We start from the raw sequence: 144,179 nt of genomic DNA on the forward strand, positions 1-144,179 counted from the left end.
ACGACCTGAGGGCCCAAAACACAGCTCGTAGTTCCAGTACATTGATATGCAGCCTCTTCTCTTCCAGACACCACAGGCCTCTAGCGTGAAGACATCTGGTGTGGGCTCCCCACCCTTCCAGGGAAGCGTCTGTCGTGATTGTCTCCTGGTACAGGGGGCTCTGGAAGTCTGTGCCTCCGGTAAGGTTGGAGTGCACACCCCACCACCTTATCACTCGACGGAACTCCTCGTCGAGCGCCATTCTGTCCTGGAAGCCTCCGGACACCTGGACCCAACGGTCGTCGAGGAACTCCTTGTGTGGATGCATCCGCAATCTGCACATCTGAATCAGGTATATGCATGATGACATCATGCCAAGCAGTGACTTGATGCTCCTCACCGTAGCGATCTTCAGTGCTAACAGCTGTTGCACCTTACTCAAGATGGCCGCTATCCTCTCCTCGAACGGTGACGCTAGGCAGGACACTGTCAAGCCTGGATCCCAGGAACAGCGCATCCTGCGATGGAGTCAAGCAGGACTTTGCATAATTCACAGAGAATCCCAGTTCCGTCAGCAGCCGGACCGTCCTCGCCGTATGGTCGACAGCGATGTTCTTCAACCTGGCCCGGATGACCCAGTCGTCCAGGTAAGGGTACACCTGATCCTTTACAGTCGTAGATGGGCCACCACTAGAGCCAAGCACTTGGTGAAGACTCTGGGTGCTGACTTCAGTCCAAAGGGAAGAGGCTTGAACCGGTAATGCCTCCATTGAACAACAAAGCCTAGAAACTGGCGGTGTCCTTTGTGTATGGGGACGTGGAAATATGCGTCCTCTAGATCCATTGACGACAGAAAGTCCCCCTCCTCCAGCTGGCCGAGCACGTGCTGCAGCGTGACCATCCTGAACTTCTAGGACTTCATGTACTTTTTGAGCCGTTGTAGGTTGTGGATGAGCATCCAGCCCCTGGTCGTCTTTCTTACAAGAAAGTACCTTGAGTAAACTCTGCAGCCCTGGAGTCACTTTGGAACTAGTTTTATCGCCCCCCTTTTTTTTTTTAACATGGCCCAAACTTCCAGCAGCAGCTGAGGTATGTGTTGTTCCTGTCGGGCCACTGGTGGTATTTGCAGACACTTCTGTTGGAACCCTAAAGTGTGTCTGTGGGCGAGAGCATCCAGCACCCATACATAGGTGGAGATGGTCCCCCCACACACTGAACTTTGCCAGCTGGCCTCCCAGCGGGGTGCAGAGGTAGAGGCACAACGTCCTCGCCGGTTCAGTCCTGCTTGGCAGTCGGCGCACAACCCTGGAAACCTTGTCGATGACGGCGGCCACCTTCGAAGGCCTTGGAGCGACCCCTGTTAGCTTCTTGGGTCGAGGTGCTAGACTTCCCTCCGGATGAACAAAAGGATGGCCGATGTTGCCGCAGAGTGCCCAAGGCACGGGCCATCTCTGTGTCGGTCTTGATGGCCTGGAGGGATTAATCGACTGCCAACCACAACGGCGAAGGCAAGCCATATTGCCCATCTGGCAGAAACCTGTGTCAGCAATGTCCACTGCTGTGATGGCGTGGTCCGACGCCACTTTGCCTTCCTGGAGGGTCTCCAAAGCCTCAACCTGCTTGTCATCGGGAGGAAATCCAAGAGCTGAATCATCTTATATCAAAGCTCCCGGTCATATCTGGCACCCGGGCAATCATGAAATGAAAAGATCCCACTTTGTGCGATGGAGAGGCTCTCGACGCAGGTGATGCAGGGTCTCCCATTCCTGCGTCATCGTCCGTATCTGTCGTCGCTGTGTCCGTCCCCGTCCCCCTAGGTGGGGGGAGGGCAGCGACGGTTGGAATGGAGGCATAGGGTGTCTCCTCCTCTTCTTTGCCGGTGGCTGACCCGGTGTCAACAGGGTCACCGGCGGTGCCACTGCAGCTGGTGGGAGCATCTGCAATCTGCTCTGAATCTCCGACACCAGCGTGTGGAGTGTTGAGAGGATATCCTGCAACAAATCTCTAGGGGGCAGCACCTATGTCATTGTCCCTGACGACAGCATCAATATTGTCGCCGCCGCCTCCGGAGAGTATCTCTTTGATGTTCCCATCGTTGTCGTCGCCCTCACCACTGTGGATGGTGTGGACGGAAAGTATCTCCTCGTCGAACGTAGAAATGTCCGTGCCCTGGAGTTCCTCTCCCCCACCCTTTCTTGGGGTCCTGAGGGGTCAGTCTCGGGCTGAGGTCCGGCATCCTCTTCTACAGAGTCTTTTCTATCGCATTGAACAAAGACTCTCTCCGGGCCGGGAGAGACACTCTGGCTGGAGCACCCTGGATGGGGTCAGACCCTTTTGCCTTCGAAAGGGAGACCACCACCATCTCGATCGAGGAGGAGGATTTGGCCTGGACCACCTGGGCCTTCACAGGCAGGTCGGTAATCTTGGCATTCTCCTTCATGGGCAGCTCGGACACCTTGTCCTGCTTGGCCTTCTCCTTCACAGGCGGTTCAGACACCTTACCCTGTTTGGCCTTATCCAGTGTTTCCCGCAGCTGGCGCACAGCTTGAAGAGGGAAGCTCCGTCATCATCCTCCTCCTACATGATCCGGTGCGGTGTAGGCCTGAAGACTTCTGGAAGCTTCCAAGAACACCACTCGATGATTTCTGCCCTTGAGGGGCGATGAAAGATGCTGAAAAATGGGTCCCCGTTAATCGGAAGAATAAGCGATGGAGCACACGGGCTCGATTGACCAAAAAATTTAATTTTCCTATCACAAAAGAAAAAAAGGCAGAAAAGCTCAAAGAGCAAAACGCAAGGACTCCAACACTTGAACGTGCGGTAAAAATGTGAAGATGGCTGCCATAGCAGGGGCTTAGGTAGAGGGCAGTCATTGGATGGGGGCAGTATGACCCAGAGCTCAGCGATTGGTTTATAGGAGAAAGACAGTTTCGAAATGAAACTGAAACAGTTTTTTCTTTTACCGAGGATTCCCAGCCTGATGACAGGGAATATTCATGAGCTTGTGAATCCATGCCAGACCCCATGCTGGAGAACTAAATACAATGCCGAAACCCAAGGCTAGCAGCGGGTGGTTGTCACAACACCCCCACAAGCCTCTATACATCACAGGAGAAAATCAATTTATTTTTTCTGAGACGTAGACCCAGTCTTACAAGCATGTCTTAAACTGATGTTTGTTAGTGGTATTTGATACACAATGGCACTTGGGTATTTAGGAGAAAATATGAACACTTGGGGTGAGCTGAGAAATCCAATTGGGAATTGTATATATGTATTAAACAATGTTTAAAAGAAATTATTTACAGAATGTTGTGTTTTGATGTATGTTTCACTTTGAAATAATGAATTATGATGCTATATGTTCCACATTGAACTACTAGCTCAAAAAAGTTATAGAGATGCGGCATCTTCAAATTTAATGAAGATTGCAGAGGAAATGAGAAAAAAAGAGTATATAATAAATGTACCAATATATTTAAGTTGATGATGAATATGGAGTTTGAAGAAATTCATTAATTGGTTCATTAATTGGAATTAGAAAGAAATGCAAATTAAGGGAAATTGTACGAAAGATTGTTGGGCATATCCAGGTAAAAATAGTTAAAGGAATAGTGCGCTCAGAAATATTATTGTCCCGAGGGTTCGGGCATGTGTTTTTAAGCATACGTTGATCGAACAGTTCCTATGCACCTTATTGTAGTTTTCCACTTTTGTACACATATAAAATCAAGCAACAGGACGTGGCAATTTTGTGATAATCTTATCTGTTGCCGCATCGCCCAAGCAGGACTGCCCTTGCGGCACTAATTCATATCCCCCTCCACTGAGCCTGACATCACTAGACGCGTACCGCCCATTTCACAACGCCAAAGCATGTCTCGCGTCAACATTCTCTGCGCTTCAGCCAATGACGTGTCGCCATGTAAATGGCAGGACGCCTCTTTCCTCAATAAGTATAAACAGACCGCTTCACAACAGACATCAGATTTTCGTTTCCATTCCACTCACTGTATTTCTTTGAGTATTCTGTGCCTCGTTTCTGTGCTCTGGTCAGCTACCTTCGTTGCTTGTAGCCCGTGCGAACAGATACCAGCACCATTACTATAAATTATTTTTGTTTGTTTCCCCCACAATGGAAACAATACAGCCCTACCAGTACGAGCTGGAGTATTCTAAGGCGGTATTAAAGGCTTGTCCTACATGTCGCAAGGCGAGCCACGGCCGCAATGTGTTACTGAGCTGCCAGACTTCAGGGCAGCCTGCCTCTCATGGTCCGTGTTGGGGATTTTGATGGTGCTTATGCACCAACTTGGCGCAACAGTTCGCCCTCTGAATCAAAGTAACGAGTAAGTATACTCTGGTTGTGATGTCACTTAGGCCTCTACTATTTCATGGTTGTCTCCTATATTGTCGTAACTTCAATATATCATTGTCAAACCAATTTAGTCTTGCAATTCTCTAGTAATATTCGTATAATAGTCGTTCAATATTGTACAGTGTCTAGGTAGCATTTGTACTGGCAACAATGCCATTGGATACAAGAATTGTCATTGGCAACTAAGGTTTAATACACTGATCTTGGTCATTTAAAAACAGTTTGCATCTTTCTCTTTCACAGGTGGTACAGGCAGGTGGCCTATCGTTCATACACATTGTGGCTTCATGGGAGGCTTGGACACCGGGTTCGATGAGTAATACCTGCCTGTGTCGTTGGTGCCATTAGAGACACACTCCACAGTGACAGCGGTCAATACAGGGGATTTTCCCTCACTGTGCTGCAACCTGAACTTTATAATGTGTAGTACATTTGTGCCATAAAATAAAGCACAACAGAACTTTTATCAATGGTTGTTTCAGTTTTTCAGTGAATCAAGTGTGTCTCCATTCAGCCGTGTTCCTGCCCTTGTCTGCACGCCTCAGGCCCATCCATCCCCCCTCCATCATCAAAGGCAATTGGCACCAGTGGATGTGCGCTGCCAAAGGGGGCTGGCAGGGGCGGGAACGGGCAAGGTGCCAAACACCATGTACACTTCAAAGGTATCTTCCGCAAAGGGGCCATTCTACACATGGCCTATACAGACCCCATGTCTCAGGCAGGATCCCCTGAAGCAGGCAGCGCCCCTGCAATCCACATAAGTGTGTCTCCATTCAGCAGTGTTCCGGCCCTTGTCTGCACGCCTCAGGCCCATCCATCCCCCCTCCATTATCAAAGGCAGTTGGCACGAGTGGATGTGCGCTGCCAAAGGGGGCTGGCAGGGGCGGGAACGGGCAAGGTGCCAAACACCATGTACACTTCAAAGGTATCTTGCGCCCAGGGGCCATTGTACACATGCCCTCCTCAGACACTGTCTCCAGGCAGGATCCTCTGAAGCAGGGCGCGCCCCTGCAATCCACATAAGACCACGACATATACACGTCATTCATTCACATACACACCCTCTTTTCTAATTCTATATAAACCACTTGATATGAGAGAATCTTTGAGCACTCCAAGTCAACTCGTGAACGTGCTACCTGAGAACCTCGGTGACCACTGCAAATCTGCTTGTCGTCGTGCTACCTGAGAACTTCTGTGACCACTGCGAATCTGCTTGTCGTTGTGCTACCTGAGAACTTCTGTGACCACTGCGAATCTGCTCGTCGTCGTGCTACCCGAGAACTTCTGTGACCACTGCGAGTCAGCTCGTCATTGTGCTACCTGTGAACATCTCCCTGTTCTCCTGCCACTACCCTGTTTGCTGAATCTAACTGTTTGTTGGTCAAGGTAAGGGTATGTCTCCTAATCATATCTCCTTGATCTCTAAATATCTATTTCGAACGAATGTACCCAGTAGTGTTATGTTCATTCGGCTCATTGCCATTGACTTGAGTTTAATTTGTTATGTTATCGATATATCAATTGTCATCAGTGTCAATTGGCATCACAGTGCATCCTTAGCGGACCCTGTCTATAATATAAGCATGTTTCCTTTTGATGCACTATAGTACATTCAAGGGACGAATAACATGTTCTGATTTTCGTCACTGGTTTTGCTGTAGTGACCAAAAAATACCTTGCATAGAAGAATGCATGGTATAATTCCTTCTTTCTCATGTTATTATGCAAAGTAATTTTCAAATAATGTTGACTTTTTTTTGGCATAATTTACAATAATGCCTGCATGTGCGATTTTTTCGGTTGCCCTTCTAAGACCCATGAGAAATCTGAAGGCACTACAATACATGTATTCCCAAAGACTGTATATCGAAAAAGAGAATGGGTCAGATATTGTGGCTATGCGCCAGCAGAGCTTGAAAGTAGAGTCAAAAAAGTCCTGGAGGACAAGAGGGGTGATCAATTCCGCATCTGGAGCCTGCACTTTACCCCGAATATTTGCAACACATCCATGTACACAAAGAAGAATCAACTCAAGGCGACTCAAAAATTGCTCCCAAATGCAATACCGACTATTAGTTCACATGCCGCCTCAGGTAAGTCACGGTTCCGGATTTAGCTGTAGCCCGTGGGGTAGTGAACAGGTAACTAACAGGTAACTAAATGGACGAATTGGTGTTTAGGTACAATATTCACATTTATAAGATTGTATTGCTTTTTAAATAAAGACTATTTTGCTAAACATCTGTCCCTGGTTTTAGAAGCCTCATATAAAACTGTTTTATGGGCACAGATACCTATGCTATAGAGTCCATTGAAATAAGCATAATGTTTTCGTAATCTGTCTTCTTACATGCCAATTTTTAAGATTAGCATTTCTAAATCAAATAATATTTTCCCTTTACAACTCCATGACTATGCACTGACTATGAAGCAGTAAGATTCAGCATCCATGTCTTGCCTGGAGTCATCAACCACTTTGAGCGTGTATCAGGTAGTCTTACTTAGCTATTCAGTTCCAGAATTGTTTTATGCATGGCATTTGAGATAATCTGATCATATTTACGTACCGTGTCATTCGTTTACACAATGTTTCATTTGTGGATTGCTATTGATATGTACCAATGTCTGCGTCACAATATGTGTGTTCGGTTTCAATTATTTCATCCTTACTAATGCAAGGTGTTTCAGGGAGATGCTAAAGCTTCGACTACAATTACATCATCCCTTGTAGTTGATCCAGAGCCAGAGGTATGTGTACTGACGGTTCCCTCGAATGAAAGAAAGTCGGTCCTAGATCTGATACTATTAGGCAGTGACAATATTAGAAACAAGCAGTTTTTGAAAATTACTTGCTTGCAACATTTTGAACAATTTGAGATAATCTGATCATATTTACATATCGTGTCATTCGTTTACACAATGTTGCATTCATCGTTTGCTATTGATATGTACCAATGTATGTGTCACAATGTGTGTGTTCAGTTTCAATTGTTTCATCCATACTAATGCAAGTACTGTGTTTCAGGGAGATGCTGAAGCTTCGAGTACAATTACATCATCCCTTGTAGTTGATCCAGAGCCAGATGTATGCGTACTGACAGTTCCCTCAAATGAGATAATCTCATCATATTTACATATCGTGTCGTTCATTTACACAATGTTTCATTCGTTTTTTTCTTATAGATATGTACCATTGTCTCTGTCACATTGTGTGTGTTAAATTTCAAATGTTTTCATCCATACTAATACAAGTACTGTGTTACAGGTAGATGATGAAGCATAGACTACAATTGATCCAGAGGTATGCTTACTGACAGTTCCCTCGAATGATAGAAAGTCGGTCCTAGATCTGATACTATTAGACAGTGACAATATTAGAAACAAGCAGTTTTTGCAAATTTCTTGAGTGCAACATTTTGAAGAGTGTGCTTTGGACAGTCAACTTAGATCGAGTAAACTAGCATTCATTCAGGTGAAATCCCAAATGTATATTTTGACTAAATGACGTACACGATGTACGAGTTTATCTGTGTAAACCATGTGTGCGAAGGAATAATTTGATTTGTAATACAAATGACTTAACAAATGACTTATTTTAAATGGATACTCTTTTCTAGGGATGTACACAAGATCCATATATAGAAGAGGAGGCACGTGGATCCGAGTCGGTGGTCCAGCTTGCTGTTGCTGATGTTACAGTAAAGAAGGTTTCAACGAAAAGCAAGAAAGATAAGGTAATTTAGAAACAATTTCAATGTTTAACCAGTGTTTTGTGTTGGGGCCTTCATAATATGCTTTTTTAAATGTAATTTGTCCAATACTGTATATTGGATTTACATTGAACATCTTTTTCCAACCTGTCTTCTAGTTGCCCGAGGGTGTACGGACTATGCAGACACAGACAGCGACACAAATGAGAGATGCTTCTTGCCAAATTGTTTTCACCATGGAGCAACTATTAATTGAGGCGCAGCGTGTTCAGACTCGAGATACATTTGCCCAATGGCCAGAAAATTAATTTAATGTGACCGGCGAAGCCAGCAAAGTGTTTTTGGACCATTGCTACAATGCGACTCCTCCACCAGATGAAGATGAAACTGAATGTATTGAAGATGCTTTTGAATTAGTCGCAGACCACTTAACGCAATCCACACCCGCCAAAAAAGGGCCACCCAAAAGCCAGTCGACATTGATGTTTTCTCCGATTCAGGTTCAAGTAACAGACGCTGAAATGACAGAGACCGGAGCATCAATACAATTGACCGAGGAACTAGACAAAGATTTCGACTACAGTATGTCCATTTTGGCTGATATGTCAACCACATTTCAGTCAGAAACAACATTAATGCAGGATGATAGTCTAATAAATAGTATTCGACAGCAGCTTGATGGAGATTATAAAGATGCTGAAATGTGTGCATTCAGTGAGAGGGGAAATATGTGGGTAGCCATTGGTGAATGTGACTCATGGATCACAAGGCAGTAACCTCAAAATACATGCCACCTGTGAAATGTTCCATGAAAAATGTTCATGGTCCGCTCAACCAATACTGGGGAAACTGCCAGCTGGCAATCTACTGTGTGCAGCAGCTTTACTTTTCAGTGGCTCTAGTTTCATTAAGTTGTCCAGTTTCGGTCAATTTGTGGGACTCCCTATCATTTCTAAAACGCAGTACTACAAATATCAACGTCAATATCTATTCCCTGCACTTAGTGAAGCTTGGAAAATTGAACAATTGTCTATTCAAAGTACATTCTCCGAAAAACGGTTCAGGCTAGCTGGCGATGGACAGTGTGACAGCCCCAGATTTTCAGAAAATTACTGCACATACCACTTTCAGGACATGGAAAGTAAAAAAAGATGGTGAGTTCGGTGGTCATGCAGGTGTCCGAATGTAAATCCTCAGTGGCCATGGAGAAACTTGGTTTTATAAAATCAGTGGAAGATCTACAATCGAGGGGAATGCAAATCGACCTCATAGCCACGGCTAGACATGTTTCAATAGCCAAGACAGTGAAAGAGCAGTTTCCAAATATACGCCATTAATTTGATGTATGGAACGTTGCCAAATCCATCAATAAAAAAATCTCAGCTGCAGGAAAAAAAAGGTTCTGAAAGTATTTAACAGTGGTCCCAGTCTTTGGTGAAGCTCCCAAACTTGTGATGGGTCTGTGGAAATTCTACTAGAAAAATGGCGGTCACTAATGCACCACTGTTGCAACGTTCACTCTTGGACAGAAAACCAACATTTCCACCAATGTGAACATGGCCCTTTGTCGCCGGAGCAGGAACGGAAGAAAAGTGGTTGATTCCATCTTCACCTACACACAAAGTCCTTGAGAAGATTGTGTTTGATAAAACTCTATAAGAAGATCTGAAGGGACTCACAGAATTCTGTCACACGGGAGATTTGGAGGTGTTCCACAATATGTGCCTAAAGTACAGGCCAAAGAGATTGCATTTCGGCATTGAAGGGATGAAATATAGGACATTACTAGCAGTATTAGCGCATAACAAGAATGTAGGCCGTGAACAATCGAGGACTGCGGGAATCTTTGGGATGCTTCGCTACACTATGGGCTTTACGAAAAGAAGCAAAAAATTGGTGGTGAAGCCAGTATATGAGGAAATGGAATTAGATTTTGTGAAAGATCTTATTATTAATGTTTTGGAGTTGCATAATCCCGGAATTGTGTGCAATTTTGTTCCGAGTACACATACATTGCCACAAAACATTGCCAACATGCCCTGTCCTCCTAAAGCAGAGCTTGTGGAACAGTTCAAATCCAGGTACAAATGATTAGCAACTGTTTTTTTGATCAACAATGTTTTTATGAAGTGTCCAAATAAAGCATCCAATTTGTCTTTTAAAATGTATCCTTTGTCCTTTTTTTCCAACTAGTACCATTTTTACGATTGCTAACGCTGTGCTTTCACAGTTCATAGTTTCGTCGAGCTACTGTGGGACCTTCACTAATCGTGGGAGGACAAGATGGATAACAGTGTGAAAGAAACTTTGTGGTTCGCCAGTTGCCCAAATAGCTGAATAACTGCTCGTCCCACAAAAGGGATGAGACCTAGGCTACATAAGATACTCGGCATGCAAGAAGTACTGACTGTGAACAAAACAGCGCATCAAAGTGTGTTGTTGGTGAGAAAAAGAAGCACTCTGACCAATATATTCATGGGGGCATGTTTTGGAGGTCCTTTCTAATGTAAGGAAGGGGTGAGTCAGTTAAGCCCCCGACCAACATACATTATACGTGAAAGTGGCATCTTCATCTTGCACTCGCGGGGGGCGCTTCCTTTGCCAATCTACTGCCATGGGGAAGGAGGCTGTGACATAAGCAGAGGTGGGGCTATTGTTATGCACACTTTGACTCCATTTTGTGTACCCTAGACTCCAATTTTGTAGTAGGGCGCATTATGTCACTGCCAAGTTCCCCCTACCCCTCAGCAGCGACACGAGCATTGAGAGAGGACAGCCCCCACATTTTTCCTCCTGTGGCTGTGCTTCACAATTCCAGTTCTCATGGATGCGGTGAGCCAAGATGTTGCAATCTAAGAATGTATCTTCATTCTGAGTGACAGTCACCAGCTTTGAATTTTTGCTTGCGAGCTGAGGAAGCCAACGCATCGCACACACAGTATAAGGTTCAATTGTTTTTTTGACCTTGAGAGCAAGGGACCATTCCAAAAGCAATTGAATTAAAGGAGGGGTGTAATAACGTAAGATATGATAAGGTTCTCCATTCCAAAACTGGACTAGGAACATGTAAATTCAGTTTATGAAAAATCGTTGATGCGAACGGAGTCTGCGTTACGGTCTGCGTTACGCCAAGAGAATGGAAATGCCAAAAATAATGCAACTTTGATTTTCAACGATTCTATACCCGAAGGAGCATCAACTTATCATTAGCTGACCGTTATTGCTGGCTTACATTGCACTTGTTTGTTCTGTGTGGCATATTGCAATGAAACGCAAGTACAACCTTTGTGTGTACTGGTCTTTCTACCGGGCACATGGGCAGTCCAGCATCGAGATGTATGTAGACCACCACTCGGTTCCCCCAGGTTCAACGCTAATATTTCATTAAAATGCCATCTATGTACACCTCGAATTGTAGCGTCAGCTTCCGCATCCCGTTTAGAGCTGAACCTACTCCATAGCACTATCCTCGTAAGCAAATTGTGTAGTACTTTCCACGTTGTTTTCTCTCTGTTCACATTGTTTCACGTCTGAGCTAATCGTTAGTTTTAACTCGATGCCGAATTAATAAGTAAAATGATAAATTGTAATAAAGATCGGCTACTGAGACACATTATTATGTTTTCCAAACAGGTACATCCTGCCATTCATCGATTCCAGATAACAACTGATGGGTTTTTCAACTGGCAGCTGCAGATACATGTCAATAACTGGATATATTTGACTCTTCTTTGGGACGATTGCCAAGGGCCGATATGCCCTTACGCGGTACCAACGATTCGGTGCAACATAACATCCTTTATGGTGGTCTAGCGCCAAGTTGATGCACAGCCTTGCAATGCACTGTGCGACCCAAGCGCTTCTTTTACCCAAAAGGAACACCTTGTGTACCCAAAAGGAACACCGCGTGACTCCCGATAAACATTTGCGGATCGACAACAAACAAAAAAAATTCCAATTTGATTGAATATGGCAATAGCCGGATGTTCTCGGAGCGTTTATTGTGAAATAAATGTACTTTACAAATTGTACAGTCTTGCTGTTTCCTTTGAAAGTACAGTTTTATATTCCGAATTGTGACGCGCTGTGTTGTGAGACGATGTGTGTTGATGTCTGGGTTCTGTGTTACCTAGGTGATGACTGGGCGCGTTTGGCTACGCTGCCCAGTAACATCAAAGAGAAAGGCAGAGAATATCACCAAGTTTGGTGAGGTCAGGCTCAGGTGCGGGGGATATGATTTAGTGCTGCTTGGGCGATGCGGCAACGGATAAGATTATCACAAAATGGCTGCGCCCTGTTGCTTGATTTCGCATGTGTACAAAAGTGGAAAACTATGGTAAGGTGCATAGGAAAGGTTTGTATGATCGATCAACGTATGCTTAAAAACACATGCCCGAAGCATGGGACAATAATATTTCTGAGCGCATTATTCCTTTAATTTACCCAACTATACCCAACAAAAGGTCTTCCCTTATGTAAAGGCGTGAAACTTATATTGTATGTGAATTGTAATCTACTCCTCAGAAAGCCCAATCTAAAGCTGGCCTAGAGAATTTACAGAAACTTAGCCCAAACTATACCAACATCTGTATAGACGGGACTAACGTACCCATGCCAAAGATGTAAAAACTCTAGGCTTTTACTTTGATGCAAATTCCAAATTTGCCAAACATGTCAATATGACTGCATTAGCTACCGTCTACACGTGCAAGCTGATCAGGGCGTGTAGACCCCTATTATCATCTAATAGCTGTCTTATACTAGCATGAGCACTTATACAATCCAAACTGGACTATTGCAACGGCCTCTAACTAGGTGTCAATACATCCATCCTGAACAAACTACAGATACTGCAAAACAATGCTCTCAGAGCCGCCCTAAACATACCCACAAGAGAGCACATATCAGCAACTAGAAAACTCTGCAAATGGCTCTCCATACAAGATAAAATCAACCTCAAAACTATCTGCCTTACCCACAAAGCACTGAACCACAGAGCCCCACCATACGTAATCGACAAATTCACCCTAAGATCTTCCACCCGTACCACAAGATCCTCTAACACCTCCCTCCTTTTGGTACCTAGATACAACCTTAAAAGAGCTGGCGGCTACAGATTCCCTGTCCTGGCCACCCGAATTATGGAATACACTCCCCTCAGGACATAAAAACGATCCAAGTATTCGAAAAGTTCAGAAGCTGTGCTATCACCTTGCTACTCAATAAAAACTAACTTTATCTCCACCTTAGCCTCTTGCACCTAGCCTGTTTATATATCTCACCTGTTTCATGGATGACTCTACCTATACTTGCACTACAGTAAGGATTCAATTTAATGCCTTGTATACTATGTTATTGTACTACATCTTTGCCGGATTTTACTACACTAAGTAATCTCTCTACTCCTAGAATGATTGCAATATGTATTAAGTGACTTCTGTACTTTTTCAAATGGACTGTAACATGTAACTACTTTTTATCTAGTAGCGCCCAGATACCCATGGGTCAGGCGCGCTATACAAATCAAATAAACAAACAAACCTGCAAGTGTATTTTTGACTGTGATTAACCAGTTCCTTGGACATGCCCTATATCAGGTGCATCAGAATACTCATCCCTTTCCTGTGAGACCTCCAAGCAAGAATATTTCTTTTGGAAATATATATCACTTGTTGGAATGCACCGCCTTCAATATTACTATTTATTGTCACAATGTTATTGCCAATGAAACTTTATTCTGATGTGCTTTACCACTATTTGTAAAAATCAACATTTATTTCATGTACATTACATACAGGGAAAGGGTGAAAGAGCGAGAAAGAGAAAACAAAAGATGGAGGAAGAAAGAAAATGATTGCCTGAAAAATCAGACTTAAAAATAACCAAAAACAAAAAAACGAATACCTATTAATTTCAAATCAGAAACATGATCAAGCTGAAAAATGAGTTGCCCTTTTCATCTTGCACCCCCAAACAGCATTCATTCTCCACCAAGAAGACACCCGAATTTAGTAGGAGAGCCCTGAAACGCAGCCTGTTAAATTCAAGTTTTGCATAAATCTGATGAATTGGATTGAAGCCAGAGCACGAATCACATCTTGCTGTTGGGTCAATTTACTATAGGGGGTCATTTGAGTATGGCAGTGCGGTAACAAATTGGTAATAACGGAATTACTGCTGCGTTTCCGGCTCCATCATACTAAGCATATGGCCCGGAAGTGGGGGGATATACCTCCACCATCATGGGGGAGGTAAATCCTCCAACTTTCTGCTGAAAATCGGCGAAATTACTGTGGCAGTCATTCTGCCTAATATGCCCCATACAGGCCAATGAACTCAAAAAATGGGAATTAACCACCACTGCAGCAATTCCGCCAGTCCAAGTGGCGGTACGGTAATCTGCGTTAATACCACCCAACTTGTAATGACCCTGATCTTTTCCAGATCAATCCTTAAATCTGTCCGGCAGGTAAACGGAACCACATCCCAGGTCTCCTGCGCACTTATAGGTTGCGGTTTTGAACACAGAAGTAAGACAAGTGCTGAGGCTCGGCTTGTGAGAAGGTGTTAAAGCTACTTCTGACCCACATAATCAAACCAAGTAACAGACCCCAAGGTTTTGCAAAGTTCCCTTGGCATCTTTCTTAAATTCAGACAAGGCTCTAGAGAATACTTTACAGTGAGAGTGCTTCATCTCCTACTTTTGGAAGTTGGATGTAAAAGAACTACAGGGGAAATCAGTTTTTTTATTCCGGACTGTGCCATTTTTAAGCACTGAATATAGCTTTACCTACACAGGTATTTTTGTTTTAACTAATACGGTTTTTATTACCAATAATTGGCATAATCTACAAGATTAAAAAAAATCTGGTGACAATAGTAAAGCTTCTTTTTTGAGTTGCACTTCTAAGGCTTCTGGTCTGAACACATCAAAGATAATACTTCAGTCTGCCAAGAAGGAGAAGGCACTGGTGCACATGTTACTCCCTATTATTGGGACAGAGTATTTGCCTACTTTTAAGGAGTAAAACACTCAAGCACAGTGTTTTTCTGGGGGGGGGTTGTGTGCAGTGATGGAGAACCTACATAGCCAGAGATGATCATTTTAACGTACACGTGTTTTGAATGAAAATACATTTCCAAAACTATAAGCCTACCAAAACGGGATCCTCTGTTACTACAGCAGTTTGTGTATGTTGATCAAAAGTCACTTTAACACATTGCCTTTCCAGATCAGGAAAGCTTCATCTGAAGAAAGTGCATTCCTATGCCCTCGCCTATCATTCCCATGTAAACCCTCCTCTTAGCAGAATACCCGTACTTTCATCTAACAATCAAAAAGTGTTCCTTTGCCCAGGTCGAGAACTCCAATTTGACTTAGAGATGAGAGGACTTTCCTTTGCATAGAACTGAAAAAACGTCCTTTGCTCTGTTCTTGGTTGTTGGCAGTTAAAAGCATGGCTTTTTGGTAGCAGGTAAAACCATGGTTTTGGAACTGTTAGGTGAAGGACTATTCTGTGAATAGTCCTTCATCTAACAGTTCCAAAACCTGAAAAGTCCTTCACCTAACAGTTCCAAAACCATGGTTTTACCTGCTACCAAAATGCCATGCTCTTAACTGACAACAGCCAAGAACAGATTAGCGGATCTGAGAAGCAATTATTTTCTATAGCAGAGGAAAGAGCTGTCAACTCTCAGACTCAAGACCCACATGACCATAGTTAAGCAGCCCTTCGGACCCTCATAAAATAACAGAAGCACTCTTATGTCCAGTGGCGAGAAGCGCTCCGTTGTTACTAGAGTCAAGAAGCTCTTCCTCAGCTCCTGAGAAATCCATGCTACACCCAAGAGAACAGAGTTATCCTTTTCTCACGACACAAGCTTGCATGAATAATCCTTATTTCGTATCCCAGAAATAAAATACATTCCATCACTTTCTTTGTTACGGAGGCAAGAAACCCATACAGCCAAGCAGACCAATCTGCCACGTATTCCCCCAGAGCTAACAATCCTCCCTACATTCTATGAAGCAAATGCCGCTTTTCTTACCATCAAAATGCCAATAAGCACTAACTTTAAGAGATATTATTTTCTTTACAACATATAGAGCTGCACCACCATTCTTAGGCAAATAAGCCATTTATTTTTTGTCACACTGAGCAGAGAATCATTTACATCACCCTAGCACTTGAGAAGTACTTCCTTCACAACACAGTCTAGAGTATTGATCTACATGCCTTTATTTTCCTCCCAATGTCTTTGAAAAATATTCACGATTCACTGATGATCATTGCGAGTTGTGTATGCTCCCACTGAAAGGAAACTGCTTCTAAATGCCACATCAAAAGGGAAGCCCATTCTTCAGGCACAGATCCTACAGCGTTGACATCTATGTGGTATCCTCCATGCAGAGATGATAGTCTGAAATGGCAAATTTGCAAGGCTGCCCTAGCTGCAGACAGGGTGCTATTGTTAGCTCATGTGAAAGGAAGTACTATCATAGAAAACAATTTGCCGTCACACTGGAGGCATAGCATTTTGTCCATGCTTGATGATCAACGTAGTCACATTGGGCATCCAGATATGACAAGGGCAATTATACAATGTGAGCACAGCACTCCCTATACACAATGCTTCCACACCTCTGGAGCCGCACCTATAATGTTCATCAGTAATATTGGAGGGGCAATCATCACAAGACATCTTAGCTGTTATAAAGATTTACCATGCGGTTAATTGGTGAACGGCACATGGGGCATGTCTTAGGCTCTACTAGGGCCTCATAGCAGGTGTGGCATGAGCACACATGCCCACACTCCAGGAAGACACAGGATATGGACCTACTGTAGCAAACAACACATATATTCTTTGATGCCTCATCATCCTCTGGGCTGCTTTCATGCTGGAGCCGTGCCTGAGTCTCACGGAACAAGTCCTGCATCTCCTTCCGGCGGCGTTGTTCCTGGTGCAGCATGTATTGTCGGCGCAGTATGAAGAAGAGGCTGGCGCACGTGGCCAAACCAAAGACCAGGGTGAGAATTTTCCAAATCCTCACACGGGATTCCTGCTTTTGCAGCAGTGTCTGGAAATCCATGCTGCTCAGGTAATACTGCATTCCAGTCTTTGGGGGCTGCAACTTGATAGTCTGATGATCCAGGACTAGTTCTCCCACCCCAGTGACTGTTGCGCCAATTTTCAGCATCTCCTCTGTTTCAAGGATACCCTTGGGACGCTCCCCACTGATGTAGTGCCCAATGGAGTCGGTGAAAGATTGCACAGAAGGATGGAATTTCTCATACACAGTCTCGAGACCAAGCTCCACAGCTTCAATTGGCTTCAGCACCCGAAGCGAGACGGATCCCCCATTGATATCATCCGGCACCAGGTCGAAGGGAACGGTGTTGGTTCTTTGGTGAAACATCTTCTCACAGTCATTCCTGTGTTGGAATATAAACAAAGAGTGAGAATCAATAATGTGACAGACACACTTCTGCCTGTGAAGGACCAGAACACACTCATGTACCCTGCTCTAGGATATCTAAAGGAACAGAAAACGGGTTTGGCTAATTCTAGGAAAGCCATAGGCATCAATTCCAGGGTTTGTGATGATAAAGGGGATTAGTATCCAACCACAATGAACAATATATCCACTCTCAGGGAAATCAAAGGACACATACCGACCCAGGCACACAAAGGCAATTTCAAGAGCTCGAGAACAATGGAACACATTGCATGGGGTAATTTCAGGAGCACGACTGACACACTGTTCCATCCCAACAGATCCAAAGGAACATAAACAACATCAGGTAATCACAGGATATCACATGAATTATTAAACAATGCTTTGGCCAATGCCAAAAATAATTAAGGATGTAAGACGCATTGCATGGGCTGCTCTCTGTTGATCTACGCTAACCCAATGCCAAAAAGGTAGCTTCAGTAGATATGAGTTAATGGGACACAGTTGCAATCACATTTCCAGCAGAGCAAAGCATTAGGGAGATGTGACTTTGGCCAATGACAGGAGAGTGAAACAACTATGCTGATCAGATAAATACATTATAAGAAATGTATTGGACTGAAAAGCGCTGAGGGGTCTAATCCACAGTAGTTTGAAGGGAGCAGGACATGCTGTAAATCGGAAAACAAAAAGGTCTAATGAATTTGGAATATATTGGCAAATCTATGAAATGGTAACAGCGTAGGGAAATACCTTGATATCTAAGGCAATAAGACCCAGCGATCCGAACAATCCCAAATGATTTAAACGGCCATTTTAAAAATAATCGTAATGTAAGCAACTATTGCACTCTGATAGAAGACCCTATGAGAGCCACTTATTCTGTATCCCACATACTGTACTATAATGGGGAACAGATTTAGAACAAACTGCAGTTTAGGGTTGCAAGTTTATTTTGTATGCTGCTGGAGTTCAACACAGCGGAACAAGAACCTATATGCAGCTTATTATTTATTGTAAAACACAACATTTTAGATGAATTTTGTAAACCACTTAAACTATATTTCTGCAATACAATACAAGCTGGAAGCCAGCGTTTTTATACAAACTGAGTGTTCACTAATTATATGCATCAACAAATCGAAAGAGCACTAACATTAGATTAAGGAGAATTCCAAGTATTGAAACGGGGGGCAGTGTATGACCATGCACAAGAAGGAATAAAATAGCCCAAACAGTAAACAAAAAGGTCAACTCGGATTTCGGTAACTTTATAATGGGATATCCTAGTGGGAACTTTAGCCAAGTATTCAGCCACTCAGCAGCAAGTTGTGACATCAAAAATGGCACTGTAGTATTAACATTCTGTTTTCTCTTGTTTCAACCCTCTTTATTTTGCAGCTCCTCAGTGAGGGAGGTACCTTGGTTAACTATAACTTGACTCTCTCCTCCACCTCGCTCTCCTGCCCATTTAGCCTTTCTACAGTTCTACTATAATTCTACTACTATATTTCACTTGATTTTTCCCCATTTCATAAGCACCCGTTGTCTTTACTATGGCACTGCTGTTCGGCTGAATCCATCTGGTGTATCCTGCATCTTTTGCACGTTCTTCCTTGTCTGGCCCTCCTCTATTCTGCTTCCCTTTCTGCAAGAGCATTTGCACAGGGTGGGAAAAAAAAAAAGAGTAGTTCAAAAGAGATGGTGAGCGACCCGACTTGCTTTCTTCAAGTACCATTGCCACACTGCAGTGGATGAAGATGTGCATCTGTCATGATTTGCCGTTTCTGCCCCTTTTGGACTTCATGGTCCATCATGCACCGTAACGTCGTACCTGCTATCCTACCAACATGGCCGACACCAGAGAAACACTGTTGTCTAGTGTTTACGCAAGACGTGTTGCTTCCCAGAAAAAAGGCACGCCCCGCGCCTCTGCGCATCTCAACGCTAACCTTCCGAGTACCCGGCAAGTGCATTCCTAACTTCCCTTCCTCTTCCGTGTTATTCCTCAGATAGTTATCGGTCCCAAATTCCTGGTGTGCTTATCTTGCTCTTGGCACTCCCGCCTGAGGGCCCGCTCGCTCATCTTCCTTCCCAGTCCCTCAGTCCAGTCCTTCCGTGCTTGCACACTGCTTGCTTCACTCTGCAAGCATAGCTACTCATCCATGGTTCCTAGATTCATCCCAGGCATTACCTTTACTCACCTTACCTTCCTGGAATACTGAACGTTTACCTTCTCTCTGAGGCTGGTGTCCGGTCTGCACACTGGAGCCAGAGGATACCCGACCATACCTGTATAAGTGCCGAACGTCCAGGAACAAAGAAAGACCTCCAAGAAAGAAGACAACACAGAACAAACAGGTGAGACAAGGGCAGAGTGTGACAGTAGTTTGAGATGCCAAAGACTTGATAAATAATTCAATATGGTGGCTGCTGTCAAGGACCTCATGAGAGGAATGCAAGAATTGACAACAGAGGTTAAGAACCTCAAAGCCGAATATGCAGCGCAAAAACAACTTGTGCTAACCAGAGACTCGGCATTCCAGGAAAGTGCCTTGGTAAGGGGCATAGTGGACAAATACAATGGTTCCTCTAAGGCACTGCGTTCCTTCCTCGATTCTTGTCTGGTGCATTTTACATTTGAACCCTACTATTTTTCCACACCCAGGGCCAAAGTGGGATTTATAATCTCACATCGCTCTGGAAATGCTTTAGCCTGGGCAACCCCCTTGGTGAATGCGGGCGACCCGCTCCTGGACAACTATGACGGATTTGTGGCGGCCTTCAAAACCATGTTTGACAGCCCTGAACAAGTGAACAGTTCTCAAGAAAAGCTGTTGGGAGTTCCAACAAGGAATTCAAGACATGCTGTCTTATGTAACACGCTTCAAGCAATTGGCTAAGGAGGCAGATTGGTCTCAGGAGGCATGCTTTACCTTGTTTTGTCGAGGATTAAACGAGGAAATCAAGGATGAATTGGCTAGCGTAGACCATCCAGGTTCTTTCCAGGCTTTGATAGATTTGTCTCTACATATTGATTTCCGAATTCAAGAGAAAGGCAGAGCAAAAAAAGACACAAACAGTTCCACCCAAGATTCCCGTGGATTATCCTAGCCCTAAGGAAACAACCACTCCGCACCCTTCTGATCCTGAGCCACTGCAACTAGGCTCTTTGAGGGGTTCAATCTCTCTTCAAGAAAGGATTCATAGGATCAACACTGGACTCTGTATGTATTGTGCCTCTGAAAAACATCTTGTACGAAAATGTCCGATAGCTCCACCTAGGCGTTCGGGAAATGCCAGCTCCCGATCTTGAACGGAGCCCAGCTTCGGGAGAAAGGTACTTGCTCCGCTTCTTCTCCTTCCTTGAAATGTCTTCATCAAAACACCTTGGTGGTTCTACATGCATTCTTGTCTTCCGCCAATAAGGAGACACATTCCATCCTGGCCCTAGTTGACTGTGGTGCTATGGGAATATTCTTGGACCACGAATGGTCCTTAAAGCACAACACTGCTTGAGAATCCAAAGAAACAATCCACGCAGTCGAAGGGATAGATGGGAAACCACTGTCTTCTGGACCCATAACCCAGCAAACCACTGAACTATTACTCTCAATAAACAACCATCTGGAGATGCTTTCTTTTGATATCATAAAGGCAGCTCATTACCCCATGGTGCTGGGCATGCCCTGACTTCAAAAACACAACCCACACATTAATTGAGCGGCCGGATCCTCATTTCGAGGTTCTGAATTCTGTCTGTCTCATTGTTTATCCCAGAATGTGGTACTGATCATATCTGCGGAATTCCGGATCCCTGAACAACCTTCTATATGCGTTTCCAACATTACCCAAGTTCCGGAGATCTACCAACAATACTCAGATGTTTATTCCACAGCCATTTCTCAATCACTACCGCCCCATCGACCAGAAGATTGTGCCATCGATACTGAACCCTCCGCAGTTTACCATTTGGAAGGATGCTTATTCTTTCTGAGCCGGGGAAAAGAGCACTACGTGAATGCCTGGACACCAATCTCGCCAATGGAACCATCCGTCCTTCTAAGTCTCCTGCTGGGGCCTCTTTGTTCTTTGTGCCCAAAAAGGACACCCAGGAACTCCAACCATGCCTGGACTAACGGGGCCTTAACCAATGTACTCTCAAGAACCGCTATCCTTTACCACTCATTTCAGATATATTGAAAGCAGTACGTGGCACTCTTTACCAAACTTGACTTACGGGGCGCTTACCATCACATCCGCAGAAAAGGAAGGCGATGAGTGGAAGACCGCTTTCAGTACGCCCTTTGGTTACTTTGAATACCTGGTTATGCCATTTGGCCTTGCCAACACTCCCGTGGTTTTTCAGCGCTAAATGGACAGAGTCTTTTCAGATATGCTGTTCCTCTTTGTCATTGTTTACCTGGATGACATATTGATATATTCCAACGACCCCAAAGTACATCAGGAACACGTGACCTTGGTTCTACAACGCCTACGAGAGAATAAGCTGCTGGCCAAACCAGAAAAATGTATCTTTCATGCCGCAACAGTCCATTCCCTGGGATTTGTTTTGAGTTCCAAAGGAATAGAAATGGATCCCGCCAAGGACGACTCAATCCTTTCATGGCCGGCCCCTACAACAGTAAAACAGATTACATTTTTCCTGGGCCGTGCAAACTTTTATAGGAAATTCATTCTGACATTTTCTGCCATTGTACAAGCTATAGTTGCTTTGTTAAAGAAAGACATTCCTTTCAATTGGTCTGATGCTCAAGAGACTGCCATTCAGGAACTAAAGCAAAGGTTTACTCAAGGTCCTGTCCTGGCTCAACATGACATTAATAAACAATTCCTGGTGGAAACCGATGCTTCTGATTACGCTATTGGGGCAGTGTTAAAACAAGAATCCGAGGACAAAGAGGAGCATCCCATTGCTTGCCTATCTCTAACTTTGAATCCCAGTGAGACCCATTATTCAGTCCTGGAGAAGGAATTGCTTGCCATCCGACAGGCCTTTACTGAGTGGCGTCATCTGCTTCTGGGTGCCAAATTCCCAGTTCAAGTGCGAACTGATCACAGGAACTTACAGGTCCTGCAATCCCTGGAGTGCAGGAACAGTCGTCAGGCTCGATGGGCTTTCTTTTTTGCCCAGTATCAGTTCCGCATTAATCAAGTACCCGGAACTAGCAACATAATCGCCGATACCTTATCCAGACGCCCCGATTACGAACCAGGTGAAGCCAGTGCCTTTCCTAAGATGTTTCCCGACACTGTCTTTGTGGCCCAGGCCAATTCCTTGTTGGATAATGTCCATGCTGAGACAATCCTTTCTGATCTCTGGAAGGATTATACCAAGAACAACCAATGGTCCCTAGTTGCTAAAGATGGTTACGTTTTCAAGGACAAGAGATTGGTGATACCCACTCAGACCCTGAGAACCAAGATAACAAATCTGCCATGATACATTCCATTTCGGGCATCAGGGCATTACAGCCACATTTCAGCGATAGCTCATCTCCCCCCTTGAAAATAGGTACTATTATTGAAGATTTCCAGAATACAGGAAATCGCCTTTCCCCAATTACTTCCTCAAAGAGCATCCTCAGCAACTCTGAACATAAGTGCACTTTTTCCTTCATAATTATATTGGTCAGCCTATTCTGTCCCGAGGCCCTAAATGGCAAGGACCTTGTGATTAATTCTATAATCGTCTCCTTCTATATTTCTAAAGACCACTTCAGGAACTTCTCATTGTACTGAGTCACCTTTAGTGATTTTCTGTAGATCTTAGTAAAATGGTCATACCACTCCCTCTCACCCAATGCATTATATTGCATCCACAATTATAAATTCTTTGAGCGATTGACCAACTCCCAAATGTAACGGGAGTTATTATTACCCAGTGACTTCAACATTAACTGTCCATCTCTTAGATAAAGCTAGTGTTTATGCATGGTCTTCTTCCTTACACTAGTTTCCTCATCACACATGTGATGATGATTTAATGTTTTCCTACTTAGAGCTTCCCTCTGCTTATCCACAGACCACACAAAGTCCAGGAAATTGGCTGGGGTACAGGCATTAACCAATTCCTATTCATCCATATTCAAAAAATGTTCAGATAGTTTCCCATTCAAAACCATACCCTCCCTGATGAATATTGCAATCCTGTTTCCCCCTTCACACCATTCGCCGAACTAAAGTTCCAATCAGATTGACAATTCAGCCATTGCAGGGTTTTCACCAAAACCTTTTTCGTGGGGTTTGACCCATTCAAATCGCCCGCTGTAATATATTGAGCATTTAAATCACCCAACAATATAATCTTAGATGATCCTCTCCTTGACACCATCAACAAGAGAACTTCAGACACATTTCTCGGAAAAGACGTTAAGTCACCCCATCCAGCATTACAGTAGATATTAACAGCCACCCATTTTGCAACAGACTTCCGATATGTTTTTAACATGAAGACTTGCAAACCCTTCACCTTGGAAGAAATCTCCTCTATACTTAATGCGGACGAGTTGCGCACTGCTAGAGTCTACCCGATGGACGACCACAGTTTTTTATTGTGGCCGCACAGTTTTTTATAGTGGCCGGTTGATGGAAGGTAGTGAAGCCATCTGTTCGGTAATTGTTAATCAACCATGTCTCTTGCATCAAAACAAGATCATTTTGGCCAAAGATTGTTTCTTCATGGCTTTTGTCCTAAAAGCGTTAGGGCCACGGGTGTTCCAGTTCACCAGTCTCCACAACCCCGAGGTTAGAGATAATCCTGTCCGACACCCAATTTCTCAGAAACCTGGCTTAATATTTCAGGCAGCATTGACCAAACCGTTCTCTTAAGTTTCATTCTGAGGCTGATCCCTCTTTGCTGATTTTTTCCCTCTATCCGCCATGGATGTGGATTCAGTAAACCCGCTAGGGATATATGTCTTCCTACATGGTCTATCTTTGGTTGATGCCAGATCTTTTATTGGACATGTAGTTAGTACTTCACAGTTGATACTTCTCAAATGTTCCCTAACGGCCAAAATAGCATCCCCAGCTATTTTAGATTTTAGACCTATTTCTGCCAATGAGACATCCTCTCTACCTGGAAAACAGACAAATTCAACGTCTTCACTTGATGAGAGATAAAGGTCAGGAATTCTTTTAAAGATTGACAAAATTGAATTACGATTCAGCACTCGCTCGGAATTATTTTGCTTCATTGATTTCAGTCACAATCTTGGTATGGCGAATGGACGAAAAGATTGACCCCCAAAAGTTCCCTTTTGATTTGACTGATCCGAAGTTAAATTATTGCTCTCCAAATTTTCTGATAAACAGGCCATAGAATCTTGCCTCCTTACCTATCTAACTGGATCACTGAGAGTTAGTTGATCCCTGAGGAGGCGCAGAATCTCTCTTTATCGCCCATGTTGAAACCAGGCCCTCCTCCCGTAACTATGACTCTACCTGGAGTAGTGATTTATTCCTTAGAAATATCAGAGCCAGTTCAATCACTTTCTCAGGAGGTTTTTGATTATGAGTTTGTAAAGTGCTGTCCTTCCTAGCATCCAATACCGTGTCTGTTTTGATGGCAATACTTATTTTACCGTCTGAAGGGGTACCTTCCGTTTCTGAATCTGCTGTGGATGGCAAGATCTTCCCTCTGCCTACCTCCAGCTCAGCAACAGCAAGATCCTTTGATTTAGAAGAACTAGATTTCTTTTGTCTTTTATATGTTCGCTTCTGACATCTACCTCCATGGTCATCGACCCGTGTGGTAGAATTTGAAAGAGCTTGAAAAAAACTAACAGCAACAGTGCTTTTGATTTTTTGAGTTTTTTTGACTTGGGCAATACTGTCTCACAGGCCTTCAGGTTTTGTTTGTTTTTTAAAAATTATTTTCCCTTGGTGGTTCTTTGTTTTACTCTGGTGCTGCTCTTTATCTCATTTTCCATTAACCTTTCTGGCACCATGGCAATTTGATTACCCAACAATGGGACCTCATGTTCCACCACATGCACCAGTCTCATGAATTCCTTCAATACCGAGTCAGATAAAGGAGTACCGTCATCGTGATTGAGGACATATCCGCAAGAATATTAGCTCACGCAACCTCTTTATTAAGCTGGTTTGGTAAGACGACCTTGGAATCAGCACAGCTTTTTGACAGCTTTTCCAATGATGTAAACAAGTCCCGAACCTGAGACTTTATGTTTGCTAACTCGCCAGTATTCGACTTTACATCCATTTTGAGATCCATTTTGTGGTAACTGTAGTGTTAAGTGCGTCCTGAAAGTCCACCACCGAGGAATCACAAGATCCCAACTCCTTTTTAATTCCATTATTATGTCTGAATGCATCGGAACATCACTTTTATTTGCTCAAAACACATTTACCAAGGAGTTCAATACAAAATGCAAGGCCTGGAGGGTCACTTCAGAAGTTCCCAAGTCATTCTCATTTCCCACTGGGCTTTGTTGTCCAGAATGGATTTCTGCAGAAGGGGTTTGGTAAGTAGTGGTCGTTTTAATTGGACTCAGGAAGAGCACTTTAGGAGTCCGTAGTATTTATTGTAATAGCATGTTTCCCCACCTGCTGATCTTGAATCTGGTTGGTTAATCCATGGAAACCCAGATCTATTTGGCTTTCAATAATCCACATTCTTGTAGGGGCTATATCTCCCTGACTACTGCATCTAGAGAAGTAATCAAGGATTTATTTTTCCTAGTTATAGCTGTTAAAGTTGACTCTAGTCCAGATAGAAGATTAGCTCCCGAACATTGGCCAAGGGGCAGGGTGAAAACCCCCATCCTTCCTGATTCTTGAACCAATCACTTTTAGGGAGTCACTTTGTGCACCCCCATGTCCAGCAATTGGTTTATTGTGGGCACACTATCCGACTCCAGTTGATTTGCACAATCTATGTGTACTTGAGCTAGCACCAGACAGGTCCGTTCAGGTGCTGTATCTGTGGTAAATGACTTTTCACGGTGATCGCCTGGTGCCCTTGACATCCAACTCCGGGCCTCTGACATTGTCCAATATGGTTCGGCTTCTCAAAAAGTATACCATTAATATACCACTTCTGGTATAAGCAAGTAGACTGTGCTAAGGCGAAGGTTGGGTCTTAGGCAAGATGTTTCTATATTATTTGCCTTGATTTTAATCGAGTTTCCAGTCTCGCGGCGCTCTTGCCAATTTAACTGCTTTACATAACATAAAAAAATCAAAAGCCCCCACAAAGGACTTAAAAGATGAGCCACCGATTTCCTGCCAGGCTCCAGTGAGGCTAATCGTCCCCTGCTGCTGGAAAAGCAGACCAACGCTCAGATCTCTACAGCGACACCCTCTGCTGAACATGCCAAATACTCCCGCAGCACTCTGCTCCAGTATGAGGCTTTTGAGTCTTCAGTGCCTTGGAGTTCACCTCCCACTTCCAGCAGGGAAAGTAAAGACAGACTAATGAGTCTGCTCAGGGTATCCCGCAAACAGCCAAACACTCCCGCAGCACTCTGCAGCACTATTTTAGGGTGGGGGGCTGTTTGGCCCAAGGGTTGGCCCCCCAAACTCCCTGCGCAAATCATTTATCTGGTAGCCTACGGGTCCTTTTTGCTTCCATGGGGTGCCGAAATGGGGCCAAACCGTCAGTTCTGCCCCCCAGGGAAGCAGAAAGTATCTGTCCTTCCTTAGGGGGATTCCTAAGAGGGCTGGCCCCACAGGTATAGCGCCAGCCCCCTAATGCCCCGAAGTGTGTCTCCTTTTTATAGCGTGCTATGTTGTTTTGCCTTCCATGTGGGCCAATGTGCGCAGCACCCCTCTTCCCCAAAGAAGGCAAAACAACATTGTGCCACCTTTGTGGCTTTTTTGGGAGTTGGGAGGCAGTTTGGCCTGGGTGCCCCCAGCCCCAGAATCAATTTCCTGGTGGTCTAGTGCTCCTTTCCGCTTCCCAAGGGTGGCAAAATGGGGCCAGACCCTCACTTTTGTGCCCCCAGGGAAGCAGAAAGGATCTGCCCCTCCTTTAGGGGGGGGGGATTTCTGGGGAGGCTGGCCCACAAGCATGGGTTCCCCCATGACTGCCTCAGGTCTTTTTTGCCTTCCTTGGGGAAAATGGGGGGCCAAACAGCACCCATCTAACCCCAAAGGCGGCAAGACATTGTACCATTATTATTTTTATTTTTTTGGTGGCAGTGGGGGTCTGTTTGGGGGGGCCCACCCCCGAAATCATTTTCTTGGTGGTCTAGTGGTCATTGCTGGTCGAGGATTGAATGTTCCTCGACAAGCATCTCCTCGAGTGAGGGCTTGTTGGAGAGGGGAGGGTCTCCCCTTTCCAACGATCCCTCACTGAAGGAAATCAGGCAAGAAATGGCCTTGCTGCATGCAAAAGCATGTCTGTGAAATTTAATTGCTGAAGCCTTTCGGTTTCAGCATGTAAATTTCATTTGTAGATGACATCGCGGCTGCACCCCGATCCATAGGCACGGAAGAGGAGGTCTTCCACTTCACAGCCTGGGGGTCGGAGACAGCAGCGCTGCAGTAGTGGGGATGCGATCCGCACCCTGAGAGGTAAGCAGTGCGGAAGACAAAGTATCTCATCCTCCGCACAGTGATAGATACCTCGCCCTCTGTACTTAAGGGGTTAATGAACTGTAAGGACTTGCATTCCCTTTCACTAGCTAGGAGTTTATACTTTGACTCTTGGTCAGGAATCAAAATTGTTCACACGCAACCTCTCTTTGATGTAATATTCCTTGTAACAGTTTGCGAAAGTCAGCTTTAACCTTCCGGTAAAGTTGCACAGTTCAACAATGAGAAAAGGAAAACTTTTCGTTTATCCGAGCACTCTGGCTTGCATTAGATGTGCGTTTGAAACATTTTCTTTGTTATTAGGACTTTTCACAGCAACTAACAACTTCTACTCCCTCTCACTTTTACGTGAGTCACAATTGAGCTGGTAACAGTTACCGGCATGGGTGTGTCCGGTCCGGCCTCGGCCACGGGGAGTCTCCTTCACTCCTATGTCCCTCGGCCTGCTTCTTCACACTGGCCTCTGGTTGCAGCAGGATCATGGCTCTGCAATTACAGCCATTAGGGGCGCACCTGGCAAGACCTTCAATCTCGGCACATCTCTCTCAGTGATGCAACGGTAAGGCAGGGTTTGTGACACAGGACCAACGCAGAACCTGCCGGTGAAATTGGCTCTTCTCTCGTCCCGGCGTCCCTTAAGTGATCACACTTCCTCATTGACTGCAAACCTCATGCTCTTTTCCTTCTGCTACTACTGTCAGCCTTCCAGCTCCTGCTCCAGCTCATTCCTCTAGCTCCTTCCCTGTTGCACCCTTTTATGTCTGCTAGGTGGGGCAAGTGATTTCAGAGGCAGGCCCTTAATGTTAATTGCCTGTCCCTGGAAAAGGCTGTTAGGCCTATTAGTGCCCGTCCTTCACTTCTTTTTTTTAAACTTTAGTTTTTATTTGCATTTTTTATGTAACAAACAACAAAGAAAGAACTAAAGAACCCCCCCCCCTTAGTATCCCCCCCAAACCCCTCCCCTTCCCCGTATCCATTCCGGTTGTTTGTCTTTGGGAGACTCCCCATGTGGCTCCGTCTCATGAGCCTCGAGGTCGATGCGAATTGTGACCGCTTCTCTGGTTGGCTTAACGCCTCCGTACCCCCGGACGCGGGGACCCAGTCCGTATTTTTCTGTCTTGCTGGACTAGACCCGTTCCTTTCTGGAGAGGCACCTTCCTTTAAGTTCAGTGGACATCCCATCCCCAGGACTGCTGCACCCCGTACCAGTCTGTAAGGAATGAGCTGGAATCATTATTCACCATGGCGGTTAATTTGTCCATCAAGAACATGTTTTTTACTTTTTTCAGCCAGTCCTCCTTGGATGGGGGTTCGGGACTCTTCCATTTTTGGGCCAGGGCTACCCTGCCTGCTCTCAGCATGGTTTCCCACATCCTTGGGTATCGGTGGAGCTCTGTGTCCTCCGGGGGGAGGCCCAGCAACATCGTTAAAGGGTTTAGCGGCAGACTATCCTCCGTTACTTCCTTTATCCAACCCCTCACAGACTCCCAGTAGGACTGTACTTTCGGGCAGTGCCACCACATGTGGCTTCTAGATCCTGTCTGACCGCAACCTCTCGGACACCTCGGGGACACCCCGGAGAACATTTTGGACAGTTTTACCGGGTCTCTGTGCCACCCCTGTATTATCTTAAAGTTATGCTCCATGTCCGAGGTGAATAGGTTTCCATGGAATGCTATCTTGAATATTTTGGCCCAGGCGTCCTCGGAGATCTCCTCGCCCGCCAGGTCGTCCCAGAACCGGCGGAAGCCCCTTCTTCCTTTGAGGTTGTAGGTATTCAGTAGTTTATACACACTGGACACTGCCCCCTTCCTAGACGTCGCAGAGTCTAGCAGCTTCTCAAAAGGGGTCAACTGCCTACTCAGGTTTGGGCCCCATGCTTTGGCGCAAAGGATGCCCTTCAGGCGGAGGTACTCGAAGATTGAGAGTGATCCCTGTCCGAGGGCAGCTTTCAAGTCCTCATAAGGCAGAAATTCGCCCTCTCTGAACATCTGCCTTGCCCACTCCAGGCCCCTATCTGACCAAGTCTGTGAGTTCCTGAACCCCTGCCCTCCTAAGTTGATAGGGTGACCCCATAGAGAGGACATTGGAGAGGGCCATGTGGTAAAATGAGCGGTGTTGGGGCCCTCTTTCCAGATGTCCCAGAGGACTCCCAGGGTCGGGTGTGATTTTAAGTGTTTCGGGATCGTTTTGCGTGGGGCCCATAGGAGGTCTCTGACCTTTAGGGGGTGAGCGTCCATGTCTTCCAGGTAGGACCAGTACGTTCCCAGCCCTTCCTTCATGTGCTCCAGGAGGACGCGCAGTTGGGCCGCGCAGAAGTATAGGTGGAAATCCGGTAGCCCAAATCCCCCCTCCTCCCTTGGCAGGGTCAGCGTAGCCCTTCCGGTTCTTGGGGTTTTCCCTTGCCATACAAAGTCTCGTACCCCGTTCTGCAAGTCTCTGAAGCTCTGTGCTGGGACCCTAGTCGGGAGTGCAGTGAAGAGGTACAGGAGCCGAGGGAGTACGTTCATTTTGATTGCGGTCATTCAGCCGTACCAAGAGAGGATCATCTTCCCCCATCTCCTTAAATCTGAAGTGATCACCGCAATCATGGGGTTGTAATTAGCGGCTCCTAAATTCGCTAGATCCCTGGTGAGAAGTACCCCCAGATATTTTATGGCAACCTTACCCACCTTAATCCCGTGAAACCTAACCAAGGGGTCTAGCACTGGGTCTGTTGTCCTCATTGGTAGCATGACGGATTTCCCCGTGTTAATTTTTAGGCCTGAAAAGCGACCAAACGCAGAGACCAGGGCCAGGTCGGGGGGGGAGTGAGGAAACCGGGTCCACCAGGTAGGCCAGGACATCGTCTGCAAATAGGGAGAGCTTAAATTCTACCTCACCCCTTTTGATACCTCTAATATCTGGGCTGGCTCTGACCGCTATTACCAACGCCTCCCTCGTAAGGACGTATATCAGGGGAGAGAGAGGGCATCCCTGCCTTGTCCCGCGGGAGAGGGGGAATGATTCAGACAATGTCCCATTCACCTGTACCCTTGCCGTTGGGGCCCGATAGAGGGCGGATATCCAAAGCATGATGTGAGTACCAAAACCCATCCTCCGGAGGAGGAGCTCCATGTAGCGCCACTCCACCCTATCAAAGGCCTTCTCGGAGTCCAGGGAAAGGACGCAGGCGTCCAAGTCCGATGATTGGGCGAAGTGAAGGAGGTCTATTGTTTTGCGGATGTTATCGGACCCCTGCCTTCCTCTAATGAAGCCCACCTGGTCCCCGTGTACTAGTTTCGGCATGATACCTTCCATTCTCCTCCCCACCACCTTGGCCAAGATCTTGACGTCAATGTTTAATAGTGATATGGGGCGATAGGAAGAGCAATCCGCTGGGTCCCTTCCCTCTTTGGGTAAGACTGCTATAATAGCTCCCATCATAGATTCTGGGAGGATGTCACCCTCCAGCACCGCATTGAAGACCCTTGCAAGGTAAGGGGCCAGAGTGGAGCGAAATCTCTTGTAGAAGAGGACGGAAAAGCCGTCCTCCCCCGGGGTAGTGCCCACCTTCATCCCACTAATCACCTTGTCCACCTCATCCTCGGTTATCGGGCCCTCCAACCCCTCGGATATTTCCCCGGAGAGGGACGGGATCCGTATGGAGTCCAGGAAGTTTTCTATCTGGGTGTCGTCCCCTTCGTATTCGGATGAATAGAGGGTTTTATAGTATTGCCGGAAAGCCTCTCCTATGTGGGGAGAGTCACATCCCAAGAGTCCCCGGGTGTCCCTCACTTCCTTTACCCTCCTGCTTTTCTGTACCTCCCTTAACTTCCAGGCTAGGATCCTGTCCGCCTTGTCCCCTTTCTCATAATATTTTTGCTTAACCATTTGAAGACTCCTCTCTGTTTTGTGTAGGAGGAGGTTTTTAAGCTGGAGCCTATAGTCCGCCAGTGCTGCCACCCGGTCGCGGTCTAGGGGTTGGGTCGGGGATCCCTCCGGCTGGAGCCTGGCTATCTTTTCTCGCAGGGCTTTCTCCTGGGCCAAACTCTCCCTCTTCTTTAGGGCACCTATCTTTATGAGGACTCCTCTTAGGGTTGCCTTGAAGGCGTCCCAGAGCGTGTGCGTGGTCACCTCTCCGTTGTCATTAAGCTCAAAGAACTCCGTTATGGAGTCCAAGACCTCCTGAGCAATGACCTCATCCTTTAACAGGGCGTCATTACATTTCCAGCGCCCTTTGCTTTCCCTATTCCAGCCTATTGTGATGCTGATGCGGACCATGTCGTGGTCCGACCAGGGGACTGGGTCTATCCTGAAGCCTGATCAAACGGGCAAAGACTGTCGTCTGTTAGGATGTAATCTATCCTGGAGAATGAATTATGTATAGCAGAGTGGTAAGTGAAGGAGGGGATCCCTGTCCTCGGGGTCGGGATAGTATCTATCAGGCCCAGGTCCTCATTTACTCTCCGGAAGCTCTGTGCCATGGCCTCTTCTACGGGCCTGGGGTCGAGGGGGCCCATCCGCTTCCTATCCAAGGTGGGATCCAGGCCATGTTAAAGTCACCTCCCACCACTAGTGGGCCCTTCATGAATAGCCTGAGCTTGTCCCTAGTTTCCTCCCAGAATTGGGCCTGGTTTTCGTTCGGGCCGTACACCACCGCAAGGGTGATGGAGGCCCCCTGTAGGGTGCCCCGTATCAGCAGGTAACGGCCTTCGGGATCTTTCAAGATTGCCTCCTTCTCAAACCCTACGCTCCTTCCTATTAATATGGCCACCCCCCTTTTTTTAGATCTGTGGGAAGCGTGATAAACCTCCTCAATTCCACCCCCCTGCAGCCTGGGCTCCTTCCCCCTAGCCCAGTGTGTCTCTTGGACAAACAGTAGGTCTAGTTTCGCCCGCTTAAACTCTCTACAAATCAGAGATCTTTTTGTGGGGGTGTTCAGTCCCCTCACGTTCAGGGTGCCCACTCCCAGGGCCGGATGGCTGTCAGCCATAGTCAATGTTTCCTGCCATACTGGTCAACAATTTCGCATCGGTTCTCCCTTTTCGCTCCCCTTGATTCACCGGTTGGACACTATTGAAATGAACCCCCAACAGCCCCTCTAACCCTATCCCCAACAAACAAACCCCAACTTGGTCATAAACCCCCACCCCCTCCCCCGGCGTCCAGCCAGATAGTTCCGCCATTACTGGCTTTTTGGCCGGACCACCAGCCTGCCCCTTTCGGCCAGGCAATCCTTACGGAATCTCTTTCGTGTGAGCCCCCCCCCCGATTTCTTTCCCGTAATTGCCCCCTTTTGTACTTGCTGTTCAGCATGATTCTGGGATCGTTCTTGCCTTTCGGCGGTCCCCGTGTTACTGCTTTGTAGTTAGTCTGCTAACTCCGGACGTTCCGGGGGACCTGTCTTTCGCGCCAGTGCTGGCTGGGACCCCCTTGGTAATCATCCCTCCGAGTCATTTCGCTCTGCTTTTTTCGCTGGAGAGGGTGTGTTCATTTTTCTAAATTTCCGTGCCCCAGATTTCTTTCTCCTTTCGCTCGCCGGGCCCGGGCCGCCCGCTCCGCCCGTCGCCGGTCCTGATGGCTCCCTTCGGGGGGGCGGGTCCACCACATAGTCCTGGATGGCTCCTTTAATGTCCTCCTCAGTGATCAGCGTCGTCCGTTGGCCCTGATATTCAAAAGTCAGGGAGAAGGGAAAGCCCCATCTATATCGTACTCCCTTGTCCTTCAGCAGCTGTGTGAGGGGGCGGCACATCCTGCGTTTGGAAAGAGTGTATGCAGAGAGGTCTTGAAAAATGGAGACCTGCGAATTATTGTACGTTATCTCTTGAGTCTTCCTGGCTGCTTCCAGTACCCGTGTTTTCTCTAGGTAGTAGTGGAACCGGACCAGGATCGAGCGAGGGCCCCCTGCTCGTCCTCCCGCCCTGTGTACTCGGTCAAATGTGAGCTCAGCGGTCATCTCCTCGTCGAAGAGGAGGGCTATTATGCTCCGCACCTTTCTGGTAAGCTTTCTCTCCGTTTCCCCCTCTGCCTCCGGAACTCCAAAAAACCTGAGGTTGTTTCTTCGTTCCCTATTCTCGAAATCATCCATTTGTCTGGACCTCTCCTCCTCCTTCTTCTCCAGAGCTGCTAACCTCATGTTAGTCTCTATCTCCAGGGTTGTTGAGGAGGATTGGTTGGATTCAACCTGCAGGAGTCTGTCCTCCACTTTGTCAACCCGTCGGTTCATCTTCTCCAGTTTCTGGGCTATGTCGGAGCGCATGTCTCTAATTTCTTGCAATATGGATGCAAAGCCCCTATCCATTGCCTCCGTTGCGTGGGTAGTGGCCTCTGAGTGGGCCATCTCCCGGGCACAGGCCGGGTCTCTTCCGTGTGTGCTTGGGTCTCGGTAGCGGTATTTCTGTAGACTCTTTTGCCAGTCCATTCAGTCTCCCCCTGGACGCTCCGTTGGTTGTACTTGGGCTGGGGGGGGCTCCTGGAGGGTCACCGCGCGGGATCACCCGAGCTCGTGGAGGGGCGGGCACACGCCCCGCCTGTCTCGGGCGGGGGCCTCACACCCGGTGACCGCCGGGCCTTCTGTGCCCTCTGTGTCTTCCTTGGGGGGGGCTTGTTTGCCCTTATGTCGTGCTGCTTGGGCCCAGAGCCCTCTCCGGTGGCGGGGCTGGGGGGCCCGAGGGGATCCGTCACTTCTTTCTCCTCCCGCCTGCTCCTGCCGTGCCTGGGGGACCTCTCAGGGTGGGCACTCGCCCCGCCGTTCCCCGGCGGGGGCCTCACACCCGGCGTCTTCCGGGCCTTCCTTGCCCCTTGTGTCTTCCTTACCGCGGGTGGGGTGCGGCCCGCTCGTGATGTTGGCCGTGTGGGCGCTTCCCCCCGCTGACTGTGTGGGTGGGGGTGCGGGGAGGCTGCTGACCGCCCTGTAGACAGTCCGCCACCCCCACCTGGGGTCCCTGGGTCCGCCCCGGGACTCTCACCTCTTCGTGGCCTGTTCGGGCCTATGCTCCTCTCCTACTCCACTCCCCGGGTCGGGCGCGTCTCCCACGCGGTGCCCGCCTTCTCTGTCGGCGGTCCTCACCCCCGGGTGGGTCCCACCGGTTCTCACTCTGTGTTGGCGCCGCGGGGGATGGGCGGTCGCCGCGGCGTCGGAGGTCGGCTCTCCCTTGCCTGTCTCCAGTGCGGTGGTCCTCGGCTCCTACTTTCGGCTACGTGCCGCCCGGGCCCTCTGACGCACCTCCGCTGCTGGTCCCGCGGCCTTGGATCCGCGGCCCTGGATCTCCGCTTTCCCTGGGTCCCTCGACCTCGCTGTTTCGCTCCGCGGGGGCACTAGGGGTTCACCCCGCTCTACCACCCGTTCTTTCGCCTCGGGGGGGTCCATGGGGGGGCTCAATCCCGATTCAGACCCGGCCGGTGGCGGAGCGCGGAAATCAGGCAGCCATTGCCTGTGCGCCCCCTGGTGGCCTCATGTCCTTCACTTCTACTTGCCTCCTCAGCCCTCTTATTCGACTCAGTCCCTGTGGGATTCTGGGACATGTAGTACACTTTAGTGAAATTAGGTTTTCCCTCTCCTTTTATACCTTTATGGGTAGTTTTTAGAAGAGGGATTGTGGGTTTCAATCTTGGAGACAGATGGAATAGAAAAGGCCGCATTTTTGCCATTCCTTTGGTATTTAGGAAGATGTTTATTTTTAGGGAAACAAAATATGTGTTCTTTCGCTATAATATGTTGCGTGGTTACAACCTTAGTATTTACCATTTTAGTTTTACCAGGAGGTTGAGATATGTAAAAATTACAATAAGCCATAACCTCTTCTGACATGGTGGTAAGAGTATCCCTCTCAGAGGAAAATACTGTCTCTCAGCCCACGGAGTCTCCCCACTACCCTGGGGCCTGTCTCCTCCTAGGTGATCCTCCCGCAGTACACCAACCCCAGGATTGGGATCAGGAAGCGTCTGCCCTCTCCTGGCCACCTGGGAGGAGACTTTAGGCAGGGTTTTGGAGAGGGTTCCACAGGGTTCATCACAACATCTAACAAGAGACCTAGTTTATGAAAAAATTAGCTTGCAAGGCCAGCTCACTCAGAGGCTCAGGATATGTGAGCGTGCCCAGTCCACCAACTATCAGAGTTGGATAAGTAATTAACAGGTTACGGTCCTTGCAGGTTGCATCCTCATGAAGAATGTGAACAACATGTGGTGCCCAGGTTTTATCATACATCAGCCGTGGGGCAGATCATGATCCAATTAATTATGTTACTGCTTTTGTAGTACAAGTGGCTCCTGGTCAATCACATATGGTATCTGAAAGTCACACTCAGCTGGACATCCCAAGGAAATTAGCAGACACTGGCTCAGATCCTCACAGGAATAATGAAGAACATGCTTGCAGAACAGTATGGGAGTTAGGTGTACAGTGATGTACAGTGAGGTACAGTGATGGAGAGTGATGGAGAGTGATGGAGAGTGATGGAGAGTGATGGAGAGTGATGGAGAGAAGCTGAGGCAGAGGTGGGAGTGAGCGGAGCAAATGTGCAGGGAAAACAGAGGAGAGACAAAGAGATGAGGTTGGAGACAGAGGAGGCAAAGCAAAGGGAAGACTGCAGGACGAGGATCAGTGGGAAGAGAGATAGAAGGAAAGGATGTGGAGAAAGAGTAGAGTTGGGAGAAGAGGAATCAGAGAGGTAGAGAGAAACAAGGAGATGGGAGGGGGCGAGACAGAGGAGAAGAAAAGAGAATCCAAAGGGTTGGGTGAACAAAAAAGCCATGGCTAAGTGGGAGACAGGAAGTGATGCCTCGTAGTGATAGGAAAGGTAGGTAAGTGGTAGAACAAAGAGAGAAAGGAGTGAGTGGGAAGAAGCAGGTAATGAAAAGACAGAATAAAAGAATACAAAAAGAGTAGGGGCGGGAGAAGAGTAGAGTAAAGTCCACAATGGGAGGACAGAAGGATTCCAGAACCTCATATGGACCATACAGTTATGGGGAGGGTTTTTAGTTAGGTCATGGTCTGGGCGATACCCAGTCCCATACCTGCAACAGGGTTAAAGAAGCCTCTTCAGGCAAGGGGAACTCAAAAGTCCCAGAGCACCAGGGATGGAGGTGCCAGGAATGTTAACTGTCAATGTAGACCAAGGCGACATCTTGACAAGACCAGCTCAACCAGAAAAGGTGCCAAGAAAGAAAGGCAGGGAACTTAAACACCCAGTGATTAAGTAACTGTTTTTGTACCAGAAAGATGGACTGAGCCAGAGAAAGGGAAGGAGAATGGAAGGCCACAGCCTGAGATAGAGAAGGCCTCTCAAAATCTCCAAAATCCCACTAAACAGGCAGGTTGAGTGCCTTACTTTACACACTCTACCTAAGAGAAATGCACTCGCCTCTTGTTGAATCAGTGACAAAAAATGTGCCGGTGCTTTCTGTAAAGTGGTGCATATCAACATAAGCATACTTCATATTCTGCACAATGATGCCATCCAGAGGCCAGACCTACGCACAGTGGTAATTATTTACCACTTACTGCAAACAAACCTTTACCAAGCAGGCCTGAAAGAGCCAGAAGGAATTGAGTTAGCTAAACTACGTGTTAATCCCAGCCCCACTTTCAATCTCATTGTGCTGTATAGGCCCCCTCACAATTTGCCTGACTTCGAGAAACAATTTTCCACAATGCTCTACTCTTTCATTAAACCTTCCTCCAACACTGTTATTGTTGGAGATTTTAATCTATGGTTCGGAGACCGACGTGATTATCTATCCCTCACTATTAACCAATTGTTGGACAATCTGTGCTTTGAATAGGCTATTATGAAGCCCATAAGGGGGTGGGCACATACTCGACTTGATGTGTACTGCCGGTATTCTAGGGGATGAACCTGAAATCAAGAAATGCCCCTGGTCTGATTTCTTTTTTTCTCACTTTGCCCTTCTACTACTTGACCTTCAACCTAGATCATACCCACCTAGACTGCCAATAGTTACATGAGGTCTGGGGAAGATTATGGCTTCCACTCTTGAGCCTTTTCTGGAATACTTAAATAATTGCAGATTGCTATCATCAGTATTTATCTTTAGCTCTGGACACTATTGCCCTACCTAGAAGTGTTTAAATCACTCACTGATGTGGGTGCAGTCCAGTCCTGGTATACTTAAAAATAACATTATTGGAGTTAAGAAGAACAAAGCTTATAGAGTGAGGAAAAGGTCAGCACTTATGACAGATAAAGACACCTATAATTCCTTAGTGCCTCAGTACAAGAAAGTTAGAGTGCTAGCAAAAAAGGAGTACTGTGATAATAAGATTTCTCAGGCCAACTCTGAGCTGTTTAGAATTGTGAAAGAAATGGAAAAACCAAACATCATGCCTGTGGTTGACATTAATAAGGATCGTGGCTGGTGCACCATAGTACAGAACGCTCTGTTTGATAAGGTGGTGAAACGAAAAAACAATATCACTATTAAACAGACCTGTTTACCTGCACCGGTTATATCCGATTCTTCTATTAACCCCACAGTACCCTTCTTTGATTTTATGAACGTCTCAGAATCGGAGGTCTTGGAAGTCCTTTGCCCTCTTAAACCTACAACATGTCTGGTTTACCCATGCCCTGCCAAAGTTATAAAAATGTGTGCATCTTCCCTGGCTCCTGTGATAATGAATTTCATTAATAACTCATTTTCCACTGCACATGTTCCAGTATCCATTAAGGAAGCATGGATAACTCCCCTGCTTAAAAACATTTTTGGATTCAAACATAGCAACTAATTATCGCCCAATCACCAATGCGCCCTTCTTATTAATAATATTAGAGATATTTGTATATCTACAACTCCAGGCACAACTGGCGGACTATAACCTTCAGGTCTCTTCGCAATCCGGTTTTAAAGCACATCACAGTACCGAATCTGCTTTGTTAGATGTAAAGGCCAGCCTACTTTGTAACATGGATAATGGATAATGTTCTTTGTATAAGAGTTAAAACTGCAGCATTTGTATCTGTACCTGCGGCAGACTGGATTTTATATTTTTTTTATATTTTGTATCCAACAGATCAGCTACGGTTTTCAACAATGATGCGGCAGTTCCAACATGTGATCTCATGCAGGGTGTTCCACTGGGCTCCTTAATCTCCCCAACCCTGTTTAATGTTTTTATGAAACCTCTGGTTGAGTTGTTGAATGGCAAGGATATCTTATTTACTAATTATGCCGATAGCATCCAAATTTGTTTTACAACTGTCGGGTGACTCCACAGTTGATTCTGAAAAAATCAATGTGATCTTTACTCTTATACAGGGCTGGATGGCCCATCATAGGTTAGTGCTTAAGATGACAAGACCAACCGTCTCCTTATAGGAACACAGCAAAAGCTTAACAAACTGGCGCCATTGTATAAAAGCCTTTCCTTTGCTGGTTAATTGATGCACTCCCCAAAGTCAAAACACTTGGTGTGTATTTTGATTCTACACTATCCATGAAGAAACACATGCACTATATATCCTCCTCTTCAGCCTATTATGTTAGGCCGTTGAGCTGGATTCAGCCCTTTATTGCAAAAAATAATTGTGCCACATTTGCCTCGGCCATCGCAGGAGCCAGAATTGACTATTGTAGTAGCCTACAAGTTTGCATTTCTCAAGATAACCTATCCAAACTAAAAGTTGTACAGAATAATGCTTTTAGGATAATACCAACGGTGAGCCCATGTTACTGAGGACAGACGGGCTCTTCACCAGTGAGAGACATCACTAGTTTAGATTGCTCAGCATTGGACATAAATCACTGCTTGGTAAGAGCACAGTTTACCTGAAGCAGAGACATGGTTGGAATGTACCTGCTCGGGTTCTTAGATCCAGCCAAAGCAATCAGCTACATGTTCCATGGTGTAAGCTCGAGAGAGCCGGTAAGTGCTGTGAGAAACCTGACTGTGTTCTCCCACTTACTCCCCCGGGATCCTCTGTTCAGGTGGCCTGGGAAGGGCCATGACTTTTGAATGCCGACCCTGTGCATGAACAAGTGAAGGCAGATCACCTAAGTGAAGGGTCACAAGGGATTGGGAGCAGAATATCCAAGGGCGAGACATGGTATTCCCCCTTTTCCCATTCCACCTCAGCTTTCATGGGCTATTTCCAATCCCATTCCATCTCCCCATCCCCATTTCCAACTAATACTGGGAAGAAGAAAAGGCAACCGAGAGTAGTGAGGATTACCCATAGAAACAACAGGCATTTAATAATGACCACTTACATCGGACTCCACTTGACTGTTTTCAGGACTGAAGGACAGGCATGCCCTGTTAATTGGAGTATTGAAGGTCAGGCAAACCCAGCCCTGGCCACACACCTGCAGCCCCATTGATAAAACACTGGTGTATAAAAGGAGACTCCTGAGAAAGCAGGCAGAGCAGCAGTTGGGAGAGCAGAAGGAAGACTGTGTGGTATGGGATCTCTTCCCAGTCTACATTTTGTCAGAAGCAGAGAGCGAGCTGCGGATGCTGTCTGGACCACATAAGTCAAGGGGCAGAGAGTGGCAAGATCTGAAAGCTGGAGGAGAATGGCATGCCAATACGCTGCCCCGGTGTCGGTGAGCGGCTGCAGCGTGGCAAGGGAGCCATGTATCCAAGGAGCTGGAGTCAAACTGCCTGCATCCTGCTGGCGGCGTTCAGGGAATGACCATTCCCTCAGGACCTGTGCCAGCCGCAAGGGGTTTCTGAGGGGCTGGGGGTGAGACCCTGACCTCAACCCTATGTATCCTGAAGGAACCGCCTGTCAACGCAATGCTGCCCAGTGAGTTTTGTGAAAGTCGACGAGAGAGAAACTCGGGAGCGTGCATGTGACTGAAGCAGAGCGGGAGAAAGGCACGGAATGAAAAGCAAGTCACAGGTAGCACAGAGGCATGAAACAGAAAGCAAATGAAGAGTATAGAGCGACACGAAGCAGGGAAGCAAGAGAAAATAATCCTTTTGTGAACTTAAGGTTCACTATTGTCCATAGGAAGAGGGACATTGTGGGACTTGTAGTGAAGAGCCAAGTTATGTGAGAAAGCCAAAGTGCTATGGGCCACACATAAATGTGAAAGTTAAAGAGGTCTGGGACCCATGTAATAAAGAAGAAGAAATACTTGAAAGTAAAGAAGTAACTGTGCAAGAGGCACAATGAAGAGAAAGTAAATGAAAGGAAGGGTCCAGGGGCTGAGAGAAAGCAAGACAAAGAAGGTGCAAGTGAGCACAACCAAGTGAACGTTAACCAAGGGTTCAGGTAGCATGTGGAAGACGAAAGGATTGAAGAGAAGCAAGTACAGGAAATACAGAAAGGGGCCAAAGATCAGAGTGGTCACGCTTAGGATGAGCCAATAACCAAGCGCTTTCAAAAGTCTCTAATATTACCCCATTAGAAGGTTGTGAAAGGAACTGTAAATAAGAGAAAGGGACATCTTGAAAAGTTGAACTTTTTTTGTTTAAAACTAAAGGGGCCTGAGCTTGGGGAAGGGAACTCTAAGAAGCCTAACAGAGGTGAACTTTTATTTTGTGAAACAGAGAGGCATAAGCTTGGGAAGGGAACCCCGAGAGGCTTAACAATTTTTATACTGAAGGAATTGAAGATTGGGGAAGGGAACGCCAAGAAGGTGAAAGTGGAACTGTGTTATATTTCTTTTGTTGTGTTTGAACTTGGATAAGTTGAATTTTGGGGAAGGGAATCCCAAGAATTCAAAGACATTGTGCCTCATTACGAGTTTGGAGGCAGCCATGCCCTTAAAAAGGGCATGGCTGCCTCCAAAAAGGGCATGGCTGCCTCCAAAAAGGGCATGGCTGCCTCCAAACTCGGGTCCGGATCCCGCAAAAGGGGACTTACCGGCCATTCTGACCTTGGAAGGCCCGGTAAATCCCTTTTGCGGGACCCGGTACATCCCCATTCTCATTTGAGCTCCTATAGGGCTCAATGGGAATGGGGAGGATGCTAACAACGAGCCCATTAATAACGGGCCTGTTAGCATCCTGGTCTGCTAGCGGGTCCCGCTAAGGACGCCTGGTCTGACCAGATGTCCTCAGCGGGACCCGCTGCAGACCTCGTAATGTGGCGGCCCGGAAAGAACGGTGCCGGTCCCTTACGGGCACCATTCATTACACGGCCGCCACACTCCTAATGAGGCCCATTGAATGTATTTGAGAATATTGCAAGGGCCCTGTGTAGAAGATCTTAGGAACAGCCCTTTTTGATTGAACTCATTTTGTGACATTGACCAAACTCCACCTGGCGAGAAGACCACCTGAAACCAACCTCAGTTTCCTATTGTCTGTTGAACCACCATTTGTTTCCTTTTTAAAGACTCCCCAACACATTTTTGTAAAGAATGAGGGCAAGCATAGGTTTAGACACGGACAGATTATTGTTTTGGCCTTTCAGACAGACGACCTTTAGAATCATCAGTTAAGGGAACCATCCCTTTAGTTTTAGGGCCAATTAGGCATTACACAAACCCAGGAACATTAGTAAATAAAGGTTTTGAAACTAACATCTTTGAGTCTGTGTCTCTCTCGATACCATGCCTGTATCAAAGCACACTTAATTATCTTGTTCCTGTGCCTCTTACTCTGCGTTCAGAGCCATTGCTTGCCTCTTAAGAAAGTTCTGACCTAAAACGGCTGTTTTAGTGTTTATCTGCCTTCTCCTGTTCTGCCCATTTTAGCTGCCCTTATTCCACTCTGGTTTTATTGTCTTATGTCCCCACCCGTTTTTAGTGTTGCTTTTATGCGTTTTTATTTTGTATGCTTAACCAATTAATTGTGTTTGTTTTTATTGGGTTCCTCTGCCCGTGCTGACATTTAAATTCTTTGGTTCCTTGAGCTCGTTTGTTTGTCTGTCTGTCCTGTTTGATTTGGTGTTTTTTGTTATAGCGTCCGTTTGCTGCGGGCCTAAGGCCCTTGATAAGTAATTAAATAAATAAACGACAAATAAAAGTTTCAAACATCCCCATACTCACCAACAAGTTTAGGCACCATGCAAATGATACTAAACCTTCATAAAATCTTGACTATAGGAGTGTTACAAGTAGATTCTACAAGCCCAGAAGATTGTGCATTTGTTTGTATTCACCCAAACTCCACCCCATAGCTTTAGCCAGCCCAAGTCTTGACGTCCTTTGTTTTGTGTTCAATAAAGAACCTGAACTAGGACCAGTTGCCTCTTGATGCCTTGCCTGTCACAGAAGACAGAGGGACAGATTTCATACTATGGGAATAGGGGTAATAACCTTGATCCCAAAGCGAGAGAAGGATAACGAAGTTGAAAATAATTGCATTTGATGCATCGTGTGAACGTGAGAATAAACAAAAAAGACTGTGTGCAGAGCGATGCACTTCAGAGTTAAACTAATTTAGAAGAAGGTGAACATTAGTCAGTGCGCTCTACCCGTTTAGATTTAACGTTTGTATAAATAGGAAGGTTTTCATTTAATCATAAGAAAAGTCTTTGCTGCAAGGCTTCATACAGACACTGGTATTCGCTTGCCAGTCATTGATATAATTGGTCAAAATATGGGTTTTGTAGAGGCCTTTGCGCTGGACTCACTAAATAGTTCTGAATTCTGTACATTCTTATACGTTTAATCATCAAAATAAGTCAGACTTCTTGTTCTCATAGTCCAAAAAACTATTTTATTTTAAAGGTGACAGAGTGCCAGTAATTTTTCCATTTGTATTAGTGCCAACAATCTCCGCTAGGAGGCACGTGCATAAGTTTTGCCATTACTTGTGCTTTCTCCAGGCACTGCTTTTACAGTTAATATTTCGAACAACAATCGATTCCCTAACAAGCAAACCCAGAACTACACTGAACTATGAAGAACGTCCTTGAACGTAATCGTAGCACACACGAATGACAATGACTCAGTCCTTTTAAATAAGCGACCGCAACCCAGAAATGCACACGGAACACCGTTGCCATAAAGATCCTGCTCGTAATGACGAAGGACTAAAAATACCAGCTACTGACCAATATAATGTTACTTAAAATGCCAAGAATATGATTTACTTTTTTTTTGCACATTAGGATTGACACATACACCCATTTGATCGACATTTACTCTCATGGGAGCCCAACTCGGCAGCTAATAAATGGGGATAACTATTTACCTACCACCGATATTTACTTCTTGGGTTAAGCCCACTTACAGGACTGGGAATTAAGCAATCATTTGAAAGTAAAATCGGACCTATTCCCGAACCACAGCCTCGAATCCACTAGCACGATATCACGTGGAATTTTAAACAACGATTCAAACAAACTCAAGTCGGATTGATATTCGGTAACGACCAATACTGACATGATTTCGATAGTGGGTCTGTTACGGATAATAACTTAACTAAGGAATCACTAGAGATTAATGAATTTAACAAACACACCAACATAAGAATCAGCCACACAACCTGTGGCAAGGTATACAAATACTAACTAAAGTCTGATTCCCATTACAGACTAAGAACATAACTAACAATGACTAACTGAACAGCAATTTATGAGAATAATCACAGAGTCCTGCAGCATAAGGAACTGAGATCTGTACAAATTCCAAAACCTACCTTTACAAGGTAAGAATAGCGATAACAATGAAAATTAAGACATGTAGTCACATGACTCATAAGACTAACCTCGCCCCTAATTGTCCAAAATTCTTTTTGCCCCACAGAACCACTAATCCGTCCACTTAGCATTAGAGACTGAACTTTTTTTTTGTAACCTATATTGAAGTTGGCTACACATGATGTAATAAATGTATTTTTGATACTACGCCGTTAATGGAATATGGGTAATTTTTAAGAGAACACACAAGTACATGTAAATACATTGAACAGTGTAAATATTCAAAATATTAACTGTTAAAACTAAGCCTTGAGAAAGCTCAAGCAAGGGCGAAACGTATGCACATGCCTCCTAGCGAAGAAAGTTGGCACTAATTTTCAAATGTAAAAATGACTGACAATCTATGTCACATTTATAATAAAATCGTTTTTTGGACTATGAGAACAACAAGTATGACTTATTTTGATAATTAAACATATATGAATTTACAGAATACAGAACTATTTAGTGAATCCAGCGCAAAGGCCTCTACAAAACCCACATTTTGATTACTTAAAAAAGATAAACTGCTCAAGAATCTAAAAAATCGAAATGCAGTACAGGGGAGCAGTGCAAGGCCAAAAAATAAATGTCTTGGTGACACACTGTGTGTGTGTTCCCAATTGTATATGGTAGGAGCATTATCTGAAGAGATTTTTCATCCCGGTCGGCTGAAAAAAAGATTTTCAACAAGCTGGGAAAAAGACAAGCTAGACAAACTGTTTCGTGGATTTAGTGTTCAATGGCAAAACCACAAAAAATCTAAATGACAAAGAAACAATGAAATAGGAAAACAGGATTCGAAGGGGCTGTGACACAGTAATGGCAAAGGACTGAGGACCTCTGAAATCAAAGGTGGGCAACTGAACCACTTAAATACAAATGGAACACGGATATATAGGTCTTATTGAGGTTGAGTTAGCCAAATTTCTTGTTCCCGACAGCCATACCATCCCTACTATATACTTCGTGCCTAAGACACAAGTCTTTGACTCACCCGCCAGGCAGGCCGATTGTCACCTTATGTGGTTCCCTTCTTGAACATATGGCCCAGTTTATTGATGAGACTCTGTTCCCGTTTGTTTCAGTGTTACCTTCTTATCTACGGGACTCTAAGGACTTTTTGAGTCACATTACTGATATACCTTGGGAGGAGGATCTAATGTTGGCAACTCTTGATGTTGTTTCTTTGTATACCTCCAGTGATCACACCACTGGGTTGGCAGCTTGCAAATATTTTTTGGACACTCGATCTCTGAATTTTCTAGGCCACAGTTGTATGATTTTGGATATGCTTCTGTTCTGCTTAACTAACAATGTTTTTCTGTTTGAGGGTGTCTTTTATCATCAGGTTGGAGTTACTGCTATGGGCAGTACCTTTGCCCCATCATATGCTAATTTGACCATGGGGTGGTGGGAGGCTGCTTTTTTGTCTGATTTACTTTCATCTAGTTTCCCTACACAAATTATTGGTTGGTGGCGTTACATTGACGATGTTTTTTTTTATTTGAAAAGGAAATGAAAGTGAATGGGCATCTTTTGTGGACAGCATTAACAACAATACTATGAATCTGAAATTCACTGAATGCCATAGCTCCACTGAGATTGTATATTTGGATGTCAATGTGAGGCTTGATAACTTTGGCATTCACACATCCCTTTACAAAAAACCCACCAACACAGGCCTTCCTCTGCATGTCATAAGCTGTCATCCGCCCTCCTGTAAGAATAGCATTCCCTATGGCGAATTTATTCGATTTCGGTGCAACTGTAAAGATATCCTTGAATTTGACCGGTGTGGCAGTCTGGCTGCCGTTGGTTTTTTACAACAGGGTTATCGAAAGAAGATTATAGAAATGGCCTTTGTTAAAGCACATGCACTTTCGAGGGAAAAGCTATTGCATGGTCCTACCAATAAGAAGAACAAGGACCACGATGACCCCCGCCTCATTGTCACGTTTAATAATACTTCTTATGATGTCCGCAAGATTATTATGAGACATTGGCGTATTCTCATGCTTGACAAAGATCTTGGTCCAATACTGCCGAAGTGCCCTATACTGATCTACAAACAAGCACCTTCGCTGAAGGACAGACTGGTTTCCAGTTATTTATCACCTGTCCAAAAAAACTGTACCATGACCAATTGGCTACCAAGTTTTCCAAAAGGGTTTACCAAGTGCCAAAAATGTAAGGCCTGACCACACGCTACTGCCCGCAAATCCTGTATACATCCGATTACAGGCACTGAATTTAGGCTAAAACATTTTATCAACTGTGATACCCCTTTTGTAGTGTATGTCCTCACGTGTGCCTGCCGAAAATGGTACGTAGGGTCCACTACATGTATATTGAAGCTCAGAATTTTGCAGCACCTAAGAGCCATTAAGAATTTTGACCCTACGTACCCCATGGCCAAACATTTCAGGCAGGAACATGATAGTGATATACACCTTCTTATGTTTTTTGCTGTTGCCCATGTCCTTACTAACTTGAGAGGTGGTGACCGAACCCTGAAACTTAGACAATTGGAAACCAGGTTAATTTTAGACTTTGATACTAAATACCCCAACGGTCACAACGTGGATGAGGAGTTGCATACTTTTATGGCATCTGATACTTTGTTCCTTTCGCTCCAGTTTTTCTTGTTCTTGTCTGTCTGATTCTGGTTACCCAATATTGCTTCTCTTAGGTACTAATAAGACATACTGCTTTGGCCTGGAAACGCCTTGTTTATTTTAATATCTGTGTTATTGCACCAGACCCATTTTCTTTTTGGTTCTACGGCTGTCTTGCCATTCTGATACATTAAGGGACCGTTACTATTATGATTTTGATATAGGTTTATTCTAATCTATTTTTTCTATGGCTATTGCTCTCTTTCCTTCTCCTTACTTTTTATTCTATAAGGCTGAGCACTGTGTAGATTTCTTGTTTTCATATATTTGCTTTTTACTGTGTGGGCACGTGATCAACAAAAAACCAACTACTTTTTAAAGAATTTACGGCATCTAGTGTCTTTAATTCCAACCCTAGCTTGCAGCCATATGTATTTTAATATGGAATTTTATTGTAAAATTCTTGCACTTGCATTTTATGAGTACCAAAAAAAGTTTGGTCTCTTGTCTAATGCTGCTAAGTCGGTATGTTTACATGGAAATGCACTTGCACTTTATGCTGTAACTGTGGGCTGCCCCACTCATCAGATCTTTTGCTATTGCACTTGATGGCCCATTTATAGAAACATGTTTTAATTCCATGGTCGCATTTTTCTGATAGTGATGCATTTATTTTTACCAAGCCACTATTGGCTTCATGTCTATATTGTTATTCTATATATTGTTTTCTTCGACTTTATATTACTGCTATGTTAATATGTTTACATAATATTGCACTTTATGTTATAACTATTGACTGCATGTTTCGGAAAGTGATGTTTTCATTTCCAATAAAAAAATATTTTTGTGTATGCATCCATATCAATAATCCTTTCTTTTTTTATCATGGGACTTATATTTCAGTATTATGCTTACCTCTTATTTTGTGACACTTTAAACATGTTTCTTGAATTACTTTACTGTACAATGTATTATACTGCAATGTAATTGTTCATATCATTGTTATGTTTTAGACTTTACTCCAGTCTAACATGGCTGCCCTGGTTTTTACAGCATAGTGGTTGACTTGTGGAAACAGGCAAAATGGAAGAGGGACTACTGTGCAATATGTATTGTGTTTTTCACTCTGGTTCCTTAACGTGACCAAGCGCTCAGGGAAGCGCGAAGCGCGTTGTTCAGGACCCATCCTTGGCGTCCTGCTTTGTTTGCTGTGTGTGTTTTGCTTTTTTGCCTTTTTTTACCATCATTAAAACTCGTGTCTTTACTTTGATTCGAGTTTGTCATTTTTGGGCCCTGCAGTACCTCATGGTGGAGTGTGATTTTTTTTCTGTTGTGCTTTTTGGTATATATCTATATCACTTACCTCAATCTTAAACTCACATAAATGTTCAGTAACATTTCATTCTAATAAATATGAAAAAAATATTAATGGATTAAGGGCTTGTACCTACCAGAGATGAGTTGTACGGTTCCATACCAGTTTATGCTCCTTCAGCGATAGCCTCTGGATAACCCCCTGGCAGTTTTCCACAAACTGGCTGCTCAGAGTTTCCTTGACGGATCGCACCACACCTGTAAAAGAAAAAGGAGATAGTTTTCCTTTCATGAAGGTTTGCTTTAAGTGAAGAATAACTACTTTTCAGGTACTTTTCAGGTAAGTTAGATCAACAGTAGGGGGTTGTTCTGTCATGTAACATTTTTGGGAGGCCTATTATATGACTTAAATAGGCCTGGGTTATTTTTTTATTATGTCAGAAAAGGTACACAAACACTGTAAATGTGAGGATGTACCAGAAGAGGTTTCAGACACAAATCAATAGTAATTTTACAGCTTTTATAGTTTATTTTGCTGCTGGATGCAATTGGACATACTGCATCAATAAAAACGAAAGAAAAAGAAGGAAAAAAAAATTAACATTTGTTGAAAGAATACATTCACAGGATGCACAAAAGTTTCATTTTTTTCATTTAAAAAAATACAGAGTTTTTTCAAAACAAAGGGAAATAACTGTTAATCTTAATTTTTCCTTAAGCATCTGTTTATGACAGGCTGGATTTTCAAGACATGCCAAAGTAGTGTTTAAGAAGAAATACTGTGAAACCACCACCTTAGTGACAAGTGATTCGCATGTAATTTATACATGACATTCAAGACACAAGCACTTAGTAAGAGAGTTCTTGGGTAGGTGTAGCCAGGCTGGAGGGTGACCTAACAAGTCTACTTTTCAGGTAAGAGCAGGTTCAGCCAACTGTGTCAAAAAGGCCCACACGAGAGTTCAGAAAAATCAATGATTCCTCTATTACATGATACAAAGGCGCGAATCAGGGAAGGCCAAGCAACCTTCAGCATTCATCAGGTATGAATCCCAAATTGATTCTTAACAGTTCATTGTGATGGATACAGCGTGGAAGCAGGGCTATGTAGGTATGCAAAGAGGCCTTCCCTGGCAAACCTAGCTGGTAAGCAACAGACTGCTGAACCGGTGCCGGAAGCAGGTACATCCATATGGGGAGAACCTGAGCACTGTACATCCTACCTCGGTATGAAAACTGTAAACCAGTGCTTAGCAGAAGTGGGGAGAAAAAGATCCTCAACGGGTGCATCAAGGCACCAGAATTGTTATGAATTTCAGAAGCCTGGATGACCGGCGCAAAACCCAATCGGTAAACCGGCAGTACCTAGATGAAGAGTTTGAAAGCAAAGGGGATGCATTTTTGCAATAAAGTCAATTTGTTCATTATCTTTCAGAGGAGCTGCATATCATTAGAAACACACCATTAGAAACAAATGAATCAGTTGAACCATGAATCAAAAGAGGATACCCGCAGGATGAAACTATTCAACAAGGATAGCTTAAAGAAACATCAATTAAACAATCATGGGGCAAGGCGTAATTATGATGGGTCAACCTAATTACAAGAAAATGATACAGGTATGCAATCCGTTAAAGATACGGACAGAAAGTATTATGCAAAAATGTACTTCCTTATTGAAATCGCTATAAAAACAGTTTGAACAAGGAATTGTTTTTATCTAACATTCTAAATGATTTACTTTTCAGAATAAATGTGCTGCCAAGGTTACGACCTGTGAGGAACAAGTGAAGTCATGCAATATGTAGTGTGCCCTGAGGTTCCTTCTCTGTCTTGCTTGTTCTCAAGGGATATGGAAATTCTTCACTGCAGCTAATAAGCTCCTTAAATTGAAATTGAAAGTTGCAGAAGAAACCAAATCCTGATTGGTAGGTCTTATGAGTGATACGGAAATGGGCTTAAATGAAAACATTAAACTACAATGAAGGCAATTAGGGTAGTTACTTCTAGCACTGTGTCTACAACCTTTCACATTTAGGGAGGGAGGTTGGGTATTTGATGGAAAGGCTGGAAGAGGTTGTCTGCTTCCATGGAAATGATGATATTCCATAAACATAAGAGCGCATGATCTGCTTATTAATTATGAAGGCTAATAGTTTATCCGCTTACACCTTAAAAAAAGCTTAGTTTAGTTTTCCCGAGAGTGAACTAATCAATTGTCTCCGTGCTCTGCATGAGCTTGACCTCCTTGTCGCAACTGTATAACCCACAACATGAAGGGGTGTTTAAACAATTTTATTTTGAATTTTAACAGTTGCAGGAAGAGGAAAAGACGATTCGAAAATTAAAGCACCCCAGGCCACTGACATTGCTCGCAAACAGGATAGGATTGAAGGACAAAATGCACCTTTCTATTAGCACTTGCTAGCATGATATTGCTGTGGTTGTGGTATGTGGTTGGCTTTGTCAGCTGCTAGTTCATTGTGTATGTTCAGCTGCATCACACCATAATCCCACTTGAGGCAGAGTGTCGCTATGGTTGGAGTGTCTTTGAGGTGTCTGAATGGAGGCCCCTGTCAACAAATTGTGGGCCCTGAAGTCGTGCCATGGCACAGCGGATAGGGAAATAGCATAAACTTTTGAGGACCCCCAATTTTTGCATTTAAGGCTCATTGAGATTTTTTTTTACCTAGGATCACAAGCTTTGTTTCAGCAGTAAAGCCAGAATTTGAACCTAACAATTTATGATTGTAGCTGTTTTTCCAACACCTCGAATAGAAAACAAACTAACTTTTGTTTGCATTTTAGCATTTTAAACTAATAGACCTCATCAAAGTAAATGCAGCTTTAATAATGAACCTTATGTTGTGGCTCTCTTTCTGGAGGCATTATTTTCCAAATGTGTAGTTTAGGGCATCTAACATCTTTACAAACATTATTGTGACACACTACAGCTGAAGCTGTATGGTTAAAAGCTGCTATAACCCCCACCCCCTGCCCGAAACCAGACAATACTAGATTTTTATTCCAGAGACTTAGCAGATGTAGTCTCATTGGAAATGCATGCAGTTGTTTATTCGCTTAAAACAGTATTCAGGCGTTGTGGGCCTGGTCTGGATTCATGTGCATTGTGAAGGTGGCATGCCTGTACAAGGGGCGACACAATAGTGTTTTGGTGCAATATGCAAAGGCATGTTGAAACTCTGGGAGAATGTTTTATGCAGTAACATAACAGTTGAATTGGCCAGTTCTTCAGGCAACACTGTGAGCAATATTGAATTTAGATAGTCCTAGAAATGTTTTTCAATTGGGCATTTTGTGTTATTTACACAAATATATCAGCACATTTATCAGGTATCATGTTCCAACTAATTTTGATCGTAGTCTAAAAAAAAAGGGGTATAAGATGCTAAGGATGCTACGATCAAAATGAGGATGAAGATGATATGTTGAGGATAATGTTTTCAAAAAGAAATATAAGTTGTACCCATACTAGATGTCTGATATTCATATGAGGATGAGAGGACAAGAGGAAGACAGAGCAACAACAAAAAGTATATCTACATTTAGATACTATCACAATAGTAGATGATACTAAAAATGTAGATAGTATCATGCCAAAAGAAGAAGTGGATATAAAAGACATGATATCAAACATATTTTCATTAAATAACTGGACATTGTATTTTTCTGAGATTAAATTAAAATCAATGTAAATTATCATTGAGTTTATGAACTACAGGTAGGGAGTATATGGCTTGTACGCATGCGTTACAAATTTGGGGACATGTTGAAGTTTGGAGGCTAAGGTTTTTGAAACAGTACATTAATGGTCGTCAGACACTTACACATTTGGTACGACATGATGGTAGCGCCTTCGGTCCCTAATTTTGATAGGCACTGTGGCACAATCCTTCCTTGCAATAGGCATTTGATAAACTGGTGTGTAAGAAATGGCTTGAAACAGGCTTGATGTGTATGGGCCAACTGTTTGAAAAAGGTGTACTCAAAACATTTGATTATTGATTACAGTGTTTAGTCATTTTCATTGACGATTCATTAAGTACTTACAAATGAAAAATGTTATAAAGAGGGAGAAAGGGCATGATAGTTTTACCCCAGGAAATGCCAGAACGGACATCTTAATTTATTTTTTTAAGTACCTCCAGGAAAAAAGAGCCATTGAATATGGGATAATATGCCCCAAATTACTCGGGAGTGGGTTAACGGCCAAGGTTATACAGCTAAGGGGATAGGATACATGATGTATTTAATTGTACGACAAAGCAGACAGAACAGCAGATGGGCACAAGCAGCAAATAAGCAGAATAAACACCCCTTCACACATTTTAAGGCCGAGCATCAACACACTGCAGTGTACTGAGAACCAATGCAAGAATCATCTCAGGGCAAAAAACATATCCTCAGTTTGCTGGGACACAACTCAAATGTACTGCAGCAGTCTAAGACAGTTGCAGCTGCTAAAGCTGGTACCCATGAAGTCCAACATCCAAGTTTTTGGCATAGTCTAGCTTCGAATTTACCAGAGCTCCCACAATCATTGCATGCTCCTATGTAGAGAAGAAAAGGGAGGGTGTGGCAGAGTTGACGACGCCTAAAGAAGGAACTTCTGATCACTGCCCCAATCTGTTCCTTAGAACCTAGGTCTAAATGTCACACAACAAAGGATTTTACCTTATAGGTACAAGTATTTGGCATCCAAAAAAGTAGGTGGGAGTGGGCACCTGCTAGGGTTATGTAGAATCACCACCTCAATGTTGTATATATTGTGCTGCAGTACTTTCTGAAGCATCCAAGACTATTCATCTTCCAGTCAATCATACACCCTCTGAAAGGAAATGGATGCCATCTGGTATAGAAGTAATAAGATAAATCAGGTTTAAACAAATTGTTCATCAAAGGGTGGACATAAAAAACAGAAGAAGTGGATCTCTGTATAGAATTCCACAATTAATGCCAACAGGAGCAGAGCAAAAAAGGTCCAAGTAAGAACCAGATGACCGCTTGTTCAGAAAAATGTCCCATCAATCGGCCAAGATCAAGCACCCACTAGAAGGTTATTGTTGGGTGCATTGAATGCTGCTGACAGATAAATCGGACCTAACAAGGATATTTGTCCACCCTTAGCATTTATCAAAAGGTCATCCCATACTGACTCTTGACAAAGGTTACCACTGTTTCTCCAGGACCTTTGCTGAGCATGGTAGATCAGCAATAGGCTGGTAGTTTCTTAGAATGGCAGGACCAAGGGATTGTTTTTGTATAAGCAGGGTAATCAATGATTCTATTAAAGAAAGTGGCACCTCACCAAATTGTGAAGAATAGCTCATGGAATTAACAATAAAAGGTACTATAGTCTCTGCATGCTACTTAGCAGCCATAGCAGGAAGAGCATCTTCAGACCTATAGTTGGGACGCAGCGATTTCAACAAGGGAATAACATCTGCAGTAAACTTGCTAGAAGTTAAACAGATGACTTTTCTCCAGCAGGTCTTCATTACACCTCACTCCTAATAACAGTTTCTGTTGCTCAACTGTACTGCTGTTGTAACTTTGCCCCATAACATGTGATGCTATGAACCCCAGATGTACAGCAGTCCATGGCTTCTCGAAGCTGGGTCTGCACTCAAATACCCAAAATAAAATAATTGGATGGCTGGTTGATGTCATTTTTCCCAATAATTTCCAATATACTTCCATCCTAATATCTTCAAAATCACTAGCCTAAAAGCAATAAAATTACACCGGCAGCAATCAGAATATAATGGTAATAAAGTGCACAGAATTTGGGTATTGCAAGCAAAGATGTGTACTAATGCATAGAATTAGGATTCCATCTAGGTATTTCGCACAATATTTTAAGACACTATTTGACTTAGAGTGTTCTACTATAAATCAGTATACATAGGTTTAAGGACCCACAGTGTTTCTGGCATGAAGAACATCTTGACTATTGATATTTTTCACCATGTAATGCAATTCAGTTCTACTTGTGACCACCTCGCCCGACCCCCTGCCCATCTCTCAACCAATTGGGCACTTAAAGAATCCTTTTTGAAGACCAGTTTCTTTATTTGTGCATTTCAGGTCAGGAGCTATTTAAACTTTCTGTGCACTACCATTTTCTGGTACTGCACAATGCCTAAAACGATAGGGCCAGAAATGAGCACCAAGTGGAAGGTGTTTTTTGCCACTGGAGAAATTCAATAATGGCTATTAACTCTTGGAATTCCATCATTTGGTCTGCCTTCTATTAACACAAGGGGGGAGGAATGTACACCAACAGAAGATACTTAAGCATCAGGACAAGAAGGTGCTGTGATTTGCTCTATGGGGGGAGAGAGAACACTGTATAAGAGAAATCAAATCTCTTGATGGCTCCGAACACTAACATTCCTTTTAAACTTTGCTTTATTGTACTTAAAGATACTTGGGTAAGATCACGGACATCCTTTTTCCAGAGGATGTAAAAAGAACTGTAATACATGTGAAATCTCTGCGTTCTACAATGTATTGAACTGAAGTTAAAAATTGAGGAATATAAAGTGCTCTGTGAGCTCAGATTTCAGAAGGACAGAGGAAACGCATATAAGACTTTACACACAAACTTCCATCTTCTTTGGGCAAATTGCTCTTTTACATGTTCTCTAATGCTCTAATGATCTATAATTTCACCATGGCTTTTCAATATTTACCTTGTACCTCTGGGACACTTGATCTCCACCTTCTCTCCTCACTTCCAATGTTATGCTGATGACACACAGCTCTCATTTAAGCTTCCCTCCTATCCTTTTCTTCCTCTCTCATACCTGATAGCCTGACTTCCATCTATTCAGGCATGGGGTTCTGCTAAGGAGCGCTGCCTTAATGCCAGTAAAATTGAGATCCTTCTCATTGAGAGGTCTGCTCCTCGTTTCCCTCTCACTCTCTGGCTGCCCTCCTTGGTCCCCCTCCCCTCACTCTTGTCTGAAGCAAAATTCTTGGGGTCATCTTCAACTCCTCTCTCTCCTTCTGAGCTCACATCACAGACCTTGTCAAGAGGTCCAACTTTCTGCTCCACCTCCTCAGAGGCATTCTCCATTTCATCACCTTTCCCCAGAAGCTCAATGTCTCCAGAGCTGTTGATGTCAAGCTAAGCAGGCTTTACTAAGCTATACCTAAGAGCTAAAGTGCTCCTTGATCCTCTCAATGTCAAACCCTGTAGTTACATTTTATTTTTAGCTGTAATATAAGTGCCACATATAGAAATTGTAAAAACAGCCCATGCGCAGTGAGCGGCAGAGACGAGCTGTTGTAAAACAAAGCTGGGCGGCAGGGATACAATTTTGTTGAAGATTTAAATTGAAAATGTCTTCCTCAGAAAGGTGCACACATGTAAAAAAAAAAAAAAAAAAATGTTGCAAACCAGGAAGGACTTTCATTCTAAACTGACGAGGAGAAAATAGCAACTCACTTTTTGTGCAGAATTCATGTGAGGCATTTATATACAGCGCAATAGTTGAGTTTTAGGTAGGCTTTCACCTATAATGCCCCAGAACAAGAAGCTGTACATAAGGTAGAGGTAGGAAACCAGACGCTTTGGTCTACAACTTCCAGCAGCCATACCCAGTATAATAAATGGTGAGGGACCATAGAGTCATAGATAAAACATTTGGAGCGATGCAGGCTTCCTATCTCCCAGAGTAAATCATGGTACGGCTGCCTCTATTGGCTAATGTTGGAGTACTATAGGAGTTCAGTACATGATCTTATGTCTCAAGCAAACTGTCTTGGTGCATTGAAGGGTGTAAACCATCTGTGAAAGCCCTGGCTTTTTAAAAATTAAATAATAAAATGATGTAGGTAATTCCATCTATGAAAGGGAAATCTGCTGATCAGATAAACTCCATGCCTAAAGCATAGTGTGTATCTGTGTCCTGCTGCATCCGTATCCTGATTTGCAGCGCCTGCTCTACCAGTGGCAAGAGCAGGTTCAGAGGTCACAGTTGCCATTTGACAGCTGCAGTGACAGCCAAGTCTCTGCACTGCAGGGGCTGAATTTAAGATATGCACTCCTGTAACAAAACTATCATGATCATAAACAGCCATGTTAGTGGCAGGATAAACTATAATAATAAAGCTATGCCTGAGTTAAGGCGTAGTGCATGGCACTACTTATGATCATTGCAGCCACATCCAATTTCATATCACACGTGTCAACTCCTGCCAGGCTCAGCTGTGGAGGGTGATGTGTATCAAGTGGAGTATTATAAAAGCAAGAATGCTGGTTCTGGGGAATTCCCCATGCCCAAGAAATGGAGAAGTCAAGAAATGTGACAAAACCACTGCTTTAATAATGAGACCTCATAACGACAGGGATACACATGGACATCACAGGATTTCCAATGCTCTCAAATGGTTACAGGCTTGTCATGGAGTTTTATTCATATGTAACGTCATAAACAAATGATACATTTCACAAAGCTAAGGTGGGATTGGATTGGTTAGCGAGTTAGACTACATATAAAAACTATATGGGGTTAGTGCTTCCATTGGTTACAAGCTGGTGGCTTCACCTGTGGCCACCTCCTAAATGTTGCAAGTAAAATGATGTCATGAGTTGTGTATGGCTGCTGCAACAAAGTGTGCACAAGCATTAAAGGTGGGTAGAGATTGGTCAGTGTGGGCTTTTTCAACCTTGGTGCCTTTAAAGGTTACCAGCACATGAGCACAAAAGGGGGTGGTGAGAAGGGCCTCAGAGTGCTGCTCTGTCGCAATAAGGTTACCACTCTCTGACCCCCCCTGCTGCAAGCAAGGACATTCTAGCTTTCAACTTCATACTGTATTGTATCTTTTGTCCCACTAAAATGGATGAGAACGAGAGTCTCTGAATAGGCGTTCTCTGCCACTGCAAGTCACGTGTGTAGGGACTGCATTTCTGATTATCCTGCTCAATAATTTGTGAGGATTTTAGTTGGTTTTACTATAGATGTTATTACCTCCCTTGGCCTATGGGAACTTGTTCAGGCTGTCTCCTCCTCCGTGTCAGTTGTAAGCTGATAAGAACCTGACAGTTCTGTAACATTTGTTGCTTTTTTTATTTAGATAACAGTTCTGTCTCTCTCCTGGGATTTGCTTACTGTCTGTATTTTTCTAATGCTGGCTCAAACCTGCCTTCTCATAATGACTTTGGTACTGTGCAAGTGCTGTCTGAGCTGCCCGGGCCTGGCCTGGCTCTTCAGCAAGACCGAATATTTCTCCCTACAGTATTAAGGCTTCTCGATGGCTCGCATTCATCTAACATGGCTGTGTCTTCCATCTTGGTTTACATGGCCAGTCAGTTTAGTTGCATTCTGCATCAAGCAAGCAGATGTATGTATTGTGTGATTGGCATTTCCACATAAGAGAAATAGGGTGTATGTGATCTCTATCTTAGTGATTGAAAGCATGTTCTTCGTGTCTAAGAGCAGTTTGGCCTAAGTGTCTGTGTAGCTTTGTGCAGGGGTGTGCGTGTGTTTTTCAGCCATGTCGCCTCTTCATGATTACAACTTATTTAGTTGCCCCATCGTCTGCCAGTTCATTGCTGCGGTGATGTCATCCGCTTATGGTCTGTAGGCCTTCTTCAGTGTGTGGCGTCTATCACCTTGGCGGTATACTGGTGGGGTGGGTAGACGCCAGTCTGTCACACCAGAACGGGTGCTGGCTTGTACACTCCACCTCTCTACAGTCCAGACATGGACCACACATACTTGAAGCCCCCCTCCACAGATGGGTGTCTTGTAGTTCCACTCCTTTGCCACACCCCTCGGGTCACTTGACTTCCTTAGGTGTTTCCCCCTACCTTTCTTCTTCCTACCTTAAGACATTGCAATTACTGTTCTTGCGTCTCCTCTGTTTGGGCCTTCTAGTGTATATTGTATCACATCATCTCTGCTTCAGCAATCCCCCATCATTGTCCGTGTTTTCATAGAACTGTCCTAGTGTGGGAACATCTTCTGTGGCATTCAGCGTAGTGTAGCCTGCTTCCTCTGGAACCGGCACCAAAATCCTGGAGGTGTTCCTGGCATGGGAAGTGAGAGAGCATACGTGGCATCCCTGAAGCCACCTTTCCCACACAGGTCACGTGCTGGTACTATATATATTGTTAATGGTGTGGGCCAAATTGGTTATATAAGCACTATGTGTTTGAAATTGATATTGACGCTCTGTTGGGGCTGTTTCATCTCTTTTGACTAGCAATGGACTGGGTCTACCTCAGTAACTACGGGAACATATAACATATACCTGTTCAGGGGCATAACACATTGTTGAATTTTGTAATACTAGGAGGGTAAAGAAGTAAGGACAGCAGAATGCAAAAAAACATAGATACAATTGTTTCAGCAACGTAATCCATGTGTTGCAAGTGTGCATGCCTATTACCTTGTCTGTAAGTTATACCTTGCAAAACCTACACCACTGTGTACCATCAACATCATTTCCTATTTATTTATTTATTCCCTCTTTAATGCACAACGGGTGACGCCTGCCACCACGAGCATCGGGTTGTCACTTAAGTGACGCTCAAATACCTTTATACCTTTTGTGGGGACCAAACTGCCCATTGGTAGTTCTTTTCTCATGCCACTGTCTTTCTCTTTTGGAAAGGTTGTGAGCCCAAAAGAATCTTCTCCTCAACCCCAAAAGCCCTTCTCTTGTTCCTGTCCCCTTTGTCATCTGCCTGGAAACTGTGTATATTTGTGTAAGACACTCCTAATGTAGCCTTGCAAAGACCTCTGTGTTTTAACACCTGCAGGCTGCTCCAAATGCAGGAATCTTTCATCAGTCCAATGCTCCTTCAATGAGTCAAGAGATCTCCTTATTTGTACGGCGTCCCTACTTCAGGGAGCTGGATGGTAGGTAGTAGGATAGTCAGTCAAGGGAACGGGGGCGTGGCTAGATCCATGGAGTGAGGACACACTTCTCTCGAGCTCCTGCCCTGATCCTGAGACCTATCCTTGAAAGAGTTTCCAATCTGATCCGAGGGCCGAAATATTTATATGCCGAGCTGCCTCATCCGATCCTGCACCACTTAAAGGTGAAATCTGTCAAAAACGGAGCCGGCAATACTTAAAACGCGACCTCCGTGCTTCAGCCCCCAGGAATCCAAGATGGCGGCCGCGACTCTGTCTTGAGCCCGCGGACGAGGAGTGCCCGGCAACCGGAGGGTGCAGAGTCGCTGACCACCCGCGCCACTGTCGGTGCTCGGACATCTACGCCCCCATCCCTGCGCCGAGACTACCGCAAGGCGCCTGCCGCCAGGGGCGCCCCGCCGCCACGAGGCGAGGAGGAGAAGGCAGCGGCTGGGGGCCCTGGGCCTAAGTGAACAGGGAGTGCCGCGCGGTGTGGCGCATTAACCCCAAACCCCTTCCAGGAGGACTCCGCCGCTGGGATACACTCATCCTAAGCGGACAATTCGGTCCGCGGCGCTGTGACGCCTTGATCCCGCTCATGAGGAGTGCCCGACAACTGGGGGAGGCGACACCCGCGGCTCCAGGAGGTACGGAGTCGCTGACCACCTGTGCCGCCGTCGGCGCTCGGACATCGGCGCCCCCATCCCTGCGCCGAGACCATTGTGGGGCGTCTGCCGCCCAGTGCGCACCACCACTGAGAGGTGAGGAGGGGAGGGCGGAGGCTGGAGGCCCGGGCTGCTGCAGGACCCTAGGCGAACAGGGAGTGCCGCACTAAGAGGCGCACTAAACCCTCCGGGGACACCAGGCCCCTTCTTGGGACCCGGCGGCTGGTGAACAATCATCCTCGGCAGACAATTCGGCCCACGATGCTCTGAACCAGTCAACCCAGACCACCACTGAACTTTAGCAGATGCCGGCGGGCCCCGCAGGCGGCGACCACCGTGCGGCCCGCACACACGATCTGGTGCAGACGACCCTACGGGACACGAGTCCCCCAGGACACCTGGATCTGGCCAAAAACACAACGTAACCCTACGAGCCCGGCGGCAGGGACCATCACACGGTCCACCCACGCAGTGCAGCCGGAGGACAGATACTCGCATAGAACAGGGCCTGGCCCCTGCACGAAAAAAAACACCCCGCACCAACGGCCAAGAGGGGCTTTACTCCTGCGAACACTCCCCCACCTCCTGCATGAATGATGCACCCATAATGGGGGGAAAACCGCACAGCACCATAGATCCTACAGCACCGAGAGGGGGAACTACCCTTGGTAATAACCCATAAGCCCTGGTGAACGGGCGACCCACGGGGTTCCGCGGTTACTTCACACCGATCAAGAGCCTAAAGCGGACATCACACAGCATCCCACCAGAGACCCTCCTTAGAAAGAATGTCGCCTCCAAGACAAAAACCCAAACTCGTCACAATGGATTCCTTCACCTCAGTCAGACCAAGACAACAGATGCCACAGGAGACAAGCTCCGCCGAAGAACTTCCGACTCAGGCAATAGATCCTCGGGACTCCCAAATCCTACAGGCAATAGCAGCACTGAGAACATCCATGGAAGACCAGATTGGCGAAATAAAAACGGACATTCAATTGATGCGACAAGATGCGCGAAACCTAACCGACAGGATGGTCACCGCGGAAGCCTCCCTGCAGGACACCGTGGAGACCACACAGGAACTCAAAGCGAAGGTCAAAGAGCTGGAATCTACAGTGGCTCGACTGGAAACGCGCTCAGAAGATGCGGAAGGCCGAGCTCGCCGCAACAATGTCCGGATACTAGGGATACGGGAAGATTCAGAGGGCCCCGACCCTACCGAATACATTGAATCGCTGTTCCTGCAGGAAATCGGGGCAGGCAAACTCATCCAAGGTTTTTCCGTGGAGAGAGCTCACCGATCCCTTCAAAAGCGCCCACCCCCCGGCTCACATCCGAGACCAATAATAGCAAAAATCCGAAACTTTAGGGATCGGGAGGCCATATTGAGGTTCTCGAGGGAAGGCGGCGAGATCAGAAGAGGCGGGGCGTCAATAGTCATGTATCCCGATTACACCCCTGTGGTACAACGAGCAAGAAACTCTTTCATACCAGTAAAGGCCACTCTAAGGAAACTCAACCTTAAATACATGCTGCTATATCCAGCGAGACTCAAGGTGCTTCACAACGGGAAGGCAATCTTTCTGCAAACCCCAGAGGCGGCAAATCTATGGCTTGAACACAACAACCTGGCAGAGGATGCGGAAGGAATTGCGAGAAGCAATAAACATCAGGGCAAGGTCAATGACCACACGACAAGCTAAACGACACATCAACCATGATTACAACCTCAGAATTAACCGCATCGCCACACCAGGAAGGCGATGCAATCGGGCAGGAGCTCGAAGGGCCATATGCAAAACTGGCGAAGACCCACCCCAACCGAAGCAGTGCAGGTAAAATGCCTGCACACCACCCGAGCCGGAAGACCTGAAGAGGACTGGAAGGCCCGGGGGCCCCCGAGCGTCGAGTGTTTGTATCGACTGCTGGGGACAGTTTACTGTTGTTCTCTTCTGTTGATCCATTCCATGGGATGGAAGTTGTTCGAGTTGGTAAATCTCCGAAGGCAATAACACAACTGGCAGGATGGGGGGCTGGCTTGAGGGCCGAGATGGGCTGGACCTTGCAAAACAGTGCCGAATTGACGGCACCAGATGTCGCCATCTGCACTTCTGTTGGAAAAGGGGGTTCCCTAAGCATTTTGCGAAACCGATATGGCTATGCACATTAGACTATTGACTTGGAATGTAAGAGGCTTGGGCACCTACCTCCGTAGGAACAGGATTAAATCCTACCTATACAAAAAGAGAGTGGACATCGCCCTCCTACAAGAGACTCACTGCACCGCTGAAGCTGACGAGAAGCTCAGAGAACACTGGGGGGGGGGACAAGGCTACGGAGCCCCTTACTCTAAATTCACCAGAGGAATGTTCATCTGGTTCAGCCCCGAGGTACCGTTTTTCTCCTGCACAGGATGGTGAAGGACCCTGAAGGTAGATATCTGATCATATGGGGAACTGTAGAACAAAGAGAAATATGTATAGTAAACTCATACTTCCCCCAACAACAATATCCCAGCTCATCTAAGGGTACTTAGCACCCAGATGTCACAATACCGGGACAGCTTCTTCTTGTGGGGAGGCGATTTCAACTGCGTCCACAATCCTGAATTAGATAGGTCTTATCCACCGGCAAATGGCTTCCCCGTCGCCACCTCATCCCTGAATGTCATGATCAAGGAACTTGATCTGATTGATGCTTGGCGGGACCTTCACCCAGGCGAAAGGACATACTCACACTACTCATCCCCACACAAACTTCACACGAGGTTGGATTATTTTTTCATAAGCAGAGAACATATGGCTCAGATAGGTAGTACGCAGTACCTGGGGAGGACCATCTCTGACCACTCCCCACTCCTGTTAGACTGGCAATACAACAGCCCCAGGCCGCCCATTCCGATGTGGAGAACGTCCGCCGAGGCCCTGTAGGATCTGACCTTCAGAGAGGAGCTCCAGGAGTCCAGAGAGAATTATGTAATGGAAAATTCAGCCAGTGTAGACCAGATAAGTACGCTATGGGACGCCCTAAAGGTGGTGATACGGGGAGAAGCAATTGTAAAGGCAGGGGGCATCAGGAGAACACTTCGGGAGGAACTGAACCAGAAAGAGTTGGACGTGCAGCGGCTAGAGTCCACCCCTATCGACACACCCGGGAGGGAGGAGGAAGTTCTCTCAGAGAGGACTGCTCTAAAGCATGGGACAGACTGGCTAAGTTTGATTTTAACGTCAGAACTAACAGGGCACATGCAGAGGCCGATAGGCCGGGTCGGCTTCTAACATGGCTCTGTAAAAGAGAACACCCTAGGCATGCAACTACAGCACTACAGGATGAACAAGGCACAGAACCCAACAGAGCATAAACGACACCTTTCAGAGCTTTTATGCACGACTATACTCCCACACGCACAAAGTCCCACAAGATCAGATACTAGATACCCTGGAAGAAATCGGCCTGCCTAAATTGTCGCCAACACAGTCCGAAGCCCTAGACTCCGACATCACACCGGAAGACATAACAGAAGCTATTAGGTCTCTCGCCACTTGTAAGGCCCCAGGGTGCGACGGGCTCCCCCCAGAATTCTACAAGGCATATGAACCCACCCTGACGCCCGTATTGCACCAGGTCTTCTCTGAGACATTCGAAACCGGTATCCTACCAGACAGCATGAGGGAAACCTTATTGGTCCCGATGCTCAAACCCAATAAACCCTCTGATAAATGTGACTCCTATCGCCCGCTTGCCATGCTTAACTATGATGTTAAAATATTAGCGACTATCTAGAGTGATAGGTGACATAGTACACGAAGACCAGAATGGTTTTGTACCTGGGCGTAACACGTCCCAAAACTTACGCAGGCTTCAACACATCATAGCTGAGACCAATACAAGCGAAAAACAACTCGCATTACTGTCCCTAGATGCAATTAAAGCATTTGATTCCATTTATTGGGAGTGGCTGGTGGCGGTTTTGGAAGGTTTTGGAATTGGCCAACGATTTATCAGATGGGTATTGATCCTGTATAATGAACCAAGGGCCAGGCTAAAATCTGGGAAGTATGTGTCGGACGCGTAGGATATTCGCAGGGGCACCAGGCAGGGCTACCCACTTTCCCCCATGCTCTACATCCTGGGCCTAGAACCCATTGCAATCTTCCTCAGGCAGCAATTTTTCGATGCAGGAATCAGGCTGGGCGGGATAGATCACATTGTCTCACTGTATGCAGACAATGTACGGATATACGTCAACAACCTTCATCTCAATGTTCCAACCATACTAGAGGTCCTTGACAACTACGCCAAAGTCTCAACAATTTAGCAAGACGAAATCCTGCATGTTCCCATTAGCAGCCCGGAGAAATAAAACCGCAGAAGAGCTTCCCTCAGTGGGCATAAAATGGGAGACCGAATCCTTCCGTTACCTTGGGATCCAGATAATGCACACCCCAGAACAAATGCACACACAAAACACCAAAGCTGCGATACCCAAACTGCGCAAGTCCATAAGTTTCTGGTCTAAGCTCCCACTGTCCATGCTGTGTAGGGCCTGTATAACCAAGATGATCATTCTACCAAGATTCCTGTACGGGTTCCAGAATGTGCAATTCTATATCACCAAACCCTTGTTCCAGCTTCTGGACACAATAATTAAGGAGTTTCTATGGGGGAGGGGCAGACATCGGGTGGCACTGTCCACCTTAGTATTACCACAAAGGCAAGGAGGGATCCAATTACCGAGCCTCGAGAAGTACTACCTTGCAGCCCAGTTAAGCCATGTAACCACATGGTTAGCAGACGGGACTACTTCAGAGACCCCCCTGCTGCAGGCCATGATCTCCCCAATCCGTCTGAAGGATTTGATCTGGGCCCCACAGACTTTGCTACACGATCTGCCTTTTCTGGCAAATCTGGGCAGGAAAATATGGCGTAGAACTGAGATGACGCTGCACTGGAAGCAACCATACTACCAAGAAGTACCAATACTTTCGGGACTCGATAAATCTGTCACCACCCTCCACACCATTAGGCTCTGGGAAGACAAAGGTGTATATACTTTGGGGCGATCTATACTCCGAAAGCATATTCAGGGACTTCACTGAGTTGCAGGAGGGAGAGGGCATTCACGCTGGCCAATTCCTGTGGTACCAAAAGATCCGCAAGATAGCACGCACGAAATGGGACACCTGGCCAGAGGAGCTGGAGGCAACCCCCTTTCTGACACTACTATACAGCCTGAGCGAGGGGTGAAGGGCAATATCCCAAATCTACAGCCTTCTCATTGACAACCCCAATCCCCGCAGTGATGCACTAAAGATCCGCTGGGAATCAGACATGGGACAAGAGCTGTCCGAGGTAGAATGGAGTAGGGCGTTGTCATTTCCGAAAGAGGTCTCTAGAAACCAGAGATTTCGACTAATCCAATTAAATATACTTTATCGCACATACTTAACCCCAAGCAGGATTGCGAAGTTCAATAAAACTGCCCAGACACAGTGCTCCTGGTGTGGGACAGAGGGAGCAGATCTAATCCATATGTTATGGAACTGCACCAAAACACGTAGCCTCTTGTCAATGGTGAAAAGAACCTGCGAAGCGGAAGTCACTAGGTATAAATGGACCCCAGCTGAATGCCTCCTAGGCTGTTACCCCAGATTGGCCAAACTCAAATATGCAGTTAACCTGATGGACTTACTATGCATAACAGCCAAGAGGACCATCGCCATGGCATGGAAACGGCCGGCAGGGACGAATCATAGAGCATGGCGCAAAGAATTTGAAAGATGGGCGACCGCCGAAACCAGAGCTTGGGAGGACAGTGTGGCTAGATCCACGGACGAGTCGAGTATGGCCATTGCTGCATGGAAAGACACCATGTCCAAACTGTTCCATTCCTCCGATGATAAGCCCCCCTGAACATCTCCCCGGCCCTATCACATGACCTAAAGGTTGACCAGAACACTCGAAACCAGACCCCCCCCCCAACATTAACATTCTTGGAAAGACCAAACCCACGCCCGTGGCGCCCGGCCACTCCCCCTGCTTGCAACCCAATCAACCATCACTTGCCCTCGGACCGGAGATAGTTAATGTTTGATGTTTTTGTTATGTAAATGTTGTTGTTCATTTGCAAAGACAGAATTTCGTTGATCACGTTGGTCAATCTGAATAGTGATTGTAATTATAAATGCCAATAAACAAATTTTAAAATAAAATAGTCAGTCAAGGGAACAATATGATCATGGGGGACACAATGGCAGTGGAGTACACAATCAGGGGGCTTTTTCTCGTTCCCCAGCACCGTGACAGCTGGGCATTTTGACTGGGTCGCACAGGCCCTCTTGGTGATAGGGCCTTCTGTCCCTGCTCGTGGGCTCGGTGCGGTGTCATTCGATGTGCATTCCTCCCTCCCGTGTTTGTTTAAAAGTCCCCTTTTGACTGAACCACAAAGAAAATCGGGTGAGTTTCTCAAAGTGCATATACATTTTATTATTATCACTCCCCAATATTGCCTTAATAATTGCTACTAATACTCCTTCCTTTTATTCACATACTCCCATCTAATTCATATTTCACATGCTCCCTATCCAATCCACCTCTGCCTTCAATATAATTATTTTATTGCACTCTTAATTCCACTGGAGGATTAGCTGCCCCACTTTCCTTTAACCACAAGAAAGAGAAACAAAGAACAAAACAGGAACGATAGTAACAAAACCCACTCCCTGTCTTTGCCACTTCTGCTCCTTCTGGGTATGTTCGTGAACTGAATTTATTTACATCTTGTAGAGACCAAATGGAACAAAATGTCATGATAAACTAACTGGTAGAATGGTAGTCCCCTTTTAGTGTGCTCTCTTTTCCCCTTCTGCATGCGTGGCGCTGCCCTTGCTGATGTGCGATTCCTTGATGTGACGGGCTAGCAATCTCTGCGCTCTGGGCCAAAGCAATGGTGATTACTTTCATGTGAAGTCCAAAAATCTCTCTGGTCTTTTCTACAACGCTGAATTTTTCCTTCTTCTGCTGTTGCGTTGGCTGACCTGCGCAAGCTGTCTTGGTCATGACATTTTCCTCCTGTCCACGTTCTTGATATTGCGTTGGGTTGCGACCGCTGCCGTTTTCTGCTGTGTTGCCTTGGCAAAAACATAACTGCTAATTTTTGTTACCTTCCTAAACTTTCCCTAGACTCAGCCCTCTAGCTAAGGTGCTTATCAGGCCTTTTTACACACAGAAATCTTGTCAATACGGCCCTTTTAATTCTTACTTTCGTACCACTTACAAAGGCTATTTATGGCAACACCCCCATAAATCTTGGAGCTCACTGGTGACAGCCTGGCTAGCAGCAGCTTGCAAATGCACTCTTTACTTTTAATAATCGACACAGTTCCTTGAAAGAAGCAACTGGGATAAGTACTGGTCTGTTTACACTCTCCTCTGTTAATGAATCTATCAAGATACTTTCCGAGTAATGTAAAAGGGAATTTGTGTTTTGGTCACTTTGTTCAAATGCCTTCTTTTTGTAGGTTAATTAAAGCATCTTGAATAATGAACATGCTTTTCACTTTGCTTTAGGACACAGTATTGTGTAAAATTTAAATTGTCTTAAACAAGGGCTGAATTTCTGTTTAATAATCATTAATAGAGGCAGCGCTTTAATAGAGGGAGCGCAGTTGCAGCAGCATGGGCATTTCCTACTTTGTTCTCTTTTCATCGCAGAAGCACACCAATTGAATAGCTAGGCATGTGGTCTGAACTTAAACTCCCTTTCTGACCACCCACCGCAAGCAGGCATAATGGATACAGGTAGAAGCAGTGATGTATATATTCAGTGGCACAGATCTGTACCTCAACAGGACTGCTATATATTCAGGCAAAGTAGCCTAATTTATCAACAGAGCTGCTATACCATACACATGTCATCGCTCAATGCCAAATATTCACAGCAGGGCTGATTGCATCATGCCCACATATTTTAGCAGGACTTCTAGGTTTGACATTACCTGAATTTCTTAACAGAGCTGCTGTTAAGAAAGCACGAACATGTGTTGACATTTTCTGCAGCAAGCTAAAGTTCAAAGCAAGAACAGTGCCTGAGCTCTTCCCAGCAACCTCTGATAGTGTGAGAAGATGGCATTGCTGTCATATGCTTCAATCCCTCTTACTCTGTCTTGCACTTTTCAAAACTTCTGCTTCTCCCATGTCCGATTACTGAGTCGCACTGCCAAAAATGGAACACATTTCAAAGCCTCATTATGAATCTCCTAACTAATGTAGGATAGTCCAAACAGGCTTAGAGCTTTTGACAAGCTATTTAAGTCAGGCAAGCCTAACTTGGAACTGCCAGTGCCCTAACCCGATGTGTATTTCAGTGTCAACAGCCTGTTGGGAAAGGCAGCTCAGTGGGTCAATAACCCTGCTGCAGAGATTATTGTGTAACCTGTTAGTTCAAATCGTGTTAATAGGTGAGTTAATGAGTCTGCAGAGATATGCATTTAAGATGCAGGCAACATTCAATTGTAACACAATTGACTTAACTTTCGACTTATCAAAAGGACTACTAAACGTTCAGTGATTCAGAACACATACATTTCATCTGGGATGCTCTACTTGTAATAGCTCATAACACAACTCATCAGGGCTGCTATACCTGTGATTGCTCAGAACAACTCTTCAGGGCTGCTATGACTGTAAGAACACACACAACACAACAAAAATGAGGTAGGAGGGCAATTTGGGAAAATAGACCCAATGAACAGCCCCTGAGGAGGTTACTAACCTTAACAGTAAACTCAAAATGCTCCTGGGCCTGAATCTTTTCAAGAGTACGGGTCAGTTATTTTACATTAAAACCTATTTGGGCAAACTGCTTTAACTATTGACTCCAGAGGTTACAAAAACATATTTTATTAGTATAGTATATCATAAAAACAATAAGAAAACACACCTCATCACGGCTGCTATACCTGTGATGGCTCAGAACACAGAGCTCTTCAGGGCTGCTATACTTGTAATGGCTCAGAACACACAAATCATCAGGGCTGCTATACCTGTGATTGCTCAGAACACAACTCTTCAGGACCGCTGTGCTTGTAATGGCTCAGAACGCACACACCTCATTGGGGCTACTATATCTGTGATGGCTCAGAACAGACATGTCATTTGGGCTGCTATACCTGTAATGGCTCAGAAGAGCACATGCCATGAGGACTGCTATATGTGCATTGGCCCAGAACAAAAACCTCATCAGGGCTGCTATACCTGTGATGGCTCAGACGTAGAACACAGGCATCACATGAGGACCACTATACTTGTTATGGCTCTCAACACTCATTTGGGCTGCTATACTTGTAATGGCTCAGAAGAAGCACATCCCATGAGGACTGTCATACTTGTAATGGCTCAGAATACGCACCTCATCGAGGCTGCTATACCTTTAATGGCTCAAAACACACAACTCATATGGGCTCTTGTAATGGCATACAGTATTGGTAAAGCATCTGCATTCAAGCAAGTGCTGCATCTGATCAGAAAAACATTGAACTCTAGAATTCCCAGCCTAATGGCCAAAAGAAGGTTTGCACACATCTAAAAAGGAGAACCAATGGTAAGTGTGCACTAGATTTTTAAATAGAAAAGGCATTTTCAGCTTTTTTGATATTTATTGGTACTAAATTAAAAGACAAACAGAAACACAGGAGAGGAAGAGCAACTCTGAACCTAATTAATACAGAAGAATAAAGGGTGGTGTGGAGGGGGTAGTGGGGGGAAGGGACAGAGAACATACTAGACAATCCAAAAAAATTAATTCGAGCAACAGGAAGAGAGAGCAATGAGCTACATGATGGGGCAACAAGGAAAGTGAAAAGGGAAACAGTTAATGGGACAAACACACAATAGGAGCGAGGGATAGAAGCAGAGCAAAAGAGATATTTGGAGACAGTAAAATAAAACCAAGATCAACAGCAGGTGGGGAGAGATGGAAATAGAATTGCAAGACTAGAGAAGGGCAGGCCAATAACATAAGAGACAGTGCAAGAAAGATATTCAAAAGGAGTAGCAACCACAACTGAGAAAATGAAAAAACAGATATAGCCAGAGTAATGACATGAGAGAGGAAGAGGAGTTATATCAAGCGATAAAACGAGATATAGGAGGGGAAAAAAACAACAATAGAATGCAGAGATGAGAGAGGCAGAGTGACAGAGAATCAGACGGCAAAATATGGCATTGTAACACTTAAAGGGGAGAGGCAGAGCGCCAGAAAATGAGAGACAGGTGAAACAAAGTAGCAAAGAGAAGGAGAGATGGAGCAACAACGTGGAGTGCATGTCAAGCAGGTAGTGCCAGGCAGCAACAGTATGCCCGAGAGGCAGAGAAGTGATGCTGGTAGAGTGAGGGACTTGATTCATGAATCACCCGATGTAACTAGCTGGCATCTGTATTAACTCTTAACAGAGTTTGTGCCCAAGGATCATGAAGATGAAGCTGGGTAGTGTGCATCTACAAGGTTCTTGTGTGGGGGAAAAGATTTTCCATAGGTGCAATAAATTATTTAGAACCACTTTGAAATACAGCTGTTTTGTCACTTATGTTTTCGAACAAAGTTTTAATTTTACACGCACAAATTGGATTCTTGTCAGACACTTTTTACTCTCTTGCGAAGGAGCAAAATAATTTTTCCTCTCTTGAAATTGGATTTACTGTCTAATTCTAAAAATTGGGAGTAAAATACTCATACTCCAAAATCCTATCTGGAGCACTGCCTACGCTAGCAGATCTACCCCTGAAACAAGCGCATGTGATGTACATGCGCATGTAAGTGTGACATATGTCTACACAAGTTGTCTATCATCCCTAACATATACATTTCCGTCCCTTCTCCGAAAATACTAACAATATATTTCTTTTAGAACATACATTTATTTTCAAATATAACAAAAACATTGCATAACATTTCAATACATTTACATTTCCTTCAACTGATAAAGAGAATACCTTGATTCTCTTTGATAGCCACCTTCTAAATACCATACTTTACTTGTGCTTGTTGCACTATACGAGAGACACAAATAATTTCCAAACCACTCTACTCCTCTTTCACTCTCTACCAGTTACTCACCTGTGCCTCCTTCTCTTTCCATGGAGACCAATAGAGGACCTCCCACACTCCTTTTGCTTCCACCTTTCATCCCTATTCACCTTCCCTTCACATGTGCTGCGTCTTCCAGTTACATTAATATGCTAGACCAATGAGGCCATATGAAAGAATGACATCCCTTAACCTTATAAGGCACCCAAGTGTCCGTTAATCATATGCACATATGTGTCCCCATTCTGCACATCACATTGTGCTTCTCCATACAACCCCAATTCCTGGCCCTTGTTTTACGTTTAGTCAAGCATTTTTCTTTTTTTTTCCTCGCTGCTCAATCTCTTATAATGCTTATGTTACAAGAATATTGTCTGGTATTGTGGGGGGAAATCCTATGTACCGTGGGTGTTGCACCACACCCTCTTGTGGCCAAAAACTGACAAGCCCACAATGAGATACCCCTCTGTTGCCACATGTGCTGTGCACTCTGCTCTCTCGTTCCACTCCTCCAACTCCTTTTACTCTTTGTTTTCTTCTCTACCCTTATTTCCCTGTTGTTCCATCCACGTTATCCCTTCTTGTACTGTTCCTAACTGCCCTTGCTCCCTTCAATGTGACCATCGTGCATGCTACCAGCTCACGATGTGCTTAGTAGTGATGCCAAATCCTCCATGTCTTTTTTTTCAATTTTTAGTTGGTACATAAAACTTATATTAAATACCCATTAATTTGGTATAAACACCACTCCATCTATTAAATGAGTCAGCCTTCCCTCATCAAGAGCTGTCCCAATTCCACACTTCACTCCCTCATTATAATCCCTGTGTGAAATCACTCTGTCCTCACCCACTATTGCAGCCTTTTAGATCGCTGGTAACAACTTTGTCTGTCTTCCTCCTCTATGGGTGCCTTTTATCCGAATAAAAACCCTGTTGGTAATCTTGATAGTTTGCCTTTTATCCCTACCAGTCATGCTGACCACAAGTGTTTCATGAGGTTCTACTTCCAGGTCTAATGACGCCCATTTGTCTCATCTAGTCATAGAATGCTGACACGAATGGTGTAAAAAGATCATGGGGTGTATCTGTGTGTTTTTTTGTTATGTCCCTCCCCTGCTCGGGGAATGTGTCCTAATCTTACGCACCTGCTCTCCCCCTCCTACATGCCCCTCCTTTCCTGTGCCGATTTTATGCACAACTAAACTATGTGCATCTATAGCCAAGGCTTCTTACTTCTGCCATAATTATGTCTGTATGTGTCAGCATGGCCCTGGCTTGTTGCCTAATGTGTTGGCACATCCAGGGACCCTTGGAGTCATTACTGTGCCACTGTGTGTGTGGGGGAGGAAAATGTTGGGCTAGGCATCTCCCCTCTCAAAAACATTGTACCGCAATGCACCAGAACTCCAAAAAGTAGTTAGCATCTCTCCCTCCCCCTCTTCATGACTGTCCTATGCACACTGTAGTGAGCCCTTCAAAGTGTCCCGCTCATTGCTGATGAAGGTACTCGCAATGGTGAAATGGTATAAAGAAATTTGGGATGGGAGAGCTCTAATGTGTTCTAGAGCAATGCTTGAAAAGTGCCTGCCGCAGTGCCAAATAGCAAATCTATTGTGGGCTATGAAAAACCGAGAAGCGACCTGTGTGATTGAATGAGTTGTCTGATGGGGCCAATCTAACTCTGTGGATCCACCAAAGCCCCCTGACACCATCACTGCCACAAACTGCCACTCCATCTTCTGGTTTGCTCGCTTCCCACAGGGAATGGGCAGGAATGCAGAAAAACAGTATGTCGCCGGAAGCGTTGGCAACCATCCTCTGCTACAACAAGTGGTTCAGTGAAAATCCCCACAACGGAGAAGTCCAGAAATGTGACAAAATCACTGCTTTAATAATAAGATCTCATAAAGACAGGGATATACATGGACATCTCAGGATTTCCAATGCTCTCAAATGGATGTGACGCCATAAAACAAATGATACATTTCACAAAGCTAAGGTGCGATGGATTGGTTAGTGAGGTAGACTACATATATAAAATATATTTGGTTTAGTGCGTTTATTGGCTACAAGCATCTGGTGGCTCCACCTGTGACCATCTCCTAAATACTGCAAGTGAAATTATGCCAGCCTCGTGTGTTGCGAGTGGCTGCTGCAAAAAAGTGTGAGCAAGCATTAAAGGTGGATAGAGATTGGCCAGTGTGGGATTTCTCAGCATTGATAGATTACCAGCACATGAGCACAATGGGGGATGGTGCCGCCCTGTCCCAAGAAGGTTACCACTCTTTTACTCCCCTGCTACAAGCAAAGACATTCTAGCTTTCAACTTCATACTGTATTGTATCTTTTGTCCCACTCAAATGGATGGGAACGAGAGTCTCTGAATAGGCATTCTCTGCCACTGCAAGTCACATGTGTAGGAACCGCATTTCGGATTATGCTGCTCAGTAGTTTGTGAGGATTTTAGCTGGTTTAACTATAGATGTTATTACCTCCCTTGGTCTTTGGGGACTTGCTCAGGCTGTCTCCTCCTCTGTGTCAGGTGTAGGCTCTTGAGAACCCGACAGTCCGGCAACATTTGTTTCTTTGTTTATTCAAATAGAGTTATGTCTCTCACCAGGGATTTGCTTACTGTCTGTATTTTTCCAAACCTGCCTTCTCATAATGGCCTTGGCACTGTGCTTGTGCTGTCTCAGCTGTCAAGGCCTGGCTCTTTTCACTGGCTCAGCAATATTGAATCGTTCTTCCTAAAGCGTTAAGACTTCTCGATGGCTCGCATTCATCCAAAATGGCTGCGTCTTCCATCTTGGTTTACATGGAAACACTTGTGTACGGGCGCGATAGAAATAAAATATCAATATCAATGGCCACTCAGTTTAGTTGCTTTCTGCATCAAGCAAGCAGTTATATATATATATTCTTGTGTGATTGGCATTTCCGCATAAGGGAGATACGGTGTATGTGATCTCTATTTTAGGGATTGTAAGCATGCTCTTCGTGTCTAAGCGCAGTTTGGCCTAAGTGTCTTTATAGCTTTTTACAAGGATGCATGTGCTTTAGTGTGTGTGCGTGTGCATGTTTTCAGCCATGTCGCCTCTTCACAATTACATCTCATTTAGTTGCCCCATCGCCTGCAGGTTCATTGCTTCAGTGATGTCATTGGGTTATGGACTGTGGGACTGCTTCAGTGAGTGGCATGTCACCATGGCAGTATACCGTTGGGAGGGGAAGAGGCCAGTAGTGATATGCACAGTTCATGTCTGTCACGACGGAACGGGCGGGGGGGTGGCTCATACACTCAACGTCTCAACATGTATCTGAAATAGACAATTTGAGCCTGTCAAATAACAGTCCAGGAACCTGCATGGCAATGCCACCACTTTGATCACTTTGTGAAGCGGGTAACACCCTTTGCACACCCATCCAAAGGGAGTAGCCTCCTAGCGGTGCTGTGTATCTAAAGGCATTTGATTCTATTGAGAAGGGAAGGGGCAAGGTTAGTGTTGCCAGAGGGAGATCTGTGTAAGTGTGCGATCTTGGTTTTCTGTGCCTCTCTTTCTCTTTCCTGCCCCCTCTACTTCCTGTAGCACAAAGCGCTTTGGGTGTGATGTCAGAAGGGCACTCTTTTCAAGAGCAGGGTTTGGACTCCTAAAGCAGGCTAGCTTTAGTCGAATCACCTGCAGGCTAGCTTTAGTCGAATCACCTGCAGGCTCTTCCCATGCTACCGAAAGGCACTTCATGTCTCCAGGGGGATTGAGGCCGTTCAAGTGTAGATTTAAAGCATATTGCTTTCAATGTCTGAGGATCAATGGTGCTCTCTTCCAGATAATAAAGGGTTACTGCTAAGTGTGATCCTCATGCTTCCCTGGCTCCACCGTCAGGCATCTTTCAGTAAAGCACAATTCGATTTGGGCTTTCGCATAGAATGCTGGCTATTTTATAAACATTTTTTAGAAACTGTCCTTTGTTCTCGTTCCTACTCTGGACGCCAAATATTTGGGTCACGGAAAGGAGTTAGGGGAACAAATATTTCTCACATAATTCAAGGGACAGCACAACGGTGCAGTAAAGGCTTCAACCTAGAGGAGGGAGTTGTGTACTCAACTTGGGCAAGAACAGTTTGGTGCATTTTATTTTAGGGCCCGAAGAGGAAGAAAATGATTTTGTTTAAAGATGGACAGCGGTCAACAGGACAACTTTCACCTCTAAAAGCAGCCCGCACAAGCAGAGAGAACAAAAATATGGAAGGAGGATAACAGACCCAAAACCAAATATGCCACGCACTGTTCAGGAAGCAATACAAAAATCAATTATCAAGATTAGTTTAGAAGAATTTCTAGGAAGTATTAAACATCACAAGAGGTCAGGGAGAACATGAAAGGGGTCACCCTCCTAAGGGAAATCATATTTTACTATGCCAGGAAAAAGCATTGTATATCATGATAATAGCAAGAGATACAACAGCTAGAAAATCCAAAGTGTATCAGGCAAGTGCTGAACATTGAATGGAATAGAAGCAAATCAGAATGCACATAACATAGTTCAGGGACTTTGTAAACTAGTGGCAAAAATGTCAGGATGGAATATATCAAAAATGCTTTGGAGCACCAAAGAGAATAGGTGATCTTAAGCCCAGTTTTGATCTCTACCTTTAGGCTGGGGTGTAGAAAGTGATATAATGCAGTTCTAGGCCTGCATGACGCAAGTGACTGATTCCCTAGTTTCTGATTTTAGTTCCATAGATTTCATGTGACTGAGGCTCAAAAGGGAACAAAATGCTTAGGGGAAACTCTCAGTGTCAGAAATGGGAAGTCATACATTGGGTAGGATGCAGCAAAGTTGTGAGATGTAGGGAATCTTTGGTGGGAAAATATCTCCCCACCTGTGCACACTCTCTCAAAATGTCGATCACGTTTAAGCTCTCAACAGTTCTTCAACTTTCTATCCGCGTTCTGCCAATGTCACATTAGTGCTCACCCTGCAGTATTTGGCATCTTTTATGTACACAGTGAGGCAAAGGTGCCAAGCAAGCCCTTTCACCCCTCTTCTCCATATTAGGGTGGGGGGGGTCTATGCTTTTACTCCATGCAGATACGCACTGTAGGCTCTATAAACCAAACAACGGCTTGAAGAAATTCAGTACAGTACTCTAAATGGTGGTGTATGATGCGCTGGGCTTTTTTAGTTTCGGGCCTCATAGGAAGGCGTGGGTGTAGGTGATGGCTATCATAGCCATAAAAGACTACCACCTACCCTCCAAGTTTCTGAATGTGCCCTGTAGTGCAGCCTTGCTGTTCCTGGACTTGTAGCTGAATGTGACGCAGAGGAGGAGAGAGGCTCACAAGTGTCCCTGGCACTTGGCAAAGTGCAAGCATGCCAGACAGAGATGCCGGTGCTGCAACTACAACTTGTCTGTGTCAACAGCTACTGAGTAGGGCACCTAGAAGCCTGAATACAGGATGAGTCAGCACTCCAGTGAGAAGAGTTGTGGTAGGGCAGTGCTTTAGTGTCTGCATAGAAGACGGTGGGCATGGGAGCATGCATGCAGCAGGAGGTCTTGTACAGTGGCGACTGGTGAATCTTTAAATTGAAGATACTTAAATGTTTGCCACAAATATATGCAAGCAAACGATTCAAGCAAGGGAGCCTGAAAAAACCGAGAGGGATTCAGGGATGTTCTTCCCTGAGTAGGTTTACAAATAATGGGTTAAAATGGTGCATTTCACAGCATGCTTCTGTGAAAAATTGGGTGAAAAGCCACACACTAAACAATCGGTTTTGTATGGTGGCCCATGAAAAAAATCCAATTGATGCAAGTCACCAACAGTGTACAGGAGCATTTACAAGATGCCTTGGCCCACAATATATGCCAGTATAAAAAATATTTTCATGCTAGCTGTGCCCAATCAATATAAGAACTTACTCCCCTTGGGGTTGCCAGTAAAAGATGCCATGAGACAGTAAGAAAACATGTTCAGACTGGCTGCATCAATGTAGGCCAGTCTAGACATTTGAAAACACGTATGCTAGCTTAACCCTTGATGACTAGTAAAAAATGCCATGCCACAGTAAGAAAGTACATCCAGACTTGCTGCACCAACTGAGGCCAGTCTAGCCACATAACTGTGATGCCAGCCTTACCAGTAACACATGTAAACAATGTCATGTCACAATAATAATAGATAACTAGACAGGCTTCCCCAATGCAGGCCAGTCTAGCCACGGAATATTATTTGTGCTCTGCCGAATGGAGAACTGAAACTAGAAGCTACAAAGAATGCATGAAAAGTAAGCAATAAGAGCAAGCAAATCCCTTTCCAGCCAATGATTTACTGTCCCAATCCTTAAGTGAGGAAAGCAACAAAGCTCAATATAGCCTATATGAAAGAGGAAACTAAAGGCCTCCTTCAAAAAGAAACTGAATGGAGATTTGACCTACACTGTGGATGTTGCGGTTTCAGCCTGCAACCCCCAAGAGACTGCACAATGATCAAGGATGCAAAGAATGATGAATTATTTACCGATGACAAATGAGCTACCCAAATCTATCCCTTTAAGAGATGCCAGCGCATACCGAAACCTCAGAAAAGGATTACATTTGGTTCTTAAATCGAGTGATTAACAGACAGAGAAGGAACTCAGAGACGGTGCCTAGGTTTAGGAAGACGGACCAAGGAGTTGAGGATGCTAAAAGACAGATCTGTGGGGCAAGAGATCGGTCTCTTCTACTGAGGAGAACTTCTGGGGAGGGGAGCAGAGATGGTTACTGAGGACAAAGAACCAAGAAACATATCCTCAGGGAGATATTGGAGGTTGGGTGAAGTTCACAAAGAGACCCAATGGGCTGACACACATCTTATGCTAAAAGATCGGTGTGGCAAAAGGGAAAATGTTTGTGAAATTGGGGAGTGGAAATAGAATCCCAAAGTCAGAACAGATAGTTTAGACATGGACACCAGACAAAGAACTCAACTGAGTTAATGGGCCGGGAGGATAGCTCAGGGGCAACTATTTGTCTTGGAAGCAAGACAATGCCTAGCAACACAGGCTCGGATTCTGGGGTCGCGCTTAGAAACTGGTCCCAAGTATTAAGCATATTATAAAAGAGCAATTATAATCATAATGGCCTACCCATATGTCAAACCTAGCTACAGACCATTAGGATCCATTTAGTTACAAGCGTGAGAGGAGGGGTGGCCAGAACTAGATACAGCAAAAAGAAAGCTATTTGAAAAAAATATGAAATCATTTGTTTTCCCATACCTTCAATGACTGCATAAGGCACACACTTTCCAGGTGCAGCTTGAAGAATTGACTGCAAGTCTTGATCCAGAGAAAGTTTCTGTGCTCCCTGGATTAAAAAAAGAAAGTTTGCCACAATTGGATTATTGGCACAGTGAGCAGATGTAGGCATTTGAGGCAGTACATAGATTCTACGCTCTACAGCTGACCAAAATATTTCAACCATGGACGCAACATGTACATTTTAGCCATCAGAATTAGCTCGGGAGTACCCTTATTAGGTGGGAAAAAGGCAAAAAAGCATTGTCAGCTTACACATGACTGGCTCTGTCATATGTTGGTGGAGAAGATGCAAGACCTTATCAAGAAAGGAGGAGAGTAATTGTATCATCTGATGATCTAAAGAAGAGGGTCCAGGATGAGGTAAAAGAGTAGGAGTACATCTCCACTAAGGCAGAATCATTGATAAATATGGGAAGCCCTTCTCAGCCATTCAATTGGAAAAAGTCAACCATCTCTACCACTGGATGTGTGAGTCCAGCACCCCTTTGGACTCAGCATAAGAACTAACCATTAACCACTGTATGTGTTAAACTGAGAAGAAACAACTCCATTGTGGAATTGTGTGGTTATCGATCATAACGTGTGCTAGATACAGTGCTTGAGGTAAGATTTGGAAGTAGGAGTATTTTACTCCCTATTTTTTAATGTTGGGAGTAAAATGATTTTTTTAGAGCATGAAAATGTAAGTCCAATTCTCAATGAGAGTATTTTATAAGCAAGTAAAAATATGTTGTAATTTAAAACCAAATGTTTTTGTAATAATTATTTCTTTGCACCTAGTTAATCATGCACATTAAAATATACATGTTTACTTCTTCCAATCAGGCAGTTAAAATAGTAGTTTCTTCCTATGGTACTACGTGCACTACTGGTGCAAACATATCCATGAAGCTGTGAGGGTGAAAGCAGGGTTACACAATTCTACATGTCTTTTTCCCATTTTTTGTTGGGAATATTTTTACTTCCTGTTGTTTTTTTGGTATTTACCAATATTTAGGTAGAAAAAGTGGCCAATACTCTACTTATCTGTAGAGCTGGCTAGATATATCACATCTGTGTCACAGAATAGATGGACCTAGCTGGAAACTAGTACAGAAGGAGTAGCACGACCTAAACATGAGAAGGAAGTATTGCTTTCTGGTGTCGGGAGAGGGAACCTACTTTTATCGCAAAATGTAGGGAAAAGGTGGGCAGAGGGGGCATGTTACCATACAGGAAAAGGAGGGACCTTGCACAGAGTATGACCTTAAGGAGGCCCAGACACTGCAAATGGATCTAGTGGCATAAGTCAAGTGACATCAAAAGATAGGTGAACAGCTTAAATAGCCTGGAGATCGGCGAAAAGCAACCGAGCTCCACCAGGGGTAGATAGAAGCTGCTTCATGGGAGAGGCAAGATGGACCCGGCTCAGTTCCAGGATGTGGGAGTTTTAGTTATGGGACGATGGAAGAACAGCTCATTCAAGCGTAGAACATGTGGAACATGTGGAGGAGGTTTTACTACTCCCAAGTATTCACTGTTTAGTATTTTAAAGGCATCTATGAACATCCATTAACTCTCCTTGTGGGCCATTTTGCACGTCAGCGAAAATTGTGTCTATCATGAATAAGACCAGCATGACAGCAGGCAAAAGCTATTCAATGCAAACCTTACCTTCAGCGTCTGCACGGCATGCGACTTCTGCCTGTAAATTGCATAGAAAAGTGCTGTTAGGGCAGAACTGGAGCCCAGTAAGAGAGCCAGAACTGGCGAAGTTCGTCCTCCGTTATCCATGTTTCATATAAGGCGCTAGGTGAAAATGGAAGATATTTCAAGGTCTCTTTCTTTTAAGAGTCAACGATATTATTGAAAATTCATAAAACATATAGAACAAAAATCACATCCTGTTTATCTTAAATTCGGTTCAGTGGAATTGTTCAACTGCACATAAATGCAATTAATACATTCATACAAGGGAAGCATGGTTCAGGATTGTTGGGAGCTATTTCACGCCTGCTTTTACAACCCTGGAGAGCCTGGTTAGTAAAACCATCAGTTACCAGGAGCTCCTTTTGGTTCCCCAGACCAACTGGTGCTTTACATGCATGCATATGTGACATTAACTTTACGTGTTTGACAAGGTACAGAAGAAGAATAATGCATTCTGAAACTCACATATCGCATGTCACACTGCTATGTTATCCTCAGGAGTAGGAAGGAGCCCCTGATAAAGACATCCAGGCTCCTGTAGGCCAAGACTGTAACCAGGGGCTTCAAGCAACTGGGACACCTGCAAAAGGAAAAGTCACACAAAGCCACATGAATAAACGTACAAGACAACAGGGAAAATACAAATAAGGGATGGGAGAAAGAGGAGACACATAACAAGTAACCCATAGAATTGTACTACAGAACGAGGACTAGAAGTCGTCTCACTTCCTAAAGTGCAGTGTATCAGGAAGAAGTCCACCTGATGGCAACTTTTACACTGCTTTACTAATTCGTTCCTGCCTCCTTATTACGGCCACATACTGCTGTCTTGCTAAATATCTGCATCTTACAATCCTTCCTTAAATTGCAAGGCTAACATCTTTGCTATCACAAAATTATGTTTTTTTAAATTAATCTTTATTAAGAACGTTTTTTTTCTTTTTAAGCTGCCAATAGCTCTCGGACCATCATTAGATGAAGGCAAAAAAGGTAAGCTCTCCAGTTCTGCACTTACTCCCCTTCAAGCTGTGACACACTCAGCAGCACTTTTAATCTCGGCTGCAGGCAAAAACAAACACATCACTCCATCTTCTGGAGTCTTCACTGGCTTCCCCTCCCCTCCCCATTCCCAGGTTATGTCTAAACTATGCTGCAAAACATTCAAGGCCCCAATCCTACAACCACCACCTTATTTGTTTAATAATATCACTATCTTTGTTGGTTCTGGAGTAACTAGAAGCCAACACATTTCCCAAATCTAAAATTCAAGAAACCAAATATGTTGATTTGCAAAAGACTTTTACCTTGGATTTGTTAACATAGATAGTGAAATACACACAGCAAGCTGTGGATGCAGATAGCTATTATGGGCCAACTACTTGACTTTTCAGAGTTTACATATACTTGGAATGTGAAATCACCTGTTTTAATTGTTTTGTCATTTTACAGCACAAAGTGGAGGCACACCGAAGTGTATTTTGAAGACATTGAACAGGTTACAAATAAAGTCGAGAGGTTTGGTTTTATCTCTCAGGAGGCGGAAACTATTTTAGAGTTAATAAAAGACATAGGAGGCCTGTTTCAAATGGCCCCACTAAAAGAATTGAAAAACTTGAATCCCTTATAAAAAGGGAAACAAACAGCAAGCTGCATGCCATAATTCTTGGGACATTTTACAAAGATCAGTGTATCCCTAGGGGCTTACGCATCTCTGTTAGACCAACATTTTCAAAGGAAAGCAGAGATGTTAAACTCAAAGGGAACCTAAACAAATGTTCACTCGATCTCCTTTTAAAAACAATCCAAGAATTACAAAGAGCTTGGAGACAATAGAAAAGGAAGTTTTAAAGATTCAAAAGGGAATTGAGAAATTCATTGGGAAAGGAAGAATTGGAGGGGAGCCTTGATATTAATAAGTATTTATAAAAATATTAAGATGACTTATCACAAAAGAAAGAACATTTTGACGTGACACCTGTGCTTTGCTAAATGAAGAAGTGTACTGTGACAAATCATGCAACTCAGGCACTTCACCCCAGGGTCGGGGGGCAGCTTTCCCTGTGAGGCTAGGGAGATGAGCCTGCTACGTAATATCCTCTCTACGGTTAGAGGCAAGCGGGACCTCACCCGGAGAGTCTCCCCCATTGAGGACAAGGACTCCCGTTCTGAGGAGGCACTACCTAACCCTCTTACCTATAATCTATTGGTAACAACATCTGCTGGGAGAAAATATGGAAAACAACCAGGCATTAGTTATTGTCACATAAAACCTGTGAGTAAACCTGAAAAATAATACTACTGTGGTGCTGAGATGAAGAAAACCAGACCGCAAGCAGAACAACGTAGGAGGACTATTATGGCCCCAGCTATTATGCTATGCCAGGGATGTCCCATGGCCACGTCATAAATCTCGGAAGAGGATACCTGAGAGAGAGCGACAAGCCTGCAGTTGGACGAGGGAAGCTTAAGCAGACAGGGACACACAGCTTCCAAGCTTGGAAGTTAGCTCGTGTGCGAGTCACCACCTGTGGCAACCCAAAGAAAGAGAAGTCGAAGGACTGGAAGGTCCGAAGAGCAACAGAGTAAGAAGTGATGGCATGACCGAGACTTGGGAGTCCATGAACTACGCTGAGAGCACTTGTCAGAGGGGGTTTATAGTGATAATGTCGAAAAACATTTTGTCGAAAGTCAAAATGTCGAAAACATAATGTGGAGAAAAAAAAATTTGAATGTCTTTTTCTTTGTTTTTTGTTCGTAATGGGGGGGGGGGTTCCCCCCCAACCCTCCGTTTTAAAAAACCTTTTCTGTTTTAACCTTTTTTTTACTTGCTGAACCCAACAAAAAAATGTAAAATAAAAAAAGAAAGCATTCGAAATATTTTTTTTTCGACATTTTTCTAGACATTTTTGTAATTCGACCAAATGTTTGACATTATAACTGCACACCGTCAGAGGGCACTGCGGAGCATGCATAAAGAAGATGAAACAGAGAACCCAGAGGCCAACATGCCCGGTGACACAATCACTTAGGCAAAAAAGTAACGGACAGACAAGAGTGGGAGACCCGGGAGGGAAACTGAAAATAACAAAGGGAACAATCATACTCGTCCTAGTGAGGAACGAGTATTGAAGGTAACGAAGAGTAAGAATTAATGGGATACACATACTCGTCCCAGAACTGACCGAGTAGGAAAGATAAGAATTTCTTTATATAGAGCCCGCTTATTGGATTTCACCAACTCGTCCCAGTAAAACCCAAGCAGTGGAAAAAAGTAAGAATCATAACTGGAACATGCATGCTCGGCCCAGTAAGGACAGAGAAAGGAAGAAGAGTTAGAACCTACACTGGAGTTCCCATACTCGTCCCAGTAAAGACCAAATATTAGAAGAGAGTGAAAAATATCACTCGAACACTTTTGCTGGTCCTAGTAAATACTGAAGAGGTGGGAAGAGTAAGAATCAGTACTGGAGCTCTCATACTTGACCCATTAAAGACCGAATAAGGGAGAAGAGCGAGAAACATTATTGGAACACGCATACTCATCCCAGTAAAGATTGGGTAGTGGAGAAGACTGAGAATCATTGATTTTTGTAGTAGTTAGGTTAGATTCATTTTGGAAAGATCTTCCTTTTGGACCTACTGACGGGCACCCAAGTTAGTTTTGGATAGATAGGGAAAGCCCATTGATTAGGGAAAGTTATGAGTTTTCTTCTCTTTACTTTAATAAAGAATCCCATACAAACGGAAGATCCTAGTCTAAGTCTTTCTTCTGATGTGTCACAGTACACATGGATGGATCGTTATGACCAATTCAATGTGAGAATATCCAACAAGACAGTAGCTCTTCCGATTGGTCTGGCTCAGAGACTGGGTGTGGAAGTGCAGGTAGGGTGCCATCTTTGGCAGTCGTGGAAGAAACAGAGATTGCACAAGCTAATACCTCAAGTTTGAAAGGACTTAGTAAAGTTACTACTATTTTAGACATACATCAAAAACCAAGAGGACAAGGCGCACTGTTGACCAAAACACTTGAAACACCCAGATGCAGACTTGTTTGCACCAAAAGAGACCTTAGTGGTTAATATTTCAGAAAGGATCTTTAGTGGTAAAGAAATTAGAACTCAAGAAGGGTTTGATCTTTGTAACAAAGTACAGCACAAATAGATTTGACACAAAGTTGGACTTATTTCAATTCAAATACAAAATCAAATTAAAGGCATTTTTGCAGGAATTGAAAACAAAGTTTCTGCACCATCTCAAAAGACAGATGAGAATCAATGCATTGTATTCAGAACCAAGAGTACATTTGTACCACCTGTTCCGTGCACCACTATTGATATCTTTCATATATTAGTTGCACAGGATATTAACAAGATATAATACAGGAAACCTACATGAGGCAATTTTAGTAGAGGCAAATTGGCTTTGGTTAAATCTCTATAAGCAGATCAGGAGATCACTATTCACCCAGCTGACAAAGTGGGTGCATTAGAATGACAAAAAGCAGAAGACTATAAAATTGAACGGTCCAAACAATTGAGGAATACAAATACTTATTGGAAATTAGATGTTAAACCCACAAAATCAATTCAGGGAGCCCTCCGTTCCATTTTGGAACAGGATGAAGAGAATGCTTGGATTAATGAGAAGACCAGAAAATTGTTGTACTAAACATATCAAAAACGATCCATTTCCAATCTTTCACTGAAAATCCACAAGGATATGGACATGCCTCCTGGGAGACCTATACTCTCAGCGATTAATGTCATCTTGCAGCCCCCAGGAAAATAGGTAAACTATTTTTTTACTTCTAGTGCACAACACACCCACTTACATTAAAGAGGTAATGCAATTTCTGAAGTTAGAAACGATTCAACTAGCACAAGGGATATTCTTTTCATGATTGGAGTTAAATGTATATACACCTCAATCCCACATGATTTAGGATTAAAGGCAGAGTTCAGTGGTAACTACAGCAGGATGAGACAAGCTCATTCAAAGAATTCATAATTCTACTGTTGCCATTCATTTCTGGGAACTCTTACTTTAGACATAAACAGCAGATTTTTCAACAGATTAGTGGGCAACTAGAGCCCCTCGATATGCAAATTGTTTCATGTACATATTTGAATATGATCCCATTATCACACATCCAGGTTCGCACAAGTACAACATTTCTGGGGCAGGTACATAGATGTGGTTGTTGGTATTTAGAGGGGTACCTTGGGCACATTAAATAACCTTTTCAGTAATGGAATCAAACCAACAATCAGATACAGTTTACCATTAATATTGGTTCTCCTGGAGTACAATTTAACCAACGGACAACCACAATTTGTTACATAGGCTTAGGTTCAACCCTTTTGCACACATTGAAATGTTTGCCTTGCAGTCAACTAATGAGGATTAAAAGAATAGTCAGTGATGAGAACGAGAGTACCGAAAAATTGGAAGAGGTTTTGGAGAAGTTTGCATCAAAGGATATCACAAAGACAAGAGAAAAAACAGCTTTGGTATTTTTGTCAACATTTTCTACTCTGAGTAAGTCTATCAAAACATCTATTGTCAAATATCGGGATGTTCTGAGAAAAGATGAAAGATTAAAAGATCCCTTTAAAGACCAGCCAATCTTTGCTTATCAGAGTCTCAACCAGGAGACAACCCAAAATGTAGGAACATTCCCATGTTTACATTCTATCAATTTTAACTACCTAACAAAAGGTAAGGTTGTCTTTCATCTTAGAACCGACAGGAAGTTATTTCTAAACACATTGTTACATGTGATTCTAAAAATGTTACCTATTTGGTCAGATGTCCATGAGGCACTTATTATGCAAGGCAAGCAAGTAGAAAGGTTAAAACTGTAATGGAATGAACATCATTCAAATGTGAGAACTCAGAACAACAGATCATCAGTGGCAAGACATTTTAAAGAAATGAGACGTCACACAGATGAGATTTTAAATCCTTGACATTGTTAAGGTGGATTCAACACTTGCTGACATTGAATGTACTTTGAAGCAGAAAGAAGCATTTTGGATTGATCAGCTGGAAGCATTGTTTCAGTATGAAGGATGCATTAGATCTGGCATGTTTTCTATGAGTTATTTTCCATCATTGTTTGATTAATTATATGTGTGAAAATGTGTATTATTTGTCTATTATTATTTCATCAGAAAGGTTTTATTATGTTTATTATTTTCAGAACAAGTATGCATTTACACTGGGTCCTTTTGTACCCATGTTTGTGTAAACCTGTTCTGTTTTTTTCTTTATTTCCATAATGCAGACTTGACATGTGCCCAACAAGCGCTGAGCGGGTGCCTTGATGTCATCACACTCAAAATGATGATGTCATGACGTGCTGGTCCACGACACTGACGTGAGTTTCAAAACGTATTCAATAACACAGGAACTACTGTGTTGCACTTTATTCATTTCAGACTGCCATTCTTACCCATACAAGATGGTTTTCTATCATTACAGTAACTGTGTAAGTAATCTAGGGTTATTATTTTCCTTCCATCTGTTTTTCTTTAATGTCTATAATTTAGGTTATTTAATATGTCATTGCATTAGTTGTCATTGTCTCGGGAGGATAGCTCAGCGGCAACGCGCTCACATTGGAAGCAAGACGACACGGAGCAAAACAGATTCGGTCCGCGCTTAGAAACCTCTGGGCATTAAGCATGTGATATATAACCTATAATATCATATCATATGTTTTGTGTTCATTCTTTCATTAAAGGCCCTGTACTAATAGGGTATAGTAGTAGCCCTTTTGCGACAAGTGTGCTAAAAATGATATGAATACCAATGTTTTATGGAAGTAAATTACTTCATGGTAATTCACTTTGGCAAGTTGGGGAAGTTACAGAATATATATATATATATATATATATATATATATATATATATATATATATATATATATATAATGTATTTGGGGAGAACTGTGGGGGTGCAATGGAACAGGACGGTGGTGGTGAGATGATTCAAGGAGACATTTACATATGCTTTTAACATTGATTTGTGGATTTGTTTAGCTTGTTTGGACATTACAAGATTAATAAGGAGAAGACGGGTTACAGTAGGACATCTTATTGATAGTTTACTTAATTATGGGGTCAGAATTGTTTTGTACCTGGAAGGTCTGAAATGGACTGGGTGTTTGGCCTTTTGTCTCTAATTTTACTAGAACTGTGGATCATTTTGTTGACATGGATATTGAATAGCAGCTGTCATTTCCACCAGTGCACACACAGCACTAAGGATGTCTCCTTGGTCTCTGTTTGAACTCCTCCACAAGATTTTTAAATTATTTTGACAAGTATTGTTTCCATTCCTACTCACACTCTGATATGCCATTGATGCCGCAGCAGAACGGTGCAGTGAAGGAATGGTGACAGAAAGCCAAATTGTAATACAATTCTTTTGAAGAAACTATCTAGTAAAATTATATTTGTGGGGAGACACAAAGCTTGGTTATCCACCCGTTTATCTTTTTTCCCCCCGGACATTTACAGTACTTTTTGTAGGATCTTTTGAAGTTAGGAAAATCTTAATCTAGTTTGTTATAACTGAAGCTACCAGATCATTGTATAATTCAGCCTTTGTTTTATAGATCGTTATTATGAAAAACATTGCACACGATGAAAAGCCATTAATATCACTATGCACATTGAGGGTGATGATAACATGAGTTTGAAATTAAGGCAACCTTAGATTCCAGACTAGGGAGAAGTACATTGTCTTGTCACACATCGGTTGTCCAGAGCATTCCTTTTTCTGCCCAGTAACGCTACAGAAAAATGGATCCTCAAATATGAGTGTCAAATATTCCAAAGAGGGGTCTTACAATGGAGGTAGAGGTGCCCTCTAAGGTGTGCAGTTGTGTTAACTATTTATGTTAGTGTATAGTGTAACAAGATAATGAGGGGGTCAATTATTTTTGTTACATACTAATTTTAGTTTGCATAATGTGCTTTGTAATGTAAATCATATTGACTGGTTACTATGCCCCTTTACCCCCAGAGGATATGAGTACCCATGTGGTGATCTGAATTATTAGATGTGCAAGTCTGTGTTGGAGTCCATTCATACTCTAGTCAGCAGTAGGAGCAGACCGTTGGACTGTCGACCTGCTTTTTTTCTTTGTTTTGTAAAAGTAGACTGCACCTTTAACAAACAAGCACCTCCTATAAATTCACTTCAGGCGCGTAGTGCCGCGCATAAGTCCGTGTTGGAGTCCAGTCATACTCCAGTTTGAATCCAGGAGGAATGGAAGCAGAAGGGGCTTCGAATCGCCTGAACACCAGAGTGAAGCTGCGCCTTGGGAGTCTGCGTGAAAAGTGGAAGAAGCCCGCTGCTGCTCCGCGCCTGCCAGCTACGCCAAGCATGTCCTTGCTGCTGCTGCCTTTGAAATACAGCAACAAGCAAGGCTGCAGATGGCGTTTGGCAAGTCCATCAACTGACATCCGTATGGTCTCGAATAAGCCGAATTAGCAAGAAGTATGAACTGCAGAGGAAGCTTCCGCGCAACCCGCAGTCAAGAGAGCCTTGACGTAATAGACGCTGAGTTGGCTCATTTACTGACTGCAGCCTGACTTGTGGAGTGTCGGGTCTAGAAATAGTTCAATCATCTACCCACCCTCACTGTAACCTTACCGTCCACTCCAGCTGGTGGCAAACCAGGGTATAGCACTCTGCTAGAAGATGGCGCAGGGCTAGCAAGTGAGGGAGAGGGAGTGGGAGAAGGTGCAGAAGAACGTATGCAGCTCACAGCCCAACAAACTGTCGGCGTAACAACATTAAAGGGTAGCTGCCCGTTCCTTAAACATAGCTCATTGAACCAAGTAACAACCCGCGCGAATAGAAAACAATTGGTACAAGACCTCGAAGTGGAAGTAGGTTTTGAAGCCAATAACAACATTGCCGCTCAAATGGCAAAAACGGCAATCACCGAATTTGGCGAAGAGTGAATTGTACACGATGGTGCTCACCTGCAAGTGCATGTATAAAATTCAAAGTTAAACAATCAGACCACATCGAGCGGGCAGTCCTTGCAGCATGCAATGAATGCAGAGCAAACAGACATACTCGCTGCATTTGCTCCAACTGCCGAGGGAAATATCTCAGCTGAGAAGCAAACAATAAATGTGAACAACAAAACAATGAAAACAATGGACACAGTAAAATCTTGAACACAGATAACAACAAGCAACAACTCGACCATACTGATCCAAATGTATCATGGGAGTCAAATGACATAAATCTCTCTTTAGTTAGACGAGATATGGGAACGCATGGTGTCCGGACATTTAGTCGAAAGACATTTCGTCAAAAGAAATTTGGTCGAAAACCAAATGGTCGAATTTTTTTTTAATTTATATATATTTTAGGTTTTAGTTTAGGGAAAAAAGGGTTTTTTAGAAAGAAAAGAGGGTTGGGGGGCCCCCCACAAAAAAGTGAAAATAAAAAAAGATAAAAAAATTCGACCATTTGTCTTTCGACCAAATGGTTTCGACCAAATGTCTTGTCGAGCATTTTTTTTCGACCAAATGTTTGGTAACCGGAAAGCATTAAGTGATGCATGTAGAGAACGAACTTACTGGCGATGAAGATGAGATATGGACAGAGGAAAGAGCGCAAATCATGGATGTTCGCCGGATACCTCAAACAAATAACTAAAATCAATCTCTTCCACACTCAGGATGCTTCAAATGGCTCCCACTTCGACAATAAAAATATGAGGGTGCAAATGTCAACTCTCCTGGCTGGAAAGAAGACAAAAAAAAGATGTACAAGCCTACACAAGACATCAATAGCGGATGAAATACAAGAATTGGAGTGGCGTCAAACATTTATAAGATAGATGAACGCAAGAGTTAACCGGTCAACGGGCATACCCCAAAAGCAAAGGCTATTTTAAATAAAGATCAGATAAAAGAACTGAAGTGATGACTACTCTCGATCCATAAAAGGAAATTATTTGATACAAGAAGGACAGACAGATGGTCACACAGGAAAAAGTATATTAGAGACAAGATCAAGAAAAGAGTTGAACACACAAGGAGGTTGGAAATTTTCCAACTCGCAGAGACCAATAGTGGAAAGAGAGCCACAGGCATCGAACGAAGATGAACATCAAATTGAAAATGAAAGACCGGCAACTATCCCGACAGAAATTTAATCGGGTCGGTCACTGTCATCACAAGACATGACAGTTATCCTGAGAACTAAGGATGTAAATTTAGTAACTGTCGGAGACGACACTAACAAGAAATCCACAACTCCTCCTCACAAATCTCGGCTTGCGATCAGTGACAACAGAGCTAAGGAAATACACCATCCAACAACAAAGAAAAACCATCTCTCAATAGCTGCAGGAATAAAGATACATAATAATGTAATGGCAGCTCTATCAATTTCTCTAGCTCCTTACACGAAACGATAAATGAGAATGTCAAAGATAACACAACAATGCTCACTTTACTACACTCAAAACTAATCTACCTAGAAACATTTGCCTCAAAAGTAGAAAAATTGGTAGCGAGAAATGAGAGGGATTATCAAAGAAACATCAAAATATCGAGTGAGCAACCTTCTAGAGATAACGGTTTTGGGTTCCTTCGGCTCGAGGGCCACATTCCCATAATAAGAAATGTAATTACTTTGAATATGGCTACAATCTCAGATACCATAGATTGCAATGGTCAGGAAAGAAATACAAAAACAAACCAACAAGAACATTTTTAAAAAGTTCAGCCTAGACTAGAGACTGTAGAAGGAAAACACCAGTTGAATCGTCTGAAATCACTAGCTCCTGAGAAATCAACGCAACAGAAGATGTCGGAATCAGGACTAGGCGGCAGAGTTAAAGCCCCCTGTCCGGACATGATTAGAGGCGACATGGCTCATGTTAATATGTCCACAAATAGACAAACAACACAAAAGGACACACTTGGGTGGGAAAACACCCGGTATCCTGTGTTTCATATAAAACACGGCCAGCCGGAGGGGGTACCCAATCCCGAGAAGAAACGTGTGTACCCCCAAGGAGAAAAAAAAAGCTAGCTGCCAATAAACAAAGGGAAGCGAAAAAAACTAAAAACATAAAAACCAGGCCTTAAAGAACAATGACCAGATCGAGGGCTTTTCCAAGGAACATTCAATCGTCACCACGCCCCAAGCCAGAATATTGATCAAACTGGTAAAAAGACAAGGGATAAGGAAGTTTACATGCCAAGACAGGAAAAATTGCAATAAGCTTCAACTCATGTTAGGAAGATTGTGAAAATAACATCTCCATCAACGAGACGAAGAGTCACTTAATAGATGATGCTTCTTTTTATTTCTAAGGAAATTAAATGGAGGAAAACAAACTAAGCCACATCTTGGAAAAAGAGCCAGAAGTTTGATGAAGCCAATAACACAAGTTCAAACTTAATTACCGACTCTCTTTCAAACGAAGATGTTAAAGAAGATTAAATGGAGTTAGAAACTCCTTTTCGCTCGATGGAACAAAAACATTGGAGCAAGATGGATACCGAAAGAAAGAGACAGGAAAAGGAAAGGAATTGAACATTAAAAACTGGAATCCAAAAATGCCAGCGGGAAACAACAGCTCAAGTGATACAAGAAAGAATGGTTTGCACACTGAGCGGATCAGTCAAACAAACCAAAAGTGAAGATTGAAAACATTTTGAATGAAAAAAACGCTACAAACTTAATCGGAAAAATGTGCTTCTCCTATTGCATTGTGTACCCTCTTTAAAGGGAGTCCTTACAGACGATATTGCCATGGTCGAATACATCGATGAAAATAGAGTTGATAGAGTGATCCTTCATCTGGACTAGTGAAATACGCACTACTGAAAGGCGGCCCAAACTTACTGAAACTTGGCTATGAGCTTGAAGAGTACGAGAGGACCATCACAGACAATGCTGTAGTTCAGCCAAAAAGACAGAGGGCCTCATTACACGAAAGGCGGTGAACCATGGCGCTATTAGCACCATGGTTCATGCCGGTAAAATACCGGCACCGCCTTGGTGGAAAGGGGAATTACCGCACACATTCCAAGGTTGGCGGGGCGGTAATTCCCCCTTCCACCATTGCCCTTCCCCATTCCCATTTTTGCCCCATAGGGCTCTATGGGAATGGGGAAGGCGCTAATTACGGTAGCTCCACTGGTCCCTTTGCGGGTTGGTTTTTAACGCCTGCAAAAAGCAGGCATTAAATTCCCCAACCCGCAAAGGGACCTCGTAGTAAGGCGGTAATGATTTACCGGTACCGGCAAAATACCGGTACCGGTAAACCCTTACCGCCTACCGTGTAATGAGGCCCAGAGAGTGATAAAATAGGAACTCCAAACAACCAAAAGGCATTGTATAAAAACGACTCCTTACCGAGAAAGAACATTAAGATCATGTTCAAGAATCATAACTTGGGGAAGTCTCATGCAAATCATAAGAATTCTCAAATGGTAACGCCGCGAGGCGTGGAAGATTGGTCAAGGGTGGCCAATTGACTAATCAACTTGAAACAGGATTAGCAAAAAAGGAGCCCATATATCAAAAAGAGTCTGTACTCTCTGGAACACAAGGGAGATTAGGCACCTTTTCAACAAATCAAATAAGAACTTGAAGAATGCATCAATAATATGCTTGCAAGAGACTTGGTTGCAGGAACCACAAACATGTCAAAATGATAAGGTACTGCTGAATCCAGCACAAAACGGAAGATCATATGGTGGACTTTTATTGCTAATAAAACAGAACAAGGAAATTTAGATTAAAAAAAAGGAGGGAACCTAAGTACATTTGGACAATGGGCAATAGTCGAAACAAGAGATCAGGCTTACATAAAAAAACAAAAGAAAAAAACAAAAGAATAATGATTATATGATATGGCATTTGTAACGCGCCTTTACACAAGTGTTTCAAGGCGCGAAAATATAAATATCCGTTGAATCGAGCGAAAACCAACACCTCAAATACGCTTCAAAGAATTGCACAGATAATAAAAGAGGAATTGGAACTTGATCCTCTCATCCGGTGACTTGAACATAAAAGGCATAAACCAACTCGGGCTTCCAAATCTAGATAATAAGATGAGAGGTGAAACAGACACAGCCAAATGGTTCCAAATGATGGATGAAAACAACATGTTTATGCTAAATGGCCAGGTGGAGGGAGATATCCAGAGTAAACCGACCTGGTCTAACAGTGTCTTGAAATCCACAATAGACTATATGTGGATACTAAAAAAACATCTGTGCAAAGTAAATAGCTTTGAAATATTACTTCAATCTCATAGCGACCACAATATGTTGACACTAAGTTGGCGGGAAGAACAAAAAGAAGAGACGGGTATCGACAACATAGCCCCTCTAGAAGTAAATCAAGGAGGAAACCTCATAAGACTAAGGAAAATAAGGTTCTGCATGACAAGTGTGATACATCGTATGCTCCTCTACTGAATACGTACCAACACAAAAACATTGGTTTCAAACTTCTGTTACTTGAGCCAAAACATCAGTATAGTACAGAAGTCGTTTCTAAGAGGAAAAAACAAATTAAGAGGAGCGTAAATCTTGGTAATCGGCCTAATCTAATTAAATTGGCAAGGCAACAATACAAAAACTGGGTTATTGGTTTTAGGCTGATGCGAGACCAAGAACAAGGAGAACAGATACTACGAGTCCTAGCCAAAACAACAACCAGAGACTTGTGGGCAATAATCAATAATCAAACTTTAAACCAACAAAGTCGCTTGTTAAGTGGAGTATCCAAGAAAGTCTAGATAGAACATTACTCTAGAGTATTTGGGCGTCAGGACAACATGGAAAAGAAGGTCAGGAAGCAAAAACTATTCCTTGGAAAGTAATGATGGTTGAAGAGCACATACGGTTGGTGATTCTTGAACTAAAAGATTCCTCAGCAGCAGGCCCGGAAGGGCTCACAAACATCCATCTCAAAAAAGATCTAGCCAAATGGACCGTATTGCCTAGTATGATTTTTAAGAACATCGAGAATCAGAAACACCTACCTGAATCCTGGTCAAGGAGTATAACAGTCCCCATTTTAAAAAAAAGAAAGATGATCCAGCCATCTATCGGCCCATAGCCCTGCTTGAACCATTGAGAAGCTCTTTGCAAGCGAGTTACAGAGAAATCTATCTGAATGGGCGGACAAGAATCAAATCATCGACCCTCGACAGACGGGCTTTACAAAACATACACAAACGGAATTAAACCGGTTTATCCTCTCGCTATTGAAACTGAACTCCATCAAAGCAAATGAGAAATTACATCTTGCCTTCATCGATCCAAGGCAGGCCTTTGATGGAGTGAGCAGGCCCAAATGATGGGCAAAACTGAAGTACTGTAAGTGCCCTGAGAATATAATGGCTCTATACGTAAATACATCTATGATAATCAGGAAAAACGAGTGACTACTATCAGCAGACATTCCAACTAAAAAAGGGGTTAAACAAGGATGCCCTTTAGCGGCCACCCTCTTTAAGCTGTACATCGCCGACCTTCCAATAGCCTTGAGTCATATAAGAAACTTTCCCCCGAAAGTGAACAATGTAGAGATTCCAATGATTTGCTGTGAGAATTATATCGTTCTCATAGATCAGACACAAATTGGTCTACAACATCTGTTGAACAACATACAATCTTACATGGAAAAGAACAATCTAACCATAAACATTAGAAAATCTAAAATTCTAACTATTGGAGGAACTAACAAGGCGAGTGATAAGTGATTTAGATGGAAAATTGCAAAAGAAACTACAAAAAGTGAAAGAAATATTTGTGAGGGCAAAAAGGCTAAGCTCGCAAGGATCTGTTATGAACAGGAGATTCGGAAAATTCTCAATGTTGCCTGTTAGACCCTCCTATGTGCAAAAAGTGACGTCAACCTTGACATATGGTGATGAAGCAGGGCTGAATCTATCCTGGAAAGTATGGCCAAAACTCGAAAGCCAATTTCGGAAGTCAATATTAAAACTTCCGAGATGTACCCCTATCGCCGCCATAAGAGCACAGTTAGGGCTTCAGTCACTTTACTCAGTCATAACATGGAAATCATTAGCCCTCTGAAGGAAGCTGATACTGCCAGTGCCGGTGGTAGGCTATAAACTTCTAGTAAAGCATGAGCTTGGAAAAAGTGCTGTACTGCTTAACACCTGGAAGGAGAAATGGATCCAAGAACTATGCGATTTGGCATCTTCACAAGAAGAAGTATGAATCCTGATTGAGTAAAACAAAAAATAAAATTACAAGAGTGGATAAACACAAGAGAGCAAAGGCTGTCCTACAAAACGCAAAAAGATGTTGCCAATGAACATCGAAGAAGAGGTACTGTGCCATCGTGCTTGTCGAAATTTCCTGCAAAATATATCTGAGAAAGATTAATGCAAATTAGACTGGGAGTGTATCCGACAAACGTGTTTAGGCACATCACTGGTAAACGGTGCACGGATAATGGGGTATGCAGATTTTGCAAAAAGCAGGATACTTTGGAAACAACTAGACACATTCTCTTAGATTGCACAACAGTATTGACTGAAAGGATTAGTTGCTTGCAGACTTATTTGATGCCATTTAAAACTCAGGACCCAGATGACTGGTGGACTTATTTTGTTCAAGGAAGACATTTGCAATTTACAGCACCCGGAATAAACTTACTAGACAAATTAATGAAAGAGCAAGATATGGATTACAGGAAAGGGAATTTATAAGGAATATAAGTGTGAAATTTTAATATCTGGGCAAAGAAAAATGAAGACTGGTTCGACACATAATAAAACAGTTTGATGGTCAAACAGAAATTTGAAAGGTTTGATAGACAGGATAATTGGTTATTAGCCCTTATGACAGTCTAATCCAGTACTTCGGTCCAGTGGCACCTACAATAAGTGGTACTCCCATTCATGTTTCGTGCAAATTATTGGTTGTCCATTCAGGATACAGAACATAAACTAAACAGTAGATGACTTATGATAATAGCAGATTACAAATGAAGTACAACGGGGCTGAACACTGAAGGGGCCTATATCAACCAAAATAATATGGTCGCCCAGATCAATAAGGGATTACTATTTGAACAAATAGTATCATCAGGAACTACATCCAATGTATTACTCAAGCATTCGACCCAGGAAGGAGCATGGTTGGTAGATAAATCTACCAGTCCGTGTCACCCAAAAACCCTGCTATTTACGAAATGTGGCTCCCCTTTATCCCTATCCGCTCATTTTTTTCCCATGTGATACACTATATAGGAGTTAAGTCATTTTTACCCCTGACTCGTACGGGGGATTTCAGTAAAGATCCCAGCAGCAGGAGCCAAAGGGATACAAAAAAGTGGGAACACATCTCTAACAGATTCTTTGGCTAGAGGGTTTGGGGATGAAGGCACACTCCTCTACACTCAGCCAGAATGAATACAACCCACTAAGGAAAAAAAGGCCAAGAGCTTGCTTGCAAAGTTAACAAGTTTTAATCGCACAAAAGATAAAGGTGCACGCAAAGGACTCTGCTGCTCGAGAACATTCTGCCAGGGTCTGCATGAACAACATATTATAAGGGTGCACAGAGTCATCAATGACATCATTACATAAAGTCGAAGCTTGCAAGACTGGTTGGTGAGGCCCTCTGCATGGGCCTGCTCCACAGGGGATGCCAGGCTATGACTGGCTGTGGCCTCGTCTGCTTGTCTCTTCTCACGTGGGGTCAGCTGGGCTCATCTCTCCAGGGACTGAAGGTCGTGATTTTTTTACATGTTGCCGTTCCATGGTTACTTTACTACAATATCATCATGGCATGCACCTGGGAAACCTGGGGACTGGCACAGGGGAGCGCCACTGTCATGCTGACCCACACATTCTCTGTGCGGTTCATATCGCACTCCATACACCCAAGGCGTCCACCCTCGTTTTGCGCTATAGTTTATTCCTCCCTGCACCTCGTACTACAAAAGGGTGTTTATGGGATAAGGTGAAATGGTCATGTTTGTTTAGATCTTTTATGGCCTTAGGTTGTATTGCCGGTAGCTGGAGATTGCCCACTATTGTGGAATGCAGGGGTTCTTGGACTGGGTCAGTTGTGGGTGCCATCACTCCTTGTGGGGTCGGTGGGGGTTGGAGGTCTGCTGCTGTCCTGGCTGTGAATAATGTGTTGCGAGGATGCTGCTGCTGTCTCATTGCCTTGCAGGGCGCATTCCTTGCTGGAATAAATTGTAATTGCAACACTTAAGGAACAAAGGGAAGTTCTTATGAAAATCAGCAGCGCAGGCTCATCTGCCATCAGAGTTTGGGCCTGTTCAAGTTTCTCAGCTGGGCCCATGTTTACTGCACAGCCATGCAGGACGGAAGGAGTCTACCATAACTATGAAAATGGAGCCTCTTTATATGCGCACACTAAGTCTATGCATCTATAATTCCTACAATATTGTAATTGTGCCTTGTTTCTTATCACGGCTCTCTCCCCCCCTGGTATATCGTGAATCTGTCTTTGGGGCTCGCATCACTCTAAAGTGCTTAGGGGGTGGGAAAGGCTAATTTCCTTCCCAACAGGGCTAATGCAAACAGGAGAGTAGATGGTACATATTTTCTTTTCAATCCGATGGACGGATAAGGTTCAGTAAATCGGCTCATATCTCAGAGTTCCATAACGGGGGCTGTAAAGTACACGTTCAAAGATCCTGGGGTTTAACTCCATTGTAACCCCCTTTTGATACGTTTTGTTAATTCGCCATCTTGCCAACCAAGAGGCTCAGTCAATCCAGATAATATTGTTACATTTCATTAATGAAATTGTTAGTATCATGGATAGGTGATAAGATCTTTGCAATTTCGGTATGAGGTGAAAAGTTCATGGAGGCATTTCGTTTGGTCATCTTTAAAAAGGTTTAACCATGGGTTAGCACCCCCTGTCCCCAAAGGACATCCCCATCCCCATCCCCTCTGGTCCCCCTGTGGTGTTCCCTTGTGCCCCCCCACTTCTCGCACACAGGTGTGGCTTGTTTTGCTTGATTCTTCTACCCTGCTCCCCCTCAACCTCCTCCAGCCTACTTCTGCAGGAGTCTGTCCTGATACATTCTGGTTTCACCATCACAGTCTTGTGGCCAATGCTGTATTTGACTTTTATGGACTTCATTCAATCACGGTGCGTGTCACTTTCTCAACTCTCATGCTGGAATTCCTTTGCATCTTGTACTCATGGTGGCCCTGAATCATGCTGTTCCAATCTTCATCTTGTATCCGACTTGCAACATTATGTGTTACTACTGACTTCTGCAATTGTATTCGCTCTCCACTCTTGCTTCTCCACTCTTTTTGACTGTTTACTCTGTTCCCTTCTCCCTTTTTCCTATCTCCTCCCCTTACTTTCTTCTATGCACTAACTATCAGAATTGTCCCTGGACCTAACATGAAAGCAACCATGTCTGTTTCCTCCACCCTCCCATAACTTTTTTTTTCCTCCCCTTCCCCCCCACCACCCCTCCCCCCGAGCACTATCTGAAATGTCGTCAGGCCTAGTATGATAGTCGCTTGTTTTGTTCCTCCCCTCCCTTTCTGCACCCCTCTCCCTCAACTTTTGTTTTTCTCCGGCTCTACCAGAATTGTCGCCAGGCCTAGTACGGTAGTCGCCTGTTTCCATTTCCTTCCCACTCTCCCCCTCCTTTCCTTATCTATATCTTAGCTCTTGCGCTATCTGAAATGTCGTCAGGCCGAGTACGATAATTTCACATCCTTACTGTTCATGGCCTGTAAGAATGTCATTGTATTTTCCCTTGTTCCCTCCCTTGCCTTGAAGCGCTTTGAAACACATTGTGTATAGGCGCCATATAAATAAACTATCATAACAAGGGGTTTGCGTAAAAAGAATCGTAACTGGGTTGGTGGGGCACTGTTAGTCCCACACCGCCCCCCGCATGTACACAATATAGTGTAGCAAATAGAAAGTGTCGGCCCAAATAGAATGTCAATATAAGGGGGCAGGAAGGATTAAAGCAAAGAGGGTTAAACTTATTGGGTCCCACGAATTTCCAAGATACCAAAAACACTAAAGGAGATAATGAAGTTAAACAAACCTCATTCACTATTAATTGCACTGGCACGTACAATACACATATAGTGTGATAGAGAGCAAACAGGAGGAAAGCCTGTGTGATTGCAGTGCCATTGCTACTGCCCATAACTTTTACTGTGACCAAGCCAATACCTCACCAGCTTTAACCACCTCCAACTGCTTCAGTCTTTGACGCTGCAGGCTTTGCTGGTTCGGGTGGGCATCCTCGCAGACGACACAATGGGGAGTGGTCTCCACATGACAGCAGGTTGGCTCCCAACCATTTCCAGCTGCACAGGTCTTATGGTTTTAGACCAAGAACCAGTCTAGTAACCGCGTTGTACATCAGTTGACAAGCATATGCAAGGGGTCTAAGTAGACCAAGGTAGATGCTCTTGCAATAGTCAAGGGGCATGATAATCATTGCAGAGGTGACCTGGACTTTTTGAGATACGTTCAATAATGGGAGAACGTGCCTCAGAATGTGGAGCTGGTAGTGCAATGCTCTCTGCCTTGTCTGCTTCCACCCGTTGTCAGTTTCCTTGGCCGCCAACATCTGCAGGGATCTATGTTGTCTGTCCTTTAATCATTTTCTGGCCTTCTGTTTCTCCTTCAGTGCCTCCACCCCATGTTTTTCCTTTTTCATTTTCTTCGTGCCTTAACCTGCCCCCCCGTTTCACCCCTGCTCTCACTGGGAAATCCCAATTGCTGTGGTATATCCTGTCTGCCTCAAAGTGGTTGGCCGATTCCTTTTGCTGGTGCTGCCCCCTTCCACTCCCTGCTGTAAACTGCTGAAGCCTTCCTCCACCTTTTCCAGATCTGTAGAGGTGCAGCTCAAAACACCATACTAGGCATTCAAGAGAAGACAGAGGTCTCCCATTGTGGACACCCGAGAAATACCAGGTAGGCCACGCGAGATGACCTGCTTGACAGAATAGGATGTTTTCCTATCTCATCTGATATGGACATAGGACATATGGGACAAACTGAAAGCATTACATCTGAAGGGGACTCCTCTACACCAGGAAAATGCCACACTTAAAGAAGCCGTTCAATGCAGTTCAGTGACTACTCTGACGGAGACCTCTCTCGGTGCAACGAAGCCGGTACGGTTTGATGGGGACTCACAGAAGCTAACGGACATCTTGAAATATTGTAGAATCCAGTTAACAAAAGCTGAGATAGGATATATCTTGAGAAACCTGACCGCAAATGCCCTCACTTGGGCAATACCTTATGTGTCCGTCCAGAGCCCCATACTGGAGTATTTCCTTACTTTAGAGAAATCCTTTCTGCAAGTCTTTCAATCCCCCAATCCAACAGCAGCTGCACAGAGTCAGCAATGGGATTTGAAGCAAGGGACATTATTTTCTATATAAGCAAGTTTTGCTGGCAGACTCTTTCTGGCCCGAAATAACCTAGCGCACCTTGTTTCCGAAGGGGGCTAAGAGGATAAATTGCTTACTCTGATTAGAATGCATCACAGATTAGCTGAATGCCAGGGAGAATGACAGCCCCACGAAACAATACTACTAAACCCAAGGTCAATGCCAATAGCAATTCCCACCAGCTGTACCGACAGTAATCCTGAACCAATGCAACTGGGAACGATTTGGGGCTTGCTCTATGAAACAGAAAAGTCAACACATAGACAAAACTACCTACGTCTCTATTGCGTTACTGCAGAACATTATCTGGCTTTTTGTCCACAAGTCTGCCAAAGCCAGGGCAAACTGACAGGCACGATGGAGCAGAAGGCTGCAAGCCTGTGTTCTCCACAAGCACTTCCATTTTTGCCCAGTTCAGAGGAAGTACCCATGCAGCCAGCCATTCTGTCTGTGGTACAGAGCACCTTATGATGGGGACAGGAACAAGAAGCACCAATCACAGTCGAGTTGGTGGAATGCAGCGCTTCAGGGAATTACGTGCCTATGGTATTCGCCAACAAGCATACAATCCCATTACGGCCTAAAGATAAGTCTGTACAAATGGCAGTGATAGACGGAACATCATTGGCACCAGGACCCATTACTCAGTACACAACACCCTTGGAAGAACATGTCAACCCGCATCGCGAGACACTGGCCTTTGAAATCATTCACACACCCTCCTTTCCTGTCATGTTGGGCTTACCCTGGTTGACATGTCACAACCCAGTTATCAACTGGGCAACCTGCACCTTGATTTTCGGTTCCGATTTGTGTACTTCAGAATGGAGTACAGGACCCAGCTCTTGTGCCACATACACTCCCTTACATGACCAGGCACCAGCACAACTCATCAATAGTTGCCAAGCAATACCAACACTATCACAGAGTCTTTGAAGAACCAGAGGACATATATCGCTATTCAAGGTAGGGCGGGGGCCTACACCAGGGGCTCCATGAGTGCTCATGCAAACCCTTAACACAGCCCAGCCCTGGAATTTCCACTCAGCCTTCCACCGGCACCTCCTCTTCAGTGCTCCCAATGTCTCTGGATCATGCCAACAGAGGGGTACTGAACACCTTGATGCAGGGAACCCACTCTGTGTCTAGCCAGGGGTTGCTTTTCCAGCTCTGTGGGGGAGCGGTTCTCCACACCACACTAAGCGTCCAAGAGAAAACAGAGCTCTGCCATCGTGGATACGCGAAAAATACCAGGTACACGGGGCAAGTGAGACGACCTGCTTGACAGCAAGAGCACAAAAAAATGTGTATGTATCCCTCTTGATCCCATGCCACCGCTTTCTCGTACCCTGCCATCTCCGTTATGCCTACTGAAATCCACATCTTCCTGTACACTAGCAGGACAACGTCCTTGCACTGTTCTCTTTCGGTTTCCCTTTTCACTCCAGTGCTCCATTTCCCTCTCCTAACTGTAGTATTCATTGTGGAACCTTGTTGGAACTTTGGCTCCCCGCCTGCGTCCGCCTCAGAATGTTTGTGTTGGAAGTGCCATGTGTTCTGGATGGTTGGGAGAATGATTGAGAGCTGAATGGAGGCGGTCGCAGTGCGGGGCGCCGGCTCGATGAAATGAAATAAAGATTACTTGAATACATCCACTTGCCTCCGTGGATACTTCACTTGGCGACGAGGATCCGGCTTCCTGCAAGCCCACGTTGGGTGATTGAGGGAGAGCTGGAGCTCCGAACCAACGCAGCCTGCGTTGTTCGTGCTGACTACAGAGAGGCCTACAAGAGGTGCCGGGAAGTTACGAGCGGCTCCTTTTATGCAGCAGATTTACTGATGAGTTCGGGAAAGGATCGCTTCCCAGCACCCAAGTATACGCGCTTCCCAATACGCATAACATCGCGTGTTTAAAGAAAAGGACCCTCCAATAGCCCGCGGTCACGTGATCGCACATGTGACCAGGAAGTCTGGGGAGGGTGAAGATTGGGCATCGGCATCCTCGTCCCAGTATTTTAAGAGAAAAAAAAATTCTTCTCTCTTTCTTTTCTTCACATTGGAATTGACCATTGGAGCCCACATATACGCTTTAATAAGCCCGTGTCCAGACATTTCAATAACCTTTGGACCACAGGAGAAGGTCATAGAAAATTTGAATTCTTTCTGAAACCGACTCCAGGTTTTGACTGTTACAAAAGAAAAAGTACAAAGGTGCAAAAATGCAAGGCATAAGTATTCAGCCTCCAGTGAATTTTCTGCCGACTCCAGGTCAACTAGCAGTTGTCTGGGCGGAGTGGAAAGAATTCTGGTTGAATTACATCCAAGCTGTAGATCAGGAAGAACTCACATCCCGGAAGAAGAAACTGCTTCTGTTACATGCCCTTGGATTAGAAGGTCAAAGGAAGTTTAGAGAACTTCCAGAGTTTACGAGAGATGAGGCAGGCTATGCTGATGAGCATGACAGGGCTATAAGACAATTGGACAAGTACTATGCTCCGGAAACTAATGTAGCTATAAATAGATATACATTTTACACCAGAGTGCAAAAAGAAAATGAGACTATTGAAGAATATGTTTCGGCATTGAGGGTCCTGTCACAAACCTGTTAATTTGGTAATGGCATCACTCTTGATGAATTGATACGAGACCAAATAATTATTCACTCAAGAGACAATATAGTTCAAGACAGGTTATGGATGGTTGGCAATCCTGCACTGCCTGAGACTATAGCCATTGCTAAACGGGTGGAGCATAGTCAATTGTGCTCCAAGAAGATGAAAGACAAAAAAGAAGAGGCCATTCAGAGTATGCAACGACAAACTACCAAGATAACACAAGAACAAGAGGAACAAAGTCAAGTTAATGCACTGCGACCTAAAGACAAGGGTGAGACCGCTCCGGGTAAAGGCAGCAAAGCAAAATGTTTTGAATATAGAGGAAGTTCAAGTAGGGGAAGAAATTAGTCGAAGAGTGAACCTCGAATACAATATGATCAGAGATTTCAAAATGCCCAGCCAAGAGAAGGAAACTGGCGTTATAATTGTGGCAGAATTGGACACTATGCAAATGCAAAACAATGTCCAGCACTAGGACAGAAATAAGGAAACTGTGGCATAAAGGGCCATTTTGCAGTTGTATGTAGAAAGAAGAAGTAAGTCTCAGTCATCCTGGATGAAGAAGAGGAATCAGAAGAGGAAAGGGTGTTTTTCATACATGAACCCCCCGGAAGGAGAATTTAAATGCCCGAGTTGCGAGGTGGTTCTAGATAATTGGAAACTTACAGTGAAGGTGGATAGTTGTTCACCGTGGACAATTATTACTAAGAAAACATGGCGAAGTTTAATAACAAGTGGTCTCAAAAGTGAATTGAATTCACCAGACATAAGAAATCCTGGTGGATTTGAAGTGTCAAAATGATTGGATGGTTTTCTGGTATCATTCAATTTAAGGACAGACGGGCTCAGGTCAAAGTCTACATGGCAGGAAAAGGTGTGAACGTTATAGGATGGAGAGACCAAGCTGGCTTGAGAATCAGGTTGGATCCATGTACTGATGAACAAATCCTGCTGGTTAATAGTAGTCAACAACAAAGAAAGGATGTGTTAGTAGAGACAAACGAAATTAAGTTGGATTTGGGCTTATTAAAGGATTTTGCGCACAGGACTCGACTCAAGAAGAGAGCTGTACCGGTTAGACACACGAAGTCTAGGCCAGTTCCATTTGCCATTGCTAACAAAGTCGAGCAAGAAGTGACATTGTTGGAGTCTGAAGGTGTTATAGACAAAAATGGAGTCTTCTGAGTCGGTGAGCCCCATCATCATTGCACTAAAGAAAAATGGCAAACTCAGGATTTGTGTGGATTTGAGGGATATCAACAAGAACGTCGTAACTGATTCTTTTCGTCTTCCCATTATATCTGAAATGTTGAATTGTATTGGAAATGCTGATGTGTTTTCTACATTGGATCTGTCAAAAGCTTATCACCAGATCTTCACTTAATGATGATTGTAGAGCTATCACAGCTTTTATTACTCCACATGGTCTGTATAGATATAAACGTATGCCATTTGGATTAGCATCTGCGGCAGCGGTATTTCAAAGGGTCATGGTGTGTGTTCTAAAAGGTCTAAATGGGACTTTTGTATATCAAGATGATATTATTGTGTTTGAGAAAGGAGTGGAGGAACATGATAAAAGGCTGAAAGAAGTGTTGAAGAGATTAGAGGATGTTGGGTTGAAAATTGAGCAGAGCAAGTGTAAATTTGGAGTAAGTGAAGTAGAATATTTAGGACATACTGTAAATGGAAAAGGGTACAAACCCAAAAGAGATGCAATGGAAGCAATTAAGAAAGCACCTAATCCAAAAAACAAGGATGAGTTGAGATAATTTTTGGGGCTTTGTGAGTATTACAACAGGTTCGTTAGGAATTTTGCGAGTGTCACACAACCTTTGAGAAAAATGCTAAGTTTGTATGGAGTGATGACTGTGATGAGGCGGTAGGTTGTATAAAAACAGAAATGTGTAACTCCTTGGAATTAGGAGGATTCGAGTTTGGTAGAATGACTAACATCACAGTGGATGCCAGTGGTAGTGGATTAGGGGCAGTTTTATCACAAATAGATGAAAATGTTAATGAGAAGGTAATCAGTCATGCCTCAAGAGCCATTTCAGACACCGAGAGTAGATATTCGGTGATTGAAAGAGAGTTATTGGCTTGTTCTTGGGCGGTGAATTATTTCAGAAAATATTTATGGGGAACCAAATTTGTGATTCAGACGGACCATAAACCTTTGATTGACGTTCTCACAGTAAAAGGAATGTGCAAAGCCTCACCGTGATTGGCAAGACTTAGTCTTAAACTACAAGATTATAATTTTGTAGTGAAATATGTGCCTGGAAAAAGGAATGTTGTAGCTGATTTTCTATCGAGATTGCCTTTGGGAAATAGACAGACAGCTGGGGAGGTAGATGATGAAATGGTAGCTGTTGTATTTGAAGTTACGTCCAAGGATGCTTGGATCGAGGAGTTGGGCAAAGACAATGAACTACAACAAATCTGTGAATACACGAAATCTGGAAGGCCTGAAAAGAAGGCAGTTGTCGAAACTTGTTTGAGATTCTGGGAGGTAAGGGATGAATTGTCAATAGAAGATGGATTTTTAGTCAGAGGAGATAAATTGATTCCCCTGCGAAAGTTATGTGGTGAACGTATTGAAAAAGCACACCAGGGTCATCCTGGCATTACGGGCACGAAGAACAATGTGAGGTTGAAATACTGGTGGCCAGGTATGGATCTAATGATAGAGAGAGTGATTAGGAATTGCTGGCCGTGTCAAAACAGTGATAAGAGTTGCAAAGTTGTCAAGTCAAAGCCCATCAATATTTGTAAGGGTGAAGCACCATGGGAAATGGTAGGATTTGACATAGTTGGGCCATATGTAAAGTTGATTGGCGAGAAGACATTTTTAATTGTTTTGGTGGATTACTATTCAGGGTGGCTTGAAGTCAAAGCAGTGAGTAGAATTAATAGTCATGAGATTATGAAATTCATAATGCAAATTTGCAGGAGGGAAGGATTTCCCAAAATAATAATGAGTGACAATGCAGTTCAATTCAAGTGTAGAGAGATGAGAGAGTTTGCCAAGAGATCAGGGATTGAGTGGAGGTTTTCAGCTTTACATCATCCTCAAACAAATGGATTAGTGGAGAGATATAACCGCGTGATAGTAGAAGCTGTGGAGTTGGCTTTGAGTAATAATTGGTCGGTGGACGAGGTTCTCAAGGAGAGGGTGTGGAGTAGTAGGATGTCTGTCAAAAGGGGAATGAATGTTTCTCCGTTCGAATTAATGAGGGGAAGAGCTCCCAACACTTTGCTCAATCCAGAATGGGTTAAATGTAGGAGAGCTTTACATGGTGGAAAACAAAGTTTGGTTGATCAGAATAAGCGTGGAGTATCTCCGGAAGAGCACAAGTTGAGAATCTTGCCAGGAGATTACGTGCGAATTAAGATTGGACATAATGTGAGGAAGGGGGACTCTAAGTACAGCAGACCGGTCAAGGTTATACAAGTGTTCAGGAGAGCTGTTAGAGTTGCTGGCGGAGCAGTATGGAATTTGGATAGGGTCAGTAAATGGAGGTGGGAAGGTAAACATGAGAGAATTAGACAATCTGGTAAAGAAGGAAGAGTGACTGATTTGTTTGGAGAGGAGTATATTCAGTATGGTGTGGAGAATGTCAATAGAGTTTTAGTCAGACAAAACGCGGAAGTAGACATGCAACAAAGAAATGATGCTCCTAGACAAAACGTTGTACACAGTTCAAGAGAAAGAAGAGCACCATGTTGGTCCAGAGATTATGTCATGACAAGTTAACTTTAGGTGTTATTTTAGGATATGTTTCAGATTTGTTTTATCACACATGTTTGGGGATCTTTTATTCAGAGTATTCTATAAATTTGTAATTTTGCATTTGCTGTTAAAATTTATTTTTTGTACATATGTTCAAAGGGGGGGATGATGTAGTATTCATTGTGGAACCTTGTTGGAACCTTGGCTCCCCGCCTGCGCCCGCCTCATAATGTTTGTGTTGGAAGTGCCGTGTGTTCTGGATGGTTGGGAGAATGATTGAGAGCTGAATGGAGGCGGTCGCAGTGTGGGGCGCAGGCTCGATGAAATGAAATAAAGATTACTTGAATACATCCACTTGCCTCCGTGGATACTTCACTAACCCAATCCTTCAGCACGAGAGTTAGTTGACATAGATATCAAAGAGGTCCCTTGTCTTGCACTTACGTTTAGAAATGGAAAATATCACAACAAACGCATGACAAGCATTTAAAAAGAGAGGGCCTAAAAGCTAGGATGCGCAGAACATCAAGGAGCTGCATGAACATTTAAATTGGCATGAACGATCATTGACTGATGTAGGTGAACAAAGTTTGCGAACATTACTCAGGCATTAGGAAATTCTGCATCCACCCTTGGCAGTTACTTTCCATGCAGATTACGAATGTGTGGCATAAACGGGAACATTTTAGCACCAACCAATTGAATTAATCCCGAGCGGCAGGGAATTACTTCCTTCGGCTCATTGCATATGCTAATTAGCCCCCCATGTGTTTTTTAGGGCTTGTGCCCTGACCCTATCTTTTGCTGGGACCACTTCTCTCCTGGTGTACTGATTGTAGTACTCCCTTACGCAGCACCCTCAATCATCAGTACACTCCACATATATGGTGTCCCCACCAGAGACATTTTCTACCCTATTAGGGTACACGCATTAACAAACAAAAATAGGTGAGCAGGACTAATTAGCATAGCAATAGTGTGACACCACAGAAAATGAATTGACAGCAACGAAACGCAATTTCAGATCATGGGCGTTGATCTCTCCCCTGGGGTTAAACCGATTTGTTTGGCAGCAGAACGGGTTTTCTCTTCTGGTACACAGCAGCAATTTAAAGGACGTTATCAGCTGAGCATTACATTCTTAACTCCAATAATAGACCTAGTAACCTTGACAAAGTGATAGTACTATTTTCACTCCTTGATCTTCAGTAATTAAAAATAAAAATACAAAAACATACACAGAAGCTGCAACAGAATGTACTTATAGTTATTTTCCTTTATAAAAACAGGACTGCAAGTACCAAAATACAAAGTAGTGTGGGCGATATAACCTGTATTAGTTGAATGGATAACTCGAGAGCAAACTCCACTGAAACATTACAAATACGAAAACACACTCCAAATGAGCACGTGTGACATTTAGTAATCTCTGTCCACGGTGTAACGCTTTCTATGATGTATGAGAATAAATATGCAGGGCAGCAGGACAAATAGTGTGTTAACATTCAAACACGCAATAATCTTAGAAAAGGAAAAGACAACTTTAAACAGTGTATTCACGTTTTTAATGCAGGTAAACATTGAGCAGCCAATTGTGTATAGTGTGGGAGTTTAGCTTTGAGAACTAATAGTACACAACTAACAAACTATTTAAAACAAGTGGACAAATACGTAGTATCAGCCGAGAATGCAGTGCTGACAACTCCGAATCACACGGTCCCTTTATCACGCAGCTAGCCCCCTCCATTTCTACAAATAGTTGGAAGGGGGAATGGGGTCGGTTCACTCTCGGCTTGTGCCCTGCCCCCTCTCTGTCATACGTTCTTTATTTCTTTCACCGTGTTCCTGTCCCGCAGTGTAACTGCGCTATAGAAATTCTTACCAAGCACCTCTTCCCTGCTTCCAATCCAATCGGCTAGTTCCTGGTCCTTGAATCTGCTTTTACTGCAAGTCCAGGAAGGCACCGGTGACGTAATTGGCACTGCAACGTTAAGGCAGAGAGGTGACTAGCACTCTGAGCGGCCATCTTGGAAAGAGAAAAACTGCGTGTCTGTGATAGAAGATCAGCCAAGCAAGAGAGGCAGGCGGTGTACAACAAGAATTGGCAATGCCAATTGCTTGGGCTTTTATGTAGGCATTAGAAAGCCAATTTCCAGGCACTGGTGTAGTGGTATTAGCTGGTCGTTGATGGTAGCAGGTGCACAATAATGGGAGTACCTGTCAAATGTCTAATACTTATACACATGCCAAAACTGTTGACTTTGTTTTAACAGGACTTCAGTGATTATCAATCGTGTGGCTGAAGGCAGACCTACTGCTTTAGACACATTTTTGCACCCTGAACTCCGATTAAGTATTTCACTCTCAGAAGTCTGATTTGAAAAAAAACACTGGCAAGCACTGGAGCTCAACTTTTTATGGTAAGGGTTGAATGAAGTGTGGTGAAAACGTTCCCATGATGAGGTGTTTTGGGAATGGAGGGGAAGGAACTGGATGGGAATGGGCATGTGGATTAGCATGGCCATGGACAGTCAATAGGTGGGCAAATAACCAAACACCACCTTCAAGCTTTTTATCACTCATGTGCCATTTCTCTCTAACTGTAACTTAATGCGATAGTGTTGCCTTATGGGCAGCTGTGCCACCTAATATCCCAAACTAATAAAGGCTTTCTGAGGGCTGAATGGGTGTGTCCTTGGTGGTCAAACCAAGGGTCGCTGAATCAAAATGACACATTGAAATAAGTTGTGTACATTTCAACTGAATTCCTCCCATTCTTTATCACTGTATTATTACCCATTTTAATGGTACTTCGTTTATTGACCACACCATGGCGGTTTGGAAAAAAGGCAGAGTTGCCCCTTTGTCAGAGGTGAGTGCCTAGCCCATGAGCTATCCACTTGGAACACATTATTTGCATTTACAACACGCATTGCTAAAGGAAACCCCCTAACAAAGATTCTGTTTTCTTTACAGTGAAAAAAGCTTGTGAGTTATGCATGGATATGTTTTGTGTATCTATACACTTGTGAGGTATTCTACTTTATGTGAGTGGGGGTTAAGATATTGCACATATGTGTTCTTTCACTGTTATGTTTTCTGTGCCATCCAGAGTGCATAATACTTATTTTGTCCAACATGTTTCCATAAAGATTTCTTTTGCTGCTAGTTTGATTTACCATGTGTTTTGTTGAACAATGGTTAAGCGATTAGTCATTGAATGACAACCAAGGAGAAAGCATTGCACTTGCATTGCACTATTGTTTAAACAAACAATGACATAGGATATGTAATCTGCTCGCAAATTGCATAGTCTGGCCCCAGGAAATCTCGGATCAATGCTGGCTTCCCCACTTCATCAAACAATGTTATCACACTTACAGCTAACATTGTGAGCGCCTAGAGGTGGTCTTGTTAAAGTAAAATAAACAACCTGCTGTACTCATGCATGGTTTCATACAGGGCATAGCAGCTTGAATTGTCTCTTCTCCCACTCATCTCTTCTGGTGGGTGAGACATAGGGCTCTCTTGATGTCCGGGTCCAGTGGTGTAACACAAAAGTGGGAGCCCCCCTGCGAGTCATGCTGAGGGGGTCCCCCCACAACTCATCAACAAATCATGGGTCCTTCAACACTCTGAGCTGGCCCAGATTATCACGCTTACACAATACACACAAGCACACTGCTGAAGGGGTATGCGCACACTGTACTAGGAGAAAGATATAAATATGTGTTTTAATGCAATTTACAGCACACATTCTGAGAAAAAGTGGCTAAAAAGCCAGAGTGTTTGCAATTGTTTTGTAGGGTAACACCAATACAATACATGCAAGTCATCTACAGGGCACAGGAAAATTAATGCTTTGCTATTAAAAATGCTGTGACACATTGAAAACATGTCCCACTGGCTGCACAATGTAGACCAGTGTAGAAACGCAATAACATTACAGTAAAGCATGCCATGCCACATTTAGACATACCTAGACTGGTTGCACCAAAAGACCAGTCGAAGCAATAACACTCATCAAGAAGAGAGCACACATTCAAGCCTGGGTCTCTGCGGCCTCTAACTACATGTCCGAACTCTTTAAAATCTGCAAGGAACTTCTCAATCATGTTGCGGTCTCTACCTCTCCTGTACCCTCCCAGACCCTCTGTATGGCTCTGGCCTCTCACTTCTCTGCTAAAACTTAGGACATCCTGTCCTCTATCTCCTCTTCCTCTCCCTCTTCCTCTCTCGGCCCCCTTTGGCCATCTCTACTTCTCCTGCTCCTTTCTCCTCTTTCTCTCTGACAACACCTAACAAGCTTTCTAGACAAGTCTGATCTATGAAAGTGTTGTTCAAACAGGTGCTCCTCTGCTCCTCCAGAACCATATTGACACCCTCGCTCCAGCCTTGGCCGATTTCTGTAATCACTCTTTCGCCACTGAAACATTCCCCTCTCCCCTTAAGCACTCCCTTGTGCATCCACTCCTCAAGAAGCCGTCTGCCGATCCTACCTGCCCAGCAAACTATCGGCCAATCTTCATCACCCCTTTCCTGGGCAAACTCTCGGAAAAGCTGGCCATCACCCAGTTTACTCTCCACACTGAATCTGTTGGTTGTCTCCATGACCATCAGTTTGGCTTCAGAGCTGCCAGAGGCACGTAAGATGCTCTCCTGGACCCCCGTGAAGATCTGCTCCGTAACCTTGATTCCAGAATTCCTTCTGTCCTAATCCTCCTTGATCTTTCCTCTACTTTCGACACAGTAAACCACGCCATCCTGATCAATCGACTACATGAGACCATGGGCATCATGGATCAGGCCCTGGAGTGGCTGACCTCTTTCCTCTTGCACTGCCCCTCCCAGGTCCAACTTGGTCCTTTTCTCTCTGCCACCTCTCTCTCTCTACCTGTGGCGTTCCCCAGGGCTATATCCTCTCACCCTGGTTTTTCAACCTCCCTTTGGCACACCTTATCTCTACCTTCTCCTCTAACTTTCAGTGTTATGTGGATGACACTCTGCTTTTATTCATGCTCCTCTCCTCTCTCGCTCATTTCTGACTGTCTATCCGTGATTCAGGATTGGTGCGCCTCCAGCGATCTCTGTCTTAATGCCATTAAGATGGAGATCCTTCTTATTGGATTGGGACCCCCGCCCCTGCTTTCCCTCTCTCACTCTGGCCCACCCACCTTGGGCCTCTTCCTTGGCCTTCTTGTGAGGCAAAAAACCTTGGTGTCATCTTCAACTCCACTCTCTCTTTCTCTCCTCACATCTCGGACGTCGCCAAGAAGTCCCACTACCAGCTGCTCCTCTTCAAAGGGACTCTTCCCTTTCTCACTTTGCCACCATAAGCTCACTGTCTCCAGAGCCCTGTTTCTTTCTAGGTTGGGTTACTGCAACAGCCTCATTCTCAATCTGCCTTCCTCTACTCTCCGCCATCCTCAACTAATCCAGAATAGGACTGTGTGACTTATCCTTGTCCTCGAGTCTAGGGATCGTATCTCTCCAGCACTGAAATCTTTCCACTGGCACCCGGTGGCTGTAAGCTTCAAGTTCAAGACTCTTTGCATTGTCCACAAGGCTTTCTGGGGCCGGCCCACACTACATCCAACACTCTCTTCCAAAATACCTTCCTTCTCGAGCCCTTCCCAGGCTACCTCCAACTCTCTAAGGGTTAGACGCTTCTACAGCAGAGAGTGGGAGGTATATATCTCTCTCCTCTGCAGGAGTCTCCCTCTGGAATGGCCTCCCTGCCCCTCTCAAACTTCAGTGGACCATCTGAAGTTCCAGAAGCAGCTAAAAATGTTCCTCTTCTCCTCTGCTTTATCTCTCTCCCTCCCCTGCTGACCTACCTGCCTGCTGTACCGACAGGTTGCTTGGCTACCCTCAGAGCCTCACTGAATCCAGGCTCTTTATTGATCAGTCACCCTGGCACTGCCTCCGGGCCTACCATGCAATTAGGGGCTGAAACTGTAACCCTGAAGTCCCTTGTTCTCCTTGCACTACCCAGAGCCGCACTGCCCTGGCTGCACTTACTCAGATCATTACTGCCCTGTTTTCCCCTCCCTTCTTCCTTGCACTCCCCCCTCCCTTTCCCCTTGCATTTCTCGTTTTCGCACTTGCACGATCTGAATGACACAAGGCCTAGTAAAATCATTTGTCTTGTCCTCCCTCTATTTTCAATCCCTTGTCTTGTCACGGCTAGAAACACTTGTGTACAGGCGTGTTATAAATGACTTATATCATATCATTTCATCTTATCACAGATGCCCAGAAAAATATACGATGCCACAGTAAGAAATGGCTAAACTGGCAGCACCCAAATGCCAGTCTAGCCGGGTAATTACACCTAGCAAGAATGCTTTATCAGAAATGCGCAGTTAAAAAAAAGTCATACCAAACTGAAGAATGACTAGATGTTATGCTCACCTGGTCTCCGCGGGGGCGTTGGGGCACGGTTGGAGCCCTGCCTTGACCTGGCTCCTCGAAATCACCTTCCTCTTCAGAGAGTGGTTGGACCTGCGGCTCAGGAGATGGGTGTTGCCCCTGTGTGAAGAGGAGAGGCAATGAGAATGGAGTGGGGATATCGTGACTTCCCCCACCCCTTTTGTGCCAGAATACGGTGGGCAACCACTTTCCTATTGACGCTCACCTGCATTTTGTGATGTTGAGCTATTCGTCCTGCTTTTCCTAGTAGGGGCACGTAGAATGGACCAAGTTACTTCACTGGCCCATGGGAGTGTTGATCCAGACCAGCTGCGACCAATCCACATATAAGGTAAGTCTTTTGTATGATTATAATTTGATTAGAATGTCTATTCTGTCTAATAGTAATTCTGGCAATGTCTCATTCCATTTCCATAGGTACGGGGAAGTGAATCTGGATCGAAGAGAGTCCGGAAGACCTTAGAGGCTGATGGAGTTTCAACAGTGAAAGGTAAATTGATCTTTATAAGGGAACTTTAGTCTCTTGTATAATGCGGCTGTGTGAATGCATATGAGTTCTAACCTGTTTGTTCTTATTTCCTCGTAGGTGCAGGCCGACGATGAAGAAAGGTGTCCGGGTCCTCGATGAAGATTCGCGGTTGCAGGAGGGCGTCTCCGACCGTGATCGGCGTGTTTACAGCCGCTGGACAACCTGCCTGAGCACCCTGACTCTCAGCGCAAGGAGCGTGACTCCCTGCATGTCTAACCTACTAAGTTATGCTTTAGGACATAATTACAAGGTAATCTATATATCGTATGCTAGAAGTTATTATTTAACCTAATTGTATATATAAGGAACTTAAGGTACGCCTTTGTTATCCTTATGTACCTGCATACGAATTTACGCATATCCTATCGTTCACTGGAAGCACAGCTGCCTTACGTTTGCCTGTACCGATGACTGTTCGTCTCTAATTACTCCCGTTACTAAGGATCTATCCTCAGCCATCATTTACTTTCCAGGTATAATCGGTGAACACGTTTTAGTTGCTTTTTATTGCTCTTTAGTTCACTATTTTTACACCATCTATTGTTTGTTTGTTTTCTGTTACCACAGTAATCTATTGCTCTCCAAGTTGAAGCATTTTTACCACAGAAGCCCATCTTTTCCCAGGAATCGCTATCTCCATTTTTTGGTACTTTGAATTTCGGAAGACACCGTTTCAATTGGTAAACAGAATCTGTTATTTTTTGCCTATTTTCGTCCCTACTGTGGGCTATACAGGTCTCTAGAACCAACATTTATACCTTTAATCTTCTCCAGTCATGTGGTGTCCATGTCATTTGACTGTCAAATCACGGTCCAGAGTGAATCCCTTGCATAGATATAAATAATGTAACGATATAAAAATAAACTGGAACCATTTCCTTGTGAATAATGATTGAATATTCCCATTCGGCATAGGGCACTTTAAATGGATTTTCTTTCCTCCTTGTCTTTAAATTATGAGATACATTAAAAAATGACATAGATTGTTCAACTAATGACACAGAAATATATATCTTATGGATGAAATTTTAATGCTAAGACATCACAATTATATACAAATGTTTCTTCTTTTCCTTTTGCTTTAAGAATTCGATTTTGGCCTTTTGAAGAAGGGGAAAATTTCGCCACTTGAATTGGATTCTACCACTGTTTCAAAATTGATTGTGACCTGTTGATGCAACAAAAGAATGTTTGCCTCTTTACCTGACATTGTTTTCTTGTGTTTTTTGTGAATGAACATTGACTATATACTTTATAAATCTTTATTCTGTTGTACAGAATTGAATTATCTGGTCTACATTATTTTCTGATATTATTCTTTAAATTGAGTTGTGGACTCAGACCACACATTTGAAAGTGTGCAGGGGACGGCAGGGTTCCTAGACTGAATCCTCTGCTTCTTTGTTTTCTAATGTTGGGATTTTGTGCCATGGCCCCATTTCCTCCCCCGCACCTAAAACTAATCTAAACAGTTTGTAAAGAATATTCTTATATTTATTGAATTTGAGGTGTGCACCCGTATTCAACCTTTCAACATGTAAGATGCGCTCTCAGCGATGTAGAGGCTGGTAGCAGGTAAGAGGCGCGCTCAGCGATGTAGCCGCTGGCAGCAGGTAAGATGCGCGTCCAGAGATGGAGCGGCTGACAGCAGGTAAGATGCGTCCGCAGCAATGGAGTTGAAGTGAAGACGTTCGCGGAGATGGGGTGGAAGACTGCAGGTAAGAAGTGTTCTCAGGAGAATCTCCAAGATGAGGCTGTGAAATCCAGAGAGGCACAGGTAACTACAGCGGAGAGCGTTACGGTGCTTGGAAGCAGAATAGCAGGAATTGGATGCACGTGGATGGACTGGCCTTTATATAGTCTGGTTCAGGCCCCTCCCATTAACTCTGCCTATAAACTCCACCTTGCCCTTCTTAGGGCTTGTAGCACGTGCCTTCCAGTTCTGTTCCATGGTCACGCCCGGGTCAGCTGCACACACCCTAGGTCTAGAGTGTGCAGAACACACTTTAAAATGAGCCTGGCGCCAGAGGCACCAGGACTGGGTCCAATGGGACCCTGGGGATGAGGAAGGACTGGCCCCTTGAATAGTAGCCATGACAGTAGACTGGCTACACCACAATGCATCTCTAGCCACTATTACCACATATCATGCCTGCTTAGCCTGGACATGGACAACTATTATGATTTATCGCACAATCCCACCCCCCACACACACCCTCTCCCTCCCACCCCCTACCACAACCTCTAAAATCAGCTAATTGACCCAGAATTACCTTCACATCCCTCTTCCTTGTCCCAGAGCTTATCTATGAGATTCATTGCCTCATAGGTAAGTACTGGGATGGGGAAGCGTGGGACTAGAATTAATGAAGATTACAGGTAGCTAAATCAGGCATTACCTCCATCTACCTCTACCTCAGACAAGTACTGTCTCATACAAAAGTACAGGGACGAGGAAGAATAGGGCTAGGAGTAATGATGATTACCAATAAGTAATCAAGGCACAAAACACATGTAGTGGTGTAACACCATTGAGTTGATTGGGCTTCAGCACTCCCCCCCTGAAATTTTGGGCTATGTTGTCTCAACCTGGCTGACCTTCAGAGCAGTTGCCGGACAGAACAGGACACATATGGGATTTTCTGTTAACAAGGGCCCAGCAATTACTAACATAAAGCATTTCACTGTTAGTAACTGCATTCAAAGGCCACATGTTTAAACAATTTAAATTTTGATATGGTTTTAGTACTTGCATGCCAGGGGAGTGAGTGGAAGGGTAGAGACGGAACAGGAGACCTCTCATTCTCACAGCAGTCCATAAGTGAGTGATTTCAGACTTAAAGGAAAGAATAAACTGCTTGTAACATTGAAGCTGCACTAGAATAGTCGCACAATAAGTTTGCCCCTCCTTCACCGCCCGTGCAATCCATGTCCAGACGGAGGCCCAAACCCTGCCATACTGAAATGCATGCTGTGTGCCAATCCCATTACCAACAGACACCCAACACACAGGCACCATTTGCATGTCATACATCACACAAACCCCAATACAATGCAATATGGTCTGCAAGTGTCGATTGTGTTGTACAGATGCTGCAGGGTGTTCACTTGCATGCTGATGCGGATGTACTGTGGATGCGGAACAATGTCTTGCCACCCATAATTGCAGCGTACCCTACTCTGTACCTATTCACACTAGCGACATTGGCACAGTTGTGATCATGTTTAGTCATGCATCACGTGACTTACCCATGGTGACCTGTTTGTGCGTCTGCATTTTGTCATTGATGTACGGCATTGGTCTTATGTATGGCATTGATGTGTCATGTTCGGGTTGGGATGTTCAGGTCAACAGCGTTTAGCTCTGAGTGCATGGTCCACTCACCGCCCAATCCCACCCAGGTGGAGTATGCATCCCCCCAATCCCACCCAGGTGGAGTCTGCATCACCCCCAATTCCACCTACGTGGAGTATGGATGCCCCCCAATCCCACCCAGGTGCAGTATGTGCCCCCCCCCATCCCACCCAGGTGCAGTATGCATCCCCCCACCTCACCACATGGCCCAGTCAGGCAATTTACGAAGCAGCCAGGCACGTCGTCCAGCATGTCGAACCATGTGATGGGGTAGCGTGGAGTTACGCAGCACCATGGCATCATGAGTAGATCCGGGATATCGGGCGCAACAAGGTGTGATGATCTTGCTGGAGTCAAATACCATCTGCACATTGATGGAGTAGAATTGCTTGCAATTGCGGTACACATGAGGGACAACCAATTCGACATGGGTGCAGTCGAGGGCAACGACACAATTGGGCATGCCTGTCAGTGCACGGAAGCCTACTTTGGTGTCGGCAAGCTCCTGGGCAGTCCGTGGTAGGGATATGTGGGTGCTAGCGTGCTTCAGGAGGGCATCCAGCACTTGGGTCAGCATGCGTGAAAAAAGTGGTTGCGATATACCATGCAGCTGACCCACTGTGTGCTGGTAGGTGCCTGTGGCCAGAAAGTGGAGCACAGACACCACCTTTAGTAGCAGGGGGATGGCAGTGCGTATTTCTATGAGCCTGACAATGTCATTGTTTATCATGTCCACTATGGTGGTGATGGTGCCCCGGTCCAACCGGTACAGGGTGTGGATCTGCTCAGGGGTTAGATTGAATGGACTGGGTCTGATGCGAAGGATTGGTGGCTGCCCACGTGGTACCACTGGCTACAGTGGTGGAACTTGCTGGGCCTGTCTCACCCTCCTTCTCCTCCTGTGTCTCCTCTATGCTGCCTGTTGTTGTAGCTGTAGTTGTTGTTGTTGCTGTTGTTGCTATAGTTGTAGCAGTACAGGCATGTCCTCCAGCCCCACGATTGCAACAGCTAGTGGTATCATTTTGCTGTGGGAAGGGGTGTGGTGTGTGGGTGTACTCCTTTTGTACTGGGACAGGCCCCATTGACTCCACCTGTGGTGATTGTGTGCACCTGTGGCAGTTTCCTACACTGCAGGTTGCTATTTACGTGTGGTCCGCGATGCCTGTGTTTCCGCCGTCGTGCAGGCCCTAATTACCGCCTTCGGGATGCCGGTAAGTGCATGCCCGCGTAACTTGTGATGTCCTCCTATTAGCGGCATCCCGGTATTTACGCCGTTAAGGGGCGCGTGTACGCACGCATGCCGGTATGAAGGAGCACGGTACGGGGGTGCCGGTATTGGCGGGTTGCCGGGTCATAATGGCCCGGACCCGTTAACGATGCCGGTAATACCATTCCGCCTTCCTATTTTCATTACCTCCATGCTCGTAATGAGGCCCATTGTTTTTGGACTGTAGAGCTTTGTGCAAAGCCCTCCACTTGTCTGACACCTATTCCTTTTTCTTCTTATGTATTAATTTCATATACTCTAGCCGTGCTTGCCGCAGAATCTCCTTATTCACCCCCTCCTTCACTACAGCACAGTCAATAATCTTTCTTTTTGCCTTACAGCAGTCCTTATCAAACCACCCCTCTCTATGAATCGACCTAGCTCGTATTTTGCATAACAAGACTGAAACAAAAGGGAGTATGTTCAATTTTAAATTCTCATATGATTCCAAAAGTAACTGATTGTGGGCCTCGTTACCGCAAATAACCTCAATGTTGCCTACTATTGCTTCATAAAGAGACGGTTTCAACTCTTTATCGAGATTTTTGCGCACTTTACAGTTTTTTATGTGCACGGCCAACTATCTCGAGAGGTTGATTTAATTGTGCCCCATAGACTCCTTGGTCTCCTAGGTTATGGGACTGTGTTCTCCTGAGCTCAAGCACCATTCAGATAATGGTGACTTTCAACTCTATTAAATGCCTCAAAACTAACTACCCTCGCCCAGTCTGCATCTGATATAAGTATGTAATCTATTAACGAGGACCCATTGTGCCCCATAAACGTTTTTGTCTCAGGATGATCCTCTCGGGTGCGACCATACAGGCCCTTAAATTTAGACTGAATAATAAGCTGATGATGTATGCGTACTGGGGCTATTACCACAGTTTCTGGGACATCCCAGGCTAAACCCTGGTCCTGCCACAAACCAGCGAGAACACCCCAGAGTTCTATTTGGATGTTCAAATCTCCAATCACCAGTAACAATTTGTCGATACAGCCGAACCCATTTTCTTGCTCTAGAGAATTCTTAAGCAAGGTTAGTGTCTCCATTCCCTGCGGATTGGAGGGTCTGTTATAGATATTCATAAGAAGGATTTCCTCCACCTGTTTGGTATTAATAGTCAAAAATTATTGGAGATCTCGGGAGCCCAAACCATTTTGAACTACCCTCCATCCCAATAAAACATCTACCCAGACAAACCGTCCTCGCTAGGCCTACCCTTCAAGTTTTTCTTCGCAGGAATACAATAAGACTGAAACCTTTGAAGAAAAACAGGATCCACTGCCCAGGTCTCTTGGAGAATTATAACATTATATCCTCTTATGAATGAGGACCAGGACAAATCTGCCATCAGTCTGTTTACTCCTGTTAGTTTAGTTTAGTTTATTCATTTATAATGCACACCAGACCCAGGGGTATCAGAGCGCAACAATTACAGATAATGCAAAGCTTGATTAACATGTTACGTAATTGGCAAAACAGTATGAAAAAGAAAGCACACAGTAGAATATACAATATGTACAGGTACAAATAATTACAGTTTAGTACAAGATACAGAGGCAAAGTACATACAGATAGAATATGCAGGTACTGGCAAATATACAGGAAGAGAACAGTGGTGCCGGAGTATAATCCAGACTAAAGGATACGTAGATGTGGGCAATTAGATTTCGTTTGACTTAAGCCAGTTGATGTAGCTTAATCTGAACTTTGGATAGGATTGATCTTCTCTAATGTGGTGTGGTATGGAGTTCCATAGTTGGGCAGCTTTGACGTGGAAACTGTTTCCATCAACCTTAGAGAGCTAAAATCTAGGGATAGTGATGCAGTTGGTATTGATGAGTCTTGAAGGTCTAGTGGAAGTTCTTCTTTGAAATCTGTTCATGAGATAACTGGGGGCAGCATTATTCAATGCCTTGTGTGTCAGGGAGGCTGTTTTTAAATGAATCTTGTTAAGGGTAGAGAGCCAGTTGTTTTGACGCCTTATCGCTGAGATATGTGATCTTTTAGGCACGCCAAGAGCCACTCTTAGGGCATTATTTAGAAGAATATGGATCTTTTGGATGATAGATTTGTTGGCACCAATGTATAGTGCATTGCAATAGTCGAGCCTAGATAGGATCAGGGCTCTTGCCAGGGTGATGCCACTCGCAACATTACTGCTAATATTTACTATGCCCAGTCACTCCACATCATTATAACCACCCAACACAGGGGTTTGTAAATTGCCAGCATGTGACATATTTGACTTCTGAGCTTGGACATGTTGTTTCAACATCCCATTGTAGTTAGATTTAATTGGGCCTCTGAGACATAAAAATTCTGGTGAGCGTAAAACAATCCTGGTTTTGTCAGTAGGGTATAAACCGAAGTGGTTTAAATACTAGACACTCCCTTTCTTCAGTTACCCCTGTTGTGTGTCTAATTAGATGGGTGTTTATAGTTAGAATAAGGTATGTTTTAGTGTAATTAGAGGTGCAGAGGAGAGAAAAACAACCTTGTCATCTAGATTGTGGGACATGTCTGAACAAAGAAAAAGTTCACAATTAGGGAACTTTTGTCCCCTGCACACTATCTGGTGTTTGGAAATCCAGACCAATAACTTAGAGTACTGTTCTCATAATAATTATTAGTTCAGTTTTTGATATTTGGCAATGTGAATTCGGTAAATTGCCACTCTGACAAAACAAAATATCAGCAGAGACAAGCGAGAGACACCCCTTGGTGTGTCTAATCCAGTAAGAACATTTATTTGTCAGACTTTTATTATCTTCATATTGTCAACTGCTAACCTCTGGACATTGGCCCTTACCAACTAGGGTGATAATCAACTACCTCGTTGTTCACCCTTGACGAGCCTGAGTTACCAAGGTTAGAACACTTTACCTGGACCAAATTAGAGCCTGTCAGGGGAAAACCCTTCCTTGGCCCTCATTACGACCCTGGTGGAAATCGAAAAACGATGGCGGAAATGCAATACCGCCATCGAATAGCGCTCGGTGCAACTATGACCCGTCACCGCAAAGTACGATGCCATTAGCGACACCGTAGTGAACGCCAACGCTAACTGCACCAAGTACGCGCGCGCGCGCAATGCCAAACCGTAAATACCACCATGGCGCAACGGTACGCGAATTCCGACCCTAGCGGACATGTACCTAACGCCATCAAGCACGGCGGAAAGTACCATTCCGCCATGGTGAGAAGTACGGCATCGCGAATCAACTGTAAACGGCCCCACTGAGTGCCTGTACACCGCTCCCTGGCCACATAGTACAACTCCCCGTAGGTGCAATGAAGTCACAATGCAACCAGTGAAATGTACAAGTCACCCATGCATGCCAACGAACAAAAGAATCTCAAGAGGGGCCAATGGGAGCTGCAGGGCACAGATGGCACGAATACAGAAGCCATTCCAATGGACATGACCTCAGTCCCCCACCAAGAAACGCACGCAAACACAGGCACCTGTGACCAGCAATATTCCGAAAATCACATCATTCCACCAGTCCACCTGGCTGACCGGCATCTGTCACACAAAACCTAATCCCCCGCCCCTGAGCATGACATCATTCAAACAGTCATATTGGCAGCCCTCATCCCTGACCTCACTGGGCTTCGTAGGCAAACGCGCCCAGCACAGTACCACGCAACTATACTCCGAAGCTGGAACCCAATGCAGATCTCCTCACAATACATCGCTCCCCAAATAGGAATATGCCACATCACTTGCAAAGAAGAACGCTACACGGCCCATATCAGAATAGAAATTTAATGCACAACAAATTCACCAAGCCCATACAGCCATTAGGCCATTAACTCCAAAACACATTTCACCATTGTGGGCTGCATCCGCAAGAAATGACCAGCTACTTCTTGTGTGACGCCCTGTTCCTTCATGGTACACAGGGCCACATTCTCGTACGAAAAGGCAACATGGAAGCGCACAGAACCGCAGGGCCGTCCCAATGGGGAGGCACTAGTCCAGCTGAAAGGCCGAAATGTTGCTCCGAGCCACTAGTACTGCGTAAGGGCATGTGGCCCATTGGCGATCGTCCCATAAGATCGTAATGCTGCTCCACTGATTAACACGAAGCAGCAGGTGTCGGGAGTAAAAGCCATCTGCAGGAGTGGCATACAGATGGCAGTGGCAAAAGGGGAGGAGATACCTGTCAACCAAAAGAAAAGAAAAAGAATAGAATGGCCATCAGAACTACATCCGAACAACTCACTTCAATGATCACACTAAATCCACAGCCATATGCATGCTAGCCCACTCCAAAGGATCATCACCACCCCAAAACCACTTGCGACTCATAACTATCTATATCGAGGTGAAAACACCATCACAAACGAGTGTACCTGTGCATGCGTCTGTGAAAACAGAATCCATCAGATGGGATTGGTAACGTGCATGCACACAAGTGTCTGAAGGCGCGTCGAGACAGGGAGGGCTCAACAAGGCCAGATAGACGATGGACCCACTATGGCAGCCCTGCATCACATAGCGCAGGGGAGGCGGACAGATTCCAAGAAGCCCTGTACATGGCAAACACTGTATCAAATCATCTGTCCATGCATCCATTCATCATTCCCTCATCCCGTAATGATAACGCCTGTTTCCATACTCACATAACATGTGAGAATTCCATTGAGTCTGTGCGTTATGCAGCCTGCAAAATCCACTGTGCCCCAGCCCGTAATTCCAGTGTTGTGAAGTAACATGTATATGGGAACGTCCGGCCTCATCGTCCACTTCGCTATTGCGCATCCCAAACTATTCATATCAATCATTGCATCCTCGCCATGGCCCCTGTCCCAAGGACATTGAACAATAGAACGTTATATTTGCAGTCAGACCTGCGGGCATCTCCTCGCCGCTAGCTGATAACCGAAAGCGCCGCCCTTCGAATTCCTCATTTGCAACATCACGTCGAAAAGGCATCTGTGGCCGCTTGAAATCACAAATTAATCCATCTAGTGCGGCTGTGTGTGAAAATGGCAACTGCCTTCACTCACAAATGGGACGCCCCGCCCGTCGTTGCAACTCGGTACAGTGATGCATGAGGGTCCACCGTTACTCGAGTACTACGTTCCACTGACCCTTCACAAGTCTGTTCGCGACTGCAAAGATTGTATGTGAAACAATGGGACCATAGCCGAATGAACATATCAACCAATGTTACACGGCTATCGGGTACAAATACATGATTGTAATAGCAAGATGCCATTCCTCGAATTGCAGCGTTGTGTGCGGGACGTGCTCGGCCAAAGGGGAGAGCAGCTTGCACAGGTGGAATGAATCACCACAGGTGGAGGCCATACAGCCTGAAAACACATAAATTGCACACCCAGTCTCCTCCCACAACCACACCCACTCCGAAATGCTACCGGCAGGACTCGCGATGTTGGCCCTGGGGGACCTGATAGCACTGCAAGTACTCCAACTCCAAGAAGAAGATGAACACCAACTACAACCGGCCGCACGGAGGAGACGCAGGAGGAGGAGGAGGGCAAGGCAGGGCCAGCAAGGGCTGCCAGCACAGCCACTACCACCACGCAGGCAGGCCGCAATCCCACGCCTCCGAGCACATCCGTTCAACCTCACTGATGAGCAGATCCACACCCTCTACCGTTTGGACCGGGACACCATAGCCGCCATTGTGGACATGACACAGGCTGACCTTGTCAGCATGATAGATAGCCCAACCGCCATCCCACCCCTACTGAAGGTGGTGTCTGTACTCCACTTCCTGGCCACAGGCACCTACCAGCACACAGTCGGACAGTTGCATGGCATTTCTCAGCCACTGTTCTCACGGACACTATTGCAAGTGCTCGATGCCCTCCTGAGGCACGCAGACGACTTCATCTCTCTACCACGCTCGGAGCAGGAAATTACCAACACAAAAGTGGGATTCCATGCACTTGGCGGCATACCGGGTTGCCTTGGTGCCATCGACTGCACCCATGTGGAATTGGTCGTCCCACATGCCATGGAGGCCCAGTACCGCAACCGAAAACAATTTCATTCTCTGAATGTACAAATGGTGTGTGACTCCAACAGGATCATTACACATTGTTGTGCCCGATTCCCTGGATCAACCCATGATTCTATGGTCTTGAGGAACTCAACAATACCACGCTACATGGAGCGACACGCAGGGTACAGATCCTGGCTACTCGGTGAGTCTCATTTCATGCATGATGATGTGGGGTATGTGATGCGGCAATGACCTGGCAGGAAGGGGGGGGAGTGCGTACGTAGCAATGGCATTCCACATAATTCGTTTATCGTCCACATACAGGTGATGCCGGATATCCACTGAAGAGATGGCTCCTCACACCAGTCCGGAACCCACGGGACCAGCATGAGGAGGACTACAACCATGCCCACTCACGTACCCGTGTAGTCATAGAACAGGCATTCGGCCTACTGAAGACTCGTTTCCGGTGCCTCAGCAGGTCTGGCGGGGCACTCCTGTACCGCCATGAGAAGGTTGCAAAGATGGTGATGGCATGTGTCATGCTACACAACATGTGCGTACGTAGAAATGTGCCCATGCCCCCTGACGCAGAACTGCAAGCACCTGAAGATGGTCATGATGAGGGTGGGGATGTGGCAGCACCTCACGGAGTCCGCGAGGCACAGGAGGGCCGTGACATTCGTCAGCATCTCATTGATGCATGCTTCTAGCACTCACGCCTGGTGGCTGATACATGGACACGGGACTCGTGGCACTGTGTGTGTCTGGTACATGCACAAAATGGACTGTACGCCTATGATGGCCTATTACACAAAGATCATTGTCCACACATCTCATTGGTTGATCGTGCATTGTTTATGGCATATGTGATATCATGTTGAACACCCTATCGACCCGCCACCCAAGTGAGCCCAACACACCCCCTCCACCCTCCTACCTCCCCCCCGAACACCAGTGTCCAAAGATGCTCATTGTCAGTGGGCAGTCGCTATTGCAAGCCCCCTCTGCGGGTATCAGGGGCACCCCTGCCTGTGGAGCGCAGGTTCCTCCCAGATCTACGTTGGGGGCTGCCCTGGACGGAACTTGCAACGGATGATGTCTCTGCCTGCTCACGTCCATGCATGTCCCTAAGGGTTTGTGAGAGCTCAGTGAGCACACGGCGCACTGCGGCAAGTTCGGCACATACGTCTTTGGACGTCGCATGCAGTTCCCCCCTCAGGCTCTCGGTGCTTCTCTCCATTTGGACTCTCAGGCTCTCGGTGCTACTCTTCATTTGTACTCTCAGGCACTCGGTGCTACTCTCCATTTGTGCCCTTAGTGCCTCTGTACTTCTCTCCATTTCTGCCCTAAGTGTCTCAGTTGATGTTTCTATGTCTGCCTTAGTGCCCCCACATTCATCGGCATGGTCCTTGAGGAGCGTGGCCAGTTGCTGCTGTTGCACGATTAACTGGTCGAGGGACTGTTGCCTCTGCTGGGCCATGGCCATTTGCGGTGGTGTCACAGAGTGGCTGTTCGCCTCATGTTGCCCTGCCACAGGGCTTGTGGGGGATGGCCAGTCGTCGTCTTGTGGGTGCCCCTGCGTGGTATCCTCATGGTGTACGGGATGGAACAGACAGGGGGATTGGGACAGGTCATGGATGGATCTGACTTCGACATCCCCGTCTTCTGTGTCGGAGCATGCTGCCATTAATGGGGTGTCACCTATGGTGCTGCTGCCACCAGAGGCAGTGCCTTCTGTGGCATCCATTGGGGGGACCTGTGGTGGTGGTGTTGTGGGCATGCTGGCTGCTGGGGTGCCTGTTGATGTTCCCTCCTCTGTGCTGCCACTTGATTTGTGCTGCTGCCGTGTCTTGATGCGTGCAGCTGAGATGGAGGGTCTTTGGCCGTTGGTCTTGGCCCTCTTTGCAGGTGTGCTGGTAGGGGTGTCCTGAAGCTCGTCGTTTGGATCGGACCCTGTGGTGGAGTAAAGGAGGGCGAGCGTTATTAATGGGTCTGTGGGAATTGGAATGGCAATGTATCACATGCATTGGGGTGGTACCTGAGGGTGATTTGGGTCGGGACCTTGGAGGTGCTTTCATTTGTGTGTGGAGTGAGGGTGCAGTTGTTTGGCAGCCTGCAGTTAGGGTGTGCCTGCTGCACGTGTAGTGGGTGTGTTTGGGTTTTTTAATTATTTATGTATTTATTGTGAGTTTTAAAGTGCGCTATCAGGCCAATGTGTGTGGACGTTCTCCTGGCCATGTGTTGCTGTTGCGCTATGTGGACCCATGTGATTCACATGATTGGACATTGTGGATTTGGCATGGTTTTATTTGGGCCACCTACCGGATTCTCCGGATGTCTGCACTCCTTTCTCCATCCCTCCGACTCCCTCTATGCTCTCCATTCCAATGGTGGAGGCACAGATTTCTTCCCAGGGGGTCAACTTGATGGGTGATTCCGATCCTCCCCCGGTGGCTGTGGCAATGTTGCGGTTGGCAGAAAGTATGCTACGGACGCGTATCCGCAGGTCGTCCCATCGCTTTCTGCATTGCTGTGGGTTGCGGGGTGCGGTCCCCACCGCACTTACCCGCTGTGCCACCAGGGCCCATATGGCCTTCTTGTTCGCAAGTGCCGTCCTGGTCATTTGCGTGGAGAAGACGGCGGCGGCATTCTCCTGGAGGGTCTCTGTAAGCACGGTGAGTTCCTCACGGGAGAAGTGGACCTGCCGCTTGCGGTCGCACGCTTTCTTCGCTACTTTTCCCATTTTTCTTGGTTTCACTAGGGTGGATGACGGGTTGGGATGTGTCTCAGGGTAGTGTTTTTAGTGGTTGTGTGGATTTTGTGGTTTTATAGGTGTACGGCGTGTAGTTTCCCGTTCCGGGCCCATGTTTTTACTTCCGTTTCCGTATATTTACGGTCACCGTACTTTCCGGTTGGCGCTCACTGCGGTGTCCGCTAAGATGGGTGGCGGTATTGCACCTAGGGCGCCGTACGGCGGCGGTGTGGGCCGTTTTGGGGTCATTTCTGCCATCGCGGACTTTGCACTTCCGCCATGCCGTGGTGCTCGTGCCCGATGGGTCGGAATGGGCCGCACTTTGCTCCATCGTGCAATGGCGGAAACGCTATTTACGCTGTGGCGGTCCGGTCAGTCACTTTCCGCCAGGGTCGTAATGAGGGCCCTTGTGTTGAATGGTCTATGAAGGGGCAGTCTGTGCAAATGAACGAGGCTCACATAGCCCCCTGATTGTACACCAGAGTCCCTCCTCTGGATGGCTTTGGGAACCTCGACAGATCCTAATACGTTTCCCGCGTGCTTAGACAGGTCGGGTATTGTTAACTGCTGTTGGTTTCTCTATCAGGCCTTCATTTACACCATACTGCAGGTGCATTATCAACGTGGGCTCGCTCTACATTGCAAGGTGGCCTTTTATTTCCCTGATCTTCACTATCAGAATGTTTAGTAGACTGGTCATACTATCGACCTTAGCTGCCAGCATATCTCTGGCTATCTCAGCCGGTAGTTCGATTTGAACAATTGAACTGGGAACTTTGGTATTGTGATCAGGGGACTTAAAAGGCTCAGTCTGAATACCTATTGAGCACTGCTTGGGTGTTAGATGCCTCTGTGGTACCAGGAGTAGTAACTTACATTTCCCTTTCAAATGGGTCCTTCCTTTGCCCTGTGTCACTTGCGCAGAATTAGAATCCCCTACAAAAATAATGCCAGTCTTAGTAGGTCCCGTTATAACTGCTGAACCCATATGCATGCATTAGTAATGGCCGAACCCCAAACCCTCACCCATAATGATAGGCTCACAACTTGTTTCAAATGTTGGCAATAAAAAGGCCGTAGGATTTTTTTGTACAGATATGGGTTATGACAATAACAATATCACATATCATGATGGTATCATACTTTTGGGCACCGGGTCCTGAGGTTACCCCCTCGGACCTGTGCCGCCTTCTTGTGTCCCACGACTTGTTGTAGGCACCGTACAGTGCCTTGTACTTCTTTTTGTTCTTCTCCCCTTTTTGTAGGGTGGGTGGGTTCTGTGGTAAAGAAGCAAGAAGATTTGGAAGACACTGAGTAAACAGTGAACCTCTTGTTTGCTTGGGTCCCCGTTCAGGGTCCAGAAACAGATTGTGTTTACTCTGAGCATGCTGCTCTCATTTATAGGACCCAGGGAGGCCCTGGGTCTTTGTTGTGTATGTGATGGGGGCCGCTGTTGTCGCAGCCCCCGGCCGGATAGCCGACTGTCTGACGCCCTGGTGGGGGCAGATCTTTGAACCTGGGCCCTGCCTGATGGTTGTTTCCTTGTGGCGCTTTAGCACCGTGCTGTTTGGAGGAAGGGTGCGATGACTGTTCGCACCTTACCCTTCCGTGGCTTTTGTGCTGCCGAGACTGCGTGTCTCCGTAGCTGGGGGGAAGGAGAGGAGGGGGTGTTGGGGCTGCCCCTCTCCCAGCTGCCGATGGTAACAGCAGTTACCCTGCCTCGCTTGTGGGATGCCCATGCAGCATTGCCCAAAACTGGCACACAACCCAGAGGTTGATTGTTTTAGCAGTGGGTCAAAGCGATTTGCAGTTGCAATCGTAATGAAACTTTTAGTCCCACCGCCAGGGGTTACCCTTACCTTACCAGTGGGGGGACACCTACTACCACCACAGGTTTTCACTGGGACTACTTTGGGGTCAGTTTTGGAACCACTTTTAGATACATGATCAGGCCCACTAATGGCAGTGAAATCTTTATATATTTCAACTATATCATCCCCTTCAGAACACAGGGCTACAGAATTGTTTTTAATAGGGAAGATATAATATTTAGCTCCCTCTTGCCCTGATAAATGAGAAACTTCAAAAGGAGCAAGATGTCCAACTTGTCTAGGGCCATTTATAAAAAAAACATGATTTGTCTTTTATTATTGGATCAGTATCACAGAAGTCTATTAGATCCACATTCTCATGCTGAACAACACAATTTGATCTCACATTGAGTTTCATATTTGGGGTACCCTTCGCTTCCCATTACACAATGAAAGGGCTTTCTCTTCCAATGCTGTTTTCACAGTGTCCCTTTTGGGGTTCCATATGATATGATAGGTTATTCATAACGCGCTTAATACCCAGCGGTTTCTAAGCGCGGACCCGGGGATCGAACCGTGTTGCTCTGTGTCATCTTGCTTCCAAGGCAAGCACGTTGCCGCTGAGCTATGCTCCCAGGATAATAATGTCCCCTCAAAAATATCGCCATACAAAAAATGTGCTGAAAAATCACTGTTTTTTTGTGGGGACATTATTACATGCAACATGCGGGGGGGGACCCCCGCCACCCTTAAACCCTTTCTTTTTTATTTTTCATAGGGAGCGGGGGACATCCCCGCAAACCCTGCTGCCCCTGTCCCTATATATATGGTCACCTATTTAATGTTGCCACAACCTTTTCCCGGCAACATTATATACGGCAACCATATAAATAGGGATATTATTACCAGATACCACTTTTGATTAAGCAATCCACGACATTGATGACTTAAAGGTCCTGTAGAAACCCCTTAATTTCGGTAATCAGATGGTTAACCTCGTTTAAAGGTTGCAACCTTTTAGAAATGTTGCTTCTAGTGGCGCATTGAGGGAGCAAACCCTCTGCTTTCCTTTTTGCCATCGCACTGGCCAAATGGAATCATTAGGGGAAAAGCGAAGGTATCTCTAGACCAAAATCCCGTAAACGAGATACGGCTTCTACTAATGTATGCAACCCATAACATGTTGTGCAATCTAGGCTCGATTGTGCAAATTATGCAAAAATAAAACTAATCACATAAAAAAGTCAACCCCCAAGTCTTGAGCAAAGTACGTGCAAGGCACGGATAAGGCTATAGGCTTTGTGACCACTGAATGGTTAAAAATTACTCAAACAAAATACAAACAGACACTAATACAAACAAAAAATATCATTGGTGTGCCGGATAATATCAGTTTAAGAAACAAATTGATTCGCAATAAGGAATTTCATAGTTAAAAGACATCAAGATAAAAAGAAAACACATGCTAAACAAAGGAGGTCATTTTAGTCAGCATTGGGATCAAAGAACGCCCGACTGGCTCGAGGCACACCGAGAGTACAACTCCCCCCTTTGATCCTCCCAAGGAAAAATCAATAAAAAAACAACAAAAAAATGCTACTTTCAGTCGCTTTCGCCACTGTACAGACCATGAAGCCTCCTCCTTGGAGGGAGAAGACTTCTGAAAGCGTGCCACAGAGCAAGCTTGCTTTTCAAATGAGGCCTCGAAAGTACACACTTCCTTAACTTGATGTCAGTAGGAACAACCATCCTTATTGCTTCCAAGAAAAGGGCTCCCGTGGCAAAGCAAACATGCAAGGGACTGAACAAAAAGACTTAACTGTTGGTATCCCGGTCCACGACAACAGTCTCCAGCAGAAGAACCAGAGTCGGCATGCGGGGAACGGATGCCATGTAGGGCAGGTCAAAGGAGCCAATCGTTGGTATCCTGGCCTCTGCGTTTACCTCGCACAGCAAACACCAAGCAGCGCAAACACCACCCTTATGCTGCACCAGGCTTTCGCTGTTCCGGGGCACAGCGAGCAGTTATGAAGTGGGGGGCGTGGCCAAAGTGCAGAAATCATGGAAATCCTCTCCTGCTCACACCACCCTTATGCTGCACCGGGCTTTATAGTTATTGTTACATATGCAGCATACCCCAGGTAGCTCCACCACCCAGCAAACATTGTACTCTATCTTGTGTTCAACGTTTCTGTGAACACCAAGAAGAGGATCAACGCTTAACGGCCCCAGCAGCACAATAAAGTGATGATTTTGGTATATAAGTATCCATTGTGTGTGTTTGAAGGAATTCAATGATATCAACCCCTATTTCTCATTTCCTTCCCTAGAAACCCACCCTGTAAAGGAATGCAAAGGACAGACAGTTTCAAAGAAGAAAAAGGGATGCACTCTGGATACTGACAGGAGGGTAGTTGGTATAGTAAATAATTGCAACAGTTCAAGGATAATTAGTTTCAGCACAAACGGAGCAATGAGTTGTCGAATCTCACTAGGGGCCTTCGGAGAAGGACCAGGGCAACAGAACCACAATGAAGATGTTTTTGACGCGCAACAGGGCTGAGTCAGTTTCAGAATGCTTTGCAGCTTCTGTGACAGAGTTCATGACGGCAGACAGCTGCAGGTATCAGGCGGAAGGCAGTTTGGCGGGCAAATCTGGACGGACAATTGCAGCCTGGCCTACATGGCAGCTCAGGGTTAGGAATTATTGTCTCACTACCGCTTGGCTGTTCTGAAGCACTGGTTCAGGCTTCTCGGATGGCTTTAGTGACTGCAGCATAACAACAGTCAGCAGTGCAGTCGGTTGCGGCTCAAGGGACTCGACCAGCTCGAAAATGTCCTTTAAGGTGGATGCCGGCAGATGCTTGTTGATGCACTTCTACTAGCTTCTTCACTGGGCTTGTGTTGTCCTTTAAGGCAGATGGCCCAAAGCTGAGGAGAGTGTTGCAAGCAGCTGCCTTGTCCGTGGCTTGGTTCAGAGACTCTCTGGCACTTCCCACCTAGGAAGCTTAGTGGAACACACTGTGTGCCGGCTGGGTACTGGTTCTGGAGCTGGTGGAGAGTCCTCTGGATTCAGTATCTCCCTTTGTTCCCTGGAAAGATATTTGGGGGAGGAGTCTTGCTTCCCTCTTGGAGGTCCAGACCTTCCTTCACTGGCGGAAGATATGTAAGGCAGACTGTACTTAGAGCCAGGGTCCAATGATGAGTTTGTCCTTCTGCTTCTGGTCAAGCCTTTAGATGATCTGCCAAAAGAGGGTCTTGGGCCTCTTTTAAAGCCAAATGGGTCACAGGGATTGATGTAGGCTAAGCCTACCTTAATGAACCAATCCTGGGTCCCCAACAATAATCCCTTGCATGTGTGAGGTCATAACCAGAGTGCTTTGCAACAGAAAAGGTAAAGGGTTGAAAACATGTAATACTAAGTCCCACCCATCTTCCTGTTTGTTCTGAATCAAATGGCCCCTCTGGTTAATGGAGCTGTCTGTGGTTGATTAAAGCGGCAGGTCTCCCTTGAAGCTGCAGCGAGACCAGATTTTCTGCCTTCGCCAAACCACATATTCATACCTTCTCAATGGGGTCCCCCGGTGGAGATGACTACTGTAAACAAGCAGTCCCAGGCATGCTATTCCAATTTCAGTCAATACTAGGGGTGGGAGCTGGCATCAGGTTGACATAGTTGCATATGAAAGGTTGTTGGGGGTTTCCTGTCTTCTTTGTTAGCCTCTGCAGCCTGGCCCCATATGGGTCTGTTTGAATTACTCTCTGATTAGAATAGCTTCCACCAGCTGCAGGGCTCAACAAAAGGGCAGGGTGGGTCCATGGAGCCTTTGTTAGTTAATTAGGCTGGCCATGGACGGGTTAAGGTTTGGCCCTACCCCTTCTGAAATGCATCGTGTACTCTTGCTTTCATATCCCAACTAAATATGAAACAGGGGACTGCGCCTATAGGCTGTGTACACCCAGAGTACACGGTTCTATGCGTATGTTGTGCAGTGAGCATAGGAAAAGGTGTGCAGATTAGCCCCACATATTTTCTGGAAGTTGATCTACCATCATTCAATTTCATTTAACGTTTCAAAAAAAGCCCAGACGAGCACACACCCACCATGCGGATGGTCGAATTCCTCACAGTTGCTAATCTTGGCATTATGGTTGATGCACTGCACGAGTTATCAGAATTGTCTCTTGACTTACAAAAACATGATTACACAATCATTGATGCACATTGGGCTATTTGCTGACAAATATCAGTGTTTGAGGCAATGGTAGAAAGGCGAGGAAACCATTCTTTCCAGTGTGAGAAGCCCATAGAAGAAAATAATTTCCAAGGAGTGAACCTCCATGATGGTGTGCGATAAAAGAATTGAACATGGACAGTTTTCTCTCCGTTTTGGAGAAAAGGTACGGAATCATTTGTTGTCTACGGGAGGTGCTGCTTCTGCTAAGAACAACGTTGGGTACGAGAAACTAATGGGCAAAGTAAACGTTTTGTACAAGCAGTACTGACCAAATGAGATACTACCTATGTATGGAGAAAGTGGGAACAATTTGATATGGGTCACACCCGTCAAACCATTCAGATTTACAGGAGCATACAGAGACAGGTGGAAAAGAAGTTAAAACACACTGAAAGGCACTTTTGACAACTGTGAACACTTTTGCTATTTCCACTGCTGAGTGTGAACAAGGCTTTTCACAAATCAATCTTGTTTGCACATCAACAAGAGCATCCCTTCATACAAAGACACAATTTTGTCTTTATTATTCATTAGCCTCATTGGCCCACCATTGAAGAAGTTCATCCCCATCCCCTACGTCAATTCATGGGTTGCAAAAGAACGAAGAGCTGATGATAACAATAGAAGTAAGGAACGAAAAGAAGAGTTCACAGCCAGGTCCAATTTAGACACTCTATGGGCTTTTATGAACGAACAGAGAAAACTAGGAGAACACTATTGCACTTCTAATTATTTAATATGTTATTCGTACTATATTTATTAACTGCTATTTGCATTTGTTTATTCATATATTGCAAATTGCACTTGACTATGGCAGCCCAAATAGCTGTTGGCACAGTTGTGATATGATAATGATATGATAGTTTATTTATATAGCACCTATACACAATGTGTTTCAAAGTGCATCAAGGCAAGGGAGGGAACAAGGGAAAATACAATGACATTCTTACAGGCCATGAACAGTAAGGATGTGAAATTAACTATCGTACTCGGCCTTACGACATTTCAGATAGTGCAAGAGCTAAGACATAGATAAGGAAGTGAGGGGGAGAGTGGGAAGGAAATGGAAACAGACAGGTGACTACCGTACTAGGATTGACAACATTTCTGGTAGAGCCAGAGAAAAACAAAAGGTGAGGGAGAGGGGTGCAGAAATGGAGGGGAGGAACAAAATAAGCGACTATCGTACTAGGCCTAACAACATTTCAGATAGTGCTCGGGGGGACAAGTAAGGGGAGGTGGCAGGGTGGTGGAGACAGGCGGGGTTGCTATCATACTAGGTCCAGGGACAATTCTGATAGAGTAAGTGCATAGAAAGAAATTAGGCGGAGGAGGCAAGGAAACAGGAAAAGTGAGAAAGGGAGAGGAGGAGAGAACAGAGAGTAAGCAGTCAAAAAGAGTGGAGAAGCAAGAGGGGAGAGCGAATACAAAAGTCAGTAGTAGCACATAATGTTGTAAGCCAGGATACAAGATGAAGATGGGAACAGCATGATTCAGGCCCACCATGAGTACAAGATGCAAAGGAAGTCCAGCATGAGAGTTGAGAAAGGGTAATGCACCGTGAATAAATGAAGTCTATAAAAGTAAAATCCAGCATTGGCCACAAGACCGTGATCGTGAAACCAGAATTTATCACGACAGACTCCTGTAGAAGTAGGCTGGAGGAGGAGGAGGGGGACTTAGACCTAGACCCACTTGCACCTGCTCCCCATCTGTAAAGGAAAAGAGGTTGGAGGGCTCCTTAAGTAGGGAAAAAGAGCAGCAACCAGGAAGGCACCAGGTGGGCGGGGCTTGCTAAGTGGCGAAAAAGAGTGGCAACCAGGAAGGCACCAGATGGGCGGGGCTTAGGCCAGGTGACCTAGACCCACTTGCACCTGCACCCAATCTGCAAAGGAAAAGAGGCTGGAGGGCTCCTTAAGTAGGGTAAAAGAGCGGCAATCAGGAAGGCATCAGGTGGGCGGGGCTTGCTAAGTGGGGAAAAAGAGCGGCAACCAGGAGGGCATCAGGTGGGAGGGGCTTAGACCAGGTCACCTAAACCCACTTGCACCTGCTCCCCATCTGCAAAGGAAAAGAGGCTGGAGGGCTTCTTAAGTGGGGGGAAAAGAGCGGCAATAAGGAATGCACAAGGTGGGCGGGGCTTGGGTCAGGTGACCTAGACCCACTTGCAACGTCTCCCCATCTGCCATCTGATAGAACCTGTAATGAGTTATGGCATTTTGTGAAATGTTATAACAAATATTTTGACATGTTATGCTAAATAATTTGACTGGCAGTATGGAAAGTAATTCGAAGAAACACACAATTTAAATAGCATCTGACCATCAATTTAATGAACATAGATTCTGATGCTTTCTATCACCACTGCCTCCTTTTCTAAGTTTAAAATGAAAACAAAACATGGCATCTTGTGCTTTTTTGTTTGGTTCTATGTTCAGTGTGTTTATTTATTCTTAGTGTGTTTATATATTCTTTAATCAGTGAGAGGTTAAATTGAAAAGTGTTTTTGAGGATGTGTCATATTTGTAATTACTGCAAGTTTATTGTTTTACTGGTTTACCTCAAAATAAAATAAAAATCCTCGCACAAGTGACTCCAGCTCCACTAAGAGTCAAGTGGGACACTGGGGGCCGGGGGAGAAGGGCATTTTACAAAATTGACAAATCAGAGAATGTCCATAGGTTGTCTACTATTTTATCAAATGCATTAGTACTTACAGGACAGCAAGTATGGTGCAGACGTGTAACAAGTATGATCTACAAGTGTGCTCAAATGCACTCTTTTGCCTCTGGAAGTGCCCTTAACCACTAAACCTACCATAACAATGGTTTTTCAACTTTAAAGCATTATACTTCCTAAACCCATGTGCTCCTTCCCCATCCATCCCACTACTAGCCCATGCCAGCAGTTGCTGCATCAGCAACCATTTGATATGGAGCATCAGCAGTGTGATGGGCTGGTGGTGGGCTAATCTAGCATTGGGCCGGGCTGCTGCTGTGGCCGGCATAAGTGAGCCAAGAATTTTTGAGCCCTGGCACTTATTTCTTTTACAAATGAAGCACTGGTCCCGACCCACAGCAGAATCCATGGGTCAGGGTCTGGACTGCAAGGTTATTGTGCGTATTGCTGGGCCAACCGCCTGTGTGGCTTTGAGCATTTCATTACCAGGCCCATGCGGTGCGCGAAGTGCAGCAGCACGTTCAATGATCCTGGTTTGGGGGAGAGGGAGGATCAGGGTGTATACTAGCCACACAGATGGGAAGGCATAGAGCAGATCTCCAAAAGAAAATAAATGCCAATAACGAGGCACGGCCGCACAGCGCACCAAGGACCCTGCAGCTGGACTGCTGTGCTTCTAAGAGTGCTGGTGCCGAAAAAAGAGTGCCGGATTTCAACCACAGCAAACACCGCCACAAATTAAGCACTGGTACTAACTTGCAATTCTGCAAATCTGCCATGGAAAACAAACCCAATTACTGCAACACTTCAGGACATATCCACCTCCATTCTTTTGCAGAACTATGGTCCAGCAAACAGGAATTACATGCACCCATGTCGGGGAGAACAATTTCAAGTTGCAAGCTTCTAGGCAGGCACTAAGCCACTTGCATCCTCGGTTTTCCACATGCAGATAGCAAACCATTACTTACTTGCCAAGAGTTAATTTCCACTAGCCAATGGCTGTTGGCGTGTGCACATTTTGCACTCTGCATATACTATTGCAAAACATTCTCCCCCCTGCAGAATCCATCCTTGTGTTTGTAACATGGATTTTCCTGCTTTCCCTCACTCATTTTCTATCCTGCAGTAGACTAAACTCTGGACATCCCTGACAAGGGAACCGTGCCCCACTCCAAGAGTCCGGGAGTAGTTTATATTAAATCTTTTTAACACATTGTGAATCAATACATGAAACATCATCAAAGTCAGCTGAGTCTACAGGCCGTGTTGCACATCACCCTTTAGGGACGTTGCTAGGTCTGCAAAAGATCTGGGGTCGTGCTAATGTCAGCACTGTCAGCGCTCGGGGCTAGCTAGCCTTTTGGTTGTAGTCCCTGAGCTCCTATTGGGGGCTACAACCAAAATACCCAGGGCTATAGCCCCCTCCGCCCCCCGCACCCATCTAGCAACGCCTGAGGGCTAAGGAAATTGATGTTTCAACCCCATAAACGGTAACAGCTTGGGCACAGTCCCCAAACTTGTATCAGTGTTGGCTCAGTGGTATGACCCACAAGTCCAAAAATGCAGTAGCAAGTTGCCAATTAGGGAATGAGACAACAGGTCTATACTACCCCCAGATCGGGAGATGGATAAGGCTATCTTACATGCAGCTGTGACTTGCACCGGCTTAAACATGTAAAGCCCCTTGAGCAGGTGCTGAATTGCTTGCAGCTTCACAGAATGTACAGCCCCTGGCAGCCGGTCTGATGCAGTCGAAGGTAAACTGGTTTTACTCTGCACCTTAATACTCATGACCCTTAACACCCTCGCAGGCATTATCAATGAGCAACTCCTCTCCAATGAAGGCCCCTTGCACTGTGCCATCGGGCACGCTGTAATGGGGCCCCCTGTGCACCCTTCACTTTCCCCCATAGGTGGGACTGTCAAATGGCTGGCAGGAGGCTTGTGGCAAGACCTGGCACAACCATGGCTCAAACATAGATCTGTTCCCACAGCGGCACCTATAGACACAAGGTCAGGGATAGGCTAGGGTGAGTTTCAGCGACAGCATGTTTCATCCCCATCTCAAGCAGGCAGGCATCTCATCCACTCTGCCCCAGGTAAACTGTCCTTCCCTCGCCTACCACCTTCTGTCCCTTACAGCAATGTCCCAGGATGCACATGGTCAGGGATTACCTCACCCTTCATATCACATCACAGTGTATCACAGGCCACCTCAGCCTCGTTTTCATAGCCCAGCAAGGTAGAAGTAAAAACATGATGGCCAGCCTTTCCATAATTCACCTTTGCACATATTTCAGGGTTTACTTATTTATTTATTGTGAATGTGTAAGGCTCTTAGTTATACATCAAGTACATTGTGTTTGAAAGCGCAGTTTACAACTGTATGCTGCGAAAGTGACTTCACCACTGCGAAGCAGCCCACAGGAAGCATTACAGTGCAGAATAATCATCAATATATTTAATTGAATTCACTTATTTACTGCGATTCAGATTTTGGCTTAATTAACTTCAGTGTAACATCGTCTACACAGATTACACTGCACGTGCAGTTTTTCAATATACGCCCTCCGTCCCATGACACAAGGAAGTTGCTGTGGCAGAGAAAGCAAAATAGGTCAGATGCATACCACGGTCCCTAGGTTCAGAGTGAACCTTTGGAAAAAGGAACACAAAATGGGCGCTCGATCCATGGATGGGTTAGGACGTGTGATGCAAATGGGAGAACATATGCAAATTAGTAGAACCTCATTTGGCACTTATAGGGAGCAAAAGTGAGTCTATTAAATCAGCAATTCAGGCCAGGATCCTAAAATCCAGGTGAGATACATTGATATTGATATTTTATTTCTATCGCGCTCAAGTGTTTCAGAGCGCGACAAGGCAAGGGAGGGGAACAGGGGAGAACAAAACAACGATCATACTAGGCCCAATGACATTGAGAACGCGCAAGGGCATGGGAGAGGGGGTGGGGAAAAGTGCATGGAAGGGGGTAGAAGTGGAAAGTGCGTAGCAAAGGAGAAACAGATAAATAATAATAAATAAATAATAAAGGCAACAAACAGTGGTAGTGCAGCCAACAATTTGCAAGTGCTAGGTTTAATGCAGCAGACGGGTAGGTCTGATAAGTGCATCATGAAAAAGGGGGGGCTGTATGGGTACAGATACAGACCCCAGTACAAGAGGAGCAGGTACCTGGTCCCGGAGGACAGATGGTGGCCAGGTGCACGGTGCCAAGAGAGAACAGATCAGCAGGGGAGAGGGGAGCGAAGGCAGAAGGAAAGAGGAAGGTCATGAGGTGCTTCCAGAACGGAGATGGTTCTCCTCAGGTCTTAGAGTGGCAGGGAGGCTGTTCCAGATGGAGGCCCCACCCGAAGACAGAGATCTACCCCTAGCTCATTTCTTTGAAAAACAACTGACCCTGAGGGAGTTAGAGGTAGAGGAGCGAAGAGCTCGAGAGGGGAGGTATTTGCGGATGGATAGCTGAAGGTATTTTGGACCAAGGCCCCAGAACGCCTTGTGGACAATGCAGAGGGTTTTGAATGTAATCCTTGCATCCACTGGGAGCCAATGGAGAGATTTCAGAGCTGGAAAGATACGATCCCAGGGCTTGAGGCCAAGGACAAGTCTTGCAGTCCTGTTCTGGATTAGTTGCAGAGGGTGACGAGTAGAGACAGGTAGATATAGAAAGAGGCTGTTACAATAGTCCAACCTAGAGAGAACCAGAGCTGTGGAGACCATGAGCTTCTGGGGGAAGGAGAGGAAAGGCAGAGTACCTCTGAGGAGGTGCAGTAGGAAGTTTGACTTTTTAAAGACCTCAGAGATGTGGGCGGAGAAAGAAAGTTTGGAGTCAAAGATGACCCAAGGTTCTTAGCCCTGTAGGTGGTGGTAGGAGGAGGGCCAAGGGAGGCCGGCCAGAGAGTGAGGAGAAAGGATGGTGAAGGTGTGCCGATGAGGAGGATCTCCGTCTTTCTGGCATTCAAACAAAGATCATTGGCGGCACACCAATCTTGAATGGAAGTTAGGCAATCAGAGATGAGAGAGGGAGAGGAGGTGGCTGAGGGCAGCCTGAAAATGAGTTGTGTGCCGTCAGCGTAGCACTGGAAACCTGAGCAGAAAATGGCAATGCAGTGGGCGAGAGTTGCCAGGTATTGGTTGAAAAGCCAGACATGACATTTCAGATTCTCTTGAAGTAGTTATGATGAAGCATATACTAAGGGCCTGATTGACAGAAGCATTATGTAATGGTGCAATCCCATAGGAAATCATTCTGTGAATCAGGCCCTAAGTATTTCAAGCTATAGCAGTGCACAGCAGGGTGCTTTGTTTGGTACATCTGAGCAGTGCACACAGTGCGCAGTGACAGGCTGTGAAGTCTCTGTACTTGGTACATTTCAGAGGTACACAAAAGGCCATGTACTCTTTGTCATGAGCATGCGTTGAAAAAGTTTTACACCAAAATGCTGTGGGGTGTCTTTGATATTTCTGATGAGTGCACAAAGTTCTAATTACAAGTCCAAAGAAGGCTTTTTTCAGCAGTGTTTTGGTAATGGCCTGTTTGTTTGTGGGTAGTATCCCCATAGGCCCAAGGAGTGGTGATTATTCCAGGGACAATAGGGATAAGCTCTTGTTTTCTTTCCTTGAAGACAAAGAGATAGTACAGGTGCGGCAGTGAGGGAATTTTCTTCACATGGCTCTAGGAAGGGGTTAATGTATGGTATGTATGTAACTGAAAGAAAGGGGAAGGGTGTGTGGTTAGTTTAGTTGAGAGAGAGGGAAATGCATTCAGACTTCGCTGTTGCGTTCCTGCCTTCCGACCAGAAGTACCCTGAGCTCGGTAGGCGAGTCTGTTTCTAGGTGTTCCCTGTCGAGAGCATAGGGGCATATGTGTCTGAACGGGAGCCTCGTGTGCCAGTGGGCCTAGGATACATTGGCCAGGGTTGTGGTATCTAAGTTGGTTGTAGATGTGTAGTAGTCTGAAGTTTTAAGTCTTTTGGGAGGGGTGTTCAGTTGCCATGTGTGGATGGCTTAGTTGGTTTGTGTATAGTGTGTTGGCAATGGCACGTACCATTTGAGGATGTTTGTGTGGGGAGCGGTCAAAGATCTCTTTAGGCAGGCTAATTAGGGTCACAGGTAATGTTGAAACCACAGACACTCTTGAAGCGGATTTGGGTTGTTTGACCGAAGTAAAATGATTTGCGGCGGAATTGAATGTTTGTCTCAGGAGGATAGCTCGGGGGCAATGTGAGCGCCTTGGAAGCAAGACGAGACAGAGCAATGCAGGTTCGATCCCCGTGTCACGCTTAGAAACCTCTGGGTATTAAGCGCGTTATAAATAACCAATCATATCAATCATATCTTGTAGTAAATTTGGCTGTAAATCAGTTTTTACTTTGGCCAAACAAATCAAATTTTGCCATAGACCAACCGCACCCCGTCCCCTACTTACCAGTTTGCTCGCCATCGCCATGCTTCTTCTGCACCCCTGCAGCGTCAGATCCGTCCCCTAACGCAGGTTGTTTTTTCTTCTTTTTTTGGGTCCCCCACTTCCATGGTCAAGGAAGTGGGGGACACCTCCGCACACCTAAAGCTCAAAAATACTGAGCATGTGGAGCGGGGAACCTGCTGCAACCCCCGCTCTAAATGTTCAGTATTTTTTGCCTTTAATTGAATGGTACTGACCAAAATCGGTCAAATGTACCATACGATCGATTTTTTTTCCGATCAAATTGGGTCATCGGGATCAAATTGGGTCATTTGCTTGAAGCCACATATAGCAGATCAAATCATAATAAATCATAAAACGCCAAAGCAATCCATTAAAAAGGACCTAACAAGGCAAAAATAACATGACAGCTCGAATTTTACTTTCTCACCTTGCTACTGTCAGAATCAATCCCTCTCTCTCTTGTGCCTGTGAAAGGAGAAATAATACGTTTCCCGCCCTCGGTAACATGTACTTCACGAAGCCTTTTGGAGTGGTTGTTGACAGGGGTCAAGTCCTAAAAATGTAAGTGTGGGGACTCAAACCCAATGGGATCTGATGTTGCCAGATATTAGCATAGCAAGTTGGAAAATGCACATTTAATTCAATTGGCTTTGCATAACCACTCAAAACCAAGGGTGGATATTTTCTTCAAATAGTGTTTTTGAAAACGTTAAAATGTGTGCATGTTTTAAACTCCAAGAACCAATACAAATGTTTTCCCTGGGACTTGCAGTAGGAAATGAGACATTTCACCTTTAGTTGTTTGTTATTTTTGATCAGGTTATATATATATGTAGTGCAGTGGTGAAGTGTCCATCCTGCAAACCTGACTACTGGGGTTCGGTCCCTTAGGTTGGTTTTATTTCATAAATTCAAATGTTTCTCATTATAACTGGTGGGGGGCTGCGTCCGCCCTCTGAGAAAGGTGGGTGGACTCCGTGTACCCTCGACTTGAGCCCTGTTTGACATAGATACAATAAACGTTAAAATGCACATAAGCAGCCGTGCCATACTCGGGGCATATGTATATCATGCTGTTTTTTAACAGTTCCTCTACAGCTACTGTTTCAGGTTACTTAATGCTTGGTCACTTTTACACGCTCTTGTTGTGATTTGGGTTTTCGCTGGCTGTTAAAGCTTGAATGCTGCGAGCTGACACAAATAAGTCACTTCAGACATATAATTCTTCAACAGTGACACCTAGTGGAATAAATAAGGGACTTCATGAAATTAGAGTTATGCATTTATATCTGAATCAAAGTACTCTCTAAAAACAGCTACTTCTGAAGAACATGTAAAGTGCATTAAAACGTGCCTATGGACAGAGTGTGTAAGGTTACTTACCGGTCATCTCATTTGGTACTATTTATATTGCATATTTTACATATGTTGTGGTTTACTGATGAATTGTTATATGATATTAGCTTTTCTTGAAATTTGATTCCGAATAAAGCAGAATTTGATTTGGCAATCTCATTACTCTGAGTCCTTCTCTTCCTCGTCGTAGTCCTAATCATAAAATTGCTCGGTCCCTCTGATCAGGTGGGGAAAGTATAAGGTCTATGCTCAGCATTCCACTTATGCCCTGTCCTATCAATGTACCCCTCTGAAATGTCCCCTCCTCCCAACCATAATGGAATGAGGACATAGACAACAGTATATGCGGGACGTTTCATAACAAAGATAGTCTGGACAAAACAATGCAGCACATCCTTCATAGCCCTTAATTGTGTTATTGAATTGTAGGACTGTCTTTATTTTTGAGCGGTGTTCGGCACGGCTATTCCTAGCGGGATTAAGAATTTCTTTGGAATCAGGTTTTGTGTTCACATTAACTCAGCCTAAGAAGAAGACCGTGTGGTCGAAACACGTGTTGGCTATTCTTGCATTAAAAAAATTGGAAAATACAAATTGAGATTGTTCTCCGTATTTGTGCAGTGTGGTGTTGAACCCATTTTGTCTACTGTCTTTGTTTAGACCAGGGGGTCTGCAACCTTTGGCTCTACAGGTGATTTGGACTACAACCCCATCATCCCTAGCCAGCATAGTCAATAGCCAGATATCATGGGAAATGTAGTCCAAAACATCTCGCGAACCAAAGGTTGCAGACCCCTGAACACGACATATAGCTTGTGGTGGTTATTGAAAGTCACAGGTGTCACCCAATTGTTGTCTCTACAAATTTCACTCAAGGCAACATCCTTGAATGCTGGGCAAAAAGCTGGCATGGCCATTTTTGATGTACCCTGCACCTCTCCTGGGAGTGAAAACCAGCATTTTCATGAGCTTTGTTAATGTCTGTCCTTGTCCACCCTTGCGGGGTTGCTGTACTCTGTTTCTTATTGGAACAGCCCAGGCAGAATGTAACATATAGTTTGTCTCAATGTCTGCTGCTTGCAGTGGCTTCGAGCTATACTCATACAATTCCGCCCACTTCCCCGGGATGTGTGAGGATGGCTCCCCCTCCCTCGTGAGACTTGCCCCTCATGATGGACGCTTAGAGAGATCACCCTCGGCATGAATGGGGGAATGGCGGAGGATGAGA

General features: G+C 44.8%; 1 protein-coding gene across 2 annotated transcripts; it reads right to left on the reverse strand.

The window, feature by feature from the left end:
* Window positions 1-16,190: 16,190 nt before the first annotated feature.
* Window positions 16,191-109,140, reverse strand: MUL1 (mitochondrial E3 ubiquitin protein ligase 1). 2 transcript variants are annotated; one of them, XM_069610373.1, is made up of 6 exons: window positions 108,975-109,140; window positions 80,737-80,851; window positions 80,236-80,370; window positions 78,541-78,628; window positions 48,767-48,887; window positions 16,191-17,507 (listed from the first exon to the last, which is right to left on the reverse strand). In XM_069610373.1, exons 3-6 carry the CDS (start codon window positions 80,353-80,355, stop codon window positions 16,775-16,777), a joined length of 1,062 nt encoding a protein of 353 aa, XP_069466474.1. In that variant the 5' UTR covers window positions 80,356-80,370; window positions 80,737-80,851; window positions 108,975-109,140; the 3' UTR covers window positions 16,191-16,774. The 2 variants fall into 2 exon arrangements, with proteins under 2 accessions (XP_069466474.1, XP_069466475.1); XM_069610374.1 differs by lacking the exon at window positions 80,737-80,851 and having other exon boundaries at window positions 108,975-109,050.
* Between the last annotated feature and the right edge of the window lie 35,039 nt (window positions 109,141-144,179).

Source organism: Ambystoma mexicanum, chromosome 8 (genome assembly GCF_040938575.1).
Source record: "Ambystoma mexicanum isolate Mex_15411 chromosome 8, UKY_AmexF1_1, whole genome shotgun sequence".
Classification (NCBI taxonomy): Eukaryota; Metazoa; Chordata; class Amphibia; order Caudata; family Ambystomatidae; genus Ambystoma; species Ambystoma mexicanum.

Excerpts from the sequence above, each read along its gene's own strand:
- MUL1 (XM_069610373.1), bottom strand. The coding sequence starts at position 80,355 with ATGGATAACGGAGGACGAACTTCGCCAGTTCTGGCTCTCTTACTGGGC. Across the intron at positions 78,629-80,235 it reads ATGCCGTGCAGACGCTGAAG|GGAGCACAGAAACTTTCTCT; the intron begins GTAAGGTTTGCA and ends TTTTTAATCCAG. Across the intron at positions 17,508-48,766 it reads AACCGTACAACTCATCTCTG|GAATGACTGTGAGAAGATGT; the intron begins GTAGGTACAAGC and ends ATTCCAACACAG.